This window comes from Accipiter gentilis, chromosome 32 (genome assembly GCF_929443795.1).
Source record: "Accipiter gentilis chromosome 32, bAccGen1.1, whole genome shotgun sequence".
NCBI lineage: Eukaryota > Metazoa > Chordata > Aves > Accipitriformes > Accipitridae > Astur > Astur gentilis.
Genome location: NC_064911.1, coordinates 18,523,610 through 18,667,788, shown reverse-complemented (window position 1 = coordinate 18,667,788; position 144,179 = coordinate 18,523,610).

Below are 144,179 nucleotides of genomic sequence, written 5' to 3'. Positions count from 1 at the left end.
TTAAATTCCTACCCTTTAACCAAAAGGTGAGGTCAGTGGCAGTAAGTAAAAACAACTAATATCCAGCCAGAGAGAATCAAACAAACAAGGCCAGAAATCAATTTGCAGAATCTTGGCTGACAGCAAAATAACCGTACATCTCTCCTGAGGTTTCTGGTTTAAACTCTATGTCAATGTACCACAAGCAAAGTCCTGCAGCAGCTGACTTCAGTCGTCTCCCTGACTTCCCCCGAGCACTAGGGACCAAAACCCACAAGCAATAACATGGTTGTCTTCACATTCAGAAGGCCTCGCATGTTAGTCCGTACACATTGGAGTCTACAGCCAGGGGACGGGAACAGACCCCTTCCTTCCCTTCTGGACATGAACCGGCTTTTGGCAGCAGGGCTGAACTGTGTGTGGGGCTATAGGAGTAGGGGAGATGAGGGGCTCAGGCTCTGTCCCACTGTTTCCTTCTCCACAATACTCACCTAGAAGCAAGTGAGGACTGGAGTGGAAGCAAGGTGTGAGAGACAGGTACTGCCATCGGTTTGAGTCGCTCCTCCTCAGCTCGGTGAGACAGGAGCGCAGTGGTTTGGCACTGTATTTCCCTCGCGTTTGTCCTCCCCTACTTTCCCATTCATTTGCCTGTTGCTGGTTCAGTCGCATCAATGACACAAACTTTTAAAAGAGAAATTCCACATTCTCTGTTATCTTCTGCGCCAACCTTTTCAGTATCACGCTCAAACTTGAAGCCTGAGATTTTCTACATAATCAATCCAATTGTTAGCAAGATCTTAATCACTGCACACGATTAAGATCTGGGCTTAGGTTTCACCCCAAAACTAGCGCAGCAGTAGGAGAAAGCCTCCTCATACCAATGCTCCGCTTACATTCCATGTCCTGGATCATCTTCTCATCCGAGAATAACACAGATCTTAGTGCTTTTCATCACAAAAGAAAGAAGCAAAGAAATGAATGAAACAATTATACTAGCTTCTTAACCTTTAATGCAGTTTAAGCATCACCTACTTTGTGAGTTACTGCATGGTCTCTTTGATCTTTAATGTATAAATCTTAAAAACTTACATATTGTTATTTTAAATTCTTTATTCTTTCAGGGGGTTTTGCTGTCTTTCTTTCTGCCATGCCTTTTTCCTTTCCAACAATATTTTCCTTTAAATAGTCTTGCAAGTTTGTTCTTATGCTTACTGTGTATTTATATTATCTAGGACAAAGACCCACAAATGTACCTCCCGTTGAAATCAGTGGGCAACAGGCACTGAAATCCCCTTATGGCTGTGGCCCCAAGGCTTAGAAGCTCCACCTACAAAATGGGTTCTGAATACATTTATTTTTTTAAGTGACAGTCTTGTTCCCAGAGCTTATCATCTGAATAGATAAGACAACAGGAGGATAAGGTAAGGTTTATTCCCATCAGCAGATGGGAGTAGAGACATAGCGAGTTTCATTATCCAAGGTGATCCAAAAAGTCTGTGTTAGGAGCAAAAGTCAAGGTCATTTCTTCAGACCCAACATCTAAGCAATGTCCAACCTTCACATAAGATGTTTTTCTCCTTAGCTGCAGTAATTCCTACTCCGTAGCTCAGGTTTTGTTTATCTAGACAGGCACACTCAAGCAAGTCATACTGATTACTTGAATCCAGTTAGAACCACTTCTAACCTGGACCAATGCATGGAAATAGGGAGCAAAGAGAGGAGCACCAGCCCTTCTCCTGGACATAGCCTCTTTCCTTGCAGTGGGCCACACAAGGCGGCAGGACAAACATACACTACGCATGAAAAGATGACTCTTAACGCCCATGGTTGGAGCTGTTCATTACAGTCCACATGTCCAGCAGATGTATATGAGCTCCATGAAACTGTTTCACAAGCCCTGTGTGAAGGAGCTACAAGTCGGCATTTTCTGCCTTAATGGCTGCTAAGGTCCTAAAAGATCCTCCTAGCATGACAGTTTCATCCTGAAACAGGAATTATGTCTGGAAGCTCTTCCCACTCCTTGGCTCCTCTTTACTGCCTCCCTTTGCACAGAAGATTTTGCAAGTGTCATTACCCCACATTTGGACAGATATTCAATAGGAAGGAGCTGAGCTCCAGAAAGTTCTTTATTAGTTTGGGGTTTTTTAATGAACTTTAATGACTACAGTGTCTGCTATGACCTACAACTGGCATTTTTTGTGAGCCAGGCTGTGAAAAGATGTGTCACCTGGCCAATACTGTGGCAGTAGAAGTACCTGGGATATAGTTACATATAGCAACCCTTTAACCAATGTAAATTATTTCTGTTTTGAGAGAAGGGTATTTTATACTAATTTACAGTATAGTTTTGCCACTGAATCTGAATTGGGAGCGTTGCAGTTACAGTATATTAACATTCTTACACTAGCGTATGCGTGACAAATAATGCTGGAAACATTAATTACTTCTAAACAATCAGCTAGGAACCTTGCTTCTTCAGCACACCAGCAAACTTCCAATGACAGAACAGTGCAACCAGCATATTTACGAAAGGATTACTTCCTCCCGGAAGATGTAAAATGTGGTTTTGACCAGACAAAAGTGTGATTGTTCTGCAATATGCACAGAATCTTATTAACCTGTGTGGAAAGATAAAAGGAAAGGTGATACCTCCTTAATTTTAATAAAGTCTATACATACTTATTCCTTTAAAAATGAAGGAAAAGGGAAGGATTTTTTTTCCGTGATTAGCCAAAAGACCATTAGAGGAGTTGTTCTGAAACCAGGTACATTTTTCTCAACTGAGTGTCACATTTTGGGCTGTTGATAGACCCTTACTTCACTATTTCTGCTTAGACGCAGTGAATCAGCTTATGACTTCGCTATTTCTGCCTAGACGCAATGAATCAGCTTATGACTGATTCAAGTGAAACAACCGCCATCAGAAACCTCACTACTACATAGTCATTTTGTCCTCTGTACTGAGACCACAACCTGCATTCCTATGTCAGCAGCTTCCCCAGATCCCATTTAAAATATCCTGTTAACACAGAGGTGTCTCTTATTTCTCCTCTGTTTTCTCTGCTCTTCCTTAAACAGTATTTGTCTGATCTTGGTTGAACAAGACTATTCTACTGAAGGTAAGAGAAGTCAAAGCCCACATATGTTGACATGACTTAGTGTAAGAGTATATACTGAAAACAAAGAGGGAGAGTAATTGTTATCACCAAGAGAGAGCATGTTAAAAAATCTGTCCTACGGGGAGCTCAGTATCAGCACATTACTATTTGGGAAGAGGGGACAAGAAACACCATCTTTCAGGTCATAATTGTAAGAAAAGAGGACCCTGTGCTTAGTCCATCAATAAACATATGGTCCCAAAACACGTTGAATATTGCCTTGTTTGCAGCCTTACTTCATATTTTGTCACTTTGAATTGATGTGAGCATTCACTTTAGTCCTTTTGCATTTACTTGTAGTTCAACTTGTAGTGCTGACATAAACATCTCACCTTCTTTTGCCCCTTCAGATTGCACTCATCTCCTTTTGTTCTTCTCATGCCATACCCTTACGAGCTTATGATTCATAGGAAGTTTCTCCTACAACCTTCTAGGCAACTCTTTTCCTATGAAGCATTAATACAACTTGACTGAGCATGGGAACAATCATGGTGGCACTTCCCCCAGTGTCTCCTTTTCATTACTGGGGATAATGGCCTAATTTTCCTTCCAGTAAGAAACTGATATCACTTATAAGCAACCAATTTCAGAAGGCAAAAATTCTAACGTATTCAGGTTCACTTACAGAAAAGTATGTACCTGTAGCACAGCAGTTAATCAAATGAGTATTTACAGTATTTAAGCAATGTTTCAGAGCAGAAATTTCATTTGTGTTTGTTACAATACTTAATCAGTTCTCAGAAATACAAACTTCATCCCAGCTTTCTGAATCTTCAGGTTGATGAGCTCCAACCTGAAATAAATAGTATCTGATGATCAGAAAAAGAAAGCCCAACAACAGAGAAGCCTGGCCTTGAAAACTATTCATGCCATGCCAGGAGGTGTTACATCCTCTGTATGAAATAGAAAATTAACACCAGGATGCTAGAGCAGTGAGAGAGTAGAAATGTTTCAACTGCAGTGAAATGTTAGGCAGGCCAAGGTAACCGATACTCAAAACACTCTCAAAAAGTGATTCAAGCACCCCTCAGGTTTAGTTTGTATTTAACACGAGTATTAAATAAAGTTTCCTGGAGAGTAAACAAAAAGTTTCAAAACTTGAGAAGTAAATCAAGAGGCTGCCTGTCTCTTACTAGAGCTCTGGGACCTGAAGCAAGCACCTTTAGATCTGCAGTGGACCAGCTGTGCTACACGCTTCAGGGCAGGGCAGGCTTTGAACCTGCTAGCAGAAAGGAGGGCTGGAGAAGGGGGCTGGTGATCTATTTCTGAGCGACCATAAAAAAGGGAACCTGAAACAGTAATGTGCGGCTGTATTACTCCTACATTGCTGTCACACAGCAATCCTGCCATAATTAAATGAACAATATGTGCCAAATATTAAATCAGGACCTCCTCTTTTCTTATAATGAGGTAATCATTTCTTATTTCTCACCACAAAAAGAAAGAAAACGCAAAGAGCTAAAGCCACATCAGATGCCTTCTTTCAAAATCTCCTAAGGAGACATACAGAGAGAAAACTGTCATCTGAAGTAGGTAAGATCTAAGCCAAGAGAGACCCTTGGAGAGGGGTATATAATCACCCACCAACGATGCCGAGCATTTCTTCAGAGATGAAAAATGAAAAGCAACCCTATTCCCGCCTTAGGCCTGCAATTACCACAAGCATCATGATAATATAAAGCAATGAACAGAAAATACTAACTGGGAAAAGATTGAACAAGGACAACTAATGCTCTGCTGAGGCTTGAAATGAGACTGCAGAGTGATCAGAGAGATCGCTGTTGCAGCCCCTGTTGGGAAATGGCCTTCCACGGCCAGGCACTTTTCTGGGCAAGGTGCAAATAGCCTTCAGACAAAAAAAAGAACAGCTTTTGGGAAACCTGAGTTTTCGTAAGAAAGGCAGGAGGTGTAATATTAATGTCAGCAAGCAATAAAAAACAGATGGAACTGAGCACCTTCTCCTTGAGCAGGGGTGGAGAGATGGTTCAGGACATCCCCTAAGGAGCACCCTGGGGCCATCATCACCCCAGCTTCCCAGAGAGAAGGGAATGTGCTGAGCAGTTCACCCCAAGTCCTCACATCGGGACGTAGCAACTAGGTAATCCTCCCTACAGTTACAACACGTTCTAATGTCAAAAGGGGCACAGTATCAGCGCTGGCTCTGGGTCGTGAGGAACGTCGATGCTGTTCTGTAGCTGTAAGCTGACGGCCCTGTCAAAGGATTCGTGAAGGCATTTTAGCATCTGCTGCATCCATTGATCTTAGCTGGACTTTTGGCTAAAAAACTGAGAAAACGAGGCCAAAGGACAATTTGTGAACAACATAGATACACCTGCAAATGAAGGAGATAGATGTCTTGCGCAGTCTGATGACTGCTACCTTGTAAAATTTCCTTTTACAGTGCACTCTGTCTTTACTGGTAGCAAAGGCTCTGAGATTTTTTCTGTTGATTTTTCTTATTTGTTTGTTTTGAGGGGGTGTTAAATTACAATTTCATAGATCAATAAGAAGTCATTTTGCTACGTATCACTCCATGTGAAGGGTCGGTACAAAAAAGAAACGGACAAAAAAAAGAAATATGCTACTTAAAGATACCTTCTTAAAGTAATAAAGTTGAGAAGCTGCTGCACTTACCATTTGACAGATGTGTAGCTCTGAAGAAGAGCTAATTAATAGTCAAATAGCTGTACCTTCTGTTCCTTATTATATCCAGTTGTGGACAACACTTCTAGGAATATCTCATTTCCTTTGTCATCCTAGCTGAAGGGGGAAAATGAGCTCTGATTTAAGATCCTATTTCCAACAGCTACTTCACAAGCTAGCTACTATACTTAATCAACAATGAGGCTATAAATACGCACACCTTGTTATTTCAATGTTTCACTTGACGAAACGTAAGAGGCCACTAGTGGACAGCTAGAATAAGAATGAAGGATTACTGCAGTAGCTCCTGGATGACCTGATATAATGCAAACTTGATGATAGAGTCAAAACTGGGGGGAGGGCAATATTTCACTCTGCCAGGTTGCAGTGACATAGACCACATCAGGGCCATTATCCGTGATGGAAATGTAGATACGTTGCAATTTATTAGGTAAAGACAGGCTGTTTAATAAGGAAACAAAAGAAATGATAGATTGAAACAGGAGGGTGCACCACTTCTAACTAGGTGGACTACCCCAGAAAAGAACGGCTGATAAGACTTACGAAAGATGTGACACCACTTTGCCTCAGCCAAGTGTGACGTATTCCAATCTGAAGGGACCTTTTGCACCTGAAATATTAATGAGAAGCATCTGAAAACAGAAGATGAGAGCTGGCTGCACATGAATGAAAATATTATGATAAATATGCCACCTATAGGTAAGATATACAGATAAAATACAACTTCAGGAGTAGGTTCCAAAAGTATCCACAGGTAACAATACATTTTCCACAGGAAATGAAGATGTACTGAACCAAAGTTAATGTCCAGAACATCTCTTCAACATCAACACTCAGGACCATTGCTACAGCAGAAGAGAGGGTGACAACGAAATAAAAAGAGACTGAAAGATCAGTGAAAATGATCCGCCTCCTCCCACACGTCTTTATTATGGGATTTCGCTTCAGAATGCGGCTGCCTTTCTGTATATATTCACATGAATTGAAGAGACAGGGTTTCAAGGGACAGAGCAAATAATCAGGCTCTATGAAAACAACTTGCACAGCCTTAATTTTTTTTTAGCTAGAATGGGCTGGAATTTCTTCTATGAAAAAAAATGGCAACTGCTTAAAAAGCCCCACCTTTAACAGGGAAACATCAGGTTCAGTGAAGTGTTTTTTTCCCAAATAATACATTCTTTTCTTGTAAACCTAAAGGAAGGGAGAAAAAGATTTCACAGTAGCCAGTCACACAGGGACGTGATTCAGAGTAGGGACTGGAACACAGACCTCTCCAAACACTCCCGAGTGTACTAACCACTGAGTTTCAGGCAGCTCTCTTCTGATCCATGCTGGGAAGAAAATACATTCTGAACTATTTCAAAAATTCAGGCTATTTCAAAGAACAGCAGTGCTATCATCTAGCAAAACCCACTCACCAGTCCCAGAGATACAGCAAAAGGACCAAAGCTATTCCAAAATCCATTGTTGGCTGTGTAGCAACACATCATATAGTTGCAACACTTGCATGGACATTTGCTAGAAAATCAGCAGTAACCCCTTTGGAAATCAATTATTTTCTCTTTGTACCACAAAAGAGCACAACACATTTTAATCCCTTTCTGGTGTATGAAAATCCTTCCCTGTTGGGATTTGAAAAAGAAATTAATCCCAAAACAGTGATTCCAGTACGATTCACATCCCTCCCATAAATTCCCCAGCACTGTTTCAGGAGTAATTGACAATGCAGTTACATTGTTGGTGATATAAAAAGGGCTCTACTGCAGTATTTCTTAAGTGTCTTATGACTTAAGTGCAGCAGGTATTTGCTGAAGCAAATAGAATGATCCAGTAAATCCTCTGTAACATTTTGGGGTGAGGAAAAGAGGTAATACTTTCAAACGGATGCTACTGTAGAGCTGTTTTCATGACCCACCTCAAAAAAAAAAGGTCATAGCTAAACCGGATAAGACAACTTCACTTAGTTTCCCTGCAATAAAGATGAAATCATCACTGGGCAACAACACACTGAATTTTTAACTCAAGTGCATGGAAAGGATATTTTGAGAGTCAAGCACTCCATCATCAGAGTTCATGATCATAAATGTAAAGTGATTTAAACCCCAGAATGCACAAGAAGTCACAGGAAATTTTGCTTCCTTGCCATTACATTTTTAACAGGTTGGCAGTGTGGTGAAGCCTCAATGCTGAATTGCAAACACCACGTTTAAAAATTCCTGCCTGTGCAGCACAGAAGCGCGATGCAGAGAAGCTGGGCAGGGGCTGCTATGCAGTGATCTGGTGTCTGGGCCAATACCTCGTTCATCTGCAGACTTTTGCGTCTATTAGGAATAATAAATATTTAAAAGCTCCACCACCAGCTCCAATGGGAAAGAACGCAGAGATCTGATGTTCTGATCTGGCTTCTTATTTAGCCAATCTTGAGTAACACCATGGCAGTTGCTGCCAACTGCACTGATATTACCAGTCATTGAATTAGCAGGTAATGTTCTTTCTGATGATCATTACCAAAAGATGCATAACGCTGCATGGGTACTCCTATTGAGCAAAAGGCTAAAATGCTGACTTTAATGGATGCAGTAGTATTGTCCTCAATGAGATCAGGATATCCTTAAATATTTATTTTTTTTAATTTACCTATGAAGAGTCCTGCAAATGTGTGTCCTACTGAACCTGCCCCTAACACATTCAATATTAAAAGCCTTCTTATTTGTTGTGCTGCTTCTGGTGTTTAAAATAGAAGCAAAAAAGTCCCTTTATCCAAGCTTGGCCATACTTAATTTAATTTTGCTTGCATCCTGCTGAGACCATCCCACACCCTTGCAGACAGGATGCAGTTAACTATTAGCATCTGCCAGAGTGAATCAGCAGGATCTGTACAACTTCTCACTGCAGATTTCTAAGCACTGCAAATCAAGGAAGGCAAGTGAAAAATCCTTGGCTATATCCCTAATTTAGACAAAGTCTAAGTGCCTAACAAGAAGCTGGGTCAGTTTTTCTGAAAAAAAACCCAGGGTAATTAGCATATGCCAGAGATTGCAAAAGTATATTGCTTCCTTCTAATACGTCACAGGAACACTAGCAAAGCCCAGCAACAACAAACATTTAAAAACTGTTAGGTTATATAGTTGCTTTTTCCTCTCAAGTCCATAATTACCATTATTAATAATTTAATTTAGTAAGTGTGTTATACATAAAATAATTCATTTTTAGTTAGGAATAAACATCTCTCCTATAAACCCTTTGGAAGGTGGAGGGGTTTTTGTTTAGTCGGTTTGTGTGTGTGTTTTTCTAGTGGAATTTTTATAAGCACAGGACTATAGATGACTCAGAATTTTTATGGAGAGAATTGGGATAAATATTTGTGATAAGACAGAAGGGACAAGTTTATTGCAGAGTCCCACAGTTTTATAAAAAACGCTAATGCTCGAGCTTGTGGAACTCCGGACGTTGTATTAGCAGGCAGAGGCTGGGAATACTAATCACAGAAAACTTGCAGTAAATCTGAGAGATAAACAACAGGGTCAGGGACTGAAAATTGCTGGCAGATAAGCTTTGTGCCAGAAATGTTCTAAAGATGGTAAAAAACTGTTGCAAAACTGCCATGAAATAATGGAAAAGGGCATCACTTTCTTCCCTGAGAAATCTGTTCTCATTTGGGCATGAATCACCTCATACTCGAATGCGAGACCCTCTTCTCCCAAGCTGTAAATTACGCAAGTACAGTATCACTCACGCAAAGCACGTGGATCCAACAGCAGCAACAGCTGCCAACAAGTCCTTCATGGAATTGCTTCCTATCCTGTTCATACAGCAAAAGGTGGCAACATGCTGAACCTATATACGCCCTTAATCGGTAAAAGAAGCTGTTGCACAGCTTCCCTAAGAGTTACTTTTAAAAGAGTATCCCCACCACGTTGTTGGAAAGCCATAGCAGAATACAAAGAGGCAAGGAAACCACATGAAGGTTATAGTGCATCTGAGCAGTTTGAAAATAGAAATGCCATGGCAATTACACTTACAAGGAAAACCATCGCAATTAAATCACTTTGGTGAACACAAATTAATTATTACAATTTTTCTGCACAGAGTCACTACGTTGAAAACAAATTAGAAAAGTTTAGATTTGTAATCAACAGAGAAAAAGAAAGGATATAACTGTATTAGCTTTAAATTACTTCTGGTTTTGGACAGACAAGTTATGTGCTAGTACAAGATACCTGAATAAACGATTTGCATCATTTCCAAAAAAGCATGTGAAATTATCACAAATCAAGAAGAGTGTATGACTTTTTTATATCACTTCAAGGTAATGGACAGGAAAATAGGAACGGCAGGCTTTACTCTTAGAGACTTGGGGAAAACAACAAACAACGTCAGAAAGAGAACTGTTGGATGATTTCATAATTAAAGCTGAAGTCCTGAAGTCTTTACTATGAAAATGAGTAATATTTTTAAAGGACCAATAAGTTGTTACTCCAGCTGACACCCCCACTGCTAGAAACTTGCACTTCAGTCTGCAGTTCCCAAGCTTCAGCTTCCAGTCCTCCATTCCCAGTGTATCTCCCAAATTCATCAGACTTTTAGTGTAAGACAGCTTCTTGTTACACAGGCACTATGTCTGCTTTTGAATGTCCCCTGCAGTGAACTAGATTTCTTTTTTCCCTCTCCTTGCAAGAGAGGCTATGATGAAGTGGCATAAAAGAGCTTTGTAGTTTTCTTCTGAACTCTTCCCAGCTAGCCAACATACTTGCTAAAGTATGCGGACAATACAAATGCACAGAGTATTCTGTCAGTACTTTCATTAATGCCAAACAGGAACAGCATTGCTATATTTACATCCAATATATAAGTTCAAGTGCTGCTTGCTGGTGGGTGTCTCTGCTTTCTGGCTGTGGTTCACATGTCATTTTGGGGAGTCCAGCTTCTCCTGTAATGACTCTGGTACTTCTAAACAACTCTTCTGCCTTTGCTTAACTCTTCATTAACGTTCTCCGAAACTTCGCCAGCAATTATTTTGTTCAATGCTGGCAAAAACTAAAAAAAAAAAAAAAAATTTGCGACAAGAATGTGGGCTTCCTCACCCTACCTTCTTCATCTCCCATCCTCGCTAAGGACAAGCATAGCCATTTCAAACTGAGCATCAGAACTTGCTCATTGAAACTTCTTAATTATTATATTTTAATTCATTTCATATAAGCTATATTGATTTCACTCGGCAGTAATTATTTTTCTAATCAGAATGTTGTTCTGCCAAAAGTCAGATGTTTTACTGGAGTCCATGACAACGGCATTGCCTTTATCAAACAGATCTGTAATTTAATTAAAACTGATATCAAAGAAATAAATGAACTGTTTATTATAAACCCATTTTGAATAGCATTCATTAGAATAAAGGGATTAGGGCTTACACTGATTATTATCATTCATTTCATGATTTGTTGAGAAGTGACAAAGGGCTAACCAATTTAAAGCTACCTAGCGCAGCCTATTAATTTATAAACTTACAGGCAGAACATTAGTTTTTATTGTGTCCCCCATATCTTCAGTAACACTCCCAGAGCTGCTGAACTTGAGTGGTTTGGAGAGCTCCTCAGCCAGCTCTTGCAGCACTCCTGGCTGCATTGCAAAATTGCGGTGTTCAATCTGAGCAGCGGCTGCTTACCAACAATGCTGCTCACATACACCGCCACATTTCCAGGCACTTGCTCTTCCCTCTGGGTACTGACATTTGAATTTCTGCATTTGCTGACTAGGTGAAGGAATGAGAGAACGATGCAACACTTCTGCTCTTATGAGGGAAAGAAGACACAACATATTTCAAATTTTTCCAGCAGAACTCAACTACCAAAATTCAAATCAGTAAACATTTTCTTTCCTTTCTTGAAAGTACTTGAAGAGCAGTGAGTAGTTTTGAAAAGAAAACAAAAAACGAAACAGCAAAGAAACCCAAACCACACAGCAAACACAAGAGGAGAGCGCAAGCAGCACAGGAGGAGGGAGGACGGTAACAAACAGCAGCTGAGCAGCCCCCCAGGAAAGCCCCCAGATTGAATTGGCACGGCTATTGACCTCTCCACCAGGGCTGAGGCGCGCGGCAAGGCAGCACGTCCTCCGGGAAACAGAAGCCTTTGCTGCGCTGCCAGCCCGAAACCTTTCTGATCACTCTCTCAGACCTCTACAGCAGCTATATAGAGCTCCATATTTCAGCCTCGCAGAGGAGCGTGACACTTGTCTAAAAACTTTCCAAGAATGACGACATGCACATACACACCTCGGAGCACAAAAACCACACTGAAGAAGAAATGCAGTAAATATGCCTCCTCTGATCTTGGGATTATGGATCCCAGCCAAGAACTGGAGTTCCCGTCAGCACTGATGAAAGATGCTCATTTTACAGCATGAGCAGGACAGGAGGTGAGGAGATGCCAAATAAATCACGATATTCACCCACAAAGATCAAAGAAACCAAAAATCTAGTAAGAAACCAGCAAATAAATGACCTGAGTATCTTCACTGAATCAATAGAGACTTAGGCTTACAGCATGTTGTTATACCGCACCATTTTAAGGACCCTGATTGATTGCCATCTCTCCAGATTGAGCGAGAACAGTAACACCTGAGAATGCTAACGCAACTTTCAGAAGAAGGCTCCAAGGTACTCTAAACAAAATATTTAGAGAAAATGCTCCAAATCTAAAGCCTAAAACTGAATCATGGTAGACAGACACTACAAAATACACATCACTGTGATCTATATGCATATCTTTTCTCAAATTCATGTCAAAGTAATACGTGTATAGACAGAGAAAGCTAACCATAGCTTTTGATGTGCAAACAGAAACACATAGCCTATTTTGCCAGCTAGTCTAAGACGTTCCAGAGCAGAAACCACTGGCATATGCAGTATGGATATCGCGTACTTTCATCTGATTGCCACCTTGAAAACGATAGGACCATGCAGCTTCAATATCCAGAATATTCTCAGACCTTTATCCAGATTAAAGCAGAGTTATTACATTTGCCAAACATCAAGATAGCAAGAAAATAGCTATCTATGTCCAAAACATTTGGATGCAGGCACAGACTCTCTCTCAGGCAGGTGAGAGTTATTACGGAACATCCCATTTCTTCCAAGGTCCAGGAACAGGAATGTGTTCCTCATGTCCCCAAGGTTTTGAGTCACTTTCACAATCACATGGCAAATAAACATTCTCAGCTGAGGGGCCAGTCCCAGTTTCTACCAAGTAATGACTCGGACTGCTGTGGTGGCAACACAAGAGAAAAACAGCTTTCTTCGTGTCCCCACAATCACGGTCTCACGTTTCAAACCTTCACATTGCACTCGGTCATGCACGTAACAGGACCTTTACCACTGGCACACGGGGGGCTTCACCTGAGTACCACACACCGTCAAACAGTGCAGTGAGGCTGAAGCTGTGAACAAGGACACTGGAGGATAAATCTATTGAGACATGAAGACAAAAATGTCTCCCTGCATTACTGAGAGCCCAATTCTGCCATCTGATCGGTGTTCCCCTCAGCATTCCCTGAAAACAAACAAGCTTCACTTGCTTTCAAAAGGGTCACCTAAATAGGCTTTCTGTCCCAAAACAAGAGTTATTTCCTCTGCTGGAGGTAGGAAAAGGGCTGACCAGCACACCACTCTTTGCCCAGCTCCGGCCTCCGAAGGAATCCCACATGGCCACCTGCGTGAGCACCCAGGGGAGTCCTGCGCTTGTCACACTGGCCATGAAACCCTGAGCTAAACAAAGCACGGTCAAACTTTTTCTGTACGGACACCGAAGTCACCTTTTCACAATAATCAGTCTTGTCACAATTTTTTCTGTGGTCCTCCCTTGCAGTGACGCTATATTTCAACTATGAGAAGATAAAAAACCCCAACCCGCAGGCTGGACCAGAGTTACAGTTGAATTACAGTTACCTGTCACACTGGAGATGGGTGGGCGCACACCAAACTAAGCCCTTCTCCTCCCGCTCAGCCAGCGCTGAGGAGAGCACAGTCCCCAGGAATGACGTCCTGGTTTACATCACACGCAACCTCTGCGACCGAAACCAAGGCAGGAGTGGTTCAAGAGCTCAACGGGGGTGTTTTGGATCGGCGCCATGCCAAAGCAAGAGCAGCGCTGCGAGGAGGTGAGAGAGAAGGTAGAAAGGTAAACCTGCAGCCAAGACCAGCAAGGACAGGTGGGATTCCAGTTACTTGGAATTCCCACTCGTGGGGGACTGCATTTGCATCTGCAAATGAAAGAGATGATGAAAAGCCTACCGAAGCTTAGTGAAGGTACCATTATAAGAGAGGAATAATAGAAAAAGAGTCTGATTTGTGCCCTTCACTTTCCCTGATACCGTCCTTCCAGCTTTCATGCTAGACAACAGTGTTTCTCTCTCTTTATTCCCAACACCTAAACACCGGACTGAACTCACCTGCAGCTCTCTACAAACTAGTGCCTATATTATTAATCCAGATTGGAAGCTGCAATTATCACCATCACTGCTGCTTTTGAGTAGTGTGGATGTTTTGCTCGCCAAATGTCTCCTTTGCATCTTCCAAGCTGGCTATGAATATTTAAAACACATTGCTTTCTCTCTCCTCTGCCCATATTACTTTTAAAAAACAAACAAGCAATCAAGTGCTATAAAAACAGCTTTGAAAAACTAGTTTTCACTTTATTCTTCCAAGAAATACTCCTGTCAATGTTGATTAATACTGAATAGTTAATACTACATCATTTTAAGAGCTATTGTAGAAATTACTGAGCATAGAGAAAAAAAAGAAAACTTCAGTTTCTCACTATTTCTGACTGCAGAGGTTATTGGTTGCTGTTGTCTCTTGAGAAGGACTTCAAAACCAACCTGTAGTCACATGTATATTTACTGACAATTCAGATAAAACCTTGAGCAGATTATCCACTGTATTACCCTAAAGTGGATATTGTCTCCAGAATATTCAGATGGGTTTTCCCTGTTGTACAGATATTATTGTGTTAAAACCTTTGTGAAGTAATTTAATGATAAAACATGAAAAAAGGGAGAAAAGGATACAACTTATTTATCTGTAAGGTAATGATCTGCAGAAAGACAGCTAGTTAGTAGCAGACTACGTTTTTCTTTTTAATCCATAAATCAGATCTCAGGTCCGGTATTCTGCTCCCTTCTAAAAATACTACAGATTATCAGGGGTACAGTGCAGATCCAAGGGCTCTGCAGAAATGCAGTCAGTGAAATATTGCTGGACCACAGAGAGAATGAGAAGGGAAGCATAAGCAAGCAAAACCCAGTCTTGCTCCCAAAGCCATATGCAATTCAACACAGCATCATTGCCATGATTTTCTTCCAGTTTCATGTACAATGGAGCAAAAGAAGTTACCCCCTTGTGTGGCAAAACCATGCAAGAGGAAGTAATCTTGTATCTGTTCAAACTCTATTTTCATATTTCCATATTCACTATGGCAATTCATTGTGTTTTGTAAGCTTACCACCATATGATGAATTTTATTGCATTTAAGCTTCATGATAAATATATCGCCTAGCAGACCTAATTATTACAGCCTGTATTCATTACCATAGGAAGCTACATTCCAAAATTGTTCAAGGCAGACAACTCCCCCAGTCCCAGGTCCTTCCTGATTAAACCACTATTAGTATGATAAATGGGGATGGTTATTTGGTTCCCGGCAATAATGGCAACGCTTGCTCATCACTAAATGGGGAAAAATAATTAAATATTACAAGAAATGGTTTAATAATTAATAATAATACCTCAATCACCTGCAAATAAAGCAGAACTCCAACCAGGTGTTCACTAATGGCTGCAGTTCAAAGCCAATGTGGCCTTAACCTCAAAATAGCTATCTGCATTAATGTAGTAGGCAGAAGGATGAAATCATGCTTGTCCTTGACAGGAGTGCTGCAAGGTGCTTGGGACTGAGGATGTACAGTCAAGCTGAAGGTGGAGTTGGTAATCATTCTGACTAAAGCAGCTGCAGCCTGAGGAGCCTGCGAGTGCATCCTCAATGGCTCCCTAATTCTTAAGTACCATCCAGGCCAAGACCTCCCTGCCCACAGAGCAACCTAAACAGCACTTGAGGCTCCAATTTTTCAATATACATCGAATTAAGGAAGACTATTCTGAGATGCGTGGTCAGTGCTAGGTCAAATGAAAAAAGATTCCCTTTTCTGTCAACTTAATTACAAATACAGCATTATATAATCTCATTTAATTGCACCTTTCACCTCTTTAACATCCTCAGCCTTCCATCTCAAGCCTCAGAAAACACCTCCTGCTGCCTGAAACTGCCTTCTGATAATTAAGCTCGGTATCCTCTTTGCTCCCAGGGGTACACAAGACCATGTCAGTGTCATAGAAATCAAAGGCAACAGGGCTCAGCAGCACCTCAAGAGGGTCATCTAATTCGCCGCTTTGTCCCAAAGGCAGGATCAACTTCTTCTAAATTGTTCTTGACAGAAGTTCATTTAATCTGCTCTTAAATCCTCCAGCGGCTCCACAGCCTACCTCAGCGATCCAGTCCGTGATCAGCCTCCTTTACCATTAGAAAACTTCTCCAAATGCTCAGGCTACATTTCCCTTACTGCAATTTAGCCCATCACTTCTCGTACCAGTCTGCCGAAGGTAAAGCAGCATCGAGTTGGAGAATTTTACTTGAGTTCATTTACTGCCAACCAACACAAACCTACAATCACTGATTCGGGTAGTCAGGAAAAAAAAAGACAGAAATCACTGTGCAAAAACCTACTTAAATATCTGTCCTTCCCCTTCCTGCTCTTGAGTACTCTTATTTTTGCCTTTTTTTAATCTCAGTGGACCAAAATTCCTCCAGTGAGGCAATGGGTGCATAGGAGGCTGAAGTAGTGTGAATTACAGTTTCTAACACTCTACAATTAATGGCTTCCTGCCATGCTGCTCCATAGTTTCCCTTTCCCAGTGTGGGTCACCCATGAGCCACAGTCCCTCAGGGATGTCCCTGTCCTATCGTGTGCCAACCATGGCCACAGTCCCTCTGGTGTGTCCTTGCTCCAGCATGGGTCACCCACCACCATGATCCCTCAGGCATGTTCAAGCATGCAGGTTGTTGACTTCTCCAAGCAAACTGGTGCCAATGTGTAGACCCGACATTCCCCTGTAGCCTCAGAGCACTGAGCCGCTTGCAAGCAGGCAGCCACACGCTTCGAATGTGAGAGTCACAGGCGATTTGGGAAGAACGGGTTGGCAACAGTGCAATGCAACGTGGTCAGCTTCCCTCACCTCTAGGGCTCTTCAGGCAGCCGCTCTGCAGCTGGTGGTCAATACCTGCAGACAGGTCCCTGCCTCCTCCCGTAGTGTTTTTGGCCTCTGTCTTTCCCTCTGTTCCCAGTGCTGCTCCTTCAGAACAAGTGTGGTACCGGTCTCGGGCTGCACAGGCGGGATGTGACTTTTGCACAGGTATTTCTGGAGATAGCTACATACAGCTCATCTCCATCCCCACCGGAGCCTTGATCGGATCAGCTGCTCAGAACTGCTCTTCTTATCAGCTCTGTTACTTTTGAAGTCGTGCTTTCTTCTTTCATATTTCAGTTTCATTGCTCCACCTCTGAAAGGTACTTACACATGCGCTTAAGAACTTTCCTTTGCTTAATCAAAGCCTGTGCACTTGTATGCAAACACACTAATTGCAGGCAAGATTGCTCTTAAGTAAGCCACTACCTGATGTTTTTCATGGAGTTGGAAATGCACAACAAAGACCTTTGCGCCCATTAAACATTTTAAGAAAAGCTTTTAACTTTAGGTGAGGAAATGTGTTGTGGGAAATTTGAGTACGTTATCATCAGTATCATCAGAAGAGAAGAATAATTTATTCCTGACAGTTGTCTTTTACAGCATGTCATTAGAACGATCCCTTTATAGCACCCATTCATATATGTGACATCTTAAGTCATACCCATCCATCTTCCTCAACAGATAAAAGACTATCATCCTTCTAATATCTCATTTTTTCATTTCAAAGGCTGTGTCAAAAATCATTTCACAAGCATTAACAAGTCCAGCCTACCGATTTCCTGGAATCTTCAAGCACTTTCTAGGGCCACCTTTTCTTCACTCCTTTCTGCCCTCACCCCGCTCCCCACCTCCTGATCTTGTAAAAAAAATAATAACTGCAAGTATGCAAGACACTTCCTGAAGGAAGGACTAAGGGAAATAGACCATTTTTTACTAAGCCAGATCACTGATAAGCACATGATTTTGTCATCAAGAAGCTTGTCTGAGCAGATGGAATACACACCTCGTCTGTTTGGTTTTCAAAACCCACACATAGAAATAATCTCTGAGTTAGAGAAGACTAACAGCCCATATGAGGACAGCTGTCTCTCTGAGATGCTTGGAACAGGCCACAACAAACCAGTTGTGAGATGGTGACCAGCCTAGCAGTGGCTGTTTGCTCTGGTGCTATATTAAATTCTCATCATAGGTAGTATCTGATCTCACGTTCTTCTCAGTCCAATCTGAGATCACTCCAGTTCATTTTCTGCTCATATCATATTTATCTCTCACTAAAGATCATATTTATCTCTCACTAGAGAGATAAATATGCACTCTCTCACTAGAGAGAAAACTCTCTCACTAGAGAGATAAATATGCACATCCCACATCTTGCTTTCCTCACTTAAAGCAGTCAGGGAAACCCAGGGCACTTCCACCCAGATTTACATCTTTATAACCTGGAACCGTCTTCCTGCAGGTGACCAGCTTGTTCCAAATTCAACTCCTTGTACATTTCTGTGGGACTGCTCACTTAACAGATGTGCTTCCTCTCCTTTGAAAGAAACTATTTTTACATACATGGGCTCTTGACACGACTCTCACTGATTCATCATCTTCACATGTATAATACACCTGCCTTCTTCAAGGACCATAACAGTGAGACTTACAGTTCCACACATTGCATATAGGTAGTTAGGGTCCGATCTAACATCAACTGAAAATAATGGTGTGGTATTAAATCAGACTCGCAGGATGTGTTCCCTTCATACGAAGACTATTTCATACAGTAATTGTCTTCAGTCTATGAAAAACTCCAGGTACTGACTCAAAAAGTGCTTCTTTACATATTGTAAGGCTCAGTATCCCAGCCTGATGTTAATTGTTTGCATTGCTGGCACTGGATGTCAGCATGCTGTCACTGAAGGGGCACATTATTATTATAGGGCTTTTTAGTACAAAGATTACTTATCAACGGAAGACAAAAAAGTAAGAGAACCCATTCAAGATCTTGTAATATAATTAGCACAGTGTAATAGATAAGAGTTTTAATGCAGAAATCACCTCCTTGATGGTGGAGGAAAACAGTAACATTTTTCTATTCTGCTGCAATATTAAAGAACTTAAGTTTATTCCTCAGACAGCTGAAGGGTTCTCTTCATAGCCGAGTAGCTATCACCCAGCCAAGAGACAAAGAAGTAAGACCTGCATGCTTCAGTAAAAGCAAACCATCAGATTGGTAGCTTGTTAGACGATAATGAAATGCACGCTTATTTCTCGCTACCTCCTGCTCCAGTAGGAAAACTGCAGTGAAACCCACAATCGTCTCAGTCAGAACATACAAACAATAAAACAAATACACACAGAACTCACCTCAGCGTGTCTAGTACATGGCATTGAATGTAAATTTTCAGTCATCCCAAAAGCAATGGAAAGCTTTTCCCTGAATACACAGGAAAATCTTCTCCCTGTATTTTGTGTATACAGAAGCCAGATTTTCTAGTAGGCCACCATATATATTTCTGAAGTCCATTCAGCGGTGAGTTGGACTTCAAGTATTTTAAACTAGGTAGAACTCCTTGGAGTTATATGGTATGGAGGAAGTTTTCTCCCTGTTTTTAATGGTTGCATATAGTAGTGCCGCAGAGTTGGAAATGTCCATTTTTCATGCTGGATACATTTAAGGGAGTGAGGCTGGTAAATAAACAGAACCAAGAGGTACAGGACGCTGGGTATCTGAAAGTTATCCAACACATATAATAATTATGCATTTTTTATCAAAAAACACAATAAAAGATTGAGAGCTCATCCAAAGCAGAGACATTTTCTCTTGTTACTCACATCAGTAGTTGGAGCAAGTAAACCCATCTGTTTCAGCAAATCTATGTCCAAGTAACGCATGGAGTACAATTTGCTGCTGAAGTTTCAGTCTCTCTGAAAAGGTAAAAATACAGTCCTTTGACTAATCAAAGACCCTGGGTCATTATACATTTTTTACAAGAAGACCCCTCCCACTACCCTTCTTATTTCAGCCAAATTTCACTTTGAGTAGATACGTTTTCCAGTCTGCATGCCCTCTAGTTTTAATGAGATGCTTTGAGCGGGACTCAGCTAGAGATTAAAACATAAGAATGCAGGTGTGGTGGCTATCTATGCTCCTGCTGTACTCGGTGAAGTCTACAGAGGGACTCAGCTCACTGCCCCATAGACTTCTACTCTAGGGAGACCTGAATCGCTCTTGAGGTGCTACCAGGTGACCCTGTTGACTCTAAGTTGACCATGCTGACCAGAGTTTAGACTTCTTCCTCACATATACACGTAGGGTTCTTAATCTGGAACTAAATCTCACTATACATGGCTTAGCAAATTCTCTGGCTTCCTTTCTAAAACCTGGCAAACAATGTTGCTGACAATGAATTTCCACACTACAAACACTCACACGTTTCCAAATTTCAGTTTGAAGTGGGAAAAAAACAACAAAGCCTTTTTTTCTTTCTTTTTTTTTGAGGTTACAGAACCGCAGAATCACAGAATGGTTGAGATGATAGGAAGGGGCCTCTGGATGTTACTTTGCCCAACCCTCTGCTTAAGCAGGGCCACCCAGAGCCAGCTGCCGAGGAACGTGTCCAGACAGCTTTTGATTATGTTCAAGGATGGAGACTCAACAACCTCCTGGGGCAACCTGTGCCAGTGCTTGGTCACCCTCACAGTGAAAAAGTTTCTTCCTGTGGCTCCACATGAAAAAGACCGAAGCAGGCTACTTTCAATGGGAACTTTTAAAGGCAATAAAATTCCTTGACCGAGTATGTGTCAGTGAGCACAACACTGCCATTTGTGACTTAAGAATATTAAGAACTACAGACCGGTACTGCACCGCTACTCTTGCCCTTTGTGACTTCAAGAATAAGGCTGACTGCACTCATAAATACACTCACATCTGTGAAGAGATGATCTTCATAGATCTTTATAAATCTACGAAGAGAATTGAGCAAACCACAAGAAAGACTAGTGGCTGTAGGATAAAAGCAGTACTGGCTTATATAACCAGCTTCATGTGTATTTTAGTATTATTTCTTTTAAACCTAGCAGCCAATAGCTTAAGTTTGAACTTGCAAAGTAATTTAGAAAAACTAGAAAAAAAATGCCATCTTCTGAGCTTCATATTTTTACATAGAAAAAAAATGAAAACAAGACTAAGCTTCTCCCTCCAGATTTACACCTGTGGTAGATGAGCATAGCTATATTCACTTCAGTAAGACTCGGCAGAAAATAATAGTTCAAAATCTAGCCTGTGTTTTTAAGCTGTGTAGCTTTCAAATCATATATATATATATATATATATATGTATGGTAACAAGGCATGGTAACAAGGCCAGCAAAGGCAATGGGGCAATGGTATCACCAGCAAAAGCCCATACTGTGTGAGGTGAGATCCCAGACCACCAGGCAAGTCTGTAATGAGACATCAAGCCTGGGGTCAAGAAATCAGTTCACAAGTCAGGGCCAGGATCTAGTGTGTGGCCAGACACAAGCACACCTGCGACACTACTGCGGTGGGTCTCAGGAGGGATCCAATCTCATTCCCAAGCAGCAGTGAGAAGCCTCTGCAGAACCTTCTTCCAGCTTTTGCTCAAAAAGCCCCAAGACCAGCCAAGGCTTCTCAAATATCTCTTTTTGACCAAAGACCTGGTCTTGAGTGCAGAGGGCCAAACCCCTGGGAGGGGTGTGGGATCACGCTCCAGGCTTGGACACTGCCGTCCCAGAGGCAAGGGAGGCTTTCCTCACTGTCTGTGTTGCTGTATATATTGCTGTTGATTCTGTGGAAAATCCTTTACAACCTGGGCGACTGACACGACTTCCTTGTTTAAGTCTCTCCTCTCTGACTTGGCCCTTCATTTGCTCTTTAAAAAAGCTATTAAGCAGATTCAAATTTAGATTATTTGAAATAGCAAGAAGATTCTAAAGGCAGTCCAAGTACAGGAAATGACTGTTGAAGGCCGTAGCTGAACTAGCAATTTCATCTTTAAAATGGATTTATATTCCATCCTCTCAAGACTCCCATCAAAAAAAAAAAAAAAAGCCTCAATGCACAAGAGCTGACATCAGGTCAACAGTATAATGTCTTCTTAAGCATCACATTGATGGCACAAGTGTGTTTTCAATGACAGTTTAGCCAACAAAAAATCTCCCTGTTCATGTATTGCCGTAATTCAAAACCGAACCGAAAGTTACACAAATATCTCAACACTCCTTATCACTTAGAATAGTATCTTTGTGAGTTAAGGGCATGTAATTTCAAGACAAAATATGTGCATCAAAGCTACCTTAAGGGACTACTAGAGGCAATAATGAACTCAAAATGACTACTCATAGGATTAAACACTGTATCCAGGAACCAGCAATTTTAACCTCAGTAACTGTAGAGTAACCCCAGTTTGCTAAGTCAGTTACTTAAATAATTTGCACAAACAAACAGCCACTATTCCTTAATTACTAGCACAGTTTTAATAGCAAAGGTGTAAAACGGTGGAGACTTCATTAATCTTAAAAAGTTGCTACAGAATATTTACTAGGTTCTCCTCCAGTACTATAAATTCATTCTGCCTGCAAATTGAGCTTGGAAGAACACTGACTATTAAAGCTATGATCATTCCAAATTTGCCTGTTGCTTTGAAAGAATTTAAGATGCAAGCTGTGAAAATGGAGAGAGATGTAACAAACTCTAGGTCTGATGTAGGGAGGTCAGCTTCGTGATGGCTTTTCGTTGGCAGTCTTGCATACAAATTTAAGAGGGATGGGAAGAGGCTCTGGATCAGTTTTTCACTTTGATTAATGCAGGTGGTATAGTGGTGGTGTTCACAAGGATCATTTAAGAAAGCAGCAGAAAAGCTTGTAGAGAGACAGTGTCTTGAACTTGACAGCCACTGATGAGAATCAGAGATGATGCAAAAAGCTTGGAAAGAAGGAGAGAAGACTGCAGTAGAGAGAGACATTTACAAGTTTTCAGGGTAAGGATCATTGATAAATTATCATCTTAGGAATTAGTTCATTGAGAATGGAAAAACAAAGAGATAGAGAAGGAAGTTCCAGGACATCTCTTGGACACTTAGCAGGGAGGGAACAAATGGAGAGAGGGAAGGAGAAAGGATTCCTCTGAAGGACACACTGAAGAAGCAATCAATCACAGAGTGAAGAAGCAAAGAAACACAGTCACGGGTGAACGCAGCACAGGAGTCAAGCAGATCCTTTATCTCCCCGTAGTGTTGAAGGAAACTGGCCGCTCAAGAAATCTGAAGTCAAGTGCTGATTTTGAGCTTAGGTGCATAAGTGAGGCTTTGAGAATGCTTTTAATAGAGCAGGCTGAGTGTGGCAGTGTGCTCCCCACCTCCACTGGATCTGTATTTCATGTAATCCTGACCAAGTGATAACCACCAGTGGTAATCGTAATGGATGTGTCTGGTTGTGATGGCTGCATCCATCTCAAAGTGGATTCGGGAAACACAGATAACAATACGCTAGCCAAGGGCTAATTTGAAGAATGTGCCCACCTAACCACAGCGCTGGTCAATGTCTGACTCAAACCAAATTTGGAAGAAGATAACATCTGTAGTCGGTATGCAAATATGACTTCGAGTCAATTATCTTACTCCATAAATAGCAGACAGCCCGGGGCCCGTTGAGCTCTCCTGCACGGCAGCAGGCTACACACCAGGATCTCCCCTTGAGTAGGGACACCTCTCAAGGTGACTCCTCAAGGTGGAGAGATTCCTTGCCACAGCAGATTCTCGCTAAGTGATTAATAGCATGCTAAACTTTGAAATCTTAGCTAAGTGATATAAAGGATTGATTGCGCACATATAATCCTTTACACGTAAACCATTATCCAAGTCTTGGACGAAGTTTGGATCCAGCCGCACGTAGATTCCTCTCTGAGAAGGAGTGTGGAACTCAAGGGGGTCTTTTCTGATGTGACTCAACGGGAGGGTCTCCCTGACAGTTTTGTCTGACCTGTCCTCTAGGCAGTAAATATCAAGTGAACCCTGCCATCAAATCTTGTTAAACCACTGTCACATTTACTATCAAACTTTGTTAAATCACTGTTTTACATCAATAAGCATACTGCTACCTCTCTCTTACGAGTGAAGTGCATCACTCCATCTGCGACACTGAGACACAGAACTCACTTCAGTTTTAGTGCAAAACCAAAGTTTGCCTGAATTGGTTCATTATAATTCTTTCATATGTTGCTTTTCTCCTTCCTTCTACAGCTGTGTAATGTATGGTAGTAAGAAAACTGTCCCCATTAGATCTATTCACTCCACAACAATAAGACATACAGTTAACATGAATGAGCTACAAAATAATGAACTTGTAAAATCTATGGAAGCAAGAAGTCAATTTTTTTAATTTGCTGAGGAATAGACTAGAGAAGCATTTAACCAATTTCCTGTAGATTCTGTCCTTTTCTCAGCATGTCTGGAAGCACAGGCTCTTCCCTGACACCTCAGGAGAGAGAAGCTGCCAAGCATGACTCTGCCTCCGCTGCTGCAGCTACACCCACTCCTGTGATCTGTGGCAGCATCAGGGAGCCGCAGTCTCCCTCTTTTCTCCCTCTGAGCCCATCTGTATGTCCACCAGTCTATGTTGCTGCCAGGGGCTAACCTAAGCTCCGACACCCTGAAATCTGGAGGGGACACAATGAATTCCTCCTTAAGGCATGTCCACCTTTGTAGATAGCCCTAGTTGTGGGGTCTCCTTTTAATACAATGCACTTAAGAAACTGTCACTGTTGTTTCCATCAGATATGTGTACATATACATAACTTTTATGAACTACCTTCCTTTCTAGAGATGGTAAGTTATCTGCCTCTGGTGTCTTCCAGTCTGGTGTTTTGGATCCTTAATGGTGTTCCCATACAGGAGCTCTGTTCACGTCCCCATAAGTGCCAGTCTGGACTGATTTCCTTTCCTCAGCAAATTCCAGTCGCTCCCTCTAGAATGATCTCCAAATCTTCCCAAGATCTCTCTCTGGCAGTTGGCTGCAGTCCAGGGCCTTTTGGAAGCTGATGCCTCATTAAGGACACTTCCTTAAGCGCAGGTTTGTGACTAAGCTATGGCAAAAGGGGAAATCATTTTACTTTCTGTTTTCACCCTTTACTTAACAAGATGCTGTATATATAGATCTCTGTCTCTATACCAACTCCTGCAATATTTTAGTGCTCTTTCACATTTAGGAGTAATATAAAATAGCAGCTGCTCAGTTCAGTGCTCCAACAGTACTTCTATTACTCCCAGTGTCTGATCCAGCTATTCTAAAGTTAGTTTGTGTATCTCAGCCTGCCTTTAGACTATAGGCTTCTCAGTGCTGGCTGCATTTGTCCATTCCCGGGCCAAAGATCCTCCCTCACCCACCACATCTGTTCTGAGACCCAGCGGTAACTTCTGCACTAAATCTGAACGTGGGTTTTCTCCTGTGTCACACAGACTGTCTCAGGCTTAGAAATGTTTATTATACTGTCCTAGGAGAGAAATTTAATGTGTCTAGCTACTCCTGAGTTTTGCAGGATCATTTTCCAAATCCAGGGAGGCATATGCACAACACGGCGACTCAAACAGACGCAGCAACCAGTGCTCCAAATTTTGGCTTCACTTCATCTCATTACAAAAAGCAGCTCATGTCCTGCTGTGGAGGAGGTGCAGGATTATGCAGGAGGTCAGACTCCATCATTCTGCTGATCCCTTCTGTCCTTTACTGTCTAAAAATAAGTTTTCAAAGCCCTTCTTAGGTCTAATGGAGGCTTCATACGAAAATTCTTAAACTGAGATCCATTGCTGGGTTCATGCGAGCAGCTGAATGGACCCATCTGCAAGTCAAGGCTCTGATCCAGTAGAGATATACATTCTTATTCACTTTACTAGCAGTTTTTTAAATTGTAAATATTGATGCTTGAATCTGCACTTCCCACAATTTCTTTTAAGTGCCTTTCACAAAGGATGACTAATACTCAGTACTCAGCTTTGTACAGGAGTTGGTGGTCACAAAAGGTGCAAAGCAATATTTCAGCAAATTTCCCTGTCCTCCTGCACTTCAGTGGGGTTGTTGGCTGTTGCTTTTGAACATTTGATTTCCAGCAGCAGGACAGGCAATACTACCAGTTTCTTCTTAAATCCTTAAGCTAATAATTTATCATATAATAGGAAGCTAGCATAAGAAGATGCAAAATGGCAAAAAAAAAAAACATTTTGGGAAATATATAATTGCTGAGATGACTGAGGATGGATTAACTTTTATTTCTAACCAAAAATCACATATTTCTATTTTCACATTATTTTTGTAGCGGCTGCTGAACATGCTTATGGCAATTTCCACTTAAAAGAATAACCATAATTTTTGGTGACCTGTCCTGTATTAAAATGCTTGGGCCTAGCAATATCTGGTATCTGAGCAATACAATATTACATAAAATTCTTGGATTTTAATAACTTTTCTGGATATGGATCAGTTAATAAACTTTGTTTCACCAACCACCTAACAGATATCCGGCTACGACTGCTTAATGAATGTTTCCCTGAAATGAAATCTGGAACATTTCAGACTATCAGACTGAGGGAAAAAAATAATTCTCTGTGAGAAAAATCCCCTGTTGCAGACTTGGTTCTACATAGCTGAAGTTCACTTTATTTCCACTGGCAGCATTTTCACCTTCGAAAATCTTCTTATACAGCATTGTGCTAGTCTTTTATGTTCACAGTGATCACTGCAGCATCTGCCAAAATGGGTTGATGGAAGTCGAAGGCCAACCATTCCCAAGCAGTCCAACTTCCAGAAGTGCTGCGTCCCTCTGGCCTTATAGGTTCTGCAGGGAGCGGTAGGCATGCAGCCTTTCCCAGGGGAAGGCTTGAAATGCTTCAAAATTATCAGTTAGGACTAAAAGCCTGCACACTTTGAAGTGTGCAAAGACGAGTGGGCCCAACCGAAAATGTTAAGCCCTCTCCCTGCTATGGTGTGCAAAGCACGGAGCTGCACCCTTGCGATGAAAGCCGTACAGCTGCCGTTCACTGCCCTCAGGTGCGGCGTATTTACTGCGTGGGGTGCATGAAGCCACCAACCGTATGAGCTGGAAGGTGTGCAAGATGCTCTGGAGAAGACCGTGACACCTTGGGCTGCCACGCTCCCATCTTTCCTTCCAGGAGGGTGGCTTCTGGGAAGGGAAGACTGGAGGCTGAAGGCCCGTAGCCTACAGCTGTGCTCCACTGGCATCCCGCCCAGGGGAGCAAGCCCCAGGGCTTGAGCTTACATGACAAACCTGACACAAAGAGATGCCATCCAGCCCTAGTAGGAAGCCAAGCTGGACCAGCACGGGCTTGCTTTGCAGTCCTGTTGTACAGCCCTCAGCTCAAGCCAATAAATCATCTTCCTCTTTCCCATCTTAACACTTTTATAGCCCCTCCTACAGACACTGCCTCATAAGATTATCACAAAAAATAATATTTGTGATAATAGTGGGGTTGAATCAGCAGTGAGTGCAACTCTGGGACTGAGCTGATGAACAGTGCATCACTGACTGCGGAGAGGCAGCCACGGCTACGGCAATGTAACGTCGGGGATGGTGGTTCCTATGATAAACAACATACCGCTTCCTTGCTGCTTCCACCGAAGCATTGTGTAAGAGCACTACTGATCAACAGCACATAAATGGCATAATAGTTGCCATCCTGCTAATTTATTGGGGTTTATCAAGAAAATAGCAGCAGTGGCTGTGGAAGAACTATTAGCAAATGTGCAAATGGATTTTGCTTTATTATTGCCAGGACATCCTAATGCATTGGTAATGGGATGGTGGCAGACAGCCCCACTGTTTTTCCAAAATGATAAATCTGAACAGTTTGGCCAAGCCAATGGTATACATTTTCTCTTGAGTTCACGAACTGGCTTTTGACAGAAGAACACACAGACAGGCAAAGGAGGAAAAAAACACAAATACATACACAAAGTTGAAGCTAAGACATCCTATTTAGGGACTGGCTTCATTTTTATGGCACAAGTGAAAAGATACCAAAAATGACCTTTTCAGTAAGCTGATACCTTTCAATCTTGTCAGTTCAACATGACTGTGGATATTGCAGCTGCTGGACTGAACTACAAAATGTCAAAAACATCAGCCACAGATGAACCCTCACTGGTATATATGCTTGGGTTGCAGTGTCATTTTTGCAAAAGAAACAAAACAAAACAGAACAGAACTTGCTATTTTATCACAGAATCACATACCAGCGGAGGCAGGACGGCAGCTCAGGAGATCATCTAGTCCAGCCCCCTTCTCAGAGCAGGGTCAGTGAGAGCAGCCTGCCAGGGCCATGTCCGGTCGCATTTTGAGTATCTCCAAGGATAGAGACTCCACAATCTCTCTGGGCAACCTGTGCCAGTGTTTGATCAGCCTCAGAGTAAATATTTAAGTGCAATTTCCTGTATTTCAAATTGTGCCCACTGCCTCTTGCCCCATCACTGGGCACTACAGTCTGGCTCTATTGTCTTTACTCTCCTCCATCCCAAACCAATCAGGTATTTATGCAACTGGGTAAGATCCCCCTGAGTCTTCTCCAGGCTGAACAGTCCCAACTCGCTCAACCTCTTCTCATATGACAAATACTCCAGTCCCTTAATCTTCTTTGTGGCCCTTCACTGGACTTGCTCCAGTACATTCATGTCTCTCTTGTGCTGGGCAGCCCACCACTGGACCCAGCACTCCCGATGTGTCTCACCAGTGCTAAGTGGAGGGGAAGGATCACCTCCCTCCATCTGGTGACACACCGCCTGCCACAGCCCAGGGTGCTGTTGGCCACCTTTGCTGCAAGGATTCATTGCTCACTCATGTTCAACTTTGTGTTCACCAGAAGCCCAGGTTTTTCTGCACAGCTGCTTTCCAGTTGGTCTGCCCCAGCCTGCACTGGTGCAAGAGGTTACTCCTCCTCAGGTGCAGGACTTAGCATTTACATTTGCTGACTTTCAGGAGATTCTTCTAGGCCCATTTCTCCAGCCTGTCAAGGTCCCCCTAAATGGTGGTACACCCATCTGGTGTTATCAGCCACTCCACTCCATACTGTGTCATCCGGAAACTTGTTGAGGGTGCACTCTGTCCCATCCTCCAGGTCGTTAATGAGGACATTAAACAATACCAACCCTTGGGTCATTCCACTAGTGATCAGCCTCCAGCTGGACCTCATGCCACTGACCACAACCCTTCAAATCTGGTAGTTCAGCCAGTTTTTATTCCACCTCGTTGTCCATTTATGTAGTCCACATTTCACCAGTTTGTCTATGAAGATGTTAAGGGAGACATTGTCAAAAGCCTCACTCAGGTCAAGATAAACTATATCCGCTGCTCTCCACTCATCCACCAAGCCAGCCATCTCATCATAGGTGCCTATCAGATGGGTCAGGAATGATGTCCCATGGATTCGTAAATCTTATAAATCCCATGCTGACTATTCCCAATCACCTTGTCCTTAACATGTTTGGAAAGTTCCCAGGTTTATTTGTTCCATCACCTTCCCCACCATCAAGATGAGGGTGACCAGGCTGAAGTTCTTGGACCTTCCTTCTTGAAAATAGGGTGGCATTTGCTTTCTTCCAGTCCTCAGGAACCTCCCCTGCTTGCCATGGCCTTTCAAAGACAACCAAGAGTAGCCTCACAGTGACATCAGCCAGCTCCCTCAGCACTCACGGGCGCAACCCATCAGGTCCCATGTGCCAAAAGAGAATGCAAAACTTGTCGTTCCTTGATGAAAACTTGATTAAGTTCAGGAAGGCCTCTAGTAGGAAAAACTGTTCTTAAATGGGAAACAATACGTGAAAACCCAGTCTGGAGGAGAAACTTCATACTGGGCTGCCCACAGTTGTCTTTATCTTCAGGATGAGGTTCATCTCATCACTTTTTTGGTCACTCACCACAACAATATCCATGTATGAAAATAAAGTATGTAGGAGAGGGAGAAAGTTTCTCCTCCTTAATGGCCAGCATTTCTAGAAGTTGGAAACTACTCAGCCACCCAGCTAGGAGTGTGAAGGCAGCATCAGAGAGATGGTTGGGGGAGGAGAGCTTTTTCAAATATTCTGGGGCACTATGCTGAGGGCTTTCTTTTGTTCCTCTATCTAATCTTTTGTCATTCTCAGATAAGACTAGCAAACTTTTATATAAGCAAACTATTCAGATGGAAGTCATGTGTGGAAGCCATTCTCAAGCCATTCTCACTGTGCAGAGAATATTGCTCTTAAATGTTGACCTTTTTTTTTTCCTGCATGTTTAAGAGACAAGCAATGTATAGAACAATTTCACAAATCTATTTAGTTTAACTTTACCAGTCTTTTTGGTTTAGCTTTGGGATTGAAACACTTCAAGCACCTCAAACAAGTATCACATGGCTTTCTGAAGCCTGCTGCAGAAACCACAATAAAATGCCTATTGTAGAAGCATAATTAAACACACAAGGAAACCATGATTCATTGGGACTGCGACAATTCAATGCCTTCTGAAGACAAGTACTTACTTCTCCCTGATTCACCATTACCTGAAGTATCTCTCTAAGCAGCAGCAAAGTGTCAAAGTCAAGAAGAATTTTAACAGTTCAGCATATGAATGATAGACTTACAGTGAGACACAGCTAACTGAAGCTGCTGGAAGGAAGATGGGACAGACAGGTTTGCTCAGGGATTGAACGCTATAAGCAACTCAGTAGTGCTCGCTGCAGACATACCTGTGCACACATACAGGGGAGAGGCAACAAAAGCCCATCAAAATGTCTGCGGGGGAAATGTAATTAGTGAGATCTTAAGTATAAGATGAGAGAAACTTTTACAGATGTAGTGCAGGCTGGAAAGAGGTGTGGAACTATGAGCAAAACTAGACTCCTACTCTGTTCAGAGAAATGGGATTTTGTAGGTGTTTGAAATAACAGATTTGTAGTGAAGAAAAAGCAGACTCCATATCAATTTCTTCTCCTAATGAAAAAGCTTGTAAGACCCTGAATAACGATTAAACCCTCAGGTCAAGGCTACACCTATCTGGACAGGAGAGAAATTGAAATGTTATTCTTGCTCAGCCAAGGTGGAAAGAAGATATTCATTGAGCTTAATCAAAAAGTTAATCGAAAGTATTTAAACAAAACCTGGCACAAGAGCTAGAGGCCTTACTGGAGGAGTCTGGGAAACCTGAGGATGCCTCCAAAGGACTGAATACCCACAGCTGCAATTTTTGCTGGGGAAAAATATTTGAGGTAAGGTTGAAACCTGGTCTCTGAATTGCTTTTGGTGGGTTTAGGTTTGATTGTATATTTGCTATTTATAAGAAAGGGACCAGAGTAAATGCTTACATTTTCTGGACAATCTCTAACTTTCTATAAAAAGCCAAGAAAGGTCACTTCTAAATATCCACTTTAAGTACCAACTAGGTGCCCATGAGGAAGGAGTTCAACTACCTATTTACACAACCAATTTTTGTTCTGTGGCAAAATCCTTGTTATATTGCACAAAATGCCCCTCAGAGGATATGGATTAGCTTCATTTTTCTTTGGAAGCCTCTCAATGCCTCAGATTTCATGGGTGGTGGATAGCTGTCTATAGTTCAGAGGAAGAGCTACCACGCAGGAAGCACCTTTCAGACAAGCATCACAGAATAGCTGTTTGTGACAGTGGTTCACAGCGCACCTGCAGCACATATGAAGTCTCTTCAGAACCAAAAGTTAATTTTTATAAATAAGATAAAACCAGAACTGAATTTTGGGATAATCGGGCAAGAACTCCATTTGATTTTGGAAGAGTCACAAATCAGGCAAAGGTCTGCCCAGCAGCAGAAGCCACTTGCCAGCAGACAGAGTTATCTGCAACGTTCAAGTCTCTGGCAGCAATTTTAACTAATGAATCCACTGTAATTAACTCATTAGCAGTTGTTGCAATGACTTTACCACCCTAAGCCTCTGAGGCTCCAGAAAGCTAGCTATTTTAGAGGCTGTAAATTTTGCTAAAATGTGGGAGACATTTGCACAAGGCTTTCCTCAGTCAACAGAAGTGTGTTCAACTGCCTTCCACTTCTTGGAAAAACATAACCTTTGTGGCAACCCTTCCTGGCAGAACAATATCCTACAGTGCTATTCCATGGCTGCTCAGACTATGTAGCAAGGCCATCCATTTATGCTTAACAGTCAGGTCTTCCTTTACTTTGGGGGCTAAAACAAAACCTCCTACAGCTACAGTTGCGTTAGGGACTATAGCAGCTGGCAGTGCTGACTTTGTGCAGCAAAGAACAATAATAGATGTATAACACACAAAGGTTGTTACTGTGACAGAGCGGGACCTGCTCTAACAAGTTATGAATATGTAATACAAAATGGAGTTTGACAGGTGTTTTCGGTTCTCCAGGTTGTAGTCCTACAGGATGTGGAAAGTCGGACTCTTAATTGGGTCTCGCAAAAGCTACCTAAACCCACTGCTGTGCCACACCAAGCCCCGTGTCGGTCGATGCTGCTCCTTGGCCAGGAGTGCAGGAGCCCACGGCTTCCCTGCGGAGGGTTGCAGGCAGGAGCACCTCGTCCAAGTCCATGCTGCACACAGAGACACTGTGACATGTTTTCCTGCGTGATTGATTCTAACCTGTACAACAGTTCTAGAAAAGGCTAGCCTTCCCTCGGTACGTACGCCTAGTACAATCCTTTGTACTCTAAGGCAGAGGATCTGGACAGACTTGTTGCTTTGAGAATAACAACACATGTTTCAGCACTTACTAAGTTTTCTTGTCTCAGATGCTCGATGCAGAATAATCTGCATTTTATTTTAAAATATTGGGAGAAAGAGAACACATTTTATGAATGATCTGTCATCATCTTCCAGTTTGGCAGATTACACATGTAGCTGGGTCATGGTTTCAAGAGTTTCATCACAGTTCAGTAGTAGTTAATCATTTTCCAATGAAAGCTAGGATTCTTAGACACTCACAACACACCAGGCATCAGAACTGCAGGGGGTAGAAAAACACAAAACCAACAAATTCTGAAAGACTTCAGTGAGGATCATGAGAACTTGCAGTCCAACCAGTGCCTGCCCAAGTCTGGCTACAGCTAAAAACAAGCACCCTGGGGTGCTGCTCCATTTCTGCTGACCCTAAAAGAGAAATGGGGGAGGAAAGGCCAGCTCTGTTACGCAGGCTGGGAGGAACGGGACAGCCCAGTCAGGACACAACTGGGGTGCTGGTCTGCCTTTGTTTAGCTCTGCCTACGGCCACGTTTTGGCTGCAGTAGGGATTACAACGCCCAATGCACCAAAAGCATGGCTCCTCCATGCTGACAGAATGTAAGATCTGTCGGGCCAAACACCCTCCCAGACAGTGTCGAGGACAGCAGGCAGCTCAGCCGCAGCCCAAATGCACTTGGAAGAGCTCAAGGTGCCAAATCTCCTGTGATCTGCCGGCAGAGCGGCAGCTCAGTGTTGGCAGATATGAGCCCTTCAGAAAGATAACCTTCCACCGCTCGTGTGGCCCTGGCAGTAGCTGGCTGCCCACGTCATGGGAGACAGGACAGACGACCCCAGAAGAAAGGAAAAAGCAGCAGCAAGTGACAAGCAAGACAGGACCTCACTGCAGCTCTGTCGGAGTGTGCCAGACATGTGAGGATACGGCTCTCCAACAGCTATCTCGAACCTCTGGTGTAGCTGATAGCTGAGGTAGCTGTCCTCACATCCTCAGCTTATTTTCATACACAAATCTGGCCTCACCTTGCGTGTTCGATTAATAACCTTTGCTACCGCTACTGATCTCCTCTTCAGCAGATACGGACTATGCACTTGCCACGATCAACTGGTACAAACCTAGTCTTTCTCCAACTGCCTCGTTCCGGTTTTAAAAGGAGAGAAAGACTAAATTTGAAGCTTAATTATTTAAAATAAAATTGTTTCCTTGCTTAAGAGTTAGGGATGTGATTTAACAAGTTGGGGGCTGACATTTAAAAGTGTAGTGGTGAGTCAGATTTAAATCCAGGCTGTGCCAAAAGGGTGCACTTGAGAACAGAGTGAAACGCGAATGTAAACTCTCTGGAGCTTTAATCCTGATTGCAATATTACTGACAAAATTCAGCCCCGAACTGACCCAGATTCATCTTGCCTAGCTTTTTAAACATAGATGTGACACCCCATTTAGAAGCTGTTGTCCTACTCACCATCTGTAGTTTATGGAGAAAAATCAAGACCTCTGGGGGAAATCAGACTGATCTGATCCCCAGATCTCAACTGCCTGCTAGCACTTCACGGCTCCAGTATTCCCTTCCCTTTTAAAAGAAACCTCCTGACTGCATCACCCCTTACATCTGTGAGCTGTAGGAGTCAGGCTCCTCATGAAAATCTGCTTCGGGCACCAAAACAACGAGAACTTACCCCCTCTACTCAACTTTCATAGCTTGCTGTCTTGCCTGCTCTGTTATTCTTCTATAATGACCGCTAAGGATTCCTGTGGTTTATGAGCATGCCCCAGCAGGTGCCGTTCTGCACACATAACAGGTATTGCTCATATCTATGCTGCTGCATTAGGGTGTGGAGTTTATAGAGCTACCCGGAACACACCTCCTGGTATGAGGTGGTTTTGAGCACCCACGGTCACAGGACTCCAAATGAAGCCTCATGAGCCTTGTAGTAATACCCTAATAACTCCCAGTTTGCGGTGGCCTCCATGGCCACCAGGGACATTGCTGTGCTGCCCATGAGGACCCACACTCCTCTTCTGAAAAGCTGCCCCAGCCTGTACTGCCGTATGAGGTGATCCCATCCCGGGTGCTGGACTCTGCCGTTTTGGCCAGCCTGCTGGGGTGCCTCCGAGCAGCAGCCCTGTCCTCCAGCCTGTCAACCACTGCCCCAGCCTGGTGTCATCCAGGGAGGGCTCTGGCTCCCTTTACCATCCTCTAATACATCCTTCCAGGCATTTTGAAAGGAAAAAAAAGTCCAACCTCTTCTTCTTTTTGTCTCTTCGTGAAGCCTGAATGATCCCATACAAGGGGGATCGTTACAAAGTGAAATAACAAAGTATGTGTGACAGGGACAGATTATTGTGAGACTGCATTGATGAAGCTCAGAAAAAGGAATTGAAGAGAAAAACTTTCAGTATTCTTGTGTTTTAAGCACACACAGACAATGCAAGATTCCTATCTGCCTTTAACGTACATAAATTTTTACTGGTTTTATTTGCTGGAAACAAAGCATAATGTTCAGTACCACAGCACAATGCTGGGAATCTGCAAGTTCTATAGTGACTGGGTAGATTAGTAAAATAAAAAATGCAGTTTAAAATCAACCAAATATAAAATAACTTCTCTGAGGGCAAAGAACCAGAACAGTCTACGAGGCTGATGGACTGTTGAAGAAAAAGACTCAAGAGTTCTTTCAGTAAAGTTATCCAGTCCTTCAAGTTGTAATAGTAATAGATTGGTATTTAAAAATACACGTTGTACTATGCTTAGCCTGGAAATCAAGAAAAATTATACCACTAATATAACAAAATAAATAAATAATTTGATTCTACTATCAAAAAGCTCTGCTCATTTTACAATCTTTTCAAGAGGAAAAAATATCATTTCCTGGAGTGAACTCAAGGTGAAGAGGGATTAAAGTGATAACATTCAAAAGAAGTGGCATTTGTTTATATCATCTAAGATAGGTTGGGATTAATGAGACAGAAGAAAATATCGAGATGACTTAATGCAAGCTGTGGAAAATTTTAAGGTGCCCTTTCATGCTGAAGAGCAATGCTAAAATAGCACTTTCTAGTTCCATATTTCTCACCTTTCACTAATTTTCCTTCAGAATTCTCCAAGTTTATAAGTAGTTACTGTTTCAAAATGACCAGGCTTGCAAAGCAGCTTATTTTTTAAACAGGGGTACTGTTTAGTTCCAGTATCCCAACAGGAAATTAAGATTCTGCAATCACAGTTTGCATCTAGAGCTAAGAAAGCATTAGCTGTCCCCATCCTATAAACCAGCTTCCCAGCTGGGGAAAACTGAGACCCTCAGAAGGTCTTCAAGGACTGTTTGGGTTTGATTTTTCCCCACAAAAGGCAGTAGGCCAATCGACAAAACACACCCACATTACATATGGGAAATCTAATTGCAGGCACCTCACTGGTATTGAGAATAGCAGGGATTTGAACCCAGGTGTCACAGGGCAGTGCCCTAAGTGCAATGACATACTGATATTAGGAGCAATTTGTAAGTGGCCTGTAAGCTGGGAACAGCCGCACCATACCCCCATATTGCACAGATGCTTCAGCAGGACCTGCTGCAGCCATCTGCCTGCAGTTCACGGGGTTAGAAGCGCAGCAGGGTTGGGAACAGGAGACCAAGGTCAGGCTCCAGATTTTGGGGATCGAGCTGCATAGGAAGAGATTGGTTTCCTTAGAGCAAAGAGAAGAAAGTCACAGGGATGCTGGTTGGAAGGCAACTCTGGTGGTCACCCAGACCAGCCTCCTGCCCAAAGCAGGAGTGCTGCCAGCACCAGATCAGCTCTGCCGAGGCTTTGCCTAGCTCAGTCTTGAACACCCCGAAGGGCAGAGAGTGCACCGCTGCTCTGGTAAACCTGTGCAGTGCTGCACCACCCTACCAGTGGCATGGCTTCGCCTCACATCCAGTCTGAGCCCTCCAAGCCCCAGTGTGCCCATTTATCACTTGCCATATTATTTGCCTAGACCAAGAAGACTTTGGCTCTGCCATCTCTATAACTGTTCTTTAAGTAGCTATACACTACCATATACTATACCTGCCCTTCGACTTCTTCACTGATTCCCTCAGCCTCTCGCTGGAGTTCAGGTGCTTTTGGTCCCTGAGCATCTTGATGACCCACTGCTGGACCCTCTTCTGTATCTAAAGGGCTGCTACTGCTAGTGTGAGGGATATCCAAACTGGGAAACATGACATTAGGTCACTTCAAGATTTTCCTCCTTTCTTTCCCTTCCCTGAACTTCTTTTGCAAAACAAGTATATTACGGCAAAGAGCTGCAAATGATACAAATTAACCTTTTCTTATAAAAATTAACATGACCTGAAAGCTGTTCCATTGATTCATGACAAAATATGGGTTTATCCTCTTTACTTGAGGTACCTAACAAAGACAAATAAAGAAACAAAGAAAGATCTAAGCCTAGGCTAGTCCTTTTCCTGATAATCGAAAAAAGCAGCTGTAAAGAGCAATTAATCTCCCTTATCTGAGCTGACTTAGCGTGAGAGGCAGCACCTTCTGGAGTTTTCTATTCACTTCATAGCCTACAAATGGAGGGCAACTGACTTAGGCTTAGACGTCAAACTTAGAGTAGATGGCTCCAATGTTACTAGCAATGTTTGTTAATAATATGCAAGCTAAACAGACAAGCTAAGTTCCTCTCCTAAATTTGAACTGGTTCTATAAAGCAAGCAGGAGTAAAAATGCAGTTATGTTTTGATAGAACAGTTACAAATCTAAATGCAAAGATGGCATTTAATGGTGCAATTTGCATCACTCTCCAAAGCTAATGTGTAGCCATTACACTTTTTTTAGCACAGTGTAAAATGTACAGTATATGTTTAATTCAAGAGTTTAAAACCTGCAGACTCTGGGAAGTTTAACTACTTTCTTATGACAGTCGATGCCTTAACTCTATCCGCTTACTTCATACATATCCCCTATGAAATCCCTATATATGGTTATAAAAGCAACACATGACATCTCCTAATTTTATTCTCAGTTGCACATCGTTATTTTATACGGTTTGTCAAAATTATACTCATGAAGTGTAGAAATGTAAGCCCTTCTCCACTAGAAAACCACTCCAAATCCCAAGCTCTAGTGTTATTCATACCACAGCACCATCACAGCAGTTTTCAGTCATCAGCGTAGCTGTCTTTTTCAAAGTGGACAGCAACGAGTAAGGGCATTGTGAGGGGTCATGCACATTTCATGAATGTTTTGGCTGGGAGAGGTAGATCAAAAAGCCTTTTGGCAAGGAAAAAGAGGACCCCTAGGAAGAGAAACTGTAAGAAAAGGACCTTAGTTAAGAATTTATCCGCCTCCTCGCTCCTGAGTAGAAGCAGGCAGAAAGTGAACTGAAACCTTGGCTTGCCCTCAAGCAGCCAGGAGGTGTGATAGACTGGACCAGACCAAGACAACCAGGAACACACAGACTGAGTGGGCCTGGAAGGGAAGAGGAAGAGGAAGAGGAGGAAGAGCAGTACCTTCATTCCTGTGCAGAAGCAGTCCTTCCTGAAGACATAGCTGTAAGATGCAGTGTCATCTGAAAGCCTTTATGCAAAAGGTCTAGATTTCTAGATGAGATGTTTTTCAAAACCTTTCAATCGTGCAGATCAGAGTGCTGCTACAGCATTGGATGACTGATATTGCCGTTCTGTCAAAGAGAAATGAATGGGATCAGTGAAAAAATTTAAATCTTAACTGTGACAGGTTTTTTCCTTCTATAAAATGCATGATTTCTTTAAGCTGCTTCTGTTCTCTGTGAAGCTGTTTTTATTTAATTACAGAGTAGAAAATCCAATTGTGCAAAAACCAAAAGATGTTTCCACTCTAAAATAAATTTCAGTTTCAGAAACTAGTTCATACAGTCAGTGCTTCCACATTTCTCTAGGGGCTGTGCACCCTGACTGCAATATGTCTTCCAAGATGTATTCCACTTTTTAGCCTGTTGGTAAAGATAGGGGAACACATTATAGGAATCTTTCACAGTTCATCTCAGATGTGTTCCTTGCATGCTTTAACCAGAGAAGGGAGAACTGTGCTGGTTTGGGCTGGGACAGAGTTAATTTTCTTCATAGCAGCTAGTATGAGGCTCCGGTTTGGATTTGTGCTGGAAACAGTGTTGGTAACACCGGGATGTTTTCGTTACTGCTGAGCAGTGCTTACACAGAGTCCAGACCTTTTCTGCTCCTCAGCCCACCCCACCAGCGAGGAGGCTGGGGGGGCACAAGGATTTGTGAGGGGACACAGCCTGGACAGCTGACCCCAACTGACCCAAGGGATATTCCAGACCCTAGGACATCATGCTTGGCAGATAAAGCTGTGGAAGAAGAAGGACGGGGGGACGTTGGGAGCAATGGCGTTTGTCTTCCCAAGTCCCCGTTCGGCGTGTTGGAGCCCTGCTGTCCTGAAGATGGACGAACTCCTGCCTGCCCACGGGAAGTGGGGAATGGATTCCCTGTTTTGCTTTGCTTGCGCACACGGCTTTTGCTTTCCCTATTAAACTGTCTTTATCTCAACCCACAAGTTTTCTCACTTTTACTCTTCTGATTCTCTCCCCCATCCCACTGGGGGGGAGTGAGCGAGCAGCTGCTTGGGGCTGAGCTGCCGGCTGGGGTTTAACCACGACAAGAACATATCCCGAACAGGAACACCTACGAAACAAAACGGACCGTATGGAATTGCAATTCTATGCTTTTTAACAGAAACACAGTAGTTCTGCCTAAGCCAAAAATGTTCAAAGGAGAAACATATTGATGGGATGAGAAATTCAGGTGTGGCCAAGATCTTACTCAGCCTCGATAAAGTCTGAGCAAGAAAGAGAGGGAAAGAGAGACAAATTCACATTAGCATTGGCACTGAAGATACAGAGGTAAGCTTTGGGAAGAGGAGGCAGGGAGAGAGGTACCTATCCTTTAATAACAAAGTTTTGGCAAAGATTCATATCCTATAATTTTAGCTATCAACAGACCATCCTTAAGAGAGTGGCGCAAAGCAAGAATTCAAATTTCTTCCACTATGAGAAGCAGAGATTGCTAACACAGGGACCTATATTTGTTGCCTGGAGTTAAAGAGAGGTATTCATCATCTTCTCTCAAAATTAATGGGAGATTTATATTTGGCCTACCAAAGGTATTCTGGTACGTAACAGTGAAAAAAACCCAGCAGAGAATTAGTAGTAAAAGTAAAATACCACAAACCTAAGCCCAAGATGTAGAACCTCCCTGTGACATACCTCGTAGTCACAACCTTCAGCTCCAGCACACTTTGCTTCTACAGGTCCCTTATCTATGTTTCTATATAACGAGTCCAGCTCACAGAAAGCTAGTTTACTAAGCACACTTTCAGATCAAAAACCTTATTAAAGGAACAGAATGTGAGGAAGATAGGACCAGGTGATTGACAGTGATTGTATTGGAAATCGGAAAGGCTGCACAGCCCTTTTTGAAATGCAGATTTCCCAAGGCTGTGAGAGGTTGGGATCTGGTGCTATGTTTGGCCCATTAAACAGCTTTTTAGGCCAGAAGGTATATCTTCAGAGTCTCACTTCACAGGCCCTAACATTTCACTGTTTAATTCCTTCATTAAAGCAATAAGAGTTCATTGTGCTGTACCATATCTAGATTAAAAAGGATTTTCACGGAAAAGAAGAATCTATAAAACTCCTAGATAAAGTTATTCCAGCAGTTATTTAGCCTTGCTGTAAAAAATATGCTTCTTTTTGTAGCCTGAATTAATCTGGTTTTACTTTAGAGATGGAGTAGCATCGCACTTTCATTCACTAGATTAAATTGTCATCCCGTATCAGAAATGTCGCTGTGTAGCAACTCTTAAACCACGATAAAGTGATGTGCTAACCTTCTCTTTGGCAAAATAAAAAGATTGAGCTTCTCCACTGTTACTGACAGGCAGCGTGTCCAGACCTCTGACTGTGCTGGGAGGATTTCAGAGGTGTTTAAAACATCAGCACCACAACTGGACTCAGACTCCAGCAGCAGTTTCACCAGTACAGAAGTCATATTATACCTACTTTCAGACAGTTACTCCTACTGGCTATTTCTTCACCGTATATATATAGGTATCCCCTGGTTTCCTTAGTCCCACACTGCACACCGGATGGTTTCCAGAGTTTCCTGACTGCATGATGGCTTTGTTACCCAATACCCAGTTAGGGATGGCAGCTGTGGAAAACAAGGGCCTGAAACACCTGAGTTATCTGATATCACAGGTGAACACTGTCTTATGGAAAACTACATTGTAGAGTCAGAAATACCTGAGCTAGCTTTTAAAAACTCTGCTCTGACAGCACTGAGCTCTATACAGCTAAATTTATCTCATTTCTTGGCAGTCTGCAGCATAGACATACTGGGTAAGATTCATCTGGCCAAGTGTAGACATATACATCTGGGCCAGACACCCTTGGCTCCTATATGGACATCTTATCTGAGAGTAGGTGTTTGAAATAGATTACATGAGTCACGCCTTAAAAGAGCCTACTTTTCTCCGCGGATCACACAGGGAACCTAGAATAGCTCAGAGGTAGGCACCTCCAGGCTGTAGTAAAGTTTGCCAAAATGAATCCCACCCACTCTGAGGAGAGAGTAGAGACTCTTGAAAAAACATGGCAGAAATTTTCAGAAGTCCTGTTTTTGCCTTTTCCCTCTTCCTCCTTCCATCAGGCTTGGTATGGAAACACCGAGAGTTTGAGGGAAAATTAAAAAGAAGTTTGGGTGAACTTTTTCACTCAAAATTAACCTTTCTGAGTACTGTATGAGACTATTGGTACTGCTTCACTTCAAACCTTCACATATTTAGAACTTCTTGTTTAAAACTACAGCCTTTTTTTATTTCAATATTTTAGTAGTTTCTTCCCTTTTTTCTGTAAAATTTAGAGATAGGTCTGGAAAAATCTGAGTGATCACTTCAGTGTTTGCATTATGACACTAATGTAAGTCAGGGGTGATATCATATGAAAGCTGCTGGAAATGTGTTTCTTTTTTATTATTCTTAGAGTTGTTACCATGAAAGTCTTACACACTAAAAAAAAAATTATTTAAATGCTCTTTTCATTTGTTTATATAAGGGTCAAGGTATAGAAAGTAACTTACTATTCTCCATTGCGACAACGTTTGCACAACAGACTTAAATCACATCCACCTTTATGTTCACTAGACAAAGCAGCCAAGAGGCCAATTTCTCCTCTATCAGAGATAGATCAGGAGTACTGTGACCAATTTCAATAGGAACAGCAGTAGAAGCATCTGTTCCTTGTTACTATCCCTACCAAGTTCACCTTGGTTATTTCGGAGACTTTCCTGTTTATCTTTTGATTTTGGCAAGCAATAATAGTTATGCCCAAACTGTGCTTGGGGACCACATACTAGATACTGCATGAACTCAATAACTATTACTGCAGTTGATCTTCATTTCTCTGAAGACATTAATAATTACGGTACATATTGTCATTAGGATTTGGGAAAAAAGCTAACAACTTAAAAACATATGAATTCAGGTAACAAAACACTTCTTTCTGCTACAGCCTGTCCAGTGTCATACTGATGGAATGGGCACAGTGTGTAAATGGTGCTCACAGCCTGAGATCCCAAATGGTCCATGCATCTTCTTCAGTTCAGTGATTTATGCCATGAGAACAAAGCAATTGGGCAGGTAGAGACCACAGTGCCTGGAGGTAAGGTATTTCAAGATTTAGTTAAGAGATCTCAAATCAGGTCCTCTGCTACATGCTGCTTCAATAAAAATAGAGGAAACTAAGTCCTCATTTGTATTTTTTTCTTCTTTTTAGATAGTGAAATGAGTATTTTATATAAAAAACTGGTCATTTTAACTCCTTCCTGTGTTGTTCTCCTAGCCCTTCTGGGATGCAATAGTTGGAGAGAATCAGGATGATGTAGGCACAGAAATGCCATTCACTTGCCAATGCCTGTTGTGCTACTGGTCTTAAAGTTGCACTAGATGAATGAGTTGGAAGGGACTCAGAGATACAACGTTGCTGTTGTGCTCCTTTTGGTTCTTCAGATCCATTCGTTTTTCATGTGCAGTGTTTTCTCTTAGTGGCCCATATACCATCTACACCTGAGAGAAGTAATCTTTTATCCTGTACTACAACACTATTTCTCTTTTGTCCTTTTTGAAGAAGTCAACCAAAGATGTTCCTGCTTTAAATGGTGACCAAAAATACAACAAATTCTCAATACTGCTCTAAAGGAAGTTAAACTAAAGTTTTGCCTTTGAACTGGGACGGAACATTATTAGTCAAATTTTCATTTACTTTGGAGTATATTTAAGCTGAAGTTTTGGGGTTTTTTTTGGTCTTTCTCAGCAGGTTTTTCAAGTTTCAGCAATGGAAAAGGTTAGCATGCAAAAGCTTAAAAGTGCAGTATTTCTGAGTACACTAAATGAAATGCTTCTTTCGCCTCTTGCCATAAAATTAATTATGCCAGAGAGAAAGGAAGCTTGTGTATACAAGCTCTCAAAGATTTTTCCGTGAAAAAATTCATCCCCACAGTCAGTAGAGACATTATATGAAAGTGCATTGTTACAAAGGTTTTCCCCTCAGAATTTCTGATGAATGTAAATTTGAATTCCACACTGTAAGATAATGCTGAAAGCCTAAAACATAAATTATGGTGAGGTAGATTTCAAACAGAAGTACCTACGAAGTATTTAAGAAACAAGACTCCACAAATAATGCCGTATTATAAGCAACCAACTTGTGTGGTAGAGTGCATTTTTATTTAATAACAGCATGATGCAGGATCGTTTACAGAGAAAAGAGCAGGAGTCCCATTTTTAGACAGAAACCAAACAGATCTTTGAGACATGTAACCTCATGTATTTACATGAGCTAAAAAAGACATAAAATCTTATCTAAGAAACTATTGGGGCATTATGAAGCATCACTGGTATCTTTTACTTATCAAGTTGTCAAACTTTTTATGAGTTATGTCTGAGTTTCCTCAGTCATTTTGTGATTCTGTGATTAGTATATAAGCATAGAGCAGTATTTAACTTTGTGACTGTTGTGGTTTAACCCCAGCCAGCAACTGAGCACCAGGCAGCCGCTTGCTCACTCTCCCCCAACCCAGTGGGATGGGGAAGAGAATTGGGGGAAAAAAAGTAAAACTTGTGGGTTGAGATAAGAACAGTTTAATAGAACAGAAAGGAAGAAAATAATAATGATAATAAAAACAATAATAAAATGACCGTAATAATAATAAAAGAATTGGAACATACAAAACAAGTGACGCACAATGCAATTGCTCACCACTCGCCGACCAATACCCAGTTAGTGCCTGAGCAGCGATCCCCTCTGGCCAACTCCCCCCAGTTTATATACTGGACATGACATCGCACGGTATGGAATACCCCTTTGGCCAGTTTGGGTCAGCTGTCCTGGCTGTGTCCCCTCCCAACTTTTTGTGCCCCTCCAGCCTTCTTGCTGGCTGCACATGAGAAGCTGAAAAATCCTTGCCTTAGTATAAACACGACTTGGCAACAACTGGAAACATCAGTGTGTTATCAACATTCTTCTCATACTGAACCCAAAACATAACGCTACAGCAGCTACTAGGAAGAAAATTAACTCTATCCCAGCTGAAACCAGGACAGGCAGTGACCATGTAACTGCATTTGCTGGCTGACATTATGGTTATTTCTATTGTGGGATAGGTAAAATTCCATGGCACTGAGCTTTGTTAAGATACAATGACTGTGTAAACACTATTCTTTTCTTCATTTAACTCTTATTTTTCAATAGGCTCATACTGTGGCTATATTAATTATAATGAAAATGATTAATGAAACTAATAATACTCATTATGTTGTGCATATATTAACAGCACAAGCAGCACTTGTGTCCTGCCATACAGCACACTGGAAATTCAGCTTGATTTTTGTGGGCTTTACTGCATCACAGCACTCCTCTTCCCCCCAGACGAGGTCCTAGCATTACAGCACAAGTTTGTTTCAGAATTGGCACTAACTTGCACATTGGTTTTATAAATTACAAAGCTTAAGCATTTTCTCTTCACTTCCAGATTTTCACTCCCCTTGACATTGGACAACTCATCAAAGTACTGCCTGACGAAGAGACGGAACAACAGGCTGAACAGAGGCATCCTGCTGGGAAACAGCAGCACGCCCCATGACATACATCTGCCCCAAGTTTCTTCTAGCACATCATTATGAAAGAAGGAGACCAGTAGTTGTAGACCAAGTTTGTTATAAAAAGTCTAATTTGATTTTACATAACAATCTTCCAGCTATTGCACACATTCAGCAGGCCTAGTGCCATGATTTGGGAGCGTGCTTTAACAATGTACACAGAAAATATTTTCCCAGGGTGTGAATTGTGCCATTTCTTTTATGGTTCAACATCCAGAAGCCAGCCTCCAGAAGCCAAGAAAGCATTCCAGGATATGATGTTCCCATCCTGGAAAAAAAAACGGTTGAATATTTGCATCGTCTGTGAAGATTTTCGCCACAAGATCAAGTCTGAGAGCTTGTTCTGGTGTTGCAGAACAGCCTACTGCCATGTGTACTGTCATACCATGCTCTGCCCTTCCCCGGGCACGGTTCTGCTGCTCAGAGCCTGCGGAGAGGGTTAGGCAGGCAAGCAGGCAACAGGAGTTGCTGCAAAAACTGAAAGAAAAACAAACCAGCAGGACAAGGCATCAAGCTGAGCAGGGGAAAGCTTCATGTAAGGGATTCTTCTAGTCATCAAAAACGTTTCTTTGTAAAGTCATACTTTCCCCAAACTACCGATAGTTCTGTGTAACAAAAAGAAACAACAGCAAAATGTATATGTGGAAAAAGAAAAACCTGGTATCAGCCTTTCATCTGATGATCCTGAATGTTCAGTAGCTCATATGAGCAGCGGCTCTAAGTGGACTGATTAAAATCCCTAAATAATGAATAAATGACCGTTATATGAGCACAGATCTGCCTCACATGTGTTAGCTGGTATATATGAACAAATTTCCGTAAGGAAATTCATAAGGATTCACTCTGTCGCAACAGGGCCAGGGCAAAGGAAGGGATGAGATGAGGTTTTAATAATGCGAGAAGTTAGACTGACTGTTTAGAGCAGCCCTGCTATTTCCTTTGCTCCCAACCACAGCTGAAGCATACGGCTACCGCACACCCAGGGCAGAGGGAGCTATGCAGGGTGCTTACTGCTGTGCGGCTGTCAAGGACCTTCGCTAAGCTGCAGCATTTGGCATAGCTGTTGCAGCAATCCTGCACAATGCCTGTGTGTTTCTCAAAGTCCTTTTCCAAGTCTCTGCATGATTTAACTGAGAGCCAATATTCTATTTCCACAATATTTTAAGTTAACAGCAAAACATTCTGGACATATCTTATTACTCTGCTCGTTTCTTCCCCCAGGGCTTCTCTGCTGCCTCTGACAGCTTTCTGATTGCAGCCTCTCCTCGCCCAGCAATGCCTCAAGTTTCATCATCCAAATTACTGTACTTTAAGTCCCCTGCAGTAACTGTGTTTATTTCCAATATCCCAACAGGAAGACCCCCATCAAGATGAGTCATTCTTATTTCCAAGGGTGTTGTGCTGAGGCCACTCAGAGGAAGATGCAGCAGCAGCAGCTTTGTATTAGCCTAGTGGGGGGAAAAAAAAGCACAGGGCCCAGCTTTCAGCTAGATTTCTTTCCAGCAATACAGATATTTTTTTTCCAGAAATGATGAAAATTACACTTACTCTAACAAAAACCCTGTTGGAAGCACCAGAGTGCTGAAAACCTCGGGACTTGTGCCATGATGTGTGGAAATGGGAACTGGCTACTTTGAACTTGCTACCGTCTGGACAGAAAGCAATGCTTTGCTGTGAACTGCTGGGCCTCTCAACTGTTCATTCATGCGTTATTTTTTGGCAGCCTTCACCATTTCCACAGAATCATTGGCAGCAGCCTCAGTAGAGAGCAGGTAAGCCTGACCCTGCAACTTATCTACCACTATTAATCACAAACTGTTTTTTAACCACTTCGTAATAGTGATTATTCAGAGGTGGTTTAGGATGGTGTAAATCTGCCGCGGAATCTCACACATACAGATTCGCAGAAGATTCAGGGTAATCCTTGCTTTCCACTCAGAGGAGCACAAGAAAAGCCTTTCACCATATTACTGCTGTGGCACAGCTAGAGCCAGCTCATGCAGGCCTTCAAACAATAGAGCTAGAATTGGGTCAAGATGTAGCAGAAGTCTGAAGACTTTTGGTTTTAAATCAAAGATGGCTTTCCAGCTCTAATTCTGCTATCTTTGAACAAAATCCTTGCATATTACACACAGATAACACAGGCTAGTCACTGGACTGTAGTATCAAGCATTATTCACTCTTTGGCTCTGTAGAGGTAGTCAAAAATAAACAAACGCCTGTGTGTCTCACCCTATGAACCCCATGTTCCCAAAATTTTGAACATCAGTGCAAAATTTGTCACTATATGCATGCATGCTTAGGTACGATACGCTGTGGCTTTCTGGAGCCGCTGCAGTTTGACAGTGATGTATGAAATGAGGAATCACAGTCCAGTGCACAGAAAAGGCAAGCACCACCACCCAGCAAGCAGGCTGAATTTTCAAAAAGTGCCACTTCAACTCTTGTACAGTTGGTCCTACGAACAGTGGGACAGCCAAAGTAAGAGAGCACAGGACACAATTTCAGAGATGGGGGGGGGGGGGGGGGGGGGACGACGGGACGGGACACATCTTCTGTCAGAGTCCATCTCACATATATAACTTTGAAAGCTGTCCTTTTAATTGCAGACAGTTGTTCTTCCTAGCTACTTTTCCCCATTGGAATAAAAGTGGTGCCTGACAGGCTGTTTGGAAGATTAGGGATTTCTTTGTTTTTTTGCTCTTAATGTTCTCGCTGAATTTATTTATATCTTGGCTGGTTATTAGAACTTGTTCCATATGGTAATCTGGCAATGCCAAGCCAAGGATTTAAAATTAAAAAATAGATTCTTTCAGCAAGAATGCATACTTCCGTGACTTGAAAATTCACTCAAAAGTATTAGGACACAATTTAACCCAGCTTTTCAGGGGAGAAGTGGGGAGGAAAGTAGCCAGAGGGTAAATAGGACACTATATGAAAGACCAAAGTAGAATTTTTTTCATACTGTTGGAAGGTGGCCCAAAAGCTCATTGTGTTGAAGACCTTTCATTAAAATCCTACTTCAACAAGAGAAAAGAAGACAGCTTTTCTGGATTAGAGGGTTTTCCAGTCTTCTGCTTGTGTAGGAAATGCAGCTATGAACCTCTGGGAGGAGAGCAAAGAGAAAACAGTCCAGGAAGCAAACAACTTGGACCCAAACTAGAAGATAGATACACGCCTGTAAAATTGGAACAGAAAATACAAATAAATTACATGTTTTCTTTTTTAAGCAGAATTAGACAAAAGGCTGTTCTGCAGTGCCAAGGGGACAGTGAGAAATGAGAAATTATATACATCTAGGCTACCTTGAAAACTATGCTTTAATGTGCCAAAGGAGGTAGGGATTCCACAATGCAGATTTTTGACCCATGCTTCAAAGCTGTCTAGATTAGAGCTGACCAAAAGTCTCAGATTCCCACTGGACGAGGGGGCTTTGGCTAGAAAAGAGAATTTCCTGCTTTGTAACTGGTTTGGATACAGAGTTTGGTTTGCATCACACCTTCAGCATAGACTTAAAAAGAGGAAATACACAAACAAAACAGAGAACAGATTTGCAAGTCCCACAGGCTTCTGAACAAGTATGTCACAATTCCCCCACAGTATTCAGAACAGGACCGCAGCAGCACTGTAAAAGTATATCGCATAGACAGCATCAGCAAGGGAAAATTGCATTTTTATTTCCAATAAAGTAAGAAGTCTGAATTCACAGGAAAATTACTTTTTCCACAGAGAAATGATTAAAAAACTCATTTCGGTGAAGACAATGTTCTCTATTGCTCCAATTCCAAACAGTGGAGACATATATGTAGAAGAACAGAAAAGACTAGTCAGTACAATCTTTGCCAAATTCTGACCAAAATTGTGTATGACTCAATACTATCACTAACAGTGAGATCAATACAACATTCAGGCAAGACCGATTTCAGCCAATAGGTTTGCCTTTTTGATTTCAAGGTCTTTTGTAAATCCAAATAAAAAACCATAGAAATCATGTGTGCTGCCTATTTGATGCACCTTGGCCACTGTGCAAAATACAGCCAGTACCATCAGCCAAAAAGTACAGGTATTAGCGTACTGATAAATCAAACTTTGGTTCTCTTTTCCTCCCCTTACGAACAACAGACAAATGAACAAAGGAGGAGTTTGTTACAAAACAAGTCTTAACAGGAGAGCTGACGCACATTGCCCTCAGTTTCAAGACTTTTAAAAGACATTCAGCTATTGTTTTCGACTGAGTTTTGAACAAAGGCCAATATTTGTGATCTTTTACAGAAGTCTGTGAGAGCTGGTCGGCTTTTAGAGGCCGGAAAGCAACCAGAACTGTTCCAGGGAAGGGGGCCTGACACACAGCAATGGGACATCATCTGGCTTGGCTATTGGGTTGCTGCTATCAACGAGACCCAGCCAAGTGTCCCATCCCCAGATCCAGCAGAGAGGTGGGGTCTGCCCCAGCCCCTGGGGACCCCCTCTGAGCCATGCAGCAACGGGGTGCTGGTCTTCCCTGCCCAGCACGCAGAGGAAGCGCTGCACCATGCGCTGAGGAACAACAGCATTATGGTGGGTCAGATCATCGCGTCCCACCACTTGTCTGCACCTACACAATGACAGAGCCCTGAGGCATATTTCCCCAGCAGCCAGTCAACCCGGCGCACGTCTATCAGTCTCCAGCGAACCAAAGAGATGGCTGCGGAGAGGTGCGGAAGAGGTACGCTGTTCTCAGTCAGCGAGAAGCCCTACTGTGGGAAATGGCACAATCTCAAGTGGTGGTTTGAAACCAGCTCAATACACCTGAAGAAGCAGAAAATACATCACTAAAACCATACTGGACAAGGCCAGCACAGTGACGTTTCCCTGACTGCTCCGACTGGTCTATTACCAGTGCTCAGGCAAATTTGACACTCCATATCTGAGAGGAGAAGTCCTCTGCTCTTCCCCTGCTCCAGCAAAACCCATGTGATTTTCATGCCATACTAACTTGTTCAATAGTTTGTTCTTCAATGCATCTTAACTGCCATTAATGTTACACCAATATAAGAAAAATCCCTTACTTGTATGAAAACATATCTTTATGTTTACAGTAGTTTTCACTTTAAGACAGCACTGAAAACCAAAACACAATGAGTTTAACAATTATGGGTTTGGTTTTTGCAGCAATTGAAGGTGAATGATCTTTTCCTGTTCAGTCTTTCAGGCTGAGGCCAAACTGAGAAAAGCTCAAGGCAGGTGGGACCACAAACACACAGATAAGATTCCTCTTTCCTCTGCCTTAATCAATGGGGAAGGTCAGGCCCAAAGACTATTGCAGCATGGAAGGGACTGCAAACTAACTTCTTCTATTTCCTTTTTTCCTCCACATGAAATTTCTTTCTGAAACACACTTTCTGACAAAAGTTTTATAAAAATGTAATGGTAAAAGATATTATGCTGTAAGGTCATGCCGGGGAATAATAACACAACTGTGAAAACTTGATTTTTGTGTAAGTATATGCTGCATCAACTGCAGAAATTAGTATCTAGTGCTTGCCGTCTCACGTACTGATCAGTTTCCCATTTCCACATCCCTTTACAGTGAATGCAATACTAATAGTACCCTTATCCTTTCCAATAGACCTCACTGCAGCAGTAAGAACACTTCAGGCAAAATAGGATTATCATAGCCTACACACACAGCACAGGACATGTAAGGTCAAGTTTCCCCTGATTATGGATATCCCAGCTGAGATACCACCCACCTCATTTTTTTGAGACTACTTAGCATTCCCTCTGCCATTGCGCTGACAGCAAAAACTTTATGTGCTGTAGTTATGGCCACAAGCGCTCTGTATTTTCTAAAATCCGATCCCAAGAACATTAAGTTAGTCTAACAAAAAATGAATGACCAGCTTGAACTGATGACAGCGTGGTCAGTGGGTGTACTAGGATTATATGAGAACTCAGAAGCATCAGCAGAGATTGCCCAGCTCTCCTCAAGGGTGCTCATCTCTCCCCAGAAGGAAACCACTCCTCCCCTCCTCCTCCAGTCCCCTGTCTCAGTCACACTACCCAGATCCCCCAAAAGATACACTTTGGTGTCAAGGCCACCACTCCAGCTAACCATTCCTCAACATAATGCACATATAGGAATGGTTTACCTACTGACTGTGCTGCCAGGCTGCCTAGTTGCGCATTGCTGAAGGTGGATTTACATATTTCTACCTCACACCACTGAACTGGGAGGTCTCCTGCCAGCAACAGACACAATACCAGAATGAGATCTGTAGTACGTATTGCGGAGCTTGGTCAAGTGCCTGTGTGACTCTTCCACCAGCTGAAGAGGATGATGAAGAGGGAATGAGCAGCTCCTTCCAACTCCTCTGCACACAGCCAGAAAAAAAGCCATGAGCAAGTGGGTCTGTGGGACAGCAGTGCTTTCCTTCCTGCCACAGAAAAACAGGCAGGAGCTTTGAACTTCATGGAGGATCACTGAAGAAAAAGGGAAGAGGCTCAGTGTAACCCAGCGTATGAAGTGAAAAGTATTCAGGATGAGAAGTGTGGGACACAAAGCAATCACTGCCTGTAGCTGTGTGCTATCTGGGGAAAAGGACTGAGAGGAATTCATTTAACTACCCCATGACTTATATGAGCCCCAGGCAAGACAGAGGCGCTTCCGACATCGACTTCATTTCCAGTGCAACTGCACAGCTCCTACCGCGGTGTGTTCACAGCGCATCCCTGACACACGCAACTCTGCATCTCCACAGCCTGCGTATGAATGAATTACAGGAAAAATTATATGCTGCTCAGCCTTGTTCACTACTCCACAGGTACTAAAACCTTGCTGCCCCGCTTGGAAAGAGAGCTGCAGTGCAGCACTCCTCAGTGCCTGCCCCACCTCCCCTCATGCCTCTGTGGGAAAAACCCTGCCAGCAAGGCATCCAGCCTTCCCAGAAGCCCAGAGGAAACACCTTCAAAAACACCAGCAGAAAGCATCTAGATGCCAGTTACAACCTGCTGCCTGACTACTACAGCTTTTGTCATGACTCTCCTGCTCTGGAAAGGCTCAGCCTTCCCACGCTGCAGAAACTGGTTGGTGAGGGAGGAGGATACAGAGAAAGTGGCAAATCAGTGGACAAGATGGACACATCAACTGCTAAAAGCTGTAGCTTCCATATGCTAAAAAAACAAACAAACAAACAAAAGAAAAAGAAAAAGGGAAAGCTATCAAGGCCATATCAGCATGTAATCCTGATGACAGAGCATTACGCTGGATGCTGCACACAATTCCTTCCAGGGAGAGAAATAAAGGTTACAGGAGTAGCAAATCCCTGCGGCAGGACTGCAGAAAAACCTCAAAGAGTATTTCATTATTCATGGCAGGGTTTAAAAGACAGTGCCTATAGGCCCTGGCACAGCTAGTATATGCACACAAGCACATGCAGCAGACCCAGGCCTTCTGTGCTGTAGTATCAAAACAACGTCTGCGTAAGCCTAGAAAACCCTCGGATCCTGTCCCACAGGGGACACTCAGACAAACCATAAAACTGTCTGAACATATTTCTGGCTTCCCACATTTCTATGCTGCTCAGCATTCTTCTGGAGTCTACCTCAGATCTGCAAGCCCATACATACATTCTTTGGAGGCCTGCAAAACACTTTGCCCTCTCAGCAAACATAAAAACCCGTGGTTTTAAACTTCTGAAACTATTACAACTTAAAATGTTGGAGAAAAAAAAAAAGAAAAGGGGCCACTGTCTGGATGGCGTGAACCCCAGGCATGCAAAGGTCACAGCAATGAAAGGGGGGTCTCAATGCAAAATGAAATTCAGTCCTCACCTCATCTTTCAGTTCATTCAAAACCTTCACTGCTTCTCCATCAGTAAAGTTTCAAAAAGCCACTCTGTATGTAAACCACAGTGGCTGTTTCAGACACAGACACACACGTGTGGGAGAATGCGTTGCAGCACAGGGGGGCTGCAATCACGGTGAAAATGAGTAACATTCACAGGGGTCATGGAGCTGTAGCATGAAGCAGTTCACAGGTCTCAGTGATACCTAAAGAGCTGCTGTCTTCTCCAGTGATCACCACTTGGAGAAGTCTGGAGCCAGTCACTGTCTTCAAGGAAAAAAGTTTCCTGCATATCATGTCTTGTCTCCAGTGAAAACACCATTATATCACCATTAGCCTGAAGGATTTGGAAAGAATTCCCATAGTAAGAAATATTTTAGGTTTATAACATAGGTGTGACCAGGCTTATCTATTGACAAATTTATTTCTGAAATATTTTCTCCTGGTTCCTAGAAGATGCTCAAGGTGTTTGGGAGCGTGCTACTTGGTACAAGCCACAGCTGTGCTGGGTACCATGTTAACAAGTGAAGAATATACATGGTCACGGTGCAGTGCACATTTTTCGGTCAGCCTAGAGAAATCACATGAGTGATAGATAAGTTGCATGCGCTGCCTGTGACACTGATCAATACCAACAGCCTAGCCACTCTTAATGCTTTGTAGGTGTCCTGGGGCAGGTCTCAAGTCTCCATTTTCTACTCAACAAGGCTCCCATCTTCAACCCAGACCTGTCTTCCAGCGCTGTTGTCACACTTTCTCCCTCAGCACAGATGAGTCCACTACTCCCTTGATGAGTCTGTACGAGTATTCTTTCCCAAAATATAGACTAATTTAGATTGGAAAGGAGGTCATTTGGTCCACACACCACACCACCATCACCCCCCCACTTAACTACTGTCAGTGGGAAAGAACTGCAAGTAGAGACTGTCAATTTAAGACAAAAATGAAGAAAGAGGTGTGGAAACTATCAACTCTTTAAAAATTAACTACCTACCTCTCAGGTTGGGAGAACCAGGAGATGAGGTACTTGCCATAACAGCAGCAGGACACAGTCCCCAGAAAGAAAAGTTGAGTTTGACACCAAGCCCTGTGTGACTGATCCTTGGCTGCAGATGATCCCACAGGACCCCTGCTGTTCCCTGCGATGCCCTGGGGCATTCCTGTACCCTGCTCTGCAAAGGGAAGCAGAAGTTGCTCCTCCCCAGGACTGCTTGGTGTTGAAAATCCTACAGGAGTCCTCTTAGCTGCAACTTCGTGTTCTCACAATCAGGCATTCTGTCGAAACATTGTCTTGTGGTTTATTTTGTTGGTTTATTTATAAAAGATAAACACCTCGTGGGAAAGACAGGCAGGCAAAACACAAATCTGTGTCCTTTCTCCATTTATTAAGAATAATGAAAAGCAAATAAATGCTTTGCTGGGAAAAGTAAATGTTCCAGCAGTCAAATATGATCTTATTCTGGTACTGTTTGTATGCTAGTTGAATCTCACAATGCGGTTTCAGACACCTGCACGTTGTGTGCATCTGTATTTCTCTCTTCTTCCATATTTATGCATAACATATTTAAGATAGGGACAATGCAGTCACAGGAGAAAGCAGAAATTGCTCTTGTAAACACATCAGTAGTCATGGAATTTCAGACCCTAAAGAGAGAGTTGATCATTTCAATACCATAAACCAGTACATTCTCCAGTGGCAATGTATTTCTAGCATAACTAAGATGCTACGTGTTCTTCCCACAGTTATTTTCTTCTGCATCTGTACACCTTGTTTTCTGTAGCCATTTCATTGTGAATGGGAAGACAGTCAGATATCAGATGTACATTGAGAGAGAAACAATCTGTGAAAGCCTTGTGTCACTTTCCGATCTTGTTGCTGCAATTTTAGGAAGAGGAGATGGCCAGTTTGTTTGCTTTATAACACTCAGGAAAAGACTACAACTATGAGCTACAGCCTGCTAGATTTTCTATAACATCCCAAGGTTGGGAATGTGAATAATGCAAAGAAATATATAGAATATCTTCTTCATTATAGACGGGAGGTGTGCTGAGGACTATTTGCTGGTCAGTAATCAATAACCTGAAGAAGTGCTTGACTAAGACATTTATTTGCAAATATCACAGAAGTGCCAGGGCTTGTCAGCGCACTGCAATGGAGAGTTTGATCAGCTCTGGCTTTAGAGGAAAATGCCACCCATTGTTTGCAAATGTATGACCAACAGTGCATTCAAGTTGCTGTAATATCTGGTGCAGTTCTGACATTGCATTCTAGGTAGCTGATAATGACATTGCTTCAAAAACGATTACCAGGAGTCACCTGTACAGCTAGAGAGGGAAAACTTCTATTATGTGTCTTCAGAGAACAGTTACAACAACCTGATGCAAAGCTTGCCCTTCTTTCTTTCCCTTTACAAGACCACCCTCTGTAACACTCCTTTTTCTACACCTATCATTTTCCAGTGAAAGACATCCGTAAAGGCTCTTTTGTTTGTTCCAATGTCAGAAGCATCTTTATCTTGATCTGAGGGCTGCCTCTCTTGGCAAACTGTACCAGTTGAACATGCCATTAAACTAGACTATTAGTTCTTGTTGAAGCACATACCCTCTGTACACACAATTTCGTCATAGCTGCGCAAAGAGGCCGCAGCCTCAGCCCAGCAGCTAAGGGAAGCTGGCTGACTTTCTTCCTCACCATAAGCATGTGTTGGCAACACCACTGAACTCTTCACATCATCCGTAATATGCATGGTATTAGGGGGTCCTCAGCATAATTTCTCAGTGCAACTTCTCACAGTACCAGCTTGTCTCTTGAAGATGACTAACAACTGCACTATTTGCTTTCTGGATAGGAAATAAACCTACCTGAATCACAAGGAGAAAGAATTAAAATACACCTAAGAACATTTTTTTTGTTTAAGTAAGTAGCACCAATTGGGTGAGTTTCCATGCATAAGTACAGTCTAATACACACACACAGGGGGAAACTTTAGTAAGTAGAAGAAAAGAATGTCTTTGTTCCAGAAGCTGCAGTGAAGTCCTAAAAAGTACAGAATTCCACTGGTTTTTTCCTCTCCCAATTTCAGTCACAGGTCCTATAATACTGATTTTGTCCCTATACTTCCAGTTGCTGTAGATGGTGGGTGACTAAGATTTAATTCACAACCATTTATGCTAGCGTGTGTTGAGACAAATCTGTAAAGGTAAATTGAGTGCATTCATTTAATTCTCAGACATCAAAGAAACTAAGATGAACCTTAAGCATATTGCTTTTCAAAAACTACTTTTAAAGCCAGTCTCATATTTTTGATCATTCCAAGCTCGAGGTAACTCAAATCATTCTCTCCTCATCTAGCCTTCAGCCTTGCTCACTATCCTTCCCATGTGCTGAATGAGAAAGGAGACCAGCAGATCGATTACTTAAAGTCTGTTGTAAAAAGGCTGCATGCATTTTATAAGATTCATATTTGTTATGGAGGATGATCAGTACAGATATATATCGCATAGTGGGGATGTAGCAGAAAGATTAATTCTTGGAAGTAATTCAGTCTGACGAATAATGCATGAATGTACATATTGCCAATATATCAAACAGTATCCTGCAGAGTAAGATAGACAAGGCCATTTGCACACCCATGAGCAATATCTAGACCCGACCTGGCTGAAGATGTGAAGAGGACACCACATCGAAATAATGCTGTAATTGCTGTCTGCAGTCCCACCTTTCTTCAAAGAGATAAGCAAAGCACAGTTCAAAGACTGTCTGAGGTCTGAACAGGGTTTTGACCCCTTCCAGCTCAAATGTTGCCAGCTTTGCTTTGTCAAAGATCTCTCTTCAAAATGTGCAATTCTGTACTGATACAGTACAGCTCCCATGCTCCCTATAAACCAGGCAAGTTTGAGAATCCTTTCAAATTTAGAAATCCCACAGTGCAAATGCCACTTCAGCCAATTGTTTGAAGCCTTATTGGTTTTTTCCTTTGTATTCTTAGTGTCTTTGCACTGCCATGCATTTCATGCTGTCCTAACAGATAGGTAGTTAAAACAAAGGCCAACTGTTTTTTTGGTTGGCTGGTTTTTTCCAAAAAGAAGGGGGGGGGGGGGGGGGGGGGCGCTAAAAACCATACAACAAAGTAACTACAAATGGGGCACCACTGTAGAATTCAGTTTTCGAGACACGGGAGCAAAGGAATAAATCAAATAACTCAAACTGTCCAAGGCAATATGACGGAGTGTGGAATTTTTGGCACGTAACACTCTCATGATGAATGAAAACACAAACAAAAATCAATGGCTGAGTTGCTCAAAGAACAAATTTTCCCTAGCAGTAAAAAGACTTGAATACTGGCTGCCAGCCTAATTTCATTAGGAAATGCATTCCAATTAATGGAAGCTCTGCAAACAAGAGATAATTACTAAGGCGAGACAGAGGAAAGGCCTTACAGCCTTCCAGCTTCTCTTCTTTGGTTGCAGCTTGCCCTCCTCTCCTTCCAAATCATTTAAGGTGTGGGTTGTTGTGTTTCTGCAAGTGTATTTCCCAACCCTCCCCACCATTCCTGCTGCACAGGACTCTCCTGACATTGGCCTCGTCCCCCCTCCACACTATACGCTGTGAAGTTTCTCGTGCTGGGGAGGGATGTGTTTGTTCTCACATCTCAGTGCCTGAATGCCAGTTGTGCCATTATTCCTGTGCTACTTGTTTGTATTCGTTTTGATGCTACGTTTCCTGTGCCAAATTAAATACTGGCACAGACAGGTGCCTGAAATCAAAGTTGTGCCTGCTTATGCTCTGGTGGATTTAGTTTTTCATTTCCATGATTTCATTTCCCAGGAAAACAGCAATTATGTAACCTCGGTAGAAAGAGACGCCAACAATATTAAACCCTCGCAACTGCACTGCTTTCACCCCAAGGGCTTCTTTCAATGGGAGGATGGAAAGTTTCTTAAAACCAAACAAGCAACATGGACCTTTTGTTTTAACAGACGTGCTTCCTTATTCTGTCTGCACGTAGGCAGAAACTGGAGATATTTTGCCTTCCTCACGTCATCCCCTTGAACGCCATGTGCTTACAAAGTGGCTTCGCCACATCCCTCTCACAATCAATACTGGCCTTGACCCAGAGGACATTGGGCAACCCATCGTGACAGCTTGCAAAGTGGCACCTTCTGCAGAGCTCAGCGGCAAGGATGTGTCATCCCTGAAGTCCCACCGCTGCACACCAGAGGATGCTGCTGCCAGGGACAAGGACACTTTGCAGGAGATGCACCCCGCTTGAGCTTTTTCGCCCTGCAGCTCTGTGGAAAAAAAGGTGCAGTTACAGCCGTCCCCACAACAAATAAATCCCAAGCAACTGCAATTCCATTCTGTCGCTCTCTCTTTGATGGGCAGCACAAGATGAGTGTCTGCAGTCCCAGCAACTGAGATGCCAGCTCACACAAGCCAGCATCAGGGCCACCACCTAGCTCCAATGTCCAGCCACGGTAGCCGAGGGCTCAGCATTAAGAGTCCTATCCAGTGAGGGTGCTGCCAGCGCCGGGCTCCCCATCATCTTCTGGGCTGCTGCGAGCTAGCTTGGGTAGGGAAACATATGGGCAAAGTCTATATAAACCAAACCAACAGCAACAAAAACATAGAGGCAACCCTACTGCTTCTGGAGACCTAAATCTCAGTGGGTCACCCACTTAATCGTCTGTTTACATTTAACCTACTTCTTTGAAACCTTCAAGTGTCTGTCAGCAGCCACCACACGGTATTACATACTTACAATAGCTTCACTAAGAGGCAAAAAAGAAAGAGTAAGCAGAGAAAAAGCACTGGGTTTGTGGCAAAGGATAAAAGCCTAATTCACCAATGCTAATAGCTTGAGTCACTGATTAAAAAAAAAAAAAAACTAACACCCATAAAAAAATTAGACTGTATCACAGAAAGCAGTAGTACTACGTTAAGTATTGTGAAGCCAGACGATGCCTGTTTCCAGAGGCTGATCAACTCATTACGTGCGTTTTAGACATGGCCATGGTACTTTCAGCTCTGTAGTTCTGAAGCATTGGGTCAGATGTGTAATATATCTTTCTCTCCCATTGCGGCGATACGAGATCATCACTTTAAAGGTCTTCCCTGGCATGGTTGCCAGGCTGTTTGTCTGAGCTGCAGTGGTATTTTTGGAGACAAAGACTTGGACGCGGTGCGGGACAGGTGGCCTGGCAGCAGTGGTAGGAAGCTATCAAACCGCGCAGCGTACATTTCAAAACACAAACCAGAGGGAGAGGAGATAAATCATTTACTGTATTTAACTTAGCATATTGCTACTTTTTGTGACTCATATAGTCTTGCGGAAGACTCCCCAGCCAGGATAAGCCATCTTTGAAGGAAAGACGATGTAAAGTTTACAGACTGCCATGCACTTATGAAGTTAGCGTGCATAAACGCGTAGAGGCAGCAGTGACAGCAACAAAATTAAAGATGGGGGAGAACCTCTATCGCCCCATCTCCCTTCACTCTCCCTGGGTTTCAAGGACCTTCCCATGCTTCATTGGTCAAAAATAAACCTGAACTATCCTCTGAAGGTCAGCACAAAGAGGCAGTAGCCAGCAAAAACATCAGTGCTTTGCACTCCATATGAAGTGTCTGTCCATAGTGCTGGTGCTGGCCCTCCCAGGACAAGAAAGCCCCCACCTGCTTGCAGTGGCAGGGCAGGACACTTGCCATCGTGTCACCAGAGCTTGTCCAGCTGCAGGTGGCCCTGACCGGCAGCGAGGCGTGCAGAAGAACCACTGTACCTTCACGGCAGGACCAAGACTGCGAGAAAGCCGGGGCTCAGTGGAAAATGTCTTGCATGACACCTCTGACCATTTCTTGCCCAGGCCCTGAGCAATGCTACCACAGCAACTTGTACGTCCCACACCTGGCCATCCTCTTACTGAAGGTCGTCTCAGCAGCAGACGGGGAAAAGGCTTCTGACCGGATTAAAAATGTGGCCATGACTGCCCTGCAAAAGGGATCCTTCTGTTTCTGGGATACTTACAGTCTCCAACTCAGCACGTCACTAGGTATGTACTTGTTGTGTGCCAAGGGCTCTCAGGCACATCAGGCTGGACCACGTGTGGTGTGAGATTTGCAAATCGCAGGCACAATGCACCTGGCTTTCCCTCCTGCCCCAATTCAAGTTGAAAAATTCCCAAATAGGGGCCTCCCTGGGAAGACTGCACTGTATGGCAATTCTTTTCAAGGGAGTTACTGGCTACACTAATTCTGTGCTCTTCATTTTAAGCTGGATTCCTTGAGAAACAGGATTGTCCGAACACTGGCACTTTTGTCCCCACACTTCTAAACATGCAGGTGGTTTCAGCTAAATTCTACAAAGGGGCAGGCATCACCACGCTACCGAAATCCAGCAAGCTCCATGACAGACGTAGCCAGGCAGACAAGGGAGGCCCAAATCAGTGCCCCTGTACAAGAAAAAATAATCCCTTTATAACAACCACAATATCAGATACTGGAGTGCTCAGAGGGCGGAGAGATTTTATTGCAGCTCAGCAGTGCGTAAAGCTTCAGGCAGACCTCATCACTAGTTAGTCACAGGGTAATGCAAATACAAGACACAACACTATGAAAACAATCTTGTGCAAAAGTGCCCCCATCTCACAGAGCAATTTATGAAAAAAATTAGGATGTCACACAATACTGCATGCCCTACAGCAACTGAAATGATCTTTACCAGCCAGACTTATAAAAGATGTCATCAGCTATACTTGGTTAGACATTTTCCCCACATCCTTCACTAATTTATATTGTATTCGTACATTTACCAATTGTGCTTTCCCTCCCTCTCCCCCACCCATCACGACCTTGCCCAGGATGGACACCAGAGTAACCTGCTATCATTTCCAGGGTCATCACAACAAGTGTGCCCTTGCATCTCTCATTCTTTTATTGCAAAAATACACTGTTCCCATGCCTGGTTCTCTCTGTTATCTGAGTCAGGAGAATGAATCATCAAAAATGCTATTGTCAAATGCTTTCTATGAATTATGTTCTGCACTGCAGTGGCTTGCTTTGCTCAGGATTCTCTATTTAGATTACGGGTATTTCTCCTCGGGATTGCTCTGAAATACCATTGAAACAAGGTCTGATTGTCTCCAAAAGGGGGCAGCCCATTTTAAGCCATTTTAAGGCTTGTTTTTAATGGGCACAAAAATGAAAGTATAAGCCAGTGTGTTAGAAGACCAACGTGGAAAACTAACATTACCGTAGGTGAGAACGCGTTCTGTCCAGAAAACCTTATGATAAGAATGGGAGATAAATTTTATGTAGCTATTATATCAGTCAGCAACATCTAATCAGTAGGATACCAGTAAGCTCCAGGAACACACATGTACCAACATACAATTTTAAGAAATACCATTCCTATCAGCTATACATCTGTTGCTGTATTTCTCAGAGTCTAGCTTCATTTCAAGGGCAATAAGGACACAGAATTTGCTATCAGAATTTAGAATTTGCTATCATCAGGTGCCTGAGGTACAGAAGAGAAGCAAGTGTTGCTGATCTTTGGTGTACAACTTTATCCTATTCTTTAGCAATTACAGGCAATTAAGAATTCTGTGTGGGTTTTAATCCCTTCAACCCTGACTGGGGTGGGAACTGAAGGTGCTGAGTGACCTAACTGAACCAAATCTGTGCTTCCTGTAAACCACGCAGACACCAAAAATAGACATCCCTGCTAATTATTTTGATGTTGAATAATATAAAAGAGAAAAAGATTGTAAAAAATGCCTAATCTAGAAACTAAAACTAGATAGTTTCAGCCTAGAAGTAAGGCATATGGTTCGAACAGTAAGAGCTTATGAAATGAGAAGTCCAGCACAGCAGAAGCCAGAGCATATCTGTCAATTAATTCCTCTTCAAAGCTAGTATCCCTTTCTAAAGATTTAAACTTTTTAAAAGATTTTTTTAAGGTTGCATGCCTGTGACAGACAATTCATCCCACAAATAGAAATTTATTCCAGTTATTTTCAATTTCATTGGTTTTCACCAGAATAAGTAGTCATCAGATTGCTCTCCAAAAGCTTGTATTAGATCCTCCATCATTTGCCCCTGGCAGATCAAAGCTAGATGACTTTCTAGCAATATAGTCAGACGCAAGAACCCCTGGATCTTTTTTGTGCTGGAAGTCAGACTAGAGCAATACAGCACTTTCCCTTCTTAGCGTCTAAAGAAACTCTTCATCACCACTTTTTCTTATGCTTAACCAGCTATTAAAACTAGGTCTTAATGAAAATGGCTTCCTAAGATAATTAATTATTCCTTTAAACAATACCATCTTTAGCTTGTCAGGGAAGAATATAATTTCCTACCAAATGCCACCAATGCTAATTTTTTTATAAAGACACTGAAACAGAGAATATATTATAAGAAAATAATTATAGGAATGTAAAAATTGGAAAAATCAAAAGTGATAACATTTCCAGTGTAATGACTGTAAGGAGAACAGAAAATGACATAAAGTATATCCATTTTCATGACAAAGGCTGTAATGAGAAAAAGAAAAGTGCAAAACTAATCTGCTCCAGAAGTCTGCACTATCTGTTCCTCCATCAATTATCAATTCCAATCATGTAGACAAGAGTTTCTGTCTACAGAGCAAATCCGCTCCATAGTTAATCCTGTTGTCTTGTAGTTCTCTCTGGAGACTTGAGGATACAAAGTATTATGTCCCTGTGTAGCACTGCTCAGATATAGTCCAACAATTCCACTCATCAAATCCTTGCCATGTGTGTATCTCCGTGAAGAACACGGAGGACGAAAATCCCGTCTCATCCACGTATCGATTTCATTCCAAGCCGATGTAGCAGGAGCCCAACTTGCAGATCCGTCTTACTCTTTTGCAGCTACTTCTACCAACACACTCCCTGCACAGCAGGAGGCTGAACCGGTAGCTTTAACTCTTCCTCACGCTATCAGCTGCTTAGTGAAATGTTCTAGGTCATGAACATTTGCAAATTAAACGTCATAATGGGTTGTCTGAATTACCAGATAATCAGATCACATCTCTGTTTCTGCAAATGACATACCTCGACTGATATAGAAATTAAAATGCAATAAATAGGATACAATCTTTCCCACCTGTGCAGTACTGTTGGGACTACGGAATTCCCTCCGCTGTTTAAAGTACCTAGTTTCTAAAGGCCAGTAATTCTTCACCACATTTTGGGTTTATTTGTAGTCTGGTAAGAGCCTCTTTTTTTTCTTGCAAAAATATCTCTTTTGTGATCTCACCTTTTCTTTCACCTGCCTTTTGTCACACAGACCTTTTGAGTGTGACAGTGGTTGCAATTTCTTTCCATCTTTTGTGGTTTCTTCTTTGAAATTAGCATTCCAGGTTGTAGAAATAAAAAGCACCTCATATACTAAATTCAGAGTGTCTATTTATTTATAGCTTGTGCACTTTATTCCTTCCCTACTAGGCATCTTCTTCATCTGGGCTTTCAATTACACAAAATTTCATCACAAGCAGAACTCTTCATTACATGGTGTTCAGATCAAACAGTAAGCCACAGAAGATCTTTATAGACAGAGCACGCTGCATTTAATATACGTGGGATATAAAAGATGTTGTATATAAACAGCTTTTTAGCCCTAAGTAATACATTTCCAGAAATATTTTTTTACAGAACTAATATCTTCTCAATGTTCTACAGATCAATACGTTATTTCTTCTAAAATTATATATAATTTAATATTATAATAATATTTAAATGTAAAGCCTTTTCAATGCAATTAACTATTTAGCTTGTCATGTCTTATAAAGAAATTTATCTGACAACATGATTCCAAAATACAGATTTCAGACTGCAGTATTCCTTTGTGTAGAATAGATCTTCATATAGTTACAGAAACATCAATTGAAGACTTTAGGAGACATTAGGAAACACTTTCTACCCAAAGGCAACTGCATTTAAAAGAAAGAAGCAAAATGTTTTACTGGTTCTGATTCAGTTACATGGAATTACAAAACACCAGTAGATTTTTAGTTAGTTACAGATGGAAAAGGGCCTTTGTCATATCAGGGTGTGCAGAACAGCTATTTCTTTCCCACTGTAATTTGTAAGTAAGTGGGCAGTAAATTACAAGCAACTTCTCCCTTTATCAGTCTATCCTCAATTACCACAATTAACAATCTCACCACTTCACTCTTTTATATCCTGATTCTCCCTTTCTATATCTTCTCTTCATCTTTTAAGAAATAAGGTCTTGGCATCAAGAAAATTCACCCCTTTATAAGCTTTTCTGCCCTTGGCCACATAAGACCTTCAGTCCTAGACAACTTCTCCAGGAATTATCTTTTCCTCAGTTAATTATACTCATGTTAATACAACATTTAGCTATAAACATATATATGAGCACACATATACATGGACCCATCTGTATTTACCCCTCTCTGAGCCAGCCTCGAGCTGGCAACATATGTCTCCCCGAACTAAGAGAGTGGGTTGGGGTTAAAGCTATGACAGCCAGCATGTTCTTAGTAAGATGTGAATTTGCATCATGGGAAGACACAGTTCAGCCTCTTTAAAAAAAGCATGCAAAATGCACTTTATTTAACACGTTTCTCCAGATAAAGTGTTTGAGCAGCTGAGGAATAGCTGGAACTGAAGCTCAAACATGCTGCAGCGTGACTGCCTGAGCTCCCGGGGCTCTGCCCTGACGTAGCCTACCTGCCACGCAAGACTTCATCAGCGCAGATACACTGACGGTGGGGCCCACCCATGTCCCATGGCTATCGCAGGCCTATTGTTTTCATTCAGCTGCTTACAATCACTCATAAGTCTGTCAAGATTCATGAGCACTTCTTAAATACAATTGTGGGAACAGAAGTTCAACTTCCAAGCCATTTTGCTCCATGACAAATAGTGCTGATCTTTAAAGCTTGGGAAAAAAAAGAATATTTTTATGACCTCATTGCAGTTCTTTAGTGCTGTGACCCTGATGTTTGTGGAAAGGGCAAAGTATAACACACTGTACATCTTGCTAAACCTTTCAGTGCTTGTGTTTAGGAGTCATCCATAAATAGCTACCGGTCATACAAAACACTCATGCTACCAGTCATACAAAACACTATGGCTGGGTGCTAGACTGCATGTATTTCTTTTCCATCGAGGCTGGTCATTCAGCAGCCAGTATCTTTCATACAGATGCTTTAATAACCAGAATCTTCAGAGCAGAGATGTCAGACAGGCGAACAGAAGTCCTCTCAGATGAGTTTGCAATGTCTACCAGCAGGCAGGTCACTTGGAATATAGACACATATAGCAGGAACCCTCTTGTCTTCTCAGTGAGGAAACTGATAGTCCTGGCTACGACTGAGACAGCCCCGTTCATTCTTTTGGCAAGACAGAGTAAGACAAAAAGAGATAAGGATGGTGATTTGTAGACTGTAACACTTAAAGACCTGGACACAAGACTAAGATACCATTACACTAAGTCCCATTTGAACAATAGACAGCCCTTTATCAGAGGCACCGCCAATCCAGCTGTAAAACAGGAGGGCACAGCTCAGCACAAATTGGGGGCCGGTGGGGGCAAAAAAAAAGCAACTGGATGATGTTTTTAAGCCTGCTGGGAAATGATCAGCTCTTACAAGAAATTCAATTTGTGCTAAAAATTGCACAGAAAGGATCATTTTAAGGCAAAACTTCAAAGAGGAGAAAGATATGCTTCTAGTGATGTTATAAACAGCTCCTACATGTAAGTGTTGCTGCAACTGCTGGAGAATATAGACAATGCATGCGGTAGGCTGCTACCACGGGTAAACTGAAGACAGGAATTGAACATGAACAAAGGGTAGGCTTTCAATGCAGTAAATGGAATAGGAAAAAAAAGGCAAGTATTTTTATGGTCATAGGAAAAAATTTAAATTTGTTCTTGAAAACAAGCATGGGGGGTCACATTTTCTGTTTATAGTTTTATAAATTTTAAAAAATCTATTGAAAAAGAACTTATCATCACAGTTTTAAAAAACATTCTTAGTATATTCCTAAAGCAAGACCTGAAATTTGGTTATGCATTTGCACTTGGGCACTTCCCAAATTCTGTATTTAGTGGTGTCCTCAGCATGGTCCAGTGGATACAAAAGCAGCTTGGGATTCACAGATACTAGTCCTGGCTCTGTTTCTAGGTGATCTGGGCATGTCATTTCAAAGTCCTCTGCAAAGCAAGACAGCTTCATCATTTTCAATTTTAGTAGGATGTAAGGACAAATTGTTCCAGTGGACAAAAGTGATAGACAAAAGGTACCTATAATTACTAACTTTACTAATTTTATATGAAATATGTGGATTCAACAGAATAGTATTTTTCATTGCTGTGTTTTAATTAGCAAAAAGGTGAAAGCCATGCAGGTGAACATTAACTGTTCCAGATGCAAGACTTTTTCATGCATTACTTCCAGAGCCCTGTCAGTAGTGATCAACGTAAGAAGAAAATGGACAGATACTCAGGGCTGTACTTAAATGTGATGGACTTTCTAAAGATCAAACTTCTAAATTTTACTGCTTCTTGAGAACGTGGAGCAGAACCTGCTTCTGTACATCTGAGATCCCTTGGGCTAACCATGATGTCTAAGCTGTAATACTGAAGTTGCTTTTGCTTTCTGTCACACACCATTTCGACATTAAGAAATTTCAGTATAATCTTAAGCAAGCACAGCCCTGCAGAGCGCCACAAAATTCTTTCAAAGGGCAATAATATAAATACAGTCACAGGCAAACTCTCTACAGGATTTTGGTGAAACCTCTGTCAAGAGCAGTCTACAATCTCATCCAGCCCAAAGTAAAAAAATCATCTTAGCCCCTTACTGCATTTAGCCAATTCAGAAACATTGCCTGAGTTGAGCACTGCATTCAGCTGCTCTAGATACCAGCTGCATCAGAGAACAGAAGGAATACGTAAGTCAAATTCCCAGTCTCTTTGTTGTGACAATTTAGGAAGTCTCAAGTAACAGGGTAAGAGAGCAACAGAAGAGAGGATTGTGGCATACAGGCATCTCCTAGGTTTTCAAATATACACAGGACTTTCCCTGCTTTTATTCCTGACAATAAAAACTTTAACATAAAGCAAATTCTTTAATATAAATTCTGAGCAGAGCAAGAGACTAAATTCATCCACGTTCAGAGACCTGAATAAAGCTTCAAAGTTCTCTAAACAACTAAATCCTTGGAGAAAGAGACCCATGCTCCTCTTGGAAATGGCCATATTATGCACAAAAAAGACTGAATTTAGGTAATATTTTCTTAAGTGACAGGAGCCCTCTAAGAGTTCGGATCTGAACAACACAAGTCTTCCCAGAATCACAGCCCTTTTTAACTAAAATTTCTTTTTAAATAACATCGGTACTGATATTAATATTCCAATGGTCAGTTTACCTCACTGTTACAAAGGCAAACCCTGCTTGGGTCCAGTTTCACTTTCCAGACACTGTGCTGTGTTACGCCTTTGTTGGCTATGCTGAAGAACACCTTCTCATATGATGAACCAGAATTGGTACATAAATGGAGCAAGCGATAATGAGCCACCCATCTTTGGTAAATCCAGTAGATAGCGACCTCGGGGTTCAATTTTTCCAAGTTCTTTATTGTCATGACACTACTGAACCCCTTTTCTCCTTCCTAAAATCGATACGATTTGCATATGCAAAATATTTCTCTACTCTGACTCAGTACTGCCAAGCACACATCCAAGGGCCACAGCAGCTCACTAAAACCTCATTCACGGTACACTACAACTTGCACCCACCTTACTAACACTGACAGATCACTTTGCATCAGACAGCTATCCACTTTCTTAAATTTCCTGTAGAGCTGTGGAAAACCAATACTGTTACCATCTAGGTCATCAATAAAGTGCTAAAAAGTCACTGCTAATAACCAGTTCTTATAGGATCCAACAGAAAGGCACATATTCAGTGAGGATTCCCCATTTACAGTCATGTTTCATAGCCTGTCTGCCAGCTTTTAGTCCATTTAAGAAGCATCAAATTGATTTCATTTCAGTCTAGTTACTTGATCAACAAATCATGCCTCACAAAAGCATATTATAAATTGCTTCAACATGATGGCATTGATCAAACTGTATTTGTTATCTCTCAAATAAGAGAATAAAGAAAGGAATAAAAAGTCAGGTTGATAAAATCTATTTTCCAAAAATCACGGGTGACTAGTCTTAAAGAATGATAGGAAGTTTAAATGTAGTCCAGTCAGAGAATTTCTTTTACTTTTTCCAGGACCAGAGCCAAGTTGATAGGCTCGCAATTATCCAGAAGATTCCTTTTTAAAGCATTGGTGACATATTCCCAAGTTCTCTTTAATTTCTCTGAGTTTCAAAGCATATTGAAAAATTCATGATTCATAACCCACCAAACTCTCCAGTGAATACTTTAAAAACTTCTGGGTATCAGTTGTCAGCTCCAGATGTTTAAATAAGCCTAATAGTAACAGTTTACACAGTAGTACAGCAGCACAGCAAAGGTGGAGGGTGTTACATACTTCACGATCACCATCAGCAGAGGTGCAGTAGCCTGTCCTTTACTGACACGTGAAGAAGAGAAGTAATTCAATGAATAATTTGTTCTAATTCTAATGGATATTTTTCACCCAGCAATGGCCCCTTCTTTTGTTCAGACTACTTTTGTTCTTACTATGCTTCTTTAAAATTAAAAAAAAAAAAAGCAAGAAAAAGATATTTCATCTATAATTCTATTCGCCATTGAGATTTTTGTGTGCCTTTATCAATATCCTGAAGTTCTTAACTTTTATTTTATAAAACCGTCACACCCCTACTTTCTCACTTGGGGTTTTCCATAGTAATAATTTTTCTTTGTTGGATTTTCTTTGTCTTTTTGGTCATCAAGTTTAACATTCTTAGACAGAAAAAAGAAAATGTTTTACCATTTTTTTAGTCTTGAAACTAGTTTCCAGCACTATGAAATTGGTCATTTTCATAAACCAGTGAGAAAAGGGACTTGAATATATTTATTACAGGAAAACAGAATAAAATCATGATCACTTATGCCTAATTAGCTACTCATTAGTGATTTGCATGTCATACAGAGATACGCTGTAGGAGAGGAAAAGCTGCAGTATTGCTGACTACAGCTACCACGACACTCAGTACAGAACTACACCGTCATGGAAAATCCTTACATGCATCCCCCAGAGTCTCCTTCTCTGCTGTTGAAAAATTCACCTGCAAGACGCTGCTGACCAAAGGCTCAGGGCACAGATGGGGGCTTCTTGCTGGCCATGCCACTTAGTTCCTCAAAGAGTGACAGCATGGGCCCCGTGGACTCCTGGCTCACCCTGCAGCACCCCTACACAGCTGTTTTCTACAGAACATGCTTTTTAATGGTCCTCCATATATACAGCAGAGGAATTCTGCCCGTGGCCCCCTGTCCGAGGAAAGTCAAGTAGATCCCTGCTAAATCTAGGCATATTTTCTTGGCTCTGGCCAGCAGAGATACACACTAGATAGATAGTGACTTGAATGGCATGTTCAAGACAAGGTCCCAAAATGTAAACTCAAGATCAGGACACAAAATTCAATTATTATCATATGCAGATCAAATGAGGAAAAGAGATTCTTAACCAGCATGCATAAGACTCTACAGTGGAAGGGCTATAATTATTAGTGGTACTTTATTATTCATACTATGTCCCAGGACTATTCTTTCTGCCGTGCAAAGATCCAACAATCCTTTTTGCTTTAGCAAAGAAAAGAGTCATTTGCTAGATGTCAGTGGACTGTGTTTTCTGTTCTTCTGCAATAGCTATTCTCTGAAGGCTTAAACTGATTGTTCTTTAACCATAATGTTGTTAAAGAAATGCCAGGAAGTTTATTCGTGGTTTATTAATACTGCAGAGGCCCCAAAGCAGCAAGATAATGTCCAGACTTCCAAAAAACAGGCTTGCCAACCATCCCCTTGGCCAGCTTCCAATTAAAGGAAGAACATGACAGCCAAGCTGCAGCTGCCACGACTTCAGAAAGTGCTGAAAAAAAGCAGAATGATCCAAGCCACAGAGTCCTACTCCAATTTTATACACACCAAAAAAAAACCCAAAATGCCACTTCCGTTTCATTTGTACCATCACACAAAGTCCAGACTGGGTCTCTAAGAATATTTCTTCCCCAAACGCTTTTTCAGAGTTCAGGTTAGTGTTCTGAGACCAAAAGGCAAAGCCACTAACCCACTGCAGTACATTGCTTCATCCTACCATAAGCTTTTTTCCCTCCACAATATTGATAATTCTGTCATCTGGGTTCCTCTTATCTTTGTGATAAATGAGGCTACTGCCTTCCTAACTTATTAAGGCACTTATCCTCTCCTTTACATTTGAAACACTGGGAAACATGTATCTGATATACCTAAAAGTATTTCTGAAGCGGTTCACTATAAAACTATTTTGGCAAAGACCAGGTGCACTCAGGTTTGTAGTTTCTGAGATCTCCGAAGTTCGCTCTCTGACACAAGAATACCTGTGTTTCCTCTTTCAGTGCCGAACATCAAACAGTCTCCTTTTCAAGGTTAACATTTGCAGATTTACATTGATCTCTGGAATGTTACGGGATGAAAAAGGGGTTTTAAAGTGTTAGTTTTCCCATGAAAAGTAGCTCAGCTTCTTCTGAAGGCACATTCTATTATTGAGCAGTCAGTTTGCTTTCTATGAAAATGAATGACCATACGACACATCAAAGTGCGCTACTATATTCCTAAATAGATAGAAGCTCACGCCACAAAGCTCGGGCACAGGTTCCAAAGGCATTGCAAGGTTGTCCGTCACCGTGGTTTGGGGAGGCAGGGGACAGGGCATGGGACCTTCAACAGGATAGGCATGCCCACTTCTGAGCATTCAGGAGCAAGCCTCTCTGGCTGCTCTGGCCACCAGGCAATGCCCCTTCACTGCTTACTCCTCCCTATTCCAGAGATGAAAGCAGAGACATTTCAGATGTGATTGCCTGTCCCAGCTGTCTCAGCACTTCATAACGGAAGGAAATTCCTTTAATATAAAAGTTGCCTATAAAAGGATGGCTGCACGGTGTTTCTGTTGGATGTACACGTTTGTCACTATCTGACGTTCAGGCAGCCTTTTTTCTTTTTCATAATATATGCAATGTTAGGAATAATGAGTTTACCAGGGCTCCAAGTCCTGTAAACACGAGGTGTTGATTTTTTTAGAGCATTCTAAAATGTGGAATTGCTTCATTAATGTCATATGATTTAAATCTAAGAATTAGGTTATCAGTTCTACACCTGTAATCTTTTTTCTTCAAAGAAATAAAATTGACTCTATCAACTGCACAATCACAAGCAAAAATCTGGAAGCCTGACAGGCAGAAGACACTCACTTTTCATGGGGCACTGTTCCTTGCCGTCTTGGTGTCAGAACATCTCCGTAGAGCTGTCACAGGGGGACTTGAGGTAAAGATCCCTAAGATTTATATTAAGCAGGAGTTTGGATGTCAGGAGACAGTTATTATTAGGTCTTCCTAATGAGGTCATGAAGAATTTTGTTTTCAAACACAATATTTCTGATTCCAAAATTATAACCGTGAAGGATCTCATTTTTTTCTGGAGTGCATTACCTTTGTAGATTTAAATCTAAAATACTCACCTACCAGTGTCTGAAGTTACTTAAAATCTATATTCAGTTATGTAAGACTTTAGGATGCCAAGTACTGGAAGATTTGTAGATATTTGCTATCACCCTGAAAAACTGGTTTATTCATTTAGAAGAGTTTTTTAATATTTGGGTTTCACCCCTGCCACCCAGCATTTCACAAATCACATTTTAACACATTCTTCTAAATATTTTTAAGGTTCATTTAAGGTGGCATCTGCCTTTGAATATGCATCCAGTTCTCCTGACATCCAAGATGAAACAATTGTTCAGTAAATTTTGTCATTTAGTTCACTGGAACTGGGATTTCACTTCAAGCTTTAGCATAACAAAACCAGGGATAACATCCTAAGAGTGGATCTAGCACTTAAAAAGTGGACAACAATCTGGAGAATTAAGATCTGGTTTATTTATTCAGTGATGACGGAGGAGACAGCCATAGCAGTCTTTCCATATTCCTCCTATAATGCACAGGGACTTTTTTTTAAGTAGTACTAAATAGCAGTCCTAAACAATGCAATATTACTTCATAGAGCTAAACACCAATTCACATGCTATGTATTGTGTTTTCTCCATTCTACTCTAGGCTGTTACAAAAACATAAACTTAAAACATTTGTTGCTATGCCACCTATAGCTCTGCTCAGAGTCCATTCCTCTTTTTCATTATTTCTATCTGGAACTGGGAAGCTTTTCTTGAAGCAGTATTGTTTCTCCCTTGTAAAAAAATTTTAAAAAGCAAAAGAAGATGAGGTATTTAAAAGCCTCACATCTTACAGAGCACGCCTAGTTACAAATATGCTATAATCGGCACACCTGCCATTTTACGTAGAAAGAACCAGATGATGGTGGAATTCAGTCCGTGCTAAGAAATCAGGAATAGGGCTTACAAGAATGCTTACATCTGTCCCTAATTTGCTTGCACATAAACCCATGGTAATCTGCTTTATTGCCAAAGTCATATAAAGAAATTGGGCACCAAGCAGCATAGGTAATCTCAAACTGGAGGCCCTCCAGCCTAATTAGACACAAACACCCAGAAGGCCCGAGACTGAAATATGGCATGTAGATTTTGAAATGTATGAAGAGACAGAACAGTCTCATTAGCAGCCATCCAAGTGTATGTTTAAGCCTCTGAAGTTCCTTTTCTTGACTGAGGGAAGGAGTAAGCCATGTCTATGCCTGAGGCTAAGCACAAGGAAAAGCATCCCGCTCCTTTTGAAACGGCCCCGATCTCCCAGCTCCCGCCCCAGCCTGCTCCTCCCAGGCTTTGCTCAATTCCTGGCCACTCTCTTTGCAAAGACATCCCCACAGTCAGCAAGCTGATTTAATATCAGTAATGCTGGGAAAGCCAAAACATTGTAAGTCAAAGACAAAATAAGACAAAGAAGCAATTCTGTGGAGGGCTTAAAGAGATATTGGTTCATTATTCATTATTTAGTAGATACATTTCTTCAGGAAGTTAGTCATGGAGTTTTGCCAGAAGCCATAAAAAGTGATAATTTCCCTTATTTCAAACCTCTGAACGTTTTTTATTTTTCTGGCGTCAAACAACTATTGTTGGCTACTTTCTGATTACAAGCTTGTCTCTTCCTGATTACAAGCATGCAGCTACTTTGTCGAACGATGCAAAATTATGAGTGAATTAAAGAAACAGACAGAGGAAAAGTCCATGACAATTTTAAGGCAGAATGGCTGTGGCAGAGAAGGCTACGCGTAACACAGAACTGACCTCCATGTTGCAGATTTCAGGCACACTCGGAGACTATCTATTTTTGGAAACGTAACAACTACACTTAACTAACCAGAGGGTGTGATAGAAATGTTTTTATCAAGTTATCTCCCTCTAAGTTATTTGAGGGAACAATGCAAGGTAACACATTATTTCCTTTTTGAATTGAGTTTTTACATTATCAGGAAACATCACGCTGGCCACAGAATTATAAACAACTTCTGGTTTTAATAAAATAAAGGGAGCTTTGTGCTCCTTTTCTTTTTCTGCAAACACAACACAAAGGAAACACAGGGACACAGCAGAGTCCGGAGATCTTGCGTTCAATAAAAAATTGTGGATAAAGCCGCCTGTTAATTGACATTCAAAGTCAATTTGTATCTTTGTCTGTGGTGCTGTGGCCTATTTGCTATTGTTGTATTGGTGCCTGAGGTCACCAATCAGCCCCATTTTCTTGTTTTATGGGAAGACTATTTGACATTTAACTTCAGCAGCAAGCACTACTGAAGCATTACTGTTAGAAAACAAATAGGCAAATTTTAAGTGGGGATAATTTTTTAAAAGAACTTTTCTTAGGTATGTTTTATATGTGTTTAGGGGGTTTTTATAGGTTTTTGTGGTTTTTTTAAAGAATACGTACCAGGACATCCATTGCTCTCTTTTGCCCTTCCCTGTGCTTTAGCTTTGAGATTCAGGGAAAGAAGAAAATAAAGCGGCAGGAAAGGAGTTACTTGGCCGCAAAATGGCAAGCCTTACCGTCCTAGTGCCCATCTCTGTCTGACCTCGGCCAGCAGCGAATATCGGAGGCGATGCCTGGCGCCGCGAGGCCGTTTCCTCTCGTGCATCCCGGGGTGTAACCGAGGCATCTCCTCCGTTAGGGAACCCGCAACCTGCCGAGGGAACAGAGCTTTGGACCGCGGGCATGTCTGTCTACGGGGGGAACGCGCAGACAGACATGAGCTCACCGCCCACGCGGGAGCCAGCTCCCATCCAGGAGCCACATAGCCTCATTAGAGCAAAACCGTGCCCAACCTGATGCGTCTGTGCCCAGCAGAAGAAGCCGAGATTAACCGGCAGGCATCCACGCAGACGTGCCCTGGACACGGGACAGAAAGCCTGGCGGGTGCTAAGATGGAGCGCGCAGACCTGGCACCCCGGCGGGTAGGGCGCCGCGCGCTCTCCCATGTCAACAATGAGGGGAAAAGGCAGCGGCGAGGCTTCGCTGAGGATAAAATGTAAACGAGAAGGAAACGGAGAGGGAAGCGGGCGAGCCTTTGCTGGCTGAAGCAGAGGAAAGGGGAGACTACGGCCTCGCCTCGCCGGGCCCACGCAAAAGCAACGCGGGCTCCGAGGGCGCGCGCAGGAGCGGGTGGCTGCGCGATGGCGGGAAGGCAGCGGGCGCTGGTGGAAAAAGTCGCCCAGGCGTGAGGAAAAAGCCGCCCGGGTGTGAGGAAAAAGCCGCCCGGGTGTGAGGAGGCCATCCGGGGTGGCGGAGGCTGGCAGGGAGGAGAAGCCCCAGTCGGGCAAAGCAATGTGGCGGAGGCAGGGAGTGCAGTGAAGGGGGGGAAATCCTGTGAGCCCCGGGGAAACGGTGCTGAGGAGCTGCAGCCTCACCGCCAGCCCTGGGGCCGCAGGCAGGTGAGGCGTGTACCTGTCCCTGACCCCGAGCGCTATCCCAGCTCCCCTCCATCGCCCCGGCCCCCGGCCGCCACCAAGGACGCCCTTACCTTCCCGCTGCGGGCGGGGGCCGTTCCTCGCCTCCTCCCGCCTCGCCCCAGCTCCTCCTGTGAGAGAGCGGCGAGCCCGGCCCCGGGGAGCGGGGTGGGCTGCCCAGCGGCCCGGCCGGCCCCCGGTCCTGACCCTGCCCCGGCCGCTGAGGCGATCCCGGTGCCCGCCAACGGCTCGGCGAGGAGCGTAGCGGGGAAACCCCCGGCTCCCCCCGGCCGCCGCCGACCTGTTGCCAAGGGAACCCCCCTTCCCTCCTCAGGTGTCTCCTCAGCCGCGGCCTGCCCCCCCCCCCCCCGCCGGCGGGCGGCAGCCCGGCCCGCTCCCTTCCCGCAGCCGCCGAGGGCGGGAGCGGCGGTGGGGACAGCGGCGGAGAGGAGGGCTGTGAGGGGGTCGCGGGGGTGGCCGTGCCGGCAGCTCCCGGGGCCGAGGGGTGTGTGTGTGGAAATTTAACACGCAGCTTTTTCTGTCAGGCGTTGGGGGGGGGGGGGGGGGGGGGTCTTTGGGTAGATTTCTGCCGGTTTTGGGGGCACAATAAACCCCGCTCGTTTATTACGCCGGGGATGTTTCAAGGAAGGGCGATTGTGATTTGGGTAGGAGCTGCCAGCCCCTGCGGCCTGCGCCGCACAGGGAGCCGAACGGGACCGCTGTGTCCGCGCTTTGCTATGCAGGGCTCTGCGAAGCGTGTGGAAAAATGGTGAACGGATTTTACCCAGAAAAAATGGATAACACGGCCTCGCCTTCCGTAGGGATTTCCTTTCTTCGGTAATGAAGGCTTTCGGACAACAGAGAGCGGTGGCACTGTATTGACTAATTCGGCTGCGGTTCTCCTATCCGTAGCGTAAGGGCACACCGGTGTCTGGGAAAGATCGCAGGAGAAATTAGGACGCCGCTCAAAAACTGCCTCCATTCCCTTCAGCTACACAACTCTTTTCCTTGGAGTTAATGACTAATGGATTCCAGGAAATTGACGGAGGCTCTGTATTAAAGTGACTGTGCAGCTGGCTGGGCTTGCCAGCACCCGCTCGCCTTAGTGCTGGCCCCCTTGTGCCAGTACCAGCTGTCTTTGACTAAAGTCGTCTGGTTTGCAGCAGAAAGGATGGGTCTCTCAGTCTAGGCCCTTGTGGGACTGCTTTATTTCACAAATTCTGTAGCACTCAGGCTGTAAACTAGCGTCTTATTATAAAAGTAAAAGCCAGATTGACACCTTGTGACTATATCTTTGTTGCAATGACTTTTAAACACTGGCAATTAACTTTTTCCACCCAAGGAGAAGTTTGAAGTTGTTTTGTATTTTTCCTGCTTCAAAAATCAAAAATGAGGAATGACTGTATATATTTTGAAAGTGTTAGTAAGCAAGAAATGTGTATGTTTTTATTAAATCTAATATATCGAGACCTGCTGACAATAATGACTTACAAACCATCATTTGCACCACTTGCAACTAAAGCAGTTGGGAAATGTCAGAGCAGATATTTTTCTCCCTCAGAAAGGCCAGCTCTGCTAAACTGAAAGTTTCCACAGAAATACACCAGTTTCCAAGAGAATTTTCATCAGAAGGACCCCTAAGACCTGGTTCCAGCTTTTGTTCAAGAGAGACAAACTGGCGTAGCCCCCGCATAGGCCACCATCCCGGCGCTGGGGGCCCAGAAGGAAGCATCCCCTATCGCGTGCCCTTCTGCCAACAGTACTGGGGAGCACCCGGCAGAGTCTGGGCGATAGTGGTTTCTGCCCCACAGACCTTTTAATCCAATAAATAATCAACAGACACTGGGTGGCACTCCTTTATCCCAGCAAAATCACTTCAGCAAAATCCCAGCAAAATCACTTCAGCATGCGTGCCCACCCCTGTATATCGCTGGGCTCTAGTCTCTTCTGAAATTCCAACCCAATCCTATCTCGAGAGAAAACCTGCTTGTAGAGGACAACCATCATTAGCTTGGAGGGGAAGAAATACAGTAAAATTAGAAGAGATAAGGACATTTTGTCTCCAGACATATCCTCCTGCAGCAGTTGCTATGGTTTTGCACATTCTGAGGTTGTTTTGCCTCATCAGCATTAAAAACTGTCATAAAACATCAAACCCTTCAGCCGAAGAACAGGGAACTTGATACATGTGCTGTGTGCTTGCTCCAGGGTTTCTGTGTCAAGATATGCCACAGGTAGAATTTTTCAGAGTCTATTAGATCTTCAGGCCCCCTACACACTGACCTGCAAGGCAAGTTCTTATATCTTTCCCTTGTTTCAGCAGGACTAAAAGCTCTCTTGTGAGTGAGAAAGACATACGCTATATGTTGCATGTGCACTGATAAATTATCAGTAATTCTTTTTCCCTCGCTTTTTTGCATACTTATTTCACCTTTCTCACATACAGCGTGAGAGATGAATCTTCAGTTTAATAAGTACCCCTGAGAAAGTGAAGTGTACTGAGCTTGGGGGCAATTACAACCCATCCTCTTCAAGCATTCCAGTTACTGTGCCAAAAAGGGGAGCTTTTTATATTGTTGTCACTATTATCTTTCCAGAACATAAGACTGCCTGTCTTCTCTCTTGTGATTTACTACCAGTTGTTGTTTCTTCACAGGGTAAAAAGAAATGCACAGGGAAAAGAAAAAAAAGAGCTCAAAGATTTCTCTTAGTTCAGTGAAATTGCAGTGGGTGCTGTCCGTTTGCAGAAATACCTGACAGAGCTTAATTCTGAAGAATACAAGGGACACAAGACACTTGGGGGATTTTTTCCTAAAACTTTTTGACCGTGACTCTTGTAAAGTTCATGAAGCTTGAGGTGTTCATGAAAAGCCAGAGAAATGGTGACTTTTTAAGGTCCCTGTTTGTCACCTTGCATGAACTCACAGTATAAGGCCAGGAGTAAAATGAAGATTAAGAGGGATATGAAAAGAATTAATGGTAGTTTTTTAAGATGCTAATTTTTTTGCGGCTGGCGTTCAGATGACAGGTGACCTTATAAAATCTACCCAGGGATATAGATTTGTACCTGCCATTTTGGGCTCACATACAACAAAAGCACTGAGTCTGAAGTATTTTTAATCAAGGTACCTGCAGAATGTCACAAGATTTAGATATTTTAGTCATTTATCTGATGCACTTATTTATCTTTCTCCTACAAGAAGGATTCAGTTTACTGAGTCGCAGCAAAGACACCATGCAGAATTTTATCAGAAGGGCTATATGCAAAAAACTATGTGCTACTTCACTAGAAACCAATGGCACTGGTCCAGTAACTAACATATGCGATGGCGATGGTAACACCACATGGGAGTGATGGGCTGGGCTGCGGGGTGAAAGGAAATGCTAGGCAAAGTACACGTTAGACAGAGAGCTATTCCAGGTTTATCTTCACAGTGCTATTTTTAAGTTTTTAGATGAAATTTGAACGGTTCACCTCGATACAGCCTTTCTTTCCATAGCTTTAGAAATCGGCGCAGCACAAGCACATGGAAAATACTTCCCAGCTACAGTGTGAACAAGCTAAGCAGGAGGGACTCACTGCAAGATTATCATCCAAATTGCCATCTGCCCAAGGGAAGGGACAGCATGTAGTTGCACTATTCCTGGAGCAAAGAAAGGACCAGGTAGTTACCAAGAGAAGGTACGATGAGATTCCATTTCCCCTTGTACACCTATGACATTGTCTTAATCTTCATCCTCTGAAGACAGTCACAGGCCAGCCCATCACATTTTGTATTGTTTACCGTGAAGGCAGGTCCTTCATGTAACAGGGTAGTTAGGATGAATGTCAGGCCTGAATTATGGTAAATAATATCTGAGTATCTCTTCTTTACATAAACAAAGGCTTTTGTAAAAATTTTTTGGCCACTTAACAGTGGAACTACACCATCAGAGAAAAGTAAACACCTATAGTCTCTTCTCGCAAATGAATGATCTATCTACAAAGAGCAGTTCACAGAGCAAACCCCTAAGATGGCGAAAGGGAAAGGCTGTTCAGTTACTCAGTGCAATCTCTACCATCAGCTCTATCCCAGACCACAGGTGTAAGATAAAAGAGCACCTCGTTCAAAATGATCTGTAGAGCTGCTAAGCAATTTGTAAAAAGATAAAAAGCTAAATCTGTAATTAAAACTGCTGCCAATTGTTAGCTGTTGCCAGGGTAGGTGAAAGTGTAGGAAAAGTCAAGAAAAGGTCATTTCATTCCTCACTTTGCCTCCTTCAGGCTCTGAGCTGCTTTTATTCCAGAAGTGGTCAGATCCTAGAGGTTATCCAGTTTCTTATCATGTTAGGAAGCTGGCCTAGTGGGCCTGGACAGCTAAATTATTCCATTGAAGTCCCTTCCTCTCCATCATGTTCCTCACACTAGCTTGCTTTCATGGGGACAGGGAATTGCTCCTGCAGACCCATGGCAGCAGGATTCCACTTTGCCATGGAACAGAAACTGGGAGGCAGCCAGTTACACCAGCATTAGTCTCATTCTCTGCTGTCAGCGAGGCATGAAGATCTCCTGGGGAAGCTGAGCACTGGGTCTGACACTTACAAACTAAGACCAAGGCTAGCTGCAATGTCTACAAGCATAAAACTTTCATTCACAGTTTCTAAATGTTCTGCTTCACAGAAGTCAGAAGCTCCCAGTAGTCCCTCAGGAGCTTACCTGGGATCAGAAAATAATTTTATCTACCGCAGAAGACAGCTGGACGTTACCATGATCAGGTTCAGCAAGTTCCCAGAGATGGATAGCCCAATGGACAGTATTACCATTATGTTGTGTTTGCTTCTGTGCTATTTGGATGTATAATTTAAGACAGTGAGATGAAACTTAGCACACAGCATTCTAGTTACTTCATTCCTAGCTGAACAATTACAGTCAGTCAGTCATTTTATATCTGTGTATAGCACTTAATCCATATTGCAATAATTCATGTACCATGTTATACTGCTGCACTGAGCCTCTGCCAGTTTCAGATCAATCACCTCTGTCAAATCCCCTAAGATATGAGGGCCTGTAAGACCTATTTGAAATCATTTTCCACCCTGGATGGCCACATATGATGTAGCTTCCATCACCAGCCAGGTGCCAGGGGAAGAGCAAGTGATGTGGAGAAAGGCTGTTGGAAACGATATTGCTCCCTGTGTCACACCAGCTGCTGAACTTATGCTCTATTGTTATCTGAATCTGCACTTGCAGTGGCTGCCTGGACAGCCTTTTATTTTAATTGCAATTACTTTCAATGACACTAAGCTGGGGGAGGGGACTTAGAGTTTAAGCAGCATATTTGATGTTTATAGAAATGATAATCATGTTCAAAGAGCAGATTAACAGGGCTCTCATAATGATGGCAGTGAAGGCAGAAGACAGAGCTTTCATTTCCATAAAGCATCAAGCAAACCCTTCTTTACTGCCATCACAATCTGCTGCTGGCTCTAACTATTTATGTTTATTTTTATGTATTTATTATGAGTTTGTCCCCTGCTTTTAAGGAGACAGGCTTCTGCTCCTTACCTTTCAGGAATGCATTAATCCTGGTGATCAGTTAATGTATGGGGATGGAACAGAACAAGGGGAATACAAGCTGCAGCAACCTAGTGCAGCGTAAATCCTGGGAACAAACTGAACCAGACAGAGGAGCTGGTTTCCAGAAACTGTTCTTAATCCTGACAATTACAAGCAATGAGAAAGCACATAACCCAAAGTTACACTCCTAGGTAATAACAGACATTTTCTTTCTGCAAGTGGAAATTTAATTAATGCATCCAAAGTTGGGATTTTGAAACAACAAAATCCAAGTTGTTGCAGAGTTAATTCTCATTTCTGTTGCTGGCCCCAAAAAGCAGGTGTCGTCATGGGCTGTTGGCTGCCTCCTCTTGTGCACAAGGGACAATGATTAGAACAGCATGAAAAGCCCGGTGAAGCCACCAAGTGCTGGCACGTGGCAGTCTGCCTAACAGAAAAGCAGGGGGGGAAATAGTCTCTTGATGGGTGATATCACTGTAAATAAGCTTTAGATTAGCACAAAGAGAAATTCATCTGTTAAAACCTTACCTTTTTTTCCTATTTGCTTGGTTGCCAAATTTCCTGTAACTCCACTGGCTGTATGACTAATCATGCCCTTTGTTAGCATTTTTCCCCCCGGTGATGAACCTAAGTAAAGTGATGTTCAGCTCACTCATTACAAACCCAAAAGCACTGAAGGAAAAGACAAAGGGAATCCTAAATTCTGAAATCTCCTATTCCTGGCCGATCTGACTTTTATCTTCTTCTAAGCCCTATGAATGCCTTAACTTTGTAACAATTTTTAATGACGTGATAGATTAATCCTTGCCTTGCTGGTTTGTCATAGGGACATCAGTGATCAAATCAGCTGTTTTGGGAAGTGAATGGATCAGGTACACAAATGAGCTCTAGTAACTGCTATTGAAATATCTCCCCCACCCCATACCTCCTCTCCACAGCCTCCATAGCAACCATGTTTGCAAAGGTTCGCAAAAATTCAGTCTTCAGGGAAAAGTAAACCTCTAAAATCACACTAAAAATCCGAAACAAGAAAGCCACCGAATACCTGCACAAGGCACAAGAGGAAACATCGCAAAATCTGAACTTCCAAGTCACACATCAATTCCAATTTTACAGCTGATAACCAGTTTTCAGCATCAGTATAGCCTTGTGATGCCTTTAAAAACTAGGAGGGAGGGAGGGCTTTTCAGTGCAGCTCCACTGAAACCTGTGTCTAATGATAATTTAAAGTAATTTATAACCCATAAAGCACTCACAGCAAGGCCAGTATCACAACATCTACTGATATTTATGAGTTTGCAGGGCCCAGTTCTATGAATAATATGTAGATTATTAATGAGATAAAAGAGTCTTTGTTGTTCATCTTTCATTAAAAATACTAAGGGAACGATCTGCAACCTACTGACATCTGGAATTATGGTTTGTGTTATCTGCAGATTTTGCTTCATTTGCACAGAATGGGTCAAATCATAAGTGGTTTACGGTGCTCTTTAACATACAGCCATGGCATAAATAGGCTGAAAAGCCAGATGCTACGCAAGTCAGCACTTTACTGATTTGACATTCACTGCATTTGCAAGGTTAACACAACTTCTGTCCTGAACAAAAAGAAACTGGAGGCTTCTGTGTTCCCACTGAACCAGATGAGTGCTGGTGTTTGAAAGGAGAAAGGGTACTGCTGCCACACAAGAACCTGCATTATAACAGAGAAAAGGCCCAAAGGGTAAATATAAAATTCTATGCTTTCTGTGGCAGTATTTATGCAAAATGTATGTATGTAGGAGTACTTCCTAGGCATTGTTTTGTTGCCTTTAATTAAAGGACAAATATAGTGGTTACAGAAAAGCAAGCTTCAAACTTTCTTTAAAAATAAATTATAGTATCAAGCCTAAATTAGTAAAACTGCAAGTGCTCTGTAACATCCCCCTGGACATAAAGGTGTGTTATTAAGAGGTCTTTTATACAGAAGGCATGACATGAATTAGCACAAGAAGTGAGAACCTGATTTGGAGTTAAGGTCTTTAGACCACGCAAAGAGGAGATGCATTTAAAACCAGATCTATGTATACCATGTAAATAATAACAAATACATCACTAAAGCATCAGGCAAAGCCAATGTGAAGGCACACTGCCTGCATTTATCTTCACCATTTTTAAAATTACAGCAGCAACACTTTCACTGTGTCTTGCTAGATTGTCATTCCTGGTATTGTGCATTGTCCAGTTCCTCTGCTGGCATTTTGGTTTGGATCTGTCTAGATCCACACCACAGTGGCAGCAGCATTACCCTCATGATATAGTGCTGCAATCCCTACAACTGTGTATCATTAGCGGGAAATCATTTTAATGCTCTTGTAAACACCATCAGAGAGCCAGGAGACTATTTGTATTTGTTTTACTGTCACAGACTAAACTGCCTTATTCCAACCCTGTCCATCAAATTAAATGTTGGACTGGGTTCAAAGTACTCTAAACCTGCCAACTCCAGGCTGGCTTGAACTTTAATAGAACCAGGCAACCACTTTCTAGTGCAGACACTGCAAGCATATCTGTTGCAAATAGGTGTATTGACAAGGTGCCCTTTCTCCATCATACAGAAGACTGCAATCCCCATGTTGGAGGCACGGCACTTTGTTCCAAAGGCTTTGTCACAGGTTTTATACTTCATATTGGCAAAACATTTCAGGTAGCTCATTTTCACCACATAGAGAAAATGTAGGTGTATAAAATATTGGATAATCTTCTTACCTAAAACATCTTACATTTTTATGTAAAAATACTGAATATATTTAATCCCAAATCTTCCCCTCTGGGGTAGCTCTTGGTTTTGACCCAGGAAGAATGAGAAATCTTGGCAGAGTGTGGAAAGAGAGATTTTCTAACCCAATCATTGGGAGAAACAGTATGATATTTAGGAAAAAATCATCCTTTTCTTTTGGAAAGACAGAATATTCAGTGCAGCCCACCGCAGTTAGCTATAAAACACAAAACTGTCAACCAAAACATGGTTGCTGAGAGGGGATTTCAAACCTTAGCTGGGTGGGAGGAACAGGAGGTGACCCGGGAGCACAACTAGCCAGGGAGAGGGAAACACCAGCCTACAGAGCCACCAGGCTGAATGTTCTGCTGCAAAGCGGGGTGGCACTAGTGGCTGCAGAGCAGCTGGGAGGGTGTACTGCAGTGGAGGTGTAGCCCAATCTGCACTTGTAGCTCTACATTTAGGCGCTGCTGCTGGAAGTTGAGAAGGAAGCTTCATCTGCCCAGTCGAAGGCCAGGTCTATATTACAAATATTTGCCAGCGAGAACTGCAGTTACAAGAACAGGAAGGCACAGAGGTAATTAAGGCATTTTCTCATTGCTGAAAAAATGCCTGTGGGCAGTCTCCAGAAACAATGCCAGTAACAAGAGAAATTCTGAATGACTGCACACTCAAGCACATTTCTTTTAGCCTTCACTCTTGATCTTTTGTGTTCGCTTTCTGTAAACAGCGAAGTGTTCAAAGCTAAGCTCCACTGCTCATGGAAAGCAAGATGTTAGCTTGCCTCTCAGCTGCAATCAAAATTGGAATTGTATGTTTAATAAATTGGGGTTGTGATGGTTAATTACAAAAGCTAACAAAAGTACCTCCTAGGATTTGCATAGCAATCCTATACAGGAGGAGCTTCAAAGTACAACTATCAAATATTCACAAGTGCTTGTAACCTATTCACTTGCGTCCAGATGCTCTCTCCCATACCATGCTGTGCAGGAACTGCCATTAAAATCAGCACGATTCCCCACAGAAAATGTTACTCAACTTGAGTAAAGGTGACAGAATCGAGCCCTTGGGGGAGGGGATGAGAAAACCCAGTATTAGTTTGAATAATGAATGTATCTGAGAATATCCTAATCTCCTTATGAAGAGTGAAGCAAAATCTAAATACATTATTCATGATGAATTATTCAGTCAGCTGTGTGTAAATTATCCTGGGAATACTTCGCTGGCTTTTAAAACTTCTTCCTTAAAACAGATAAATCTAGCTTGGGAAAAACATCCCCTTCAGTGGCCAACCACATTTTCAAACTAGTCTGTCAGCCAAAGATAAATTTAAAACATTTTTTTTTTAGCATTTATTTCTATTGTATCAACATCTAGGAATCCAAACAATATATTTGCATTATTGTAGCAGCATGTAGGAATCCCGATAATAGCTTCTCATTATCCTCAGTGCCATACAGATAAAGATGTGACTATAGTGCTGTTAGACTCAAATTAAAGTATAAACGTATTGTAACAACATGAGATTTTTTTAAGCCTGAATCTAAAACTCTGGAAAGAAGAACTAATGGTTGACTAAGCATACAATTATATATGTACACCTTCAAGACCATCTCCATGAAAAGCAGTGTATTTTCAATGTCGCACCTGCCGCATGAAGTGAGACAGAATTGTTTCCTAGGACTCCTTCAGTAAGTCCTACTCCCAAAACCGGAGAAGCTCAAGGGAAGGCTGCATTGATGAATAAACAAGATAGCTGGATTTCACTTTCTGAGCTCTGAAATCCCTTGAGTGTAATACACTTACTAAAACTTTTTTTTTTCAGAGATTTGTACAGTTAAACTTATCGGGGTGGGAGAGGTTTAATACATGCATGCGTAGAGAACCAAGCGCACTCCAAAGTCATCACAAAAGACAGATATTGTCAGACTAGGCAACTTAAGTTTCTCCATTCTTTACTTCCCTTCACTTTTTGCTTTGTTATGACAGTTTACAGAAAATATTTGTGTCCCTCGCAGAACATTGAAGGGTAACACAGCAGATGTAGCAGGTTCTCCTTCACTTACTCTAATGCAACGAAAGGGCTATGAGATGGACTAGCAAGAATGTCAGGTGTTTAAAACTCTTACAAAAAATACCCAACAGCAAAACCTGAGTACCACACCACCACAAAAAAATAAAGGAAATGCACTATGTCTGAAGAAGACACAAACTGGAAAAATTCCTCTTTGCCTTGTAAGCCAAGACAGAAAGAAAAAGTGTGGATAAGAATTGCCATCCCAGCTGGAAAATGGAAAACAGCTATGGCAGATCTTATGTCAAGCTTCAGTGAGAAACTCTTCTCTGTCTCTGCAGGGGGAACTTTTGAATCACATTTGTGATTCTTACTTCACTTATACAAGGTCTATTTTGCTTTAAATGCTGTGCTTATTCGTGGTTATTTTCTCTCTCTTAATTAAACCTTCATATCAGACTTTTATTAAGATAGAGGCAAAGCATATACCTTCTTCATTCTCTCAAGGTTATCTTCTGAAATAGAATTGAATTCTTTTAATGGAGAGAGAGGGTGGAGAGTACTGCTAAATCTACGGGAAAGTTGTAATTCCACAATTATTTCTAAGAATACGGAAGATTGATGTATCTTGTATCTGGACAATCCAATTAGCTCAGTGTCTGGGAATTAAGCAGGCTGCTGATCATGTTGGAGAACTGACCTATTTCAATGGAAAACTATTGTCTTTGCACAGCAGTCTCACTGCAGCTTGGTAGCCAAGCCTCCGGAATCAGCCTGAAATTAAGCATGGGCGCATCTCTGCTCAAATTAGGAATGGTAACTGGTTCTTGAAAAGCACAGCTGTAACAACTCTCAGCACCGGGCTGGTCAGTGTGCCACACAAAGCCTGCACAGGGCTTGTCAGCAGGGCATAGCTTTTAAGCAGGGACAAAAAGAACATTGGAATTAATATTTCACACATTTAAGGTGGCAAAAAGTCAATATTTGAAGTTTTGAAACCAGCTGGCCCATGCAAATGTTTCCATCAGCAATGCGATGCACGGGGTTGGGAACCCGGGCATGTGTGGAGAGCACACCCGTGTTGAGACTGGGATACAGACACTGGCCCATCATGTATGGCCCTGGAAAGCCAGTCTAGATCAACTGAGAAGTAGGTCTGTGCCTCCTTACCCTTGGCTTTTGTTCCTAGGGAGACATAAGGGGAAAGGGGTGCAAATAGCCGTGCAATACCTGTTCACTGACTGGCACACAACACAAAAGTCAATACGGCCGTATTTTCATATGGGTATTCCCAGTTGCTGAATTCACAGATTTCTTTTCTAAACAAGTAATTAGCTAAACAGAGACTGAGATCCATGAAATATTTAGAAAGTTTTTCTATTTCAGAGGTTGAAAAGAAGTCTTGCTGGTTTGAAATTTTTCACTAAATACATATCTCAAAAGCAAATTTCCCTCCCCTTTCCCCCTCTTTTTTTTCATCCTTGAATAACATTGAGTGACTGAGTGTTATCACAGCTTAGGGATCATGTTTTCGAGGGGGGGGGGGTTGTCCTGTAATTGGTTCACTTCCTTAGTCCTCTCCCCACTTTGAAGGGTTTCCAGCTGCAGAACCGTGCAGAGCTGCTTCCCCTCTGCCACCCACTGCGAGTGTCTTTCCTGCTAGGGACGGTGCCAGGGCTCTGGGCTCCCCAGAGTGCCACCTACTTCCATGGTCACCTGCCTCAGCCATCAAAACTTAGGGAAGGGAGAAAAAGCCAAAAAAATCCTCATAAGAAAAGTTACTGGCTATATTGGGAGGGCATAGGGGCTCTCCCACAGAGACATATCACTCTCTCCATCCATTCTTAGATATGGTTTATGATGCTTAAAACATTAGCATTTGCCTCCACAAGCTCTTCTGATACTATTTTAATCAGTAACAACACAAGTGGAATTTATAGGGAAGTAAATCATCAGTCAACAAGAATTAGTTAAATGTGCGGTAAAGGGCAGATCCACAGTTTGAGAGTTGTGAATATTTTTTGTGGCCTTCACCTTTTATTTTCCTGAAATTTTCATTCTCAAACTTTGTGTTGATCTTCTTCTAAGCAAGGTAATTACCTTATTCTACAGAAGACCTTTTTAAGTCTCAAAGCGCTGCATGCTTTAAAAGAAAAAAAAAAGAAAAAAGGAGGAAAATGACAAAAATTCAGAAGAGAGAAACAAAAGTAAGAGATGTTTGGAAAACAAGTCCTATAGCAATATATTAAGAGGCCTAGTCATTCAATCTAAAGGTAATAAAAAAGATGTAACTGCCAGAAATACATAAAGAAAGTTAATAAATAAAAATCAATATCAGTTTCTTATGTGGCACTCCTTATAAATAGATCTTGAAGAGCTTTCTATAGGAGGTCACTCTCATTAGATGAGGACAAAGACCAGTTATTTTTAATAGTGTAAAAAATACCATTTAGAAGTTCAATCCAGAAGGTGATGCATCTGCCCTAAAAGGACTTATTTTCTGAAATCTCCTCTACAGCACTGCAGAAAACTGTTATTAAAAATAACAATTTTGTTAATTAAGAACTGTAATGGATATTTTCCTAGCAGTGTTTTCTGCCTTTCGAGCCCATATATACACACACGCACGTGCGCGCACACACACACACACATATATATAAGCATTACACTCATTTATTAGGAAGCAGCAGGGAAAAGTTGGATGAAAAACAGTTAGGCAAGGAAACAAATTGGCTACTGGCCTCATATGAGGTGCCACAACTATTCTCTTCCTTGACCGTTCTAGGAGTTCTGAGCAGAAGGCAGCCTAATTGCTCATGTCTTTCATGGTGTTAAATAACTTAGAGCATAGAAAGTGATCTCTCATTTCCTCCATAAAACAGTGGACTCTAACGTAGAGTTTTTGCAGGGACCAGTATACCAGAGGATTACTGGCCATTTGGATTCCTCATCAGGGCCTGATATTATAGTATGTTTAAAAGAACAATGAGGAATTAAAAAATAATGTCCAGATTCACTAGCAAGAGAAAAGGTTGGGACTGTAAAACGTGATGTTTCCCCGTAGCGTGTGCTCATGAAAAGAACCCCAAACTCTTTCACTCATCCAGTGGAAACTGCTCAGCGCTTGAACCCTCTCGTGCAGCGGTAGGCAATAAAAGTCTCACAGGTGGAGAATTACCTCTGCCATTTAGACTGGTACACTTCTTATTTATGTCAGTTGGCCCTATCTCTGCTTTGAACAGTTTCCTTGATAGATAGTTCAGCAAATCAGCATGTTACCTCTTAAGTGATTTAATTCACACTAAGTCAGAACTATACTGCAGGATGAAAACAAACCCCAGGGAAGCCGCCTCACCTAGCCGGGCACGGCCGGCTCCCGCATTGTTCTGCTGCTGCCAGCCGTCGTTGCGGAGCTTGATGCAATCAATACCACATCCCACCAAATGCCAGCATTTGTCGTCTTAATGAAAAGTGACACATTTCAGAAATTACGGCTTTAGAAGAAAATTCGTACAGCAACCAAAGAATACCGGTCACTGAAAAGAAAATGGTATTACAACCGGTGGCTAACTAGCCCAGTGCCCACACGCTCCTGGTTTGAAGGAAGCGTTAAAATTAGATGATTGGTATTTTTTTGAGGTGGGCAGTAGCTTCAACAGGCTTCAGTCCTGAGGGTAGCCATGTCGTCCTGGATGCTGCATGAATATCTAGGAAGGTTTGAGCTCTTTGTAAGCTTTTGATCATTTTGGAGTTTGTCATAGGCTGAACTTCCTGGCTCTGCCTTCTGTTTCGCTTTTCTCCTCAAGTTCTTTGATTAAACTGAGCCACTGTTGCTCCAGCTGAAGTCAATGGGAGCTTCACCTTTGATTTCATGAGGCCCTGGCCTTGCCAGTATAAAGGAATTAGCCTTTTCTGATGAGGCTAGTTAGGTGTTAATGGGTATAAGACAAGGGAACAGCAAAGGTCATGGAAAGGACTTGTATCTCCCGTACGAAGATTAGATAAAGCAGAACGGAAAGGGAGAACAAGTAGACACAGATAAATGCCAACACTACAAAGCCATCAGGTAAGGCTGGATGATGAGTGGGGAAAAGATAGGCTCCAAGTTCAAGCAAAAACATTTCAGGCCAGCACCATCACAAGAGACATTACACTGCTACGTGTCAATGGGCTCTGGTAGCGATGGAGATGCTGCTGCCGAAACCTGGATCCCCTTGATCCCCTGGGAGGGGAGAGACTGCCTACATCTTTGAATCTGTTGCTTTTGTGTCACAATATCCATGGACACTATGTGCTTATACTACTGTCCTACGTACGGTATTTGTCACAACTACAAGCAGCTCTGTTTTCAAGTACTCACAGGTCCAGCCCAGCTGCATAAAACATACCGTTTTCATCCTAGAGTTTGTGTTTGCCACTGGGGTCCACCTGGTTCATCTGATCATTTTGCGGATGTGTCCAAGAAGTGCACCCTCGTCTTAGCAGCCTGTCTGCATCCCCGTTCTCTCACCACAGTGCCTCGCACATTTTCTGACAAGTATTTCCAAAAAGAGAGAGATGATTTACAGAATGGAAAAGGATTTTTTATCGATAAACAATGAGTCATTCATATTCCCTCCGAGACGGAGGCAAATCTCAGCAGCAGTAGAAAGGAACATAAATGCCAATGGAGGGGGGAGTGGAGGGAACCATAAAATGCATGTTTGAGCCTCCAAACATGACCCTTTGGGGCAGTTACCCAGCTACCAAGGGTTTTAGGTCCCAACCCTTAAGCTCGTATTCAAACAGAATTAGGAAATGAGCAAGCACAGACGTAAAAGCAAAAAACAGTGCAGCACAGAATACATTTTTTTTTGTAGCAGTGAAGCTCAGTTTCATATTATATTGAGACTTTATTATTTTCTGGTAAGTGTTTTCTGATACATTTTGTAAGAAAATGATGATGCTGTTGCAAGTAGATAGCTCATGTTCTTGCTGTGCATTTGGACATTTATTGGGGAGTGAAGTCCCTTTGGGGAGGTATTAATTGTCACAGGTGGATACAGATCAGTGAGGTATAAGACCATTTATTTGTTTGATAGCTTGTAAAAGCATCAAGTCAATTTTTCCTCGTATTTTAATGCTGAGAGATACAAAATGCAGGAGACACAAGGAAAAGAGAGAGGGAGCCGTACAAGAAGAATTTGAGACAGGGAATATACAGGGTATCTTCCCATCCTTAAACCAACCCAAGTTGGTGAGGACTACATACAAGTGCTTTGGTCCAGACGCTGTCTCTGTTTGGAATGCAAAACAAATCTGTGCATGCCTGCACTTTAATCTGCAGCTCACAAAACAAACAAACAAAAAAACCCAACCAAAAAACACTACGAAGTGGCAGAAGCATTTACTTAGCAGTTTCTCAGGCAAATCTTCACTTTGTGTGATGACAGATCCCCTTGTAACAACAGTCTAGAGATTTGCTTGGTTGACTTATTGATTATTGAAAACAGTGCTTTACTGCTGACTTTCCCAGCAGACTGTGCAGCATGTTTGATTTTAACTCTCCCTTGATATTAGTAAGTACAAATATTCATTTTCAGAATTTAAGCTTATTAGGCACGTATCTACAAAAGAATAATCATTCATGCAAGACTAAAGTAACTGGGGATTTTGTCAAATGAGATCCAATAAGAAAATTAATGTCATAAGCTGTTTGTCTCCATCTGCCATCAAGCAAAATGAGCTTAAAATATCTGCATAGATTAGCCTGGGACCATTTAGTCAATATATTCTCCATGGAACAAGGTCCACTTCCTGCAAAGATAGGCATATATATATACACGCACATATAGATTTATATATATACACACACAGATATTCTTACATCCATGCAGTTGGATCACTTGTATGATGTGCAGCTGTGTAAGTATTTACAAAGTCAAGCCTTAAGCGTACCACAGACCCATAGAACTGCTGCCACATCAGTGAATAAACTAATGGTTACAAATATGTTTTTTTCTCTTGCTTTCTGACTGAGGATTATTTTTACAGTGAAAAAGGGAATAAAATGAATTGCAAGCTTTTTTTATGTTGTGAATACTTCTTCACGCTAGCAATGCCTCAGCTATAGGGAGCAAGGGTCGGGGCTCAGCCCCACCAGGGCAGGCAGCAGCGGGGCAGTTTGGGGCAGGAACCCCTCCCCATGGCCCCGTCCCATTGCCCCAGAAGCGGCGAGTAGAGCCGGGCTGGGGACTGTGACCACAGCCACGGGGATGGAGAAGCTCCAAGACCAAGCTGGGGGGCAGGGATCGGTGAAAGACTTGGGCAGGCGTGGGCAGAGCTGCAGCGTAGTTCAGGCAGGGACCAGGGGCGAGGGCTGGAGCTGAAATGCAGCTTGAGCCCGTGCAGGTGTCCCTGCCCCGACAAGGTTTTCTGCAGCCTTTTCTCACACAGCTCAGCCCCTGAGCTCAGGCAGGGTTACTCCGCTGTGCCCTGTGGCATCGGCCTTGGGCATACATCTCAAAACCCTTTTGGGACCCTATCAGAAAATCACAACATTTTATATATTTTAGAAGGCACTTTTTCCTGGGTGTTTTTTTTTAAAAAAAAAAACAGTGATCAGGAACAATAGTTCATGTTTTTGGTGATCATGAGCGATATTTTTCTTTCTGGTTTTTTCTGAACTGAGGAGGTGATTTCTGTTGTGCTTTTTGCCTGGTTTTTAGAAGAGGCTTTTAAAATCTTCAACTCTTGTATTTCTTTTAACTCCAAATAGTGAACAGTATTGAATTGCTGCCATAAAATACAAGTCCCCTAAGGAGACAGACATGATTTCAATATTAATATTCCATGTAGCAACAAATATATGAAGTGGTAACTCATTGCTCTGGGAAGAAATACACTCCGATGATTAAAGAAACACATCTGGGAGCAAGGCTGCTGTTCCCACCTCTGTGAGCAACTTGACGTATGGCACGCAACAAATCACTTGAGGGTGGGATTTGCAAAAGTTGTCTGAATGAGTGGAGACCGCAAGTGTGAAATTAGGCAACCCCCATCCTCCTAGTGTATTCAGTAATAAGAATGACCATAAATGTCCTTCATCTGATATTTGTATTCACACTGAGTATGAAAAGCATAACGTAATGCCTCAAGCAGAAATAAATTTTTAAAAATCTTTCTCCTTGAGAGCAGCCTTCATGAACAACCATACATCCCGTTTCATGAATGACGGGATTTTGTGGACAGATGTCTTCTTACATTTTGTCCTTCTTGGCTCTTTGCCCACAGCCTTTCATCTGTTCCTCCCATTCTTGGTACACTTTTACCCATCCTATATAAGCATTCAGCAATCCCTTATTGCAGTCTTAGAGCTATTTACTAACAGGGATTTTGATCCTGCTCTGCCAGGTTGCTGGTGTGCAGCCAGCGAAAGCCTGTGTCCCCTCTCTCAGCCCACAGCAGTACTGCCTAAGCCCACCTTCCCACCCTGGCACTGCCTCTTTCCACTCCTGTCGGGCTCCCACAACACACCCAGACATCAGGCAAACCCTGAAGCATCCCCTCTCACACCCCACTGCTCTGAACCAAACCTCTAACCCGCCGACAGTGCCATCGGTAAGCAGCGCGGTTGGCACGCTTGGCACAAAGGGAGCACTCCTTACCTTCTAGCAATCTTCAAAGGAACGTGTTTTAAAAGGCTTTAGATTCACAAATCAGGGGCGCTAAACAGCCATAGCACCCCTCGACGGAGAGATGTTTGTGCATGATGGCCCTCCATCTCCTATCTCAAGTAGTAGTCTAAATGTAGCCAGGAATATCTCACATCAGGCTTCTAAATTTGATGCCCACAAAGGGAATTGCTAAACTGAAATCCCTAGAAGCTATTACAGTGAAGGAACGATCCTTCTCTCCGTCTGTCCCTTGGCATAAATATATGAAATATATATGAAATGTTTTTCAAAATGGATGTGAGCCAGCATCCAGGAAGTCTCTGTTAAGACTTTGAGTTGTGCAGTCACACACTTTGCAGGAAGAAGCTCTATCTATGTGTTTTTACCAGCTACATTTCTAGAGTGACAATTGAAAATCCTAAAAGATTAAAGACCCTTGAAAAGGACCACTACCTCCTGACAAAGCAGCATCTTAGCTAGCAATCCTTACACCTTTCTTCTAAAGTTGGGAGTGTTATTCTGTTGACTTCAGAGCTTCCCACCACTGCTGCCATGCTAACTAGCAGTTTGCTTTGTTGCAAAGAGGGTGAATTCACCTGTTCTCCATGGTCATAGTGCCTAGGGAAAGTCACATAGGCCCAAATTACAGGAAGAAAGATTTGGACTAGATAATAGCGGGAAAACTGTTTTCACAGTAGAGTACCTAAGTCACTGCAGTGGTAATTCAGGAGGCTGTGGACCCTCTCATGCTGGAGATTTTGAAGAACTGGGTAAACATTTGTCAAGAATTGTGTAAATATGTCTGGGAGGGGACAGACTAAGGGCAGCTTCTCAAGGTTCTGGTTGCCTATGATTCTCTGAGACAAAATATGTCTTAAAGTATTAGGCCGAAATAGAAAGGCCGTTTTCCTTTTTGGCCAATCCCAGAGGAAAAGCAATATTCTTGTGGTATGCAGTACGGCACTGAACTCAGCTGTGAAAGCTGTCATAACAACATTCATCCAACTGTGCATACACAATGCACACTCGGTTACCGTAACCATCGTATGACTAAATGTGTGTTTACCTACAGCCATTACTTGCCTAGCCTTGCATTTTTCTGCAGGCATTGACTGATACGTGCAATTACGGTGGCTCCATGCATAATTCAACACAAAGAGACTGGGCTAGTTTCATAATTTTTTTTTCCAAGGAAGTATCAATCTTCCCCTTAGCAAGAGAAAAAACAGGGAAAGACTGGTTAATAAAAATAGCAAGGAAGCAAGCTAGCACCACTAGTCCAAGTGTGTCAATTACAATTCATTCCTTTTCAGCTGCAACATTCAAAACGTATCATGAGGATCACACACCGATGTGTATATTCCTACACCAGATGAAAGTGGATCATACAGCAATATACTATATACTACAGTCACTACCTGGATTTTGAGTCTCCATTCCTTCCTAAAGACATAACAATTTCACCAGAGTCTGTGGAGTTTATCTAAATTTACTTTGGCAGAAAAGTAAAGGAATGTACTGCAGAGATGTCTCTTTCACTCAGAAGTCATTTAGTGAGAAGTTCTTAGAAAGGTTTGGATAAAAACAGCATAGAAATCTAAAGATTAAAAGTGTGTTGGAAAAAACCAGAGCAACCCATCATAACCAAGCAAGAAATTTTCAGGGACTAATGCCATAACTTGGTGGTAGTTATGATTTTACTGGGGAGCAGGGAGTGTGTCTGAACAAGAGGCTTGACTCACAAATAAACCTCTTAAAGCGATGTCATATTCATAGGCCAAGATGCATAGCCTGAATTTGTTCATGCTAAGTGCCAGGCAGTTGGTGACTTAAAAACAGAATAGGCATTTCCTACTAAGCCATTAAAATCGGGTATGCTTAGTGCGAATGGAAACATCCACTATTAATACTCGAATTACAAATTTTTCTAGGTTTTTTTAATTAGGCACCTGGATTGCCCAATCATGCCATATTGTGGAGTCTTGAACGGCTGTTTCACTGGCTTGCCCTTCCCACGATGCGTCTGAAAAAGTCATTTTTCTATCCTTATTTAAACGGAAAGCTTCCTAGAAAATGGGGAGCTTACTCTGAAACAATTGTTCCTGGATGGTTTTATTGACGTTACAGACTCTTAGCTGAAAGTTTTCATCAGTCTTCTCCAGAGATGATGCATAATCAGCTTAAAAGAAAGAGAACACAGATAAGACTAAATCACCCTTCCCAGTGTTATTGGATTTATCACTTAATGCAAAAGCAAACCATTCTTGTTCTCCTATTTCCCTAATATGAACTCTTCAGAACTAGTCATAACTGCTGCTCTTTATATTTTGTGTATATTTTAACTGTCTTTTTGGACTTAATCAAAATACTGATCTGTTGTGAACCAGGACAAATTTCACATTGTCCAGGAATATATCACTTCCCATCCTGTCTTAGAAACACTCAGGCTCTGATACTCTGATACTCGGGCTCTTTCTCTGAAAGAAAAAAGCAAGAAGCGGAAAGAGAGGCCCTCGGCAGAGGTGATTTGAGCTGAAGACAGAAAGGACCGACATGAAATAGGCTCAGCCCCACCCAACACCTCACAGGATTTTTCCTTCCCAACGAAGCTGTGAGCGGCAAGGTAGGCTGATGGCAACGGGCTGGTGATAGACGGATGGAGCGACACAGAAGGTTTCTGCTCACGTGCTCTGGATTTAGTGCTGGGTCCCTCAGCGCGCGGTATCACACCTTGACCCTTGAGAGAGTGAACAGCGATGATCCTACAGAGCACGCTATTGATAATCTCCTTCTTGTTGCTGCAAATGCCAACAGCAGCTCTGCTGCTTGTACAGTTTGGTCCTGAGGCAGCCACACTCTTGAACTCATCTTTAAAGGCTGTACTTAACAGGAGTGCTTGGCTGAATGCCTCAGGGTCTGTTATCTGGCCTTGTGGCCCCTGCAGATCATCTCCATCAGCTGGTTTTACTTTCAGCCTTCATCCTAGCTGCACTTGTCGACTCATTATTGGATGAATGCAGGCTTGGGGAGATGGGCAATGCAACATTTGAGAGGCCTTCCGTTCTACATTTGAACTGGAAATTTTATTTTTCCCAAAGCGATGCTGTCTAATTTGGCAAGACTTACTTCAACAACATGCATGCGTTGTCCAGAGTTAGCAAAAATTAAGCTTCTGCGTACATATGCCAGAATGGGAACCGTGTATGTGCACACTTGAGAGAAACGGTGAGAATCTGTGTGTGTGTGTGTAAGTACCCGATGTATTGAATTTATCAGCCATGTTACCCATATATTATCGACATATCGAATGCATTAGAATTCCCAGCCATATTCCAATTGGTTTTCACAGTTGATACTTTTGGGGCTAAATTCTCCTCTCCATAAAGACTTTCTAGAAGGAATGATGGGTTGCAAAGTCTTTAGTACTGTGTTCGGCTCTCATTGTCATGTTGCAACACAAACATGAATTTTATTGCAGACTTTTGTTTTATCAGCTCTATCAAGAGGCAGCTTTGAAAATGGAAGAATTATTTTAAGGCATACTGGGGTTTTTAACTAGCATCCAGTGATGACAGCGCAACAAATACCTGTCAGAATGTGATATCCAGTGCCTGCTGATCCTCCACACAGCCTACCCTTTATCCCAGCCAAGATTCAAGTCATCATTTTTCAGCCCCCAGAGGCGAGAGAGGGCAGACCAGCTCCCGGCAGCGGCTGGCTGAGGGATATTGAGGACTGAGGAAGCCCGGTGGCAAAAGCCCAGCAGGCTCACACTACGTATTTTCTCACAGCAGGGTTGGGAACTGCAAGTTGCCAGTAGGGTAGTGAAGGGGAATGTGTGAGGGAAGAAATTTTGCATATGAAGAGTATCAAACGAACGGAGCTCCCACATGATTCTAAAGGGGCAAATTAAACCTGAGGGCCACCCTTTCTTAATGTACACCATGGCATCGCAATTCTTGCACAAACATACATGCACATATTTAAATGCTATATATGCTTGCAAATGCACCCACGCACATACACACAGCTAATCTCAACATCCATAATGAATTGCTAGTAGTGGGAAAAGGAGAAAAAAAAAAATTCCCAGGTATGACTAAAACTGTTTAAACCCTCAGGTAAAAGCTCTCATTAGCATACAATGCTCCTCATGTTCCACATAGCTCTGTTGAATACTTCAATTCAAAAATTATCCACATAATTTATTACATACATCCCCCACAGGCTGAGCCTGGGCCCACCGCACGAGGCACTTTCCTGAAGCTTGAAAGCTGTTTAATCTTCTTTTCTGGTCCCTCTGAGATAACTTCTGAATAGACTCTCTAAGCTCCTTATACTAAAAGGTGATCATAGTGCAAGGCCAGAAGTTCCCAAGTTCCCTTCAGAGGGTGGACGCACGCTGGGCTTGACCAGTTATCAGTAAACACCGATAGATTTCAACCTCTTGTACAAAAGGGTCTGTGTATACTGGAGCGAATATATATATATATAGTAGAAATTTCCTCATGACAGTAAGAAATCACTAGGAAATTATCAGGAGGGAGAGAAAGACAAATATTTTTAAACGAATGGTCTGAACCTTTCCCTTTGTGACTGATTGAAATGAGAGTTATGAGGGCTGGATTCAGCCTTTTGTTATGAGACACTGAGGTTCTGCAGTATATTTTTTCCTTTCTTTAATTTAGATCTGTGCAAAAAATTGGCATGAAATACAAACAAATGACAAAGCACTGAGAATTAGGCCATTTGTCTGTAAAACCAGATATAATCCCCAAAATAGCAAAACAGAGAAAAATGCATCAAAATGTATTAGAGATGACGGGCCATATATTACATAGGCTATTTATGCAACTGCAGATCACATATCAGTACCAGTGAGTCACAGAAGCCCAACATTAAATGTAAGAGGCATTGTACAGTTTAATATTAATTAAAATAACAATTACTGTTAAGTACCCCATTCTGCTAGATACAGTGACAGACAAAAGACTGGTGAGGTGCTCACAACAATGAGCAAAATAAACATTTCCACCCTGGCGTATGTACATATATGCACATATACGTATGTATTGCTAGTAGGAAAGAACTGTGGAAATACATAAATCTCCATGAATGCATCATTTTAAATGCTACAATAATCCCCCTCATTTCAAAATCTCGCTGCTGGGACTGTAAGTTTATTTTACGACCCCATAGCTGTCGCCTTACACAGACACTACAGGTCTTAAGAGCCAGCGTTCAGCCTTTGGATTTACCCAGTTCATCTGGATTTTCATCCACTGCGTTTCAACCTAATCCTGTTTGCCTTCAATCACCCCTAAAAACCTATTGCCAGGGCAGAGTGAGGCGGGGGTGGGCAGCGGTGGGGCAGCGGAGGTGACCACCAGGGCCAGGCTGGGGACGGCCATGGGGACAGGGCACCTCTTGGGCCAAGTCAGTGACCCAAGGGTGGGATCAACCAAAGGGATTAACAGGGATGAGTAGAGCTCCAGCGTAGCTCAGGCAGGACCCAGCACGAGAGCTGGGGCTGACCGGAGGCCCCCAGTCCTGGGGATGAGTCTTCCCAAACCTCCTTCTGGCCATATCACTGCTTTCCCAGCAACGAGAGCCCACATTGCAGGGTGGCCCGATACCAGAGGTGGCCTCATGCACAGCAGCCAAACCACCAGGATCGGAGAGGACACGGCAGAGCCTGTCCATGCCATCTAACGTTTCCTGCGGAAAGTCTCCAGATTTCCAATTTTACCTGGACAATAGAAAACACGGAGTGCGGTAAGATCGGACCGATGAGTGTGGCCCCCAACCTCAATTTCAGAGGGCCACCAAAGGGATAAGCCATGCCACAAATTTAACCCAGTGACAGTTGTCTTTCCAATGCCCTTCTGGCATCTTTTCATGAAACACCGTTTGTTTTAGACAGAGATTTACAACAGTGCATCCCCTCCGCCTTTCATTGCATATGTAGAGTACTGGCATCCTCGCACTGATTCTGCACTGAGGTCCTACTAATGTACCTGAGCATGAGAAGTGACCCACTCTGCTGATCGTTTTCATCTGAAAAATGGTGAACGTGCTTCTGTGCAGGCCAAAATCTTGGGTCTTGCTGGCATATCTCTGCCACAATGGCTGCAAGCCTGCAGAAAAGCTATACAGTTAGGAAATGAGGAAGTGCTGCATGTGCCATTTACATTGGTGAGGATGTGAAATAAGGTATTTCCGAGTGAGGGTTTGAAGGGATTTTTATATCCCTTGACTTTTGTGATTAGATCACCAGAGTTCTCACCTGATGATACATGTGGGCATGGCTGCAGGTCAGAGCACAGACCTGGCGGGGAACACACACGCAGCCCCTGTGCCACAAGGCGTCTCGGGAAGGTCCGCGGAGTCACCTGGAAGGAGTCAAGAAGTTGCTTGCAAAAAAAGCATCACCATCCCCTGTCACCCAAAGCCAGGCCATCCACTTGACCTATGTAATTTCAGATCAATCTAGTAATTGGTTGAGTAATTATGGTATTGTTTGCTGAGGTGGCATTCATTTTCCCATTACAAGATTTCTGCCCTGATAGATTAGAGGTACTCTGGTCTATCTTGGAGCTGAAAGGGTTGTAGCCTTTCTGGATAGCGTTTGTAGCTAGAAGAGAAAAAGGTCATTCATAATTATTTTTCTGGTATATTGGCTTGGCTACTCATTTGATTTATCACGTGTCCTTTCTGACACAATGTGAAATAATAAGAGAGTTAGATTGTCTTTAGGGAAAACAGGCATCCAGCTCACAGAATACATCAGTTTCAATAACACACTTCAAAGGAATTCAGCTTCTTTCAATATATTTGGGGATTTGTTCACCAGTTTGGGTTGAGCTGCTTGCAAAATAGATAGAAGAAACCTCTTTGTGTGATATAACCAGATGCCATTTGCAGAGCCTGTGACATATGGTCCTTCAGACGTGGAGATAATCACAGAGGATAATTCTTGAGAGCCCGTTAGGATTCCAGAGTAGCTGTCTCTGCCATGTGGTGCTTGCTGATGTCTAAATATGATAAATTCACTCACTTTATTTTCAAAAACACAGCTGAAAGACTTTTAAAAGGAGTGGCATGAAAGCAAGAAAGTATCAACCCTAACTACTCAATCAAAGTGAGAAATATATTCCTGATTCCATCCAACTTCAAGGCAAATTAATGAACTAAATAGAAATCTGCAGCTGAAACTCACTGATATGAGAATAATCTAATTTTCCACAATGAACGCAATGAGGATTTCAAGGGAGCCTACACAAGCTTTTGTTCAATACAGGGCTTGGGCAGTCAAGTGGGTACGTCTTGGTCTTTAACGCACACGAACCCCCCCAAAAACCCAAAATTCAACCCTTGTATTCAGGGTAAGAAGCAAAGCCCGTAAAGCTTATGTTGTTCTCACAAAAAGTATTTCAAACCTGTCTCTTAACACAGAGTCTATAAAGTACTGGCTTCCCCAGCTGTGCACATGGGGTCCAGGCTGGTATTTGCTCATAAGCCATTCCCACTCTGGTGTCGGCCCTCCAGCATTGACAAGGATAATTCTCTGGGAGGAGAAATCACAGTAGGCGGTTGGGAGCGTCTCAAACGCCGCCGATGCCTACGCTGTGCACCCTTACCCTACGCAGAAGAGGACCAGAGCTTAAGCATTGAACCTTCCTGGCTTGTGTGGATCTTTCCACTAGCTCCTACCACCACGCCTGGGAAAGGTATGCCTATGGGAAGGACTGGTCGCAAAGGGAGTGTGGACAAGACTACGTCAGCGTTGGCTTGACACACTCTCAGCAGGCTTTACGCCCGCAGGGGCCACCGCATGCCGTCACGCACCGTGCGTGCCGCTGGATGCATACGGCCACGTTGTGCACCATGAAACCACTGCTTGGCTGGCCTGCAGCGCAACCCTTACGGAGGAGATCAGGTCTCAGACGTTTTGAAATTAAGCCCGTGGAATAACACCAATATTTTAAGGCTACAGGCTCACCTGAAGGCCAGAGGCTGTGCAATGCAAATGCAGCCAGTCAGCTCTGGAAGGAACTTGCCTTCAGTCGCATGGATGCAAGGCAGTTTGTGCCCCTAAATCCCGAGGCCAGACTTTGATTCCCTGCCATGTTAGCAGTACAGGCATAACCTGTAAATCCCTCCACCAGTCTGAGATACCTAATGCAAAAGGCAGCTCCATAGACCAGGATCCGTGGAGCTAGAAGGTTCTTTGGACAGCAGTCTACTCCTGAGACAACCTAGGAGGGTACGAAGGGACACAGTGTTATCACTTGAAACACTGAAATAAAGATTTTAGCGGTTGTCACCACAGTGGCTGAAGGATGTGAAAGTCCTACAGACTTCCTACAAAGTCTGTAGGAAGACATAGCACCTTGTATTAAGTCAGCTGATGAATCCGTATTTCCCATAATATATTTGCTGTCCTGTTAGTTGGCATTTCTTCTGACGCAAGGAATCTCTCTTGAGTTTTTTCTCAGTGCGATGCAAGACACACTGGGTGAAACAGCCTCTTTTACTGTGCAGAGGGTGAAAGTACTTCCAGCTTTATACACCTGTGGAAGCCATATATGTGAAAGTGGTACCAGTGTCTCCCATATTTTTAGACTGATACAGTTTGAAAACTGCTTAGTACCTTGATAACACCCCCCTTAGGTGGATAAAGGAGACCAAAGTACCCTTGCTGGAGCTAGAATGGGGTCAGCTGTTGGCAAACATGCCTTACCTGTAGGGCAACGCTCCATTTGTAGCGCGTGGCTACACACTTGCTATGGAAACTAATTGCCCAGCTTAGCTGTGCAGATAGTCTCCGGCAGACCTCTTCGTGTCTTTTAGAACCAGCATATCAGAGACCTCTCTATCCACTCAAACAGAAGAGTCCAAGAAAATCAGTTGCATCTTCAATCTCTTATATACAGATTGCCTGAGAGGACAGTCAGTTATTTTGTGTGGATTATATAAAGCTTTGTGTGCAGGTTCTGGAAACCTGTGCTTCAAGACATCAGCAGGTAAATGGAGGAGAAAAGACTGTTTCTGATTCACTTGTAAAGATTTAACTGCTCCATAGCTCATCTATGACACAAGGCAGCAGCAAATTTGCATTATCAGCCTTGGGAATGTGAATTCTGTGCATCCCAGGGTAACAGAACATCTTCTGACTTGAGGAAGAAAATAATATGAGCTGTTAACTTTTCATATTTGTCATACCTTCCATCTGAAGAAATGAAAGTGCTTCAAGTGTTTTCATTAAACTCATTTAACAACACAGGAGCTAGAACAAAGACATGGGATTTCCATGCTGCAGGAGATCCTGATCGCCCTGGATCTGTTTCCTACAAAAATGACACAAAGAAGTAGAATATGTGAATGGGCGGAACAGCAGTTTTGCATAACTGTGATTCAGGCATTTTGGAACTTTTGGATTAAAATAAAGCATTTTTTGGCATTCCAAAACCGAAGCTTTTCTCTTGGATTCACTGGCCTGAAATGAAACTTTTGGTTTTTATCTGAGTCAACATTAATCTCTGTGCCCACTCCAGCTGCCAAAAAGGCTTTTGGGAGTTGTGTCTCCTCATCCTCTTGTTCTCCCAGATGGGCACTGTTCCCCAGCCAGACTGTATTCTCGTGGCCTCTCCGCACCGCAGAGGCCTAGGAGCATCCCAGGATGTATCACACTGACTCAGCCACATGGAGAAACAGCCATTGGTTTTCATTTTTCATGGGCCCAATTTCATCAAAGTCTGTTTTCCTGTGGCAAATTTCGATTCTGATGAAACCACTGTTTCTCCTAGAAAAAGATGTGATTTTTTTTCTATGAGCTATTAAACTTCCCTCAGAAAATAGATCTGAAGACTGACTGAATGAAGATCTATACCAGTGAAGGCAGATTTTTCCCTGTGAAGAAAACAAAAAATAATATTTGAATTAATTTGGTAGCTAATTCTTCTTCTAAAATGATGGAGGTTTATCATGCACTTATTTGTATGTGTAACACTCAAAGGCAGAGTAACATGGTCTGACTTTAATAAACATGTGTGTTCAGATAGCACCAATGATTTATTTGATTTTATATGACATGGCTTGTATTTCTTAGAATTGGTATATATTTATTAAGGAAGTGGTTTAGGTAAAATGTACAGTATGAATATCAAACTTTGGAATCAGTTCTGTTGTGCTTCTGGTTTCTAAGGGGCAAATTCAATTCAATTCACATATTTTCCCATTTAGGCATATGGGAAGAAAAACACTTTTAATACCCATGGCAAAATAAGTTATTTAAAACTTCACATTCCTCACAAATTCCAATCCTGTTTGTGTCTAGTAATTATACGCTCGTGAATCTCATTTATCATAAAATATTGTGTTATTGATAACTTGCTGTCCAAAAAGCCAACAACAATATTCACAGCTTCTCTTAATTTGCTCATTTCCAATAGTTATTGATAAGCCTTGTGGATCATAACTGGCCATCTGAGTCGGATGAGATTGATTTTGTTACCCGGTTGGATGACATCCAGTTTGAATGAGAGGAAGAACAGGTAACAAATGATGGAGAATTAGAAATGCCAAATATATTTATTTTTGATAGTCACAGACAATTGCAATGACTCCCTCCAGCCGTTCTGCTATGAGAACAGATCCAATAATGTGACCTCAAAAGCGCAGCTGATTTTGTCAGGTCTATACACGGGCGTTCCTGTCTTCAGTACGCTCCTGCGCTTAGGCGCTGTGTTAGAGGCTGGAAACCGGCGCTCGTGTTTCCCTGAGACGCTGTAGAAAGAAACCCTAGAGACAATATGGACTGGGGTATAGGTGTAGCTATAGGTATATATACTGTCCCAGACCAAAAAAGACTAATTTAGAAATTGAGATTTCCTTGGTGCCCTCCCAGAGGTGTCTGACGAAAAGAAAGACAGAGAAGATCACGTCTCCTCCTTGGTAGCCACAGCGGTTCTCCAGCACCGCGCCGTCAACGTGGGGAGAAGGAAGAGCTTCACGCTGGATTTGGAGACGCCGAGCTGCAAAGTAAAATAGCCGAGAGCTATTTACACAAAGAAAAAACGTACTTCAGCAGGCTGCAGCCGGCACCAGCACCCTCTCCCCGGCGCAGCGGGGGATCGCGCGAAGCCAAGGAGGAATCTCCTCCCTCCAGCTTTCGCAGCTGAATTCCCTCTCCGCCACGCTGGGAGCTGGCGAGGAGGACGGCCTGCGCCAGGGCTGTCGTTACCGATGTAAATTAAACAGTTACCACCGCAGGGTGACTCTCTGCTCTTTTCCCTGAGCAGGCAGCTGCTCCAGAAAACACATGCTCGGGCTGCTCAGGCTGAAGGGAAGAACCGCAGAGATTTTATTTATAGATGCAATAGGCAGGTGTTCAGCACTTAATGTCTGCCCAGTAAGAGCTGGAATTGTCTCTTTGCCCGCAACGTCTACGTACTTGATTACTTTCTGTGTACATAATGCATTATATATACTCGTATCTCTCTCCCTTCCCATTTGGATTCAGCGCGTAACCTCCATACAGCTGCGTTGCCCTCTCTCCTGCAGCAAAACATTTACTGATCTTATCAAGACAGCAAGAAAAAGTACCACAGACTGTGGAAAACTAAACTTTAACGGAGGAGTTCACGCTGCGGTGTGCCTGGTGTGTTTCTGGACTGCGGGAGAGTGTCGTGCAGTGAACTCGTGTCCGTCACTTCAGTACGAAACGTTTCATCAAGGTTTGGAAAGCCATATATGAAATATTAATTAATTACTGCTGAGTCTCACTATACCGTTGTGAAACTGGCACAGTGCAGTTTTGTGCAGCTTATTTTCGGAAATTGTTGCCTTTTATTTCAGCTACATGATCATAGCACTCTGCATAATTTATACGTCTAAGAGCCTTTTGTAGGGCACGTTCGTAGAAAAGCTCATAAGTACCACAGAAGCTGGGATCTTGTGGAGATTAACAAGAATCTTTTGGGGCTGGCAAACAAACACAACAAAAGCAGTTCCTGTGTTTGTGCCATCCGTGATTTTGGTAGCGGCAGGTTTGCTACGATGGCTTGTGACAAAGCAGTAAGAGAGCAAAACTAAGCTCTCCAAAATCCAAAATGAAACAAAAAGGACACCTCGCTGTTAATGCAAGATGCCAGCCGTACCATGGCACAAATGTACTTTGAAAGTATATGAAAATGAACTTTAAAATGGTTTTCATTTGAACCGAGGAAGAAGGCAGATCCTTTTGGGACTGCAGTGCTGTGCACCAGTCACCAGCAATGCAGAGCGCAGGAGCGCAGGCGACTCCCCTGCGGACTGCTGCTGACAAAACCGCGAAACGTTTCTTCCACATTTCTTGCTCGGAATAAATATCCTGGCATGCCATTTTTACATTAGTGAAATGCATCAGCAGAGTGAGGATAATTTAAAAACTCTTCCTCTCTTTGGAAATACCTCTTTTGTGTTTGGAAAAATATCCACGGGACAGAGTGGGGAGTGCTGGGGGGGTCCTCAGGGGCTACTTGAGAGGCCATTTGTGTCAATGAGACTTTAAGTCCGCTGGCTGGGGAGCAGAGCTCCACTGAGCACCGCCACAACGCACAAGCAGGTAGGCAGCAGTGATGCACAAGTCGGGCACGGCAGTGTTGCTCCAGACCGACGGGTGCAAGGGGGACATCGATCCCACCCGGTCCACCTACCCAAAAGCTCCGGTGCCTATCCCAAGCCAGGTATCCAGACTCCCTTGACCTGCAGTGCAGAGGGCACCTGCCTCTTCTCCTGGACAGACCCTCAGTCAGGAGCTTGGGTTGGACCCCCCGCCTTTGCACAGCTACAGCCGGGTGAGGGGGATGCGAAGGACGTGCCAGGGCTAAGAATAAAGCTCACAACTCTTTGCTTTCCAGCTCGACAATTAAACTGCTAAAACATGTTGACAATATGTCTGAATCTTGTTGTAACATCTATGGCAGAAAAACAGCTTATGCCTGCGCCTGGAATTACTTATAATTAGAATGTGTAATTAGGATGTGGACAAACAGCCAGGCTCAAATGCATACAGTGGCTTGTCCCTGCGATGGCAAAGTTTTCAGAACAATCAAACAACAATAATCACATTTTGTAGGCACTAATTTTCGTAGCTTGGTGAAGAAACATATACAATAACCAGCTAAAGAACTCTGGCCTCTTTACTGTTCTGCATCCCTAAAAGGCAGACTGTAATCAAGACATTTTGAGAAAGCCCCCGTGCTGTTTCGCTTGCTCGACAAGGTCCATGCGACATGGAGCATCACCCTGGTCCACAGTGTGCACAGGGCTATGCCGCTCCAATCCCCCATCCTTGAAAAAGTGATGGCAACCCAAGTAAGCAAAGACCTCCAGAGCCCTAGCACAGATCAAGGAAAAGGGGTTCTGGCCCCAGATCTCTCGCTGGAGATGGGTGCAAAGAAAGAGGTGTGCTGGATGGGGTCTTCCACTGCTGTGGCTGCCTGGAGGAAAACAGAGCAAAACAAAGCAGGTGACACAAGAGGCAATTCTTTTGTCCTAACCCTTATGGCACAGTTGAAGGGCTGAAAAACTGGAGAGGGAAGGGGGTTAAAAATAAATAAATAAAAAAACCTGTCACAATAGCCCTGAGGATGGAATTTAATGGCTCTTTCTGGCTGGTACATAATGAGGCTGCTTCTCTGTCGCTGATGGGTTTTGCTCTCCGCAGGTTCCCTACAGAAATGTAAGCAGGTACCAAGCCTGCTCAGCCTACAGGAAAAAAGAACTGATGTCCAGCAAGTACAGCCAAAGCTTCAGTCAAAAATAGGCTGGATCTCAGGATTCACTCCACGGGAAGAGGAGGCACAGGTCTATCGCTGGCAGGTGAGCTTCTAGGGAACTGGAAATGCATCTGAGGAAGTGCAGCTTACCTGAGAGGCAGCATTCAAGAGAGGGACCCCTGATTTTCTCCATGCACTCTGTATCAAAAGCTTTGCAGGGAGGCTAAAGCAAGAGGATAGAAGGAGGTAAATTTTGGCCAGCAACATCCCCTGCTGCGCAGGAGACTTGAGGCTGTGCAAATATTTCCAATCAAAACCCTAAACTGCAACCCAAAGTCCAAATATGTTTCCAGAGACACATATTTCCCCCTGATTGTTACTTTTCAGAAGTAAATTTTCTGACGGAGACTAAAAATTAGTTCAACTCCCTGAAGCCATGAAGGCACCTTCTTGCTGACAGGAACACGATGGATGGACTAATTGTTTAACTTCTACAGTTTTCGGTGGTGGCAGGCTATTAAGTCAGCTTGGAGCTGACTCGGTCCGATGCCCTCCAGTCGCAGAGCTGAGGATTTGTTCCTAACTCTGCCCATTTACTTTGCCATAATTAGTTTCTACATCACAGCAGACTTGGCCTCTCACCTGCCAGTGCGGCATTTTATCAGTGGCTACTCCAAAGTTCACGTGTGCCCTCTCGCCCTTACCTACCACGTCATCAATTCCCCTAAGTAATTTGGAAGAAGACAGATTTTGCCTGTGGTGATCATTTAAGCATTGTACCATCCCTAATTATTTTCCTTACTAATTTAACTAGTAATGAGGTAAAGTTGCTTTTTTTTCTTTTTAATAAGGAAACTATAACTTTGGCAAAATTCCAGTCCTCCTTTATGGTAGCTGGCTTTAATGATAGTTCATGTACTTTTGCTGACAGATGAACCACTCTTAAATTCTTTCAAAACCCCTGGATGAATACCATCTGGCCCTAGTGATTAATTGCATTTTTAAATTCTTCCTCATTTTTATTACCTACCAAAAAAGAAGCTCTAGAGCAGGTATTTCCCCCTTGTCCTCCGAGATGTAGATAAATGCAAGGAATTTGTTTCATTTTGCTGCAATTTCCATATTATCCCCAACTACTCCTTTTCAAAACAGACAGTATCATCCTGTGGACACATTGGATGGAATGCATTGCCCTTCGTGTTGTATAATTTATGCAGTTAATACCTTTTTTTTCTTTTCCAACCAGCTCTGTGGTTGGCCAGCTATCTTTTGACCGCGTAAGCAGCAAAGAGTATTACTGAACAAATCATTTGATTTTCCCCCCATTGATGCTTTTTTCAATTTTTCCAGCAAGTTGCGACTGCTAGTCTGTTGAAAACTCTGCCTCCTTCACAGACTCCTAATTTGGAGGTGCTTGAGAAGATTTTTGCTTTCTTTCCCCTCCCTCCTAATTATAGCCCTCCATACAGTGCATGTGCCTTCCCACTGACTTCACACAATCTTAGCATTTACTTTTTTCTTCCTTTGCTTGCTTAAGAATAGCAATCACTCTTAAAAAAACATACAGTCTAGCACCTTGCAAATGTTTTAGCACACCTTTATAGCAGGAAATTTAAAAAACTGCTATGCCAGGGAGTTCACGCACCAAAAACTACTGTTGCTTCTTTTGACGTAAAAGCTAAGCCTGTGGGTCCCAGGCCATCCGTGATATGCTAGAGAGACACAAACAAGAAAGATAGCCCCAGCCAGCAATGAAAAGGCAAGTACACACTATGCAGCTCCTTTTCAAGAATTAAACACTTACCAGACTCTATCATACTTCACGTAGCACAAGATAGTCTGATTTATAATAATACTGTAACAAACTAAACTAATAAGTGTATCTTTAATCTCTGTGCAGCCACATTGGAGAAATGTCACTGTGGGCACAGTAGGAGTAACGTGTAATAAATGTTTCATTGGCTCCCACAGGTAATATTTTTGCCAAGGCAGCTGGAGAAACTGTGCAAGTTTACTGGCCCTCATATTCAAGCTCAGCATCTATTTGGGGAAAACAGCTGAGGACTATGTACAAATTTACATCATAAAAAAAATAAACAAGAAGCCTCAATCTCAGTGACATACTTAGCTCAGACAGTATTACTTTATTATTGTTGTTGTTGTTGTTATTACTAATAATAACACCAGTATTACAACATCCAAAGCATGGGAGATTTCAAAGTTTTGTATACAGAAAAAAAGCTATTGCCTAGAAGCATGACTGGGGGTAAGAAACGACCAGGGCTGAGAATCCCAGCTGTTGCATTCATTCACAATTAATTCCAAAACTTTCTTTTACGACATACTTTTTTCCAAGTGCAGTAGGTCGGGATGTGCGTAACACTAGAATGAAAGAAGGTGGTAAAAGGTAGTACTTCCACTTAGAGTAGGCATCTAACCATGATGTTGGGTTCAGCATAAGTTGAACTGGCTTTTCAGTACCAAAAGTATTGAACAGCATTACTTTCAATGACTCCAAAGACTCCAGAAAGCCCGAGATTTCTGAAAAATCAGGCTACTTAATTGCCACCCATTGCTCTCATCCATCTCTGTTGCCATCCTCACCTACGAGGGATATCTGATGGAGGGATAAGCATCCATGACACCGCCCTGTCCTTGACCTTGCATTTTCTAAAGTGCTCCCCACTCAGGAGAGAAGGGATTAAGCTTTTTCCTGGCCTGAGTAAACCAATTGAACATGCACTTGGGGGACACTCATTAATGCCAGCATAGGCAGGAGAAAGTGCAGACATCAACTCTTCCAGGAGCCTGGAAACATTTCCAGGAGTCTGACTTTGTTGACATCTTTCATCCTCGTCGAGAAATGGAAACCAGAGCTGGAGGTGAAACCCTGGTGTTCCTGCTGTGTGCTTTTCACCCAACCCAATGCCAAGCTCATTCCCAGAGCATCACACCGTCTCCAATAGCACACACGGTGAAGATGCCTGAGGAGCCAGGAGACCATGGAGTATTCTCCCACTTGCTCTTCCACATGGAAGTTAGAAAGATATTTCAGCCCTTTCATTGTAGGCACCTAACTTCAGGCATTTATCTTAGAAAATGCTGTCCATGGATCCCAGAAGCCATAGAAAGAAAACCTGTATTGAACAACATTCACCCCTTTCATCTCCAATGCACATATAAACAAGAATGATACATAACAAGATTGGACTATTTGTGTTTGTCTTGTTGTTGTATTAAAAATATGAATAAGGAAGATATTAAGTTATAGTGTTCCCTATTCCTGCATTGGTAATTTTGATGGAAAACGATATGGACAGCTTATACTGTCCCTGGGCAAATATTAAATAAACAAAAGGCTCAAATACAATAAGCATTAATATTTCATGAAATTGGGAAGAGCATCAAGAAAGCTTTTCTTGGTCACTTTACCTAGCACTCTCCCTGTGGGATTGAAAAGAGCATTAATGAGAAGCAGAAAGAAATATCTCAAGCAGCAAAAGTACACACCGAGTATGAAAATGAACTCCTTTTTGGATTTCTCAGAGGAGCAGGGCTGTGAAAGAGACAATATTTCAGATATCTGAGTAGGATATTTTGAAGTCAGACAGCCGAGTTCTGTTTCGCTTGTTATTTTATTTGCTGTTGCCCACAGACCTTTCCAAAAACCTGCTCAATCGAAAAAAACTTTACAGATACTGTTTTAGGCTGGTGACAGCTACTCAAGATGGGACAATTTGGGCCAGCAGATGGCTCGGAACATTGTGGCAACCCAAAAGCACCGGTGTTAGGGGAAGGGGAGTCCCAGCCGACTACGCAAGCACGCGTGCTAGGGCGGCAGAGCTAGAGGCTTTAGGAAGTGTGCCATGGCAAGGGTGCGCACGGTGTTAATTTGCGTCACCTCACATGGGATTCCGTTTGCTTGATCTTAGACAATTATAGCACGAAACACGGTTGCCTGAGCTAGTTGTCTAACTCCATGGTGAAGGAGAAATAGGTGCTCCCAGGGCGTAACTCATCTCCTCCTCAGATAGACGTCTGAAATAGAGCAGATGAATCATTCTCTAGACGCATCTCCAGAGTCTCCATTGTCTCCACCGTCATAAAGGAGGCCAGACAACCAGTTCAGATGCAGACTTCTGCTTTGTGGACATATAAGATTGAGATGAGTGTCACCTTTTGTGACTGAATCGCATTAGACTTGTATATGATTCAATGCAAATGCAGCGAAGAATACAATTACCATCATGCAAAACGAAGGAACTAAACTATAGTTTTCATCAGCCTACTTTTCATTGAGCTGTGCCACAAATAGTTCCAAGTCCATTTGCAAGGAAAATGCCAGATATCCACTCTTCCTGAACAAGTCACAGGATAATGTATAACTTCTTGGATCACCCCTTTATGCATCCCCTGGCATTTGTGGTTTCCCAGAACATGTAGCTGTGTGCATTTGTGGTTTCCCAGAACATGCATTGTTCCCTCTTTGCGGTTTCTCGTGCCCCAGCTTGGACCTCTAATGTGCAGAGTGCATGTGCTCCGTAGCCAGTTTGTTCCTTCTTTCTGAAAGTAAGTCCTTTAACAGATGTGGAGGGTCTATTCTGGCCATGGCCATTTATAATTATAATAAAATCCCAGTTTTTACAGTGACCCTATCTTCTTTAATTATGTGTACTCCCTACAAATCTTTCTGATTTCTAGAACACAAAATGTGCTGCATGTGTCTAAACAGTGGTTGATGACTACTGCCCTATTCCAGTAGCATGCCACACCATAAAAATGTGTTCAGTCTGCAGCAGAAATTATATTCTGTAGTGCTCTTTTATTTTAATTCAGCTCGGCATTGCACAGTGATTCTGTTCCAGGAAAAGGAAGAGTTGGCAATCAATATGTTTAGACTATCTGTAGACTTTACCCTGAGTTAATTACCAGTTAACTCAATGTACTTAGCACATTTGTAAAGCCTACAATGGACGTGCTACATATTTACTTCTGGTTACAAATTTCTGTTTCTTACCCAAAGCCGATCTTCTAATCTTTTATGTAAATAACCATTTTTTTTATAGTTTTCATGAAAGGGAAAAGGGTGTCCATAGTAGCTTTTATGAAATGTGTTAAATCCTTGCTGCTAATTGTCTATTAATAACCCAAAGCACTAAAAATCTACACTAGATGTATCCGCTCTGATTTCTCTGGCAAAAGCATTTTTTCATTAATCATCAGAGTACTGTGGTTAGCTCCAGACACTACTCTTCACACAAGATCACGGCATGGAAATAGAGAGCTCTTATTTCTTGTACATCAGGGGATTTAAGTGGCAGAGACCAGAAGAAGTTCTCTGTGCTGCAGTGACCTAAGATACCTGCAATAAGTCACATGAATTCCAGATACGTCCCAGCTTTCCTGCCTTTTCTGGGTTTCTCTTAAGCATTTAGAAACAAGGCACATTTGAAGACCACTGTGAAGCAAAATGGACAGATTTCAAAAAATGAAATGAAAGTTAAGATGCTGTGACATAACATAGCAATTCGTAAAACTTCCAGGTAATTCAGAAAGTGATTGCAAGGACACGTTTCCCGCATCATACTCACATATATCAGCACCCACTGAAGACTTTTGTGTTCACCTTTCACCACAGAAACATTTTCAAACGAATTCAATTTCCTCTGTATTTTATACTAGAAATAGAGATTCACTTAGAACGGAGTATCGACTAAGCTTTAATATACTCATTATGCCATAAGTTGGCCTTTCCTTGATTTTAGCGTTTTAAATTCACATTCTCCTGTAAGAACACCTTACCTGAGGAAAGAAAGACATTTTAGAGAGAGCATCTGAAAAGAAAGAAATGAGTTTAATTAAATAGCCATTTGCAGGTCTCTGTGGTTTATATTTGAGGAGCAGATTCTTTCCTAAGCACTAAAAGTGCACATTGTTACATTCATTTAACTAATAGGCATTAGTTATGACAGTCTGCTTGGTAAAGGTTCTGAGCCAGTGTCATTCCTACAGATTTATACACTTGGAAATGTGCACTTTAAATGAGAATCTTGCCAGTGTCAAAATTAAATTAAACTGAATTAAATCATGTGCCCGATCACAAAGACCTGAGATTCTTTTCAGAATCAGGTCCAAATTACAATCGTAACTCTAGCCCGACTACTGAAGAAAATTAAAAGGCAGTTCCAACTTCATTACCCTCTACTGAAGTTGCCGGCTATACAAACATGGGGCTAAATCCTTAGCTGAGCAAAGTGACTGGTACTGGAGCGCTTTCAAGACAACCCCTGCCACCCTCACAACCTGAAAAGCTCCCACAGCCACGACGCCCTGTGGAGAACGGCTCCTCCAGGGACCATGACCATCGTGGGGTCAAGTGCTTACAACGAGATGAGCATCTAAGCCCAAACTTCAGGTCCACCAAGTCCCCACTCCCACGAGTCCAGCCTCAGACCCAGGAGGATCTAGTAGTGAAGTGCTCTCAGGATTCGTCCGTCAATGTTGACACACAAATGTCTTGACGGGTTGATGTCTACCTCATCCGAAGTACTACAGTCAACCATAGGAGGTCATGTCTTGCCTCGGAGGACACCAGTCAGAGCAGCCTTCCCAGAAAGTGGAGTAAGTGGTGGCTCTGCTGGCTTTAATCCAGTAGCCCAGTGGTTTACAGCACTTCGGCGTGGCACAGTCATGGTGAATATACAACGGGAGCTAGGAAGGGCTTTTCCTCAGACGAAGATGCTACTTTTAACTCACTGATGGAGTAAGGCTTGGAGTAAGCCAGGATCCAACAGCCCTGCTGAATTCAGACTCCTGTAGGAATCAGGAGCCGGGAAATGGTGTCTCTGAAAGATTGTCCTTTTGCATTTATGTGGCTCCCACCTGTGCTGGCCAAGAGCAGCCTACCAGCTACTTTCTGATCCGTGCCAAGGGCCCTTCCTTACGCAACTGAAAACAGCAAAGAATGAGCAAGCAAATGCAACCAACCTACGAACCTGCCAAGTATCTGTCATTAATAGGCCTCAGGGATCAAGGGAACAGCCCTGACCTGCCCCTTTGGTGTCACAACATTAAAAACAAGAGGACACAAACGAAAGGAGACACAACGTACAACTCCCCAGATATCACGGAGCTAGCGTACCCCATCCCCGTCCATCCACTGGGGATGGTAGACGTGCTGTGCCGGTGGCAGACCACTCTCTACCAACCCTGGGAGTGGGAACGGTGGTCTGCAGCCATTGCAGGGTGCGATTCTGAGAGACACTCGGAATGCGCCAGACCCCGACCTTGTCCCAAGCTTCCTCCGGCTTCCCAAACCCTGCGTAGCTCAGCGCTCTCCAGGATCAGCCCACTGGTTCTCCACTCCTCTCTCTTGCCTGCACAGCAAGCAAAGTACCTGTTTCCAACAGATATCTGCTACAATCAGGAGCCAGCTTTGTTCAGCTGCTGTGCCCAAAGGCGACCTCTCGTCAGCCACTCTCAGAAGTCTCTTTGAAGGCTGGTTTATTGAGAAGACTGAGGCAGAGCAAGTTTTTTTCCTTTTCTTTGCATTTTCTTTTAAAGAACTTTTCTTCCTAGGTGATGCTTGAAGGAATGCCTACTCCTCCATGCAATATTCTCTATGGGAGTGGAAAATATTACAGTTCAGTGTACTGTAAAGAAACATCAATTATTTTAACAGAATGCAACTTGTACTACTGTGCTTCCCAAACACATGCAACAACTACCTGTACACATAGCACACCTTTATTTGGAAATGAAGTCTAATATTCCAGTTTTCCCAGATGCTGAGGGTTTCCTCACCCATTTTACTGCATCCGATTTGTGTCAGTCTAGTTATCTTGTCTCACTTTTAATTTTCCTGGCTAACTTTGAAAACTGTTTTCCCTGGGAATGCTTCCACACACATCTGCATTCAAAACAAGCTCATCTGTGCCCTTCTTCAGGGAAGGGACGGGGTGAAGGGAATGAGGGGTGATACAATAGCTGTCCTGCCAGCACTCAGCAGGGTAACACAAACAATATCAGCAGCCCACTTAATTCTCTGAAAAGAAAAAGCACATTTTCCTGTGGCAGAGCGCCTTACAAGTACTATCCAGCAGGGATCTCTCCCATCTGTGCACACTAAAGGGCCGCAGCTTGAATAACGGGAGTATTACAATGCTGATTGCATGGCGTAAGCTCTCTACCTGTGCAGGACAAGGCAGGATTAAGCCACAGAAGAAGCTGCAGTGACTTGCTAAAGTGAGCTGGACTGCGTAGGCAACTCTTGATCATACAGTTGCATCGTCTGTGTAGAAAGTGGGAGCAGCCACGGGGGGTAGCCGTGGGCCTCACACCCTTGCCCCAAAATTCCTTACCTGAGATAACCCCCACATGGTCCAAAATAGTCTTATTATTCCCACCGGGACACTGGTGAAAAGGTAAACCTCTGCTACTTCTGCCAACAGTAACTGAACCATCCCGCAAGATTCCTTAGTCCCTAATGAGTGATCATTAATCACTGGGTATTTTCTAAGCAGAGTTTAGAGTTTTAATAAATGCCAAATAAAGAATTAACAAGGCCATAATCACGAAAATGTGTTCCTTGATTTGAGATCACTGCAGCAGGAAGGCTCGGAGCCAGATAAAGAGGGTGCCGTAGCTCACAGCCCTTCCCGTGTTCCTGCACGTTCCTCCACCGGTTGCTCGTAAGGAGGAAGGCAGACTCACATTTTCACAGCTGTGTTGTTATAGAAGAAATCTGACTTCTCACTGTTCCCCAAGAGGAAGAAGAGAAATGGGGGGGGGACGGGACGGGACGGGACACAGGTTCCTGATCCAATTTAAGACGGTGAGTGCAAGACCCTCAGCTCACCCACGTACAGTTGTGGGTGCCAGCAAGAGACCCCTTTAGCAGAAGGAAGCCACAGGAGGGAGATGGTTAGATTAAAGCCACGAAGCACATACCTTTTTCAAAACTCAGATGAAGCAGTCCCTTCTCCACCTCATCTTGCAGGTAAGTTCCCTCTCTCCCAGTCACCTCCTGCCTGATCCAGCTTGAACGAGGGGTGCCTGCTTTCTGGGGAGAGGACAGTACGGCAAACCCAGTACCAACGTGCTCCCTCTCCTGTCTCTCCCACCATGGCTACGCTTTATGGACAAACAGGCTGTGTAGGCAGAAATGGAGCACAATTCCAACGACCCATTACAAGCACACAGGGAAAAACCCGAAGAAACGTATAATTTAACTTGAGATAAAACATAACCACCACTCATGCCAAGCAGAAGAAGGTAATGACAGTAACATTGCCCAGTCACAACAGTTGGCTGCTGCACGGGCTGATGGCATTTTAGATGCACGCTAGGAAAAAAACATCAAGCTGAGCTGAAACCATCTGGACCCAGTTAGGCGACAGCGGCTGGCCGGGGGGTGTGGAGCGCGGTTTGAAGGGGAATAATGCAATCACTGGTTTCTTGATGGCAATTCTCTAAACGACTCTACCCCCTCTTCCCACCAGGAGTCAGTGCCAGCCTAGCATACCCAGGGCAAAGTGCAGCTGAAGAAGCAGTCTTTCGCTATGCAGCCTACACCCTGCCTAGGAAATAAGACAATAATGAGACTGCATCTAGCAAATCGATGGGAAAGGGGGAGAACAAGCAAGGGGATGACACAAAATGCTGATCCCGAAACCCCAGATGAGCGTTCTCCTCACTGTGGACCTCACTGACCCCAACACAGTTGAGTGGATACGAGCCTGGCCGGAGGGGAACTGGATTTGTCAGTGTACGCTTCCATTGCAGAGTTTTGACACAGGATCAGGCAAGTCCCTTAAACTGGATTGCGTTCTCCCTAATGGTGGGGGTTTTCACCGTTGCTGGTGTGACACGACACCCCCAGGCCTGACACGTGCAAGTGCCTCCTCTTCCTCCCTGGACGTTCCCAGTGCCTGCTCCCAGCTCAAGCTGCAGCTTTCCCGTCTCTGGATGTTGGGGGTTTAACCTTTTCTTTTTGCTGAGCTTCTCAGATTTTTTTCCCTTCCCTTTTCTTCCCCCTTTTTCTGTCCCCAGTCCCTTTCCCTCCCGGCTAGCTTTTGTTGTCTTCAGACTCAAACCAAGGGGAGCTCCTCTTGCCTTCCCTGGACAGGACACTGGGAGATGTCTGTCCCACCCCAGAGCCTGCCTACACCCTCCTTTAGGAACTGTGGCTTCAAAGCGGCCTTACATATTAACTCTGTATTCAGTTGCACAAAATTCCTTTGTTTACTGTAGGAAATCTTATCAACTGATGTGCATGTCCATTTACAAATTACTCAGTCCAGCCCTGCAATTAGTTGCAGTAGGAAACAGAGAAAAACTTTAGAAGTGTAAAATTGCATTAGCATTTTTTAAACAAAACGGTTTGCTTCAGAAAATTTCATGGTCAACCTGAAAGAGTTTCCTTTAATGCGTGCTGCCAAAAAGAAAAATAAATGTATTTTGGGTCAGACCGCAAGAACTTCTCTGTATCTTGGGGGCTGGTTATGAAAGCAAAAACTCCATTAACATTGTTCTGATGAAGTGCACCTTTTCAAGTCAGACAGGTGTAACATTTATTTCAGATGCATGGGTAGAGATCTTATTTTTAAATATGACCTAATGTGTGAAAAGCTGCACCTACATTTTATTCCATATAGTAGTTAAGATGAAATCAGTCCAAAATATATCACTTGTATAGTATGTATGACTCTTTATGTATGACTCTCCCCCCACTGTACATCACACCAAGACTGCAAAGTCTTTAAAATGGATTTTGAAAATGTAGAAGCCTCAGAAAAGAACTGTAAAAATTATTCCAGGGCTGGAGATAACACTGCACCACAAGGCATTTTAAAATCTTGCCAGGAAGAAGACTCGGACGTCACTGGATTACAGTATCTAAGGTCCTCGGGGGGAAGCTTTTCCAGGTGGGAGAGGACTGCTTAATCTACCAGAGAAAAGCATGTCAAGAAATAATGGTTGGAAGGTGATGCTGATCAGGAATTAGGCACATGGTTTTAATAGAGAAGATATTAACCGGTGGGATAAGGGGGGGGGGGGGGGGGGGGATGTCCCAGATTCTCTCTTTCTAAAGGTCTTTAAATCAAGACTGGATGCTTTTCTGGAGACATGATTTAGCCAAACATACGTTACTGGGATCGCTATGGGAGTTTCAAGGTGAGACACATAGACCTGTGGGTCCCAATTGTCTTGGCAGATTATGTCAAGGTCCCTTCTAAATACATAACATTCATGTATTTCTTCTTCCTCAGAACTGCAGACGCTGTGGATGGATTTAGATTCCCAGGATGTACATACGTACGTCGAAACATGGCAAGGATTACGAGATATCCCACGTTTTACAAAACGAGCCATGGAATCTCTAATACCTACAGATGGTCTGAGCAGCAGCTTTACACCTTGTTCAGCAGCACTGCATCCTGATATCATGCTGAGGGACAAGTATTACACTGCCTCTGACCAGAATATCATCGTCTGAATTCCTAATATCATTTACTGCAGCACCAGAGACGTTCGTGGAACAATTTGATCCAGCAACATGCCACTTCCATCGGGTGTCTGTCTACCTCGTGAGATCTTGACGGAGAGGTTGCTGTATCTCCTTTATTTTTCCACCCACATTTGAGGAAAAGGAGATATTCCCCTCCCAAGTGGAGGGCAGACAGAAAAGACGTACTGAGAGGAAAATCCCTGGGACGGCACTGGATTTTTCATCATCGCTCGCAGCATCGCAACATCTTCGTGCCCCGTGCAGTCGGTTACAGACCTCACCAAGCACATGGATGTGACATTTCCACATCGATGCTGTCATTAGATAAGGAGACCAGAGGCCACGCACCCCTCAGCCATTTCGATTTGGCTCTCCAGCCCGATGTTCAGGGCAAGAGAGCTGGCTGACGTCTCTGAACGGGGTACAAGGAGAGACCCCCACCTCCAGGGGCGTTCTGCCCCAAAGAGCCCCTGTTCTAAGAAGTTAAGAAAGGGGCTGACGAAGTTAAAAAATATCATTTGTATGCTTGATGCTGCCAGTTCTCCCTGATTGCTCCTGATGTGCAATTCATAAGTATTTACCCACTTTTTTTACTGGGCAGATGAGTTACCACCCAAGTTGGTGGTAGCGTTTTTGTCAGCCATTTTATTTAAGGAAAAATGCTCATTGTTTTACTAAAGGGTCATTAATTTCTCTGAAAATACAGTTTTCTACAGGAGATAGTCTCTCCTGTGATTCAATAACACGGAAATAAACACTCTGTAATTGTCCAGAGACAAACTGCCTTCTAGAAATTAACTTCCCCACAACATTTCATTCAGGCAGTTGATAGTTTAATACTAAACCAATTAAAAGCAATATACAGCTACATGAATAGGATATTAATTTCCTCACCAGAAGTGGAAATGAGTGGGTGCTTTGATTCCTACAGGGAAGGCAAATCCACCAACCAGCAGCATAATCTACAAAGGCTGCAGCACCAAATGAGGGATTCACCGTGCACAACCGGATCGTTACGCGGTGTGGATATTAATGTTACAGCCAAAGCCTCATCCACTCTGCAGTAGCCCCAGGTTATATTGAGAAAATAAAGCAAGGTGATCTCCTTACAAAAAAAAAAAAAAAAAGAAAACCACCATACTTTTCCCCTTGTAGCTTATGAGATTGGTATGAATGTGAACATTACTGTGCAAAAATCTCTCTCGCTTAAATTGTCATTCCAAATCAATTCCAAATATAAAAGAAGCGCTTCCACTGAACTGATCTGTTCAAACCCCTATTTCCTATTGCAGCCAATAGCAAAAAAGAACATTTCATCCACTTTCAGCAACTTTTTTGATTGAGGATTAGCCACAGGAAAGTGAAACAACAATATCAGTTATCTCTCTACGCTTTGGGACAGCACATGAAGCTACCCGTGTAGGGGTAGAAGCAAATCAACTGAAGTCACCTGAAAAAGTTCCTGCAGTCTGAAGTGGGACTGGGCCATCTATGGGTGCAGGCTAGAAGTCATTTCCCACCCACCCTGGTGTGGTGGCCCAGCCAAGAAGAGAAGGAGGGAGCAGAGTCATTGGCACATCAGCCTTCCAGCAGATATGCTAATAAATACTTCCACACGTGGAGAACTAAACCAACTTTAATTAACACGAGAAACAGATCTACAACAGATAAAGCACGAGGAACGATGCAAAATACAAAGTAACAAAGTGAAGATGCAATAATGCTGATGGGAAACTTTGCCAGAGTTTTATAATTTTAATTGGTTCTTTAAATGCTGCACATCCCAGGCAGCCAAGACTCCTATTTAGAGTGTTGTATATCAAATTTGAGCAGGACACCCAGAGTGAGGCTTTAATTTATTTTTGAGTTGCAATCATCCAGCCCTCATAGAACAATTTGTCATATGTCATCAAATAAATAGCACTTCAGGACATTCAAGTTTCTTAAAACCACAGCAGCAGTTTTCCCAGGTGTTCCTAGATCTCTGCACGTTGTTACGGTGGTCTTCAACATGTTTGAGGGTTCCCGATGAGTTTTCATACAATTTTTGCATTCATATAATATGAAATATTTTCAGCTTCAATATGACAACAATTTACTCTGGCATTAGACGTTCCACCCAAGCGAGTTCAGACCAGATGAGGAGTTCTGGAGATTGGTCAAGGGGAAAAAGAGAGAGAAATTCCACCCAGCCAAGGATCTCCAAACTTTCCCAGCCCCATCATATCTTGCTTTCCCCCAGAACTCACAACAAAACTCAGTTTTGCCAATGGCAGCACTACATTACCTTGTCCCTCACGGTTTAAATTCGATTTTTGCCTAGAACCACCTCCCTCCTCCTGGTGAAAGCTCATCACTGCGGGGTGAAAGGAGGGGCACAATGGCTTTCGGTTCAGCTTTAAACCCAAAAAGTCTCTCCTGTGGCTTCTGGGAGGTTCCCGATCTTCATAGGTCTACCAGCTGCTTCTTTCAATACCCAGTCAAGCAAAAAGGATCATTTATATCACCCATAAGGCCAGCTAAACAGTTCGTCACAAACATACCTGCTCTTTTCTGGTTTCAAATTGTCCAGCAGCATATCAGAGTATCTGCAGTGTAAGGTGGTCACGATAGCCGCTGTGGAGAAGTTTTCTCTCTAGCTGATCAGCAAAATATGTCTTGCAAGTTTTGAACATCTTCAAATAAAAGCTTTTTGGTTTACAGAATAATCAAACAATATGCTTGTGGTCTGTGACTGTGAATGTAATTTGTGGCTTTCCTTACAAGCCCTGCTGTGGATCTGAAAAAAGAAATCTATCATCATTTCCAATATTTGCTCTGGTTTTCAATTTCCACGAATACTCTTGCCAACAAACCACTTTACAAAAACATTTGCATAAGCAAGACAGGGAGTAAGTGTGAGTACAGTCAAAGAGAAGTTCTTTAAAAATGTGAATGAATATTTACCTCGTTCCCTTGTTGTTTCCAGGCTCCTATCGGTTTAGCACTCTGGTAAGTACCACCCTGAAAGCAGCTTGCTGGCTAGAGATGGATATTGATTCAAACTAGTGCACTTTCACGTTGTCATCTTGTTATATTAGCTGGTGAAATCTCACTCATAACAATGGGGGAGGAAAGGAGAGAAAATCCAAAGCAGATAGAAGCATCCTTAAAGGGTTTATCAGGAGGGATTTAACCTACCCCCTCCCCCCCAACACACACACGGATTTTCTAGGTTCATTTTCCCTCTAAGTTTCCACTCCACAGAGCAGATCCCGTCCCATCAAAAGCCAACATCTAACCGTCTCCATGCAGAAGCCTCTGGAAGTGCCAAGCGCTTTTTAGCCCCCTCCACCATCCTGCACCAGTTCACGCTGTCACCCCTCTGCCTGCCGTTGGAAATACACCCCCCGTCATTTCTCACAACAAATCTGTGAAGACAGGGTCTTGCTCAACTGCCTTAATTAATGAAAAGCTATTAGTTTGATTGCAGGTCGGTAATTGTTCTAGCCCCGCAGTAAATGCCATTAAAATCATTTTTACAGAACTCTTCTAATAACTAGCTATTCTTGTAGTGCAATTGCTTTTAAATCTCATGAGGCTAATGTGTAATACATGACTGTTCCAGTTCGCAGCTCTCAGCACTCAGAGGCTATATATCAGGTTTCAAGTTGTTAATTTGTTATGGTAATCAATACCTTATTCTTTTTAACCACAGAGACAAACTCATTTGCTCTTTTCAGTTTGATATTGGATTATGAATGATTTACATCCGTAACTACTGTAAATGCCACATGACACTTAGCGGCATCAGCTAGGGATTTATAACTTGCTTTTCAGTGGGTTTTCAAACAGAATTTGGCTGCAAGTTGCCAGAGTACAGAGGTGGAGCACCAACAGTATTTGATGTTTTGGGACCATTGTTCAAAGATGATGACATATTCATAAATATTCGCATCTAAAAAAAAAAAAAAAGCTGATATTCAGTCGGTCAGTCATTTACATTTTACCAGCTAGCATCCGTGCATGCTACAAGAGCAATGAGCAGCTGTTTGGAGCTTAGCAGCCGCATTACATCTATCAACAACTTTCAGTTGTGCGGGAACATAAGTAAATCTGATAAACGTGCCTGCTAAATAGATTTGTGTCAGCTATAAACAGGCTTTTCAGAGTATAATTTCTTGAAGCATTTCCCGCGTGTTATGCTAGGTTATAAATGATATGTAATCCAAAGCGTAATCCAGAAGGAAAAGAGGATCTGGAAATTTCAGCGTTCTCCTCCCTGTGGTTGTTACTTGATCTCACATCATCTCCTTGGTCCTCCTCAGGCCACCAGATCGATGCTTTGCACGTTTGAAGAGCACCCTGAAGACAGACATGAAGGCCCATGAATATAGATTTGTTTACAGGATGGGGTTTTGATGATATTTCAGGTATATTAATTTTTTAATATTTTAAAAGGTTAGAATGACATTTCTTCCTTCAATTATTTCCTTGAGTTTCTCTGTCATTTCTTGGAAGCTTAATTCCTTCTTGTGATTCCTCTTTTATATACAGTTTTTAATTGCTTTTTATTTCCTCAGCACCACAGGTTTCCCCACCCATTCTTTTAAAATGGTAGTTTATTACCAAGTGCCGTGGTCACACTTCAATATTTCATCTGGGTGACACTAAACTGAAGTGGCTTAGTTTATAGGCCATGAAATTTTGATGAGTCTTAGTTAATTTTGCATGAAGATCAAGAAGCCAGGGCAGCAAAAGTCATTCATGGAAAGTGCTTTCTCTGTGGAAGAACACTTGTAAGATGAACTTGTTCCTTGATTGAAACTCTTTCTAATTATATTAACCATATTCTCCCTCTAAGCTCCCACCATTACTAAGCTTGTTATTTCATTTCCTGAGGCCCATGCACTTTCTGACTGATGGATCCCATATGAAAATATTACGGCTATATCTAACTCCAGCATATTTCAGCCTGATGTCCTTAACAAGACCATAGATATCGAAACATGCGAACCTTTTATTTTGCTAATAGTCCAGAAGAGAGTGCTTTGGCGTAAGATCAGTCAGTACGTGTCTAATGTAAATGGCCCTCATAAAGCAGTGATTCGGTCATTTATTTTAAAAATTGTCATTGCTGTTTTGTTTGTGATAAGTGTGCACTCAGAGCATTTCCAGAACAACTCGACATAGACCAAAATATGGAAAGCATTTGCGAGAGTTCAATCAGCCTACACTTGGAACACGAAAAACCTCAGGGGAGCAGACTTTGCCTTATGCCTTAAGAGTGAGATATGAGCTCTGTCAGAGCACAGCGCGAAGAACTTTCTACAGCAAGAGCTGTATACCACTGACACTTCAAACGCTGAATCCCAGCCTTCAAACCTGAGCTGAAATGCCCCTTATTTCATCCATTAAATTGGGAAGAAGGGAGGGAGGCCTCCTCTACAAGCACCAATACTCTAATCATGTTCAGCATCAAATCACTACATTGAATTATGTCTTGAAGTTATCTGGAAGGTAGTTCTCTCTAAGCAGAATCAATGCAAAAAGTCCCTACCTGACTCTTATCACTGAACAGAGGTAGCTGGATTTAAAGAAAGATGATTCATAAATGTATTTGCACACTTAGCCCTTGAGTTCAGCTAGCTACTCTTGCTAGGTCTTGCTAAAGAGCAGCCTTCTCAAATCCAACAGAAATTCAAAACCCTTTGCAGCTTACTCCTTCCCTACTATCGCTGCATCAGTGACCATATCTTACTACAACCCCGTCCAAGTTTTATTTTCCACTTAGATTTTCAAGTGAGCACCTTCTGTGCTTCCTACTGCTGTTAGGAATAAAGCCAACAAAAGACAACCCTCACCTGCCTCCTCGAAGCCCTCCCTTGCCCGACGTCTCCGAAATACATCAGCGGTTGCACTCTCGGCGTGCTGAGATCGTTGCATCACGCTGAGCTACTTTGCCTCCCTGTTTCCCTGGGCTCCTCAATGCGCTATCGACATCAGTTGTCTCCCATCTTAGCCTTGGATTGTAGACTCCTTCTTCCAACGGCACGCTCCTTCTTACAAGCTTGTGCAATACCTGGTGAAGTGGGTCTTGGCCTGTGAGCAAGAGTCAGCAGCAGTAACTGCAACTCCAGAGTTTTCACAGGCTTTGCTACAAATTAATATCTGACTGAAAAGTCATACAGACAATTCAGCGTTCGCAACAGAAAAACTATGCTTAGGAAAAGGAGCAAACACGCCGTGCCAGTCTTACTCTGAAGGGCAGATCCTCAGATTACATAGAACAGCATAGCAACATTGGTGTCGGTGGAATTATGACGACTGATACCAAGGACAGATCTGTCAGTCTTTGAGTAAAACTTACACGATGCATAGGTCTTTTTCCTAAGGATTTATTATGCTCAATATGTTATTAACAGTTCTCACTGGGCTTTCATTTCATAGCTTGTAAGCCAGCAAGATCTCAGTAATCCCATGAGGGAAATAAAATGTTGCCATATGACCTAAGCACCCAGTGCAATTTTTGAAAATTAAGCATTCCTAAACAACCTCACAAGTCAAAGTTGTTTATCCCAACTAATCCATGAGGAAATGCAGATGCCAAATCTGCGCTGAACCAATTTGAGCAGTACTCACATAAGTCTACCGCCCACATCCTGCTTAGTCAAATCTAAGATTTCTTCAGCACTAACGATGGTGCTGTCCAATTTTTTGGAAGATTACTGATGTATGGCTAAATACGGAAAAGACAGCCTAGGGGAAAAAAACCCAACAGTTGTGAGTCTGTGTATCAATAGGGAGACTTGCAACTACCTCTGACTGTGCCTGGAAACAGCCAACAGTCCCACAGAGAAAGGAGGGCTCCAAACCACAACAGAAAGACCAGAAATCTTCTGTCTTTTCTATGTCCCTTACTGCTTCTGGGAATCTATCAACAGCCCTGACGATTTGGTGAACTTCTACCCATGGCAGAGTGTCATACGGAAGCATCCCAAGGTCAGGACAGGTGAGAAATACATCTGCCAGCCAGAGCACAGAGAATTTTGCCCTCTCTGACAGTCTTCAAATACATGGGAATGGCAAATAAAAAATTCAGGTCAAAAAAAAATTTGCTTCAGATTATTTTTTGTGAAGTTTCAAGGAAGCAATGGAGTAACCAAAGCACAGAAATATCTAACTCTAGCAGAGGCACCAGGAACCCAGCATGGATTTGCGGTCCATCATATTTAATGTTGTTGAGTGATCCAAATGAATTAGTATTGATTTTTCTATATATTTGTCCCTCGCCAAGATGTAATCACTTATTAATAATACCAGAACTGCTATTCTAAGAGGTATTTTGTCTCAAAATTATTGTATTTTTTCTTTACTTTTCACATTTGACTCTTCTTTAACATATTATTGTCAGAGCCAAAGTTCTGAAAGCACATGTGTACTAAAACTTGCTTAGTACTTTCTGCGGCAAGGAATTATATCCATGCCTACCTAATCAGATAACCTGTCTCTCCACCTTTTCCCAAATCATGGCTTCATTAGCCAATGCATAGGATAATTTCTGACAGATAAGTAACAGCTAATTTGTACAGAATGGTCTGCGTGGCACATCAGATTCTGTTTCTACCAACATTCATTTTTTTGACCTCTTGGGAACATACTATTTTTCCAGCACCTTCCCTCATACAACACTAGGGTTTTTTAAAATCAGTTATTTGCGAAGGAAAACACTACTACTATTGCAGAGATCTTGCAGTCTCATAACAGTAAGACAAAACACATAGCTCGTGCGTTGACACCAGCTGTCAGCTCAGCATTTAGTGAAAATGTTAAGAGACAGAACCAAGGATGAATTTGAAAGCGTAATCTCATATATATCTCATGATGAATCATATCTTGAAACTTCTTACCTTAACTAGCCTGGAAGGGTGATTGTAAGTGAGTTGTAAGCGAGATGTCGCTCCCATTTTGGAAAGTAACTACATAGCATGTGGCAGATTTATGTGCTGGAAGAGTCACAATTTACTAGCAGCATTTAAAGATGGTGTGAATATACATTAATTAGCAAAGTTATAGTGGCATCATTGGTAAATTTCTATTTACAGAACTCGGGATATAGTAGAGATATAGTACTGTAGGAAGCCATGTAGACATAGGCAAGAAAACGAGATAAAAGCTCTACTGGTGATCAGGATTTCTGGTTTTAAGTTCAGAACAATATTTTTGCTTCCTAAAAGATCCAGAGTGAAATTCTAAAGATACTTTTTTGGCCATAAATATCAGTAATGCTAGGATACCACTGTAAAGGTACGAGGATCCAGCAGTGTCATAAAGCATGACTTACCTGCAAGCTTCAAACGGCATCAAGGTACGCATATATAGGATTGGACCACTTTAGATTTGAATAAGATATATCCCCTAAAACTAACATCACTGGAGAGAGGTAATTGTTCCATGTCCCATACCCCTTTCATCTGTGTTATACCTAGTATTCATAAAAGGTTAGCAAACAAAAAAAAAGGCAATCTAAACTTTCTTTCCCCAAAAAAACCCTTTAGGACAAGCCCTCTGACAAATGTTACATTACAGCTGCATAGCCGCATTGCAATTGTGGAAGAAGCAAGTATGAAAAATAAACACTGCAAAGCTTCTCTCTATATCTTAAATGCAGACCAGATTAAGCTAAAAGGTAGGTCAGAAGAAAAAAAAAAAATAAAATTGAGGGTGGATGAGGGTTAGAAGTTTTTTGAAGTCATTTGCCCCCTCACCTGCAGGCAGGAGCAGAGACCACAACCAGCTCCGCCTGCAGCGCAGAAGGGAAGGGACACAGAGAAGCCCCATCGGAGGTGCAGCTCCGAAACAGGGCTCAGGGACAGAAATGTCCCTTTGGCTTCCACAGAGAAATCCTGTGCGACAGATGGAGCAATCTGTAGCTGTGAGGTATATTGGAAGTTTGTGTTTATTTGGGTTTTTTTCATATTTCTCTATTGTAACTTTGTTGCCAGTAAACAATCGAGAACTTAGACCTTTGCTTTCCTAATTTTTCTCTGAAAGCACGCCTAGTGCTCAGAGTGACTCAGATGATTCTAAAAAAAAAAATGGGGTGTTTTTACTTCCATGGAGATAACACACCTAAGCAAAGCAGTCTTCCAGACAGCTCGGAGCCAAGACAACTTTGGGACTTCCAGGAGTTGGGTTTTTTCCAACCACCCTCCCTTTGCGAGTTGATATCATGAAGCAGCAGGATGGAAGGAGCGATCTCCCTTGGGGTGTTATCAATCTGACCCCCCCACCTTGCAAAGAAGCAGGTGGTAAAAAGACAAGGCACGCTTTCAAGAAATTCCATATCATCGCTGAGTGTTATAACTATCGCCCGGTATTTCTGTGAGCGAGAGGCATCCTGTCCTTATCACATCTTAGTCCATATGTCGCCTTTTCAAATCTTTTTAACTTCATGTCAACAAGCTCATTAACAATTCAGTGCCAAGCCTAAGTAATTCCAGGACTTGTTTATTCTTTAGATAAGAATGAAATAGCCAGCAACCTCTCAGATTAGTGCTGCCAGGCGCTCTTTTCCTCAGCGTCCCTTGCTTTGGATAGACCTGCAAGAGCCTGTACTCCCCCCTCGGCTTTCTGATCCTTCTCGGAGGAGGGAGCGATGCCGTGGGATCGGGCGGCTCCAGGCCGGCAGCTCTACGCAGCAGCAGTAAAGCAGCATGTTTCGTTCTCCACAGCAATTTGGGAGAAGTCAGTGAAGAGTCTGTGCCTGACTTATTAATAATGTATGTATGAGATACTGAGATAGAAAGCCTTAAAGTCTGCTGGGGGGGGGGGAAAGCCAGCCACATGGGCAGGTGCAGTAAAGGCAGCAAGGATTCACCCTGTTAAACATTGAGCAGCTACAACTCCCCCCTCTGCCCCACAAGCTTAAGGCAATCAGCATTTTGCACAATCAGGTTCTTAAAGGCTTGGTTGCTCCTGTTAGGTTGGGAAATCCAGCTCCTAGGCACAGCAGAAGTCTGACTTACGTGGGAAATGAAAGTTTCTTTCAGTTTGGCTTGGCGTGCAAGTAGGAGCTCCCAGTCCTTCGACCCTTGCAGACCTCAGCAAGTTGGGCTCCTACTGCAAGGTGCAATTCTGCAGTCGTCATTTTTTCCTTCCCCTAAATAAACACCAAGTGACAGGTACATATAGAATAAAAGGGGGGGAAAAAACTACTGTAATTCAGAAACTGAACAGCTCAAACAATCCTCCCCGTGGGGAGGGAGGATAAGAGCAAGAACAAACTTCCAATAACAAGTGTTAGTTCAGTGTTAGTAAACAGAGTACGTTCAACATACTTCTGGAAAACAACTCCGTTATTACATCCTGACACCAGGAAATAGGGCATGGTAGGGTAGGATAATTTCCTGTTGAGAAAGCAGATAGTTCTCTTCTCTTCCAAAGTTTTAGATGATGAACATTATCTGAAACTTGGGAAAGTCTATTAGAAAGCTCATTCAAGTTCAAAAAATACAGGGTGAGTGATTTGTCTCAACTACACATATCTGAAAGATCTTCTTTGGGTTCACAGATAAATCTAAGCTCATGTTCCTTTAAGAATGTTAATTACACAGCACATCTGATAGCCATATTATAAAACTATATTCAAAATGGTGAGTATCTTAGTTCAATATTAATGGTTAAATGTACAGTTTTCACAACTGAAAGATAACCGTGAGGTTTGAATAAGAATACCAATGTAATATTATGTGTTTCTAATTAGAGAAAAGAGTTATTTTTTAAAAACTGCTTAACAGTTATTAAATGAACTGTTAAATTAACTAATAAAATTACAAAACTTAGCATAACTTTGAGATTTCTGATTTCAATGCTTTTTTCCATGGCTAAACCAATTCTTTCTACTTTGCCTCATCCATCTGGGCCCCTGCTGGGAAATGTCATTAATGTTTCAGACCCCACTGAGTAGCAATAGTGCTACTTGCTGAACGAAGATAATTGAAACAGGGACAGGTATTTCTAAAAGTGTTTTCAGAATTCCCTAGAGACACATGTACAAATCTGGTAAATATTATTTAGCTTCCTACAGAAACTGCTGCAGTAGGAGGGGAGATACAGGTGCTGCTGCTGCTTTGTCTCTGAAGCACGACGCAATACTTTGTTCTGGTTTCTGCCAGGTTTCCAGGGCTTAGTCAAAGGTCATAGCTTCTCTGGTTTGCACCCTGAAAGGCACTCAACCACCTGGAGAAGGAAAGCAATTTTATATAAAAGAAACATATATCATTTACTCAGCTGCTCCATCTTTCCAAAGAGAGTGTCCTTGGTCCCGCCAATGTTTTCGAGCTCTCTGGTGCAACAGTCTCCCGGCCAGCATCTCCGAAAGCGGGAACTCAATTACCAGTGTCTAGAAGAGGGAGATTTGGGAGAACGCCGACACGCAGTCGTCGGAGCGGCTGGCACGGCCGGGCTCGCCGTCCGTTTGCCACTGCAGGTTGATCACAGAGCCTCACCTCGCCACGGCAAATGAACCCCGACTGCTTCCAGGTAGGCTGCAGTGTGATTTTAGAGCAGTTTGGGTGCTTTAGGGTAACTGGGAAGCAAACAGTCTTCCCCTGTGGTAAAGGCGGGACGTGCCTCAGTGTCCAAAAGAGCTGAGTTAGTTCGGAAGGGTAAGAGCGTGCGTGTTGCTTATCTCATGGGGTCCTGCCGGCACGTCGATAGCACAAAGGTAACGGGAAGTCTATCGAAAGGCAGAGCGCAAGTGGAAGAGCGGTCTACGGAGAGGAGAGTATTTTCTGTCAAGCCTCTGTTTAGATAGTCAGCGCTTGCCATTCTCACAAGGCTCTGAAGAACCGGGAGAAGCAGGTGGAAGAGCCGTGAAGCTTTCCAGAGACCGAAGGAAGCCCCTACATACCCTGCAGCGTATAGAGGACTTCTTGGGAGCCGGCTCCTGAGAGCAGCCAACACGTCCAGCTGTGGCCACCAGACCTTTACGGCAGAGCCTTTTCCACGGGAGACCACTTCTGAGCTTCCCTCTGTCCGAGCCCTGTTTGTCAGGGACTATATTCCTATTTTGCAGACACACAGCAGCATCCTCAGTCTGTAAAGCCTAAAAAGGCATTATAAGCTGCAAACGACTTGCAAAGTATGGGCGTACGTGCACTCCAGCCGTGCAGTAGTACAGCAGAGCACAAATCATTTTTAATTGACTGAAGTAGATGGTGGCTAAAGGGGCGGGAAAGTCTGCGCTCCCACACGGAGGGGCTGGGGAACGGGGCTGCCTAACTCTGTCTCACGACAGCACCGGTGAGAGGTTTGCAGAGAAAGCCCCAGTAGAAAGGATGTTTGGTTTTTTTACACTGCAGGTGGTTTCCAGATGACTGACTCCAACACGGGAGTCAGCCGGGGCACGGCAGCACAGGGCTGTGACGCCTGGTTTGTCCTGCTTCGCGGCACCTTCCTGCATAAACACGCTCTTCCTTTCGCACGTCTTTTTACTCTTTCCAAATCCCATCGCGTTGCAATGCAAAGGAGGCTGAGTTCTGGATATTTCTTTTTACCAAAACTGTTCTCATTTCTCCTTAGGTATTTCCACTGAAAATATCCCAGCTGGGTGTAGTGACAGCATCTGAAATGTGATAAGACATCAGAGACATGAAAGAGATCAGCACTTAGCCTACTTGGAGGGGGCGGAGGGGGGGGTTGGTTTTTTATCTCTTCCCTGACATCATGTTGCTGGGTGAAATGAGAAGCTTTCTGGGCCTGGGGGGGGCTGGGGGGGGGTGTTCCTAGCTTTCAGCAGCCAGAATCGCAGGCTCTCCCTGCAACCTTGGGCTGCTGGAGGCTGGGGCATCCCACCGAGGGCTCTGCACCCACCCATCCGTAATCGGCCCCTCGCTCGAGTGGTGCAGGGTCGAGCGGCTGGAAGGCTATCGGAGAGGGGAACGTCTTCGGCTGGAAGGGTATCGGAGAGGGGAACGTCTTCGGCCAGGCGGTGGAGATGAGTGGGTGTCGGAGCCTTTATACTTAATTGGGGGTCTTGGAGATGTCAGAGAATTGCAGTACTTAATTTGTCTACAGAAGGAACGTACAGCCCTTGGAAAACACAAAGCTTCACTGGATTTCCCTTGGATTTAACCCAAAGCTGACATTACTGTGACTAATTCCACTTCTTTCTCCCCTGCCCCCTTCATACCCTTGACACAGCTAATTTTAGCAAGAAAGTCATGCTCCTGAGTCTCAGCAAGGCTCTCTGAAGTTTTTTTAATGATTATTCTGTTCATGCACTCTGTCAGTTATTCCCAAAGAAAAGCATAGGTCTGCAGACCTAAATATGACATGACATGATACGCTCCTGGGCTTCTACTTAAAGCGAACGGCTACATCCCACAGCCGAACCACGGTATTAGTCGACTCCAGCACCCTCGGCAGCCTGAAGTTCACTTTACAACCCGAACGTGAGCTAACCTCACTCAACAGACACAGAAGTCAGGATACATTTCTTGGCAACAAATAAGACAACTGCATTTCCACAATGAATTATTTTGGGATTGTCATCCCGTCACGGTAACCGCATTTTAAAAGAATCACCTTGCTATTATAGCAGCTTTAGTAATGGTACGGAGCTAAGTAAAAAGTGTATAGTCACCTATTGTGTGGGGGTTGGCTGGAAAAAGCCAGTCAAATCTTTGCTCAAAATAGATATGCCCTTTTCTTTGCCTGCATCAGTGATCTTTAAGCAAAACTGAGAAGTGTCTACAACACAAAAACCTATCAAACTGTAAATTATCATAGGGCTTTCCTATGTCTTTGAACTGCAGCTTCTAAATAGAGGCCAGCTTCTACAGAGGTAAGCTTCACCAGAATTTCAGATTGCAGCATTTTCTGTTCAAAACAGGCATTATTTTAAAATTGGTATTACATAAAATATATGCATTTTGATTTGTATTCCCATGCAATAGTTTAGAATGAAACACTGTGATCACCAATTCACATTGAAAAGTTCATGATGTGTTTTCAGTCTCATATAGCTACCCTTGTGATAAGTTATCCCTAGGCAAAAAGTAAAAAAGATTAGAATATTTCTACTACTACAGTGCAATAAATTAACATATTACTTCATTACCACTATTGGCAGGTCACAAAATAATGCAAATTATGAAAACAAAATACAAGTGAAAGTACAAAATAGAAAAAACACATTTCTGGGCTTTGAAATAAAAAATTTAGGAACATTGCCCAACCCCCAACCCCCCCCCCCCGAGTTTTTTTGAAAGGTGACATTTTGAAAACCCTGGATTTTGTTCTGAAGCCAAACAAAAATTAAGTTCAAAATGTGCAGATTTTGAAAGTTGATAGCAAGGTGTTTTCCCTAAAAGCAGTAGCTTCTTCTGCATCGCCACAGTGAACTGGAGTGAGATTCCCAGAGCAGAAGGTTTTATTAGGCCAGTAGGAGAAAGGCAAGTTTTAATCAAGATGACTTCTCCAACTTAAAGGGAAATTGTGAGACTTTTTGGCAGACTTCAGACACCGTCAGGTGACTAAGGCAGGGGAATCCATATTCTCTTTTTCAGTTACCTGTCTTGCAAAACTAGGCTGAAGTGGCTTCACATCTTGCAGGAGGCATTGCCCACACAGAGAAGCCAAAAAACTTATTATCTACAGGCAAAAGAATCTCAGAGAGCAGAAATAAAGAGAATAGGCTAGAGATTTCTGTAGTGTCCCTAGAGGAAGTGGATCCAAGGGCATCAAAGAGCGCGCAGAACTTTTTGAAATTCATTTGAATAATGTCTTTGAAGTAGGAACAATGGGAAGACATGAAAAGCGATACGAGAACCGCTTATCTACATCGCTCTGCTCACTGTCTGTGCGGGCAGCACATCATCGCCCCGAAACTTTCAAGCCTTAGTGTCTGCCACCCGACTCTGAGAAGGCACCAGAATACCTGGCCCTGTTTTTAATGGCTCGTGACAGAGAGCAGCAGCTCGGTCACTCTCCAAACGGGGCCAGTTACTTGCAGGTTTCCCCTCCTACTCCAGTATGGCTGTAAGCGCTTGGGGTGAGGTGGATCTCCTGCCTTCAGATCTCATCAGCGAGGAACGCTAGAGTCAAAGTTGACTGATCTGAACGAAAAGAGGAGAGTGTAAAAATACTGGTGTCTTCTATCTACCAGCCGTGTCCAGTGACTGCATTCCCTTCCAGTGAAGGAAGGACCACCTTACCCGGTCCAGGTCCAGCTCCTGCAACAGTTCACATACCAACTCTTCCTTCACCGACGGCGGGTCTGCGTTTGCACCAACCTGGATTTCTGTTCCCAAGACAGAGGTGAAGCAAGTGTCGAGAACCTCTGCCTTTGCAGCGTTGTTGGTGACTAATTCGCCCCTCCTGTTTAACAGTGGGACAGAATTTTCCTTCTGTTTCTCCTTGTTGTTTACATACCTAAAGTACCCTTTCTTGTAGTTTTTGACATCTCTGGCCAATTTCAATTTGAGCTGAGCTTTTGCTTTTCTAACTGCATCTCTGCACACCCTGGCAATGCCCTTGTAGTTCTCCACGGGTATTCATCTGTTTTTCCGTCTCTGATATGCTTCTCTTGTGGTTTTGAGCAGACTCAGAAGTTGTTTTGGTTTAGATCAAATGACACATACACAGTTTTTGAACCATAGAATTTATGTGCTTTCTTAGTGATTAATATTTAAAAAGATTGTTTGGCACCGGACATTCAGTACATGTCTTGCAAGGACTTGGCACAGAGAAGAGGTAACTAATCAGAAATGTGCCAAAGACTTGTCAAGGAAAAACTTACGCTCAATACTAATCAAACTCAACTCTGTGCCAGTACTCCCACTCATCCTTTCATAGGAGAGCTAAGTCTTTCAGCATGAGTCTGCCCATGCTGCTTCAGAGACAACCAACACCTTTCACAGTCAGTTGACAAAAATGAAAGTTTGGGAGGCTGAAAACAGCAAAAAAAATACAACTCCCCTTCTGCTCTGCAGCAAGGATCGCTGCTAGGCGCAGAGTCCTGCCTGTTCTGCTCAGGGGATTTCCAAGAGTAAAAGACTTAATTTGCAAGTCGGTGGCACCAAGAGATAAAATTCATCGTGTCCCCCCCTGCCCCGTCATGTTTCAGTCCCCACTGCCGGTGCTGTGGCAGCTCAACGGCAGCCACCATGTTTTCCTGCTGTAGCAGAGACACCAAACTCATTAGCGTTCATTAGCGTTGTCCCTGCGTGGACACGAGATGCAGCTGCAGAGCAAAAAGTCGTTTCTTCCCTCGGCACCTCTCACGTGCAGCGTGCTAAAGGGCTCCCCGGGCATACAGCCGTGTGGGGCAGGGACTCACGGATGGGTTTTTGTCTACCTCCCTGGGGTTAAGGTGATGTGCCCAAACTGTGTTTTCCTACTCTTTTTAGAGGAAAACCTCGCACAGGACAGCCGCGGCCAGCGCCTCCCAAAGTCAAGGTGCTGCCTGCTCGCAGGGAGGTGAGCGCCGGCTCCCAAACTGCCTAAATTAAGTAAGTGCTCTGAATCATCTCTGGAGTAGTGTCTCTATCTCCAATGACTATAGAGAGACCCTAGAGAACAAGTCTCTGTCTGAATATAGGGGATTATAGCTGGCCGGTGTGTGCCCCTGTTTCCTCTACAGTTTATGTAGCCTGCTTTCATTTAGGCTTAAAAATAGGGCAGATGAAAAACCTTCTGAAGCTCAAACCCAAGTTACCCAATTTGCAATTGCATGTGCACAGAAAGTTTCACTGACTTCAGCAGCATGGTCTGAAAATATTTTTAAAGATATCAAAATGTTTTTTAGTGTCACATGTACTATATACACACAGGGCACACAGGTGTTTAAACACCTGCAGGGTCAGAACCACATTTGGCTGGGAATCCGAACCAAATCCACTTTTAAAATTTTGCCATTTAAAAAAATATTTAACACTACACTGAGATAACAGCTTTTCAAAAAAAAAAAAAAAAAAAAGAAAAGAAAAGAAAACAAAGCAGCAGGTGGGGTTCTCCCAGACGACATGTGCTCTCCTACCTGCCACAGTTAAATAGTATTCCAGAGTTGCACACATCACTCTTAATATTATCAAAGATGCTGCATGCACAGCGAATGCTGAGAAACTGGGCTACACCGGCTCCTGTGCCACTGAAACACAGGAGAAAAGACAGGCATAACTTGTGTCACTCTGGCAAACCGCATTAGAAAAAGAAAATTAATCTCCCAGCTTCTAAAGCACATTGCAACCATTGCAAGAGAAAATAGATATATTTTGAGGATAGTAATTGTCTTTTTTTTTTTTTTTTTTTTTTCCTGTTGCAATCCCTTTTCTTTCTCTCTCTAGCCTACGTTTCAAAATGTTAAAAAAAATAACAGTTCCACATCGTTTCTACAACGTTCATTTCCTGCTAGGGAAAGTCAATCAGCAAACACGATCGTCCCAGTGCCAATCATCAGCCCAAAGTCGATTATTTTTCCAAACCGACTAGAGCAGGTCCCTCACCCCCGCAGTGGGAGGTAACACACGGCTTTACAGCCAGGAGCCACCAAAGGGAGGCGGGTGGGAAGGGACCCGTGCAGTGGACATTACCGCAAGCCCTAACTATTTGCTTTAGAGCGGCACAGCTCAGAAACAAAAGAAATCTTCCGTCTGTAATCCTCAGCTTGAAAAATATTAAGGTCGGGAAAAAAACCTAAAAGAGCAGCTAACATTTTAATATTGCAATTGTTCAGGGACATTAGGAGGAAAAGGAAAAGTAGCCGCTGTTGCTGGCACATCTGATTTTATGTCTCTCCCCTCCCTTAGCAAGGGTTCGCGCACGTACTCCGAAGTCCTGCACCCCAAAACGATCCTTGCTGCTTCTCTGGCTGAAGTCTGCAGTAGGGAAACACTTCGGAAAACCTTTCAGGATCCCTCCAGCCCAGGACTGGCAGGGGTGAGACCAGATCGCTGAGCTCCAGGGATGCTGTTTTGCTTTCTCTGTCCACTGGATGGAGAAAGCGCGGTCAGGCTGCTGCAGAGACAAGGAGTGCTGGACCCCAGCTTGCAGTGCTGTCGTACTGGGTCTCTCCTTCTGCTCCAGCAAGGAAATTCTGCAGGATGCAACATCACACTGAAAATTGTTCCCTTCCCCATTGCTAGACTAATAGGCCAGTGGGTGGCCGTGAGAAGAACAGTCCTCTCGCGGTGGTGGCTTCAGGTATAGACCGTGACCTCAGAAAGAAACCTTTGTTCAAAGGCAAAGGCAGAGCAGTACAGAATTAAAAAACTTCTCATCACAACTTTGATTTCAGTGTGACTTTCAGCCCTATGATCTGAACTATAGCTTTCACCAGTTTTAGATTCTCTCTGCTTTTTCCCCCCTAAAATAAAAATCTTTGCAAATTATTATTGCTGTTGTTATTAATCACACTTTCTACAGTGGGATCTACAGCACCGAGGATTAATGAGCATGTAGCCAAGCATTAATGTAGATAAATGGGATCTACCTACCGCTGCTCCAAGCACTTACCTCCTCCTGGTCCACGCTGGAACAAACAGGTCAGATATAATGCATATTTCTGTGGATCCCTACGGCACTAACCTAAAAGCCAACTTTACCTAATACCCACAAAGGACCCCAGGGAGTTTATGGCCCGGGTGGGTAAGACAGAGCCGGGAGAGGGGAGGTGGTGGGGCACACGAGGGAGTGTGATACGTGGGAGAAGGGAAAGGGATATCCGTTGGGAGAGTGGGATGACTCCGGGATAGCTCCCGGATCTGAGGGCCAGGAGAAGCACCTGGAGCAGCTGTGCCTAGCCCATCCATAACACCAGGCACGGAGGGTCGCCCCGTTATCCCTGCACAGACCCAGCCAACCCATCTTTGATTACCACTCAGACTGGCTATGAAGATATCAAGGGATGGTGAATCCATCATTCCCTTTGGTCATTGATTCCTCTGGCTAATCCTCTTTACTGAAAAGAAAAAAATATTGGGCTTCACATCGGAGTTCCTTATAATCTGTCACTCTCAGAAATATGAAATTGCACTTCTGGAAGCTAGACGTTCAGGATGGTTCTGTGACAAAACGTCTTGCAAAAAAAGATACGTGCCCTTGGACAAGCAGCAAGCGTTTTGAGATCTGACCAACTAGCCACATCTGGACGAGAACATTAATTTGAATGATATGGGCATATTCTTTTGGGCCAACTCTTCTGCCAACATGGTGCAACCGTACTATGTACCTCTCATTCGAAAAGAGGCAGTGCTGCTTCATCACAGAACTTTGTGGGGGGAGCCAGGGCTGCCCAGCCAGAGTTAAAGATGTGTCCTCACACACAAAAAAGCAAGAGGTTTGGTTCAAGTCTTTGCTTTGTAGGAATTTCAAGAGAAAAAGAAAGGGGTTTTTTCCCATGTAGAGCCAAGAATGCCATTTTCTGCCCAGTTGCCTTGTTTCATGGAATGTCAAGTAAATCTGCCCATTTAGTAGACATACTCAGGCAATAACAACCAGTGTGTGAACAGAAAAGGACTGCTTATTTTGTTTTAAAGGATCACAAATCAAATTTGTCCTTATGCATAAATGTTGTGCCACAAAGCTTATAAGAGTGTGGGTCAGCAGGAATTTCAAGGAAATAATTGCATTTTAAAAAGTCAGCCACGGTGTTTGAACATGGCAGCAATGAAAACTTATGCAAAAATAACAACCCAAACACAGAAAAATGTTTTTAATGTTAACTGTCTAGTAAAGATATCTTGAAGTATCAAAAGTCCATGGAGTTCTGAAAACATTAATACTTTCATTTCAAATATTATAAGAATAACCATATACCTAATGCTTTGCTAAGACTCCTTGGACTTTGCTTTTCAATAGCCTTGAGATCCCAGCAAGGGCAGTTCACCAGTTGGTATAAATAGATAGTAGCTTAGCAAGGGCATAGGACAGCCATTTTTTCCACAATTATCTGATAGGTTTTAATCCACTTCCGATCAAAACATTCCTCCCACTGAAACATTTGTTTTGCTTAAGTTGAACTTTAAAATTCCCTTGTAGCCATCAGGCTTGGGGTCTTTCTGAATATCATTAACAGTAACAAAAACAAAACAAAATTTAAAAAAAAAAATCATTCTATGGCAATAACATAACCTTTTAGAGAGTTTCCTTCTGTTCCCAGTACTGGAGGGAGGATCAGAATTCAGCTATCAGCGAAACCCCACAATTCCATAAGGGAGATGAGAGACCAGACAGGAGCTGCAGACCAGAGCGTGCAGGATATGTGGCTAGGAAAAAGAAGAGCAATGTGTGTGGTTTATAAAAGGTATTTCATTGGAGGGAGTTTATAAAAAGAATTAAGGATAGTCGGAACTCAAATCTTATCTCCCTAAAGGGCAACAACTCTTCTACAAAGAAGAGATGCTTTCAGCTTAATCACAGAGTTAACTAAATAACTATATTTTTGGCCAGGCAGAAGACCAAAGATTTGCAAGAATTTGAATTATATTTGAAATTATCTTTGACTTTCAATTAAGATGTCTCTAGAAATAATGCTGGATATTATCTTCCACGTGGAACTGAGAGTGAAATTGGCTTCTCTACACAGAAGGTCCTTTCCACAGTACAATAAATTGTATTAATCCATTAGCAGAAATGTCAAGCTCAGCTGATAATTATCAACCGGCTTTGCGAAAACACTGGCCATTCCTCATTAAATTTGTGTGAGAGATCTAACTAGCGAAGTCCATTCCGAGATGTCTGACGATCTTTCGCTTCATGTAACAGAGTTCTTGCAGCACAAGACTGACTTTGCTGCAAAATGGACCGTGACTTCCAGGCTCCACGGTTTCACACCAGGCAGAGCGGGCTCAGGGTATCTCACCGGTACAGCCGAAACCGCGTTACACCAGCCCGGGGAAGAAGGACGCACCACGAGTTTACTCCTACCAAGGAGAGCCTGGGAGGTAAGAGGTGGCCGTAAGCCGAGCAGAGGACCCCGAGAGCTGGGACTTGCCGATCACCCGTGTTGGGTGTCGATACGGATGCTGCCGGGAGGTAACACCTTCCCTCGAACACCCACGGGTCCCGTCCGCAGCAGCAGCAGTAGCCAGGCTGGCCAGAAGGCAACCTGAAGCCGTGGGCTTCCCGGCGTGCAGAGCGGTCGGCTGAAGTCGTCGACTTTTTGACCCTACATCTGGGTTTGGGAGTAAAGCTGGAAGAGAGGGAGGTGGGTCAGACTCTTCTTTGTTTCTGCCGTGGCAGGGTATCTGCATCTGCAGAAGTGGGTTCAAAGCACCTGAGGTAAGTTCCTGGCCCTGCTGAACGTGGTGGTGGATGTCCCCATCATCCCAGCAGTGCTGGTATTTAGAAAAACATGTGGCAAAGGGCTGTACAAAACAATACTGGCTTGCTGGTGAAAGAGGGATGAGCGAGGAAGATTGTTTTGGGTTTCTCCAACCCACTCTGCTTTATTCTTAATAGCTAAATTTATGCAAACAACCCAGAGAAATATGTATCAAACAACTCAGATGAAGGGATATTTTTAAAGTGAAATGGCATTTAGATAAAATTTTGCCAGTTCTGCTGAAAAAAAAAAAAAAAAAATCCCAAAACGGAAGTCTGTTCTAATTCTGCATGATCCTAACGCTGAATTTACCATAAGGGCTAGATATCCAGATGAATTTTGAGGGTTTGTACGTCGGGGCGATGCTATTTATGGCACGCTCTTGGCGAACGCAAGGAGGGAGAAGCCTAAAGGCTTAATCTGTTCCCCCTGGAAACCAGAGCGCTGCCCTGATGAGGCAGGACTAGGCTGCCTGTTCTGTAACAGTATGTATAATGGATGAGACTTTCAGGGGGTGGGTGTTCAGATGCCAAAAACTGATGCACACAGAATCATTAGTCACTTCTGAAAAGTCTTTGGCAGGATCCCTAACTATATGGAACCAATCCATAGCTATACAGCTCGCAAGCAGGATGCTACAGACTTAATGGTCTGCTCTCGAGCAGATATATGGTTTGTTTTTGTTGAGTTATCGAGTTTGTTGATGGCTTGTTGGAGCAGAATGGGATTGAATGAAAAAGGGAAGGTGATTCACAGAAAAATGGCTTAGTTGACCAAAACACACCTCCTCTGCTCTATGTCGCTGGCTGCCACTGTCAGCTCCCGCTACAGACAGCTTGGAAACGTATTTCCTTCCTTGCTTTTTATCTCTCACCTCACAACAGCATGTGTGTGCCCTTCACGATGACCGATGAAGGCCTGAAAGCATTTTAGGAGCAATAGGGTAAGAAGAGGGGATGAGGAATAAGTCTGCTCCTAGCTCTGCCAGAGCAGTTCAGGATGAGAACTATTGCGGATACATCCCACCAGAAGGGAAGAGGTGGCAGCACCGAGCCTTTAGCCGGTCTGTTCTCTGTCGGCAGCAGACGTTGGTCACCAGGATGAAATGGGCATGAGATGAATGAAGAGTTTGAAATGGGCATGGCTAACATTTCCTCCTCAATCGCTGGCAGTCTGTTCGCTCTCGTCAAGTCAACAACTTACCAGTTGTAATCAATACCACCTCCCTTCTTTTACATGATTACGGGAAAAGATTAAAAAAGCAAGTGCCTGCTGGTTTTTCCTGCCACTTACTTTGAGAGCCATCCGTGAGGCTCAGCTCCAAAACAGAAAAAAAAAAAAAAAAAAAAAAAAAGATGCCCAAACTTAACGGGCAGCAGAGAGCAAAGATGCATACAAGAACAGCTCCTTCAACCACTCACTCAGCATTTTGGCTCCATTAAACAAGACACCTCCTGGCATTCAGGCCAGAGGGACTGTGGCAATAATATCGTCTCAAAAGTGAGACACCACCATACGTCACGGCAGACACTTCACTGAGCCAAGAGGAGACACTGGAGACACGCTGATGGGCATACGTAAAGCAGGATCCCAAGCTCGGAGCCAAAGACCCGCCGCAGGGATTCACTCGTCGTGTGGAGCTCGCAAAGGGGTGTCTCACCCGAGCTGACAGCAGTGCCCTCCGGCACGCTGCAGAGCGGGGCAGAGGAGTTGCTTTGAAGGACCCAAGCCGTGCCTGATCCCCAAAACACCGCTGCTCTCAGAGTCAGCCCTTTCCGTGTAAACACGTCTCCCCTTGAGATGACACTGAGGTCCCTTCATTAACCCTGAGGTGTCCAGCAGCAAACTTAAGCAGCTCAAGTACCCGTATTCTGCAGTTGGGTCTCAACCCCATAAATCTCCTCCAGCACATGCTCAGCCCTCTGATCTTTGAAGTGTTTGACCCTGTGCGGTGCACCGGTGGATCTGAGCAAAAAGGGAGGCTTGGCATGCCGCAGAGAGCGGGGGCAAAGAGGCAAGCTGTGGAAATATCCATAAGGAGGGATATCCTGAATCCTTGCTTTTTGTTCATCGTGGACTTTGCAGCGCCATTTAGGAACCTGTTTCTCCAGGCACCATTTTCCAGATAAGTAGTCCAAAACGAAGTTTAGCATCTGAACAAGTACAGATAAAGCCATTTCATCGCAGCACACATAACGTGCTGTGTTTGCATGGCCCTGTTTGCAGTCAACACAAAAATCAATTCAGCCGAACTCTGACAAAAAGCCCAGCCTGTTCGTTCGGTTCCCACTTACCCCATGTAAAGGAGATCCAAGGGGATTCGCAGCAAGCGGTCACGTGCGGTGCACTGACACTAAGACACGATGTTAACAAACTACAGAAGGGCTCTGGCCAAACGTCCCCAGGGGTCCCTTCTCCCTCCCCCCGGGGTGAATTCGGCGCGGACACGATCAGCTCCAGGTCCTCTGGCAGCGCAGGCCTTGCAGGGCTGTCAGACATCACACACCTCCCGTGATTTGTGCATTTGACAGGCGCGTCACCTCTCTGCAAGGCTCAGATACAATCTCAGGCGCTGACAAGGGAATGAAAACCATTTGGCTTAGGTACCAAATTGCCAGTCAGGAGAACACGACTTTAGTATTTGCCTCTTCCCCACGCAGCTCTTGATGTTTTGCAATTTGCAAGCGTTACCAGAGGGCTTTTCACACCTGCCTGCGAACAGAAGTCAGGGCTTCATCATGGCAGGTCGAATCTAATGCTCCCTGTCACAATGACTTTCAGAGCAAAAGTATCCAGGCTGTGGTTGGCTCTGCTATATAAAATCAATGCTTCACCCGCCGCCTGCTCAACAAATGGAGAGAAATCGGGCCAATAGCTAACGCTGTTTTAAAAATCTTCTGGAACTCACCGGTACAGCGAGTAATAGGTCAATTGGTAGTGGCTGCTTCTGCCTACAGGTTACTTATTCCTGGACTGCAAAATAGAGCTGTGCTTATGATCCACCATTAAGTAGCACTTACTGGAAGGCTGGATACCTCAGTTTTAAAAAAAAAAAATACAAAACCACAACTCAAAACCAAGTCTTTACAAGCAGAGTTAAGCACCTCTTACGTCAGAACGCCGCCAGTGGGTCAGCTAGCTTAACAATTCCAAATCGCTAATTTAAATCCCACTGCTTTCCAAACAGCATGTTTAGAGCCCTAACACGAAATTAGTTTTATCAGCCTAAGTCCGTGCATCTCTTTCCTATTTCCATCAAGACAGACCGATAAACTAGAAGGGCCAAGATGTGAGCCGGGAAGGGATGGATAAAGCGTTGCCTGGATTACTGGAAGCACGGCAGCTGTTGAGATCAGGGCACGCCAAGCAGCAGAACCTGGGAGCAACCCAGCTGTATAAAGACATTCGGTGAGGCTGACAGCTTTCTACCTGCACTAAAGCACACGGGTTTCTCACCTGAAGTTCATCGCTCTGTGTAAATGATTCGCCAAATGTGAGCTAACTCAGGCATAATTTGCGTAATCAGCGACACGAAGCTGAGGGTAACGTAGCAGCTATGGACCGACTACTCCCAGGAGTTGAAGAAGTGCTAATAGCGGTGCGTACCCTGTCCGCTGTATGTGTCTCACCCAGGAGACAGCTCCAAAATTGCACAGCAGTGCCGCCGAGCAGGGCGCGTTTTCTGCGCGAGACGTGTGTGTTCTCACCACAGACCCGTGGGCAGCCTGCTGCCATGCCCCCCCAACCTTGGAGCTACGTAGCTCAGGTCAGAATAACATTAAAAATGCAGGCTGACGTGGCCACGCGGTCCAGGATAAGCCTGCACAGCATCTTTCTTCTTCCAGGCCATTGCTGGCAAAGCCCAAGCGAAGACCAGTGCAAACCCATGCACAGTGCCAACATCCAGACCCGCACGGCCCTATAACGCTGGGCAACCCCCCCTCATTGCCTACAAGGTTCTAGTATGCTTTACTCAAAATGTATTAGATAAAAGGATCAGCTGGCTCTTTTCAACTAAAGTCACGGTCACCAAACCCCAGGGGAGGCTGTCACCCCACCTAAATGTCTGTCAGACTAAAACAAATGTAATTTGCATCTTTGCGTTGATGGTGTCTGCTTGAGGACATTCAATTACTTGATAAGCCTGAGTGTGAAAAGGATGGATGTTCCCATTTTCCCCAATTACTCATAAATCTATCTGTCCCTCCACATCATACAAGTCTTTTAAGAGCACATTAAGGACATTATCAATATTTTTCCACTGTCCAGAAACCCTTTGAGAAGGTTTCTCCCACCTGTAAGCAAAGAACACAGTGGAGAAAAATGTCTGCATGAATCCATCAAAGCCAGATCTGTGGCAAAAGTTTTCTTTTTTAAAACGCAACAAAATTATTTTATATACACTCCATGAAAAGCTATTGGGGGGGGGGGGGGGGGAGGGGGGGGGGGGAGGAGGAAACATTCTTCATTCCCACATGGCAAAGGGAAAAATTGTTTGTCTCCATCTCCGTGGGATTGCCCAGGTCTAAGCCATTCTTCTGAGGAGCCCCATGCTCTGGGGCCAGGCTCCTCAATCCCAAAGGGATCCTGCAGGCACCTGGCTCCCACCCCCTCGGGGAGGGATTCTGGAAACACCAAGGATCCAGGAACAGTGTGCAGAACTACTGCATACGTCCAAGTCGCCTTACTGGAGATAATAACCCAGGAGAGAACCTCAAAACTGACTGGA